Source organism: Mus musculus, chromosome 2, assembly GCF_000001635.26.
Source record: "Mus musculus strain C57BL/6J chromosome 2, GRCm38.p6 C57BL/6J".
Taxonomy (NCBI): Eukaryota; Metazoa; Chordata; class Mammalia; order Rodentia; family Muridae; genus Mus; species Mus musculus.
In genome coordinates this window covers 132,774,897-132,899,042 of record NC_000068.7, presented here as the reverse complement: position 1 = coordinate 132,899,042, position 124,146 = coordinate 132,774,897, and the positions used below count along the sequence as shown (strand labels likewise).

The 124,146-nt window shown below is 43.8% G+C and overlaps 5 protein-coding genes across 17 annotated transcripts; 2 read left to right on the top strand and 3 right to left on the bottom strand.

The window, feature by feature from the left end:
* The first annotated feature begins 5,032 nt into the window (after nucleotides 1–5,032).
* Nucleotides 5,033–32,357, top strand: Lrrn4 (leucine rich repeat neuronal 4). 3 transcript variants are annotated; one of them, XM_011239602.2, is made up of 5 exons: nucleotides 5,033–5,094; nucleotides 19,128–19,808; nucleotides 20,826–21,030; nucleotides 26,885–27,016; nucleotides 28,140–32,357. In XM_011239602.2, exons 2-5 carry the CDS (start codon nucleotides 19,148–19,150, stop codon nucleotides 29,341–29,343), a joined length of 2,202 nt encoding a protein of 733 aa, XP_011237904.1. In that variant the 5' UTR covers nucleotides 5,033–5,094; nucleotides 19,128–19,147; the 3' UTR covers nucleotides 29,344–32,357. The 3 variants fall into 3 exon arrangements, with proteins under 3 accessions (XP_011237904.1, NP_796277.2, XP_030107630.1); NM_177303.4 differs by lacking the exon at nucleotides 5,033–5,094 and adding an exon at nucleotides 18,181–18,249 and having other exon boundaries at nucleotides 28,140–30,527; XM_030251770.1 differs by lacking the exons at nucleotides 5,033–5,094; nucleotides 19,128–19,808; nucleotides 20,826–21,030 and adding an exon at nucleotides 25,345–25,532 and having other exon boundaries at nucleotides 28,140–30,353.
* Nucleotides 32,257–52,393, bottom strand: Crls1 (cardiolipin synthase 1). 4 transcript variants are annotated; one of them, NM_001024385.1, is made up of 7 exons: nucleotides 51,918–52,377; nucleotides 49,040–49,177; nucleotides 44,021–44,150; nucleotides 37,749–37,834; nucleotides 36,640–36,708; nucleotides 34,862–34,953; nucleotides 32,270–33,206 (listed from the first exon to the last, which is right to left on the bottom strand). In NM_001024385.1, exons 1-7 carry the CDS (start codon nucleotides 52,224–52,226, stop codon nucleotides 33,119–33,121), a joined length of 912 nt encoding a protein of 303 aa, NP_001019556.1. In that variant the 5' UTR covers nucleotides 52,227–52,377; the 3' UTR covers nucleotides 32,270–33,118. The 4 variants fall into 4 exon arrangements, 3 of the variants coding, with proteins under 3 accessions (NP_001019556.1, NP_079922.2, XP_006500075.1); NM_025646.3 differs by lacking the exon at nucleotides 51,918–52,377 and adding an exon at nucleotides 51,163–51,309; XM_006500012.3 differs by lacking the exon at nucleotides 51,918–52,377 and adding an exon at nucleotides 51,152–51,415 and having other exon boundaries at nucleotides 32,635–33,206.
* A 2,452-nt stretch (nucleotides 52,394–54,845) lies between these two features.
* Nucleotides 54,846–82,906, bottom strand: Mcm8 (minichromosome maintenance 8 homologous recombination repair factor). Of its 4 annotated transcripts, NM_001291054.1 has the most exons (19): nucleotides 82,578–82,902; nucleotides 81,798–81,969; nucleotides 81,255–81,338; nucleotides 79,358–79,440; nucleotides 78,915–79,064; nucleotides 77,595–77,698; nucleotides 75,670–75,868; nucleotides 74,233–74,318; nucleotides 71,425–71,576; nucleotides 70,918–71,113; nucleotides 67,365–67,395; nucleotides 66,140–66,280; nucleotides 64,164–64,305; nucleotides 60,761–60,956; nucleotides 60,118–60,337; nucleotides 59,380–59,589; nucleotides 58,223–58,299; nucleotides 56,251–56,440; nucleotides 54,846–55,568 (listed from the first exon to the last, which is right to left on the bottom strand). In NM_001291054.1, the coding sequence occupies exons 2-19, from the start codon at nucleotides 81,943–81,945 to the stop codon at nucleotides 55,476–55,478; spliced, it is 2,502 nt and encodes an 833-aa protein (NP_001277983.1). In that variant the 5' UTR covers nucleotides 81,946–81,969; nucleotides 82,578–82,902; the 3' UTR covers nucleotides 54,846–55,475. The 4 variants fall into 4 exon arrangements, 2 of the variants coding, with proteins under 2 accessions (NP_001277983.1, NP_079952.2); NM_025676.4 differs by lacking the exon at nucleotides 81,255–81,338; XR_003953691.1 differs by lacking the exons at nucleotides 54,846–55,568; nucleotides 56,251–56,440; nucleotides 58,223–58,299 and having other exon boundaries at nucleotides 59,500–59,589; nucleotides 60,118–60,287; nucleotides 82,578–82,906.
* An 82-nt stretch (nucleotides 82,907–82,988) lies between these two features.
* Trmt6 (tRNA methyltransferase 6) lies at nucleotides 82,989–94,836 on the top strand. 5 transcript variants are annotated; one of them, NM_175113.3, is made up of 11 exons: nucleotides 82,989–83,239; nucleotides 86,868–86,995; nucleotides 87,945–88,054; nucleotides 88,535–88,626; nucleotides 88,754–88,837; nucleotides 89,090–89,214; nucleotides 90,027–90,382; nucleotides 90,754–90,839; nucleotides 92,044–92,146; nucleotides 92,246–92,332; nucleotides 93,431–94,828. In NM_175113.3, exons 1-11 carry the CDS (start codon nucleotides 83,109–83,111, stop codon nucleotides 93,620–93,622), a joined length of 1,494 nt encoding a protein of 497 aa, NP_780322.2. In that variant the 5' UTR covers nucleotides 82,989–83,108; the 3' UTR covers nucleotides 93,623–94,828. The 5 variants fall into 5 exon arrangements, with proteins under 5 accessions (NP_780322.2, NP_001343373.1, NP_001343371.1 ...); NM_001356444.1 differs by having other exon boundaries at nucleotides 88,754–88,956; NM_001356442.1 differs by having other exon boundaries at nucleotides 82,989–83,243.
* Nucleotides 94,837–103,963: 9,127 nt separating this feature from the next.
* On the bottom strand, nucleotides 103,964–117,401 carry Chgb (chromogranin B). The gene is made up of 5 exons (NM_007694.5): nucleotides 117,261–117,401; nucleotides 113,013–113,059; nucleotides 112,497–112,590; nucleotides 104,948–106,713; nucleotides 103,964–104,291 (listed from the first exon to the last, which is right to left on the bottom strand). The coding sequence occupies exons 1-5, from the start codon at nucleotides 117,307–117,309 to the stop codon at nucleotides 104,214–104,216; spliced, it is 2,034 nt and encodes a 677-aa protein (NP_031720.1). The 5' UTR covers nucleotides 117,310–117,401; the 3' UTR covers nucleotides 103,964–104,213.
* Nucleotides 117,402–124,146: the final 6,745 nt, after the last annotated feature.

Genomic DNA, 124,146 nt, shown 5'->3' with positions numbered 1-124,146 from the left:
GTCAGGGTCAGGGTTAGAGGGCTAAAGGGTCAGAGTTATGGTTAAAATTAGGGTTAGAGGGTTAGAGATAGGGTTGGGGTTAGGGTTAGGGCCAAGATCAGGGTCAGGGTTAGAGGGCTAAAAGGGTTAGAGTTATTGTTAGAGAGTTAGAGTCAGGATTTGGGTCAGGGTTAAAAGTTTAAAGGGTTAGAATTAGGGTTAGGATTGGGGTCAAGATCAGGCTCAGGGTTAGAGGGTTAAAGGGTTAGAGTGAGGGTTAGGGCTAGGGGTTAGGGTTTGTGTTAGAGGTAAGGCTTAGGGTTAAGGCTAGAGGGTTAGTGTTAGGAAGTTAGGATTAGGGTTAGAATTAGGGTTAGGACTAGGGGTTAGGGTTTGTGTTAGAGGTAAATCTTAGGATTAGGGCTAGAGGGTTAGTATTAGGAAGTTAGGATTAGGGTTAGGGTTATGGCAGAGCAAACACAATAAGTAAACACAAGAAACCAAGCATTTGAGGCTAGTTTGTGATAGTAGAGTCAAGAGCACATCAGGAAAGTTTTCTCAGAGGGACTATTTTAGACTCAGCCTTGAAGGTCAACAACAGATTTGCCAAGTAGAGAGAGAGGCAAGGAATTCAGTTAAGCTTGGCAGACGTCATCAGTGGAGAAAGCCAGGCATTTCTTTTCTCCATAATGGCCCATGATCAGCTTGGCATGCAGAAACACAAGTGTGGGGACTGATAGGGAAGTCAGGCCACACTGGAAGGTTCAGGGGCAGTTCAAAGGCTATTGTAATCTATGGATGGCCAGAGACCCAGCCAGATGCAGTAGGTGGGGTAGGAGAACACTGGCAAGCCATCTCAGAGCCAAAAAGAGTTTGCTGACATGGCTAAGACTATTGTCTACATGCAAAAACCATTCTCCTGGGTTGGAGAGATGGCTCAGTGGTTAAGAGCTCCGACTGCTCTTCTGAAGTCATGAGTTCAAATCCCAGCAACCACGTGGTGGCTCACAACCATCCATAATGAGATCTGATGCTCTCTTGTGGTGTGTCTGAAGACAGATACAGTGTACTTACATATAATAAATAAATAAATCTTTAAAAAAACCATTCTCCTTTATTCCTCCATAACAGAACTTGATTTTTGATGGAGTCAATGTGTCTAGCCCCAGTGCTGGAGGCACACTGCTCTACACCAATCATGAGAATCCCATTTCCCAAGCTCCTGTTGTCTTTGTGGATAAGGGTGGACACATGACCTAGTTCTGACCAGTGGGGCCTGAGGTATGCTGTGGAGACTCATGTGACCATCTGTCATCTTGATGAGAAGGCAACGCTGTTAATTTAGACTTCACCTTTCTAGTCCACCCTGCCCTGAATGCAGACGCAGTACTTGGAGGCACTGCAATCCTCTGTGGCCAGAGGCAATAAGCCCAACACTGAGAGGAGCACTCGGAGATAGCACACCTCTCACACAAAATACTTGTGAGCCAACATGGAGCAGCTGAAGGGAAAGTGATAGCTTGCACCTGCTTGCACACTTGTGGTACTTTTCATTTCTATCCATTTTGACTGACAAGGGTCAGAGGGTATCTCTGGGTGTGTCACTGAACCCCAGTGCATTTACACCATTATTAAGTAGTTTTTCTGGAACCTACAAATGAGCACATTCCTCATTGTCCCAACACTGAATTTGCACCATGAGGGAACAGAGGCAAACTTAAACCTAAAATGTCTAGCTCAGCAAGCTGAGTAGTTGAGAATGAGCATGCCCAGTGTAGAGGCATGAAGTATACCATATACAGTAAGGAGGGCATAAAGGGGAGAGTCAGTGGGTCCCAGCATGTACCTGGGGAGGAGACAAGAGACCAGTCATGCTCAATGTGTTGTGTGTAACTTTGTTTTTTTTCAAACCCTATTTTTAATGATGGTTCTTAAATGCTTTAACCTCCCCTTTAGCCCCCCATCCACTCGAGGTAGTGAGAAAGAAAGGATATGGGGAAGTGGACCTGTTTAGAAAGCAGTTCAGTCCACAGTTTAACAGGCAGTGGCAGCTCAATCCACTCACAAACACCTCACAGATACACCAGCAATCCAGTTCAGGAGTGTCAGATTAGCAACAGCAGTGACTCGCCCTAGCAGAGACAGCCAGACCTTAGCCTCGGCTTGAGTCAGCAGGAGGGACCAACAGGAACACCAGGAGTTCTCAGCTGTGCCTCTCTCAGGGAAGCAAAGATCAGGGAAGACAGGAGAGTCACAAGCGTTGCACAGCTAGCTGTACCAGCAAGCCAAGCTCTCTCTCCCTCACTCCTATTTATACCCTCCAAATATCACGTGTCCTCCACGAGCCTTGCCTAAGCACATCTTGCTTTAGCACGGGTCTGGCCTCAGCAGGTGCATCCAATCAGCCTATGTCCTTGGAAGCAGCAACAAACTGCAGCACACCACCAAGTTTTTGGTGTGTTTCTCTCTATGGCATCCCAACAAATGCAGCTCAACTACACAAGGTAAGACGGACCAATACATGTGTGCTGTTGGCAAAGAATCCTCCATCACGTGTCCTTTCACAGGCTTGCTTTAGCAGAGCATCCTCTCTCCTGTGTCTGCTTCAGCGAAATGTTCCTTCACAAGTCTGCCTTAGCCTTTCACACCTGTGTCCACTTCAGCTAAACGTTCCTTCATCATCAACCAACTCTCCAAAGAACCCCTTAAGTTTCCACTTCAGATGTGACTCTATGAACCCTGTGAACTTTTACAAGGGTATTGCCCAAAACATTCTTCTAATTCCCCTTGGAAATTCTCAGCAAGGTCTTGTCTACATTAGAGTGTCCTCTCCTCATTACCAACATAACTGTATTATTCCTATGACGATCCAGTCTTGGGAAATATCCAAGACTAAGATGAGATTATGATAAAGTAATTTTAGTGAATGATTTTAAAAAACAAAACTCTGTCTGATGATGATAACGACTACAAAGATGATGCCAACCAATGGTGTGTGTGTGTGTGTGTGTGTGTGTGTACCATAAATTCCTGAAAGACATTTCAGAACAACAGCAGGATGTCTTGGGTGAAGGAGCATGCCACTAAGCCTGATAACCTAAGTTTGATCCCCAAAAGTTGTCCTCTGACTCCCACCTACCTGCCACGGCATGTGCCCTGCTCCCCACTTCACACAAATAAATGTATCAAAAAATGGCAAACATATTTGCCCATCTTCTACAAAAATGTATTGCCTATCAATTAGATTTCTGAGGACTAATTCTTGTCATATTTTTTTAAAATAATTTTTATTGTGGGTAGAGAGATGTCTCGGTGGTTAAGAGCATTTGATGCTGTTGTAGAAGACCTGGGTTTGGTTCCTGGCACCCGCATGTTGATTGACAACTGTCTATAATTCTAGTTCCAGGAGATCTGACGCCATCTTCTAACCTCTGCACACACTAGCAATACATACAGTACATATATATATACATCAGGTAAAAGTCTCATAATATACATAAAACCAATAAGTATTTAAAATTTTTTAAGATTTGTAATTAAAAAAAAAACCATGTGTATGTGTGTATGTCTTTGTGTGTGTGTGCCACAGGCCAATCTAATGGAGTCAACTCCTCAGATTAGGGTCCCTGGTTTGCGACTCTGGCTTGTGTCAAGTTAACAAAACTAAACAGCATACCCAACAGCTCCTGAAATATGGTCCATTCCCTTCAGATTCAGTAAAATATTTCAGAAAACTAATAATTAGCAATATTTTCAGTAATGACTGGATGCCATTCCTATTAAATCTGCTTTAAAACAAGCAAGCAAACAAACAAAACAACAAAACCCTAGTGTCCCAGCCCTGAGGCTGTCATGTCCAGCCTTCTTCTGAGCCCTTGCCATTTGACCCTAGCCAGTACGTTCATTTGGGCATTGTTGAACCATGTAGCATCAGACTGCCACTGGCTTCCCTCACTATAGCTTCCTTCCCTCCTGTCTTGGTAAGAAGAGAATTCATCTCCAATCCTCTGGGTATCCCCCTTGAAGTTTCTGAAGGGCTTCACTCCTACAGTTGCCCCTTTCTTAAGTATTTTTCCCAGATTCCTGTTAGCATTCCCATTCATCCTGTAAATGTATTCTGCAGGGGTGTCAATCTTGGCTATGAATTATTAGGTAACAACAAACTGTGTGCTATGTCTAACGGGTCGAACATTCTCCTTAGGAGCCCTTGCCAGCTGAACTGGCTCAATAAAATGGATCTTCTAGCCATCCTCAGAACAGCAGCAACCATTGAATGAAATCAAGTTCTTAAATCCAGCCCAAACCAAGCTGATTCTTACCTAAAACTTCATCCAGTGCTACGGAAGTAAGTGAGCAGCATAGCTAAGCTCTGACAAATTCCTAACCAGAAAATCATGGAATAGGCTACAGGGACTTAGCTAAAGCCACTAAGGCTTGGGTTCTTGTTAGATAACCAGAACTATCCATAGTATCTTTCACTTCAAATGGTTTCAAAACTGCCTCTTGTCCCCTTTTCTTTTGCACCTGACAGCAAAACTTGCCCCAGTGGGGCTAAGGAGTTGGCTCAGTGGTTCATTAAGAACACTGGCTGTTCTTCTAAAGGATTTGCATTTGAGTTCCAGCACACACATTTTGGCTCCACACATCCATCAGTAACTCCAGTCCCAGAAGAACCAACACCCTCTTCTGGCCTCTGAGGACACAAGACACACATGTGTTGCATAGACATACATGTAGGCAAAACACACATACACATAAACTTTGGAAGCTATTTAAATCTTGTGCCAGTGTTTTATCACCACGGCACTAGGAAGAAGCACTAAGAACACTAACACACGTTGTCTCCTGTCTTTAGCCCACACCTTACTTGCTTATGTCTGCACAGCACACCCCTCGTATTCAAATCGTAAGTATCTCTCCCTTGCCTGTTGGCTCAGAACCCAACTGGCCATGCTTTTCTAGGAAAAACCATTCTCAATCTCCTGAGCCAAGTTTCCCTGAGCTTTCTGCCAGCCCTCTGCCCACCCCCACCCAGCTGCCCTGGCTTCCTCTGCTGCACCTTTCAATGCTGGGTTGACCGTGCCGCTTCTTCCTTGGTGTAGACACATTCCTTGGGTGAGTACAGCCCATCAATTTTCCTCAGAAACCATCTGTGTGCTGCTGCCTCCCAAAGCTGCAACTCCCCAGCACTTGGGGAGAATTCCAGAGAAACCTAGCCAACCGTCTCCTCAGCATGTCGTTTGAAGACGGAACAGCCATCTCCAATTCAACATGGCCCAGAACAGAGCCTACACCTAATCTGTTGCATTTGTAGATTTCTGCCTTGGTCCACCACCCAACTCTCAGCCAAACACTGAGGAGTCACCTTCACATCTTTTTCTCTCTCATCACACAAATTAGTTTCCCATGGCAACCATAACAAATCACACAAGTTTGGTTGCTTAAAATAACAAGCACTGCTATTCACTCACAAAATGGAATGAAATCTAATATATAATATAATGTGAGTGGACCTTGAAAATATGTTTAATGAAATAATCCAGGAACAAAGGACAGATGCATTTGATTCCATTTACATGGAGTACTTTAAGTAGGCAAATGAAGGAAAATAAAATACAGCAGAAGTTACTAGGAGCTAAGTAGGTAGGCAGAGGGAGCTGCCATTTAGTGGGTACAGTTTGTTGGAATTGATGAAAGTGCTTTGGGTGTCTGTTGGTTTTATGTCAGCTGAACACAATCTAGAGTCATTTGGGAAGAGGGACTCTTAGTTGAGAAAATTCCTCCATCAGACTTACTAGGAGGCTGGGCAGTGGTGGCGCATGCCTTTAATCCCAGCACTTGGGAGGCAGAGGCAGGCGGATTTCTGAGTTCGAGGCCAGCCTGGTCTACAAAGTGAGTTTCAGGGCAGCCAGGGCTACACAGAGAAACCCTGTCTCAAAAAAAAACAAACAAACAAACAAACAAACAAAACAGACTTGTTAGGAGGCCAGTAGTGTGTAATCTTACATAGCAATTGGTGTGGATAGTTATGTTTCTTTATTTGGAATGTTTTAGAGATGGACAATCAGGTAATCAGGTTTAGATTTCTAATATATTTAGGAAAATCTTTACAAAATAAAAGTGCTCAGGTTACACAACCCTAACAATGATTTGTAATCCTAAGAAACTTGGGTATTATTTGTTATCATTTTTCTACAGCAACTTGCATGTGCAATGTTCATGTTAAACCATGTTTTGTTGAATAAGGTGCAGTAACCTGCATGGTTTAGGGATTGGCCTAACTGGGGTGACAGGAAATGAAGGAAGGACATCCATGCAGAAAAGCTGGGATGGGGTGGGCTGTGTTCTCTGATGGAGATGAGCCTCCTCTGGGAGGAGGAAGCTGCTGTGTTTGCTAGTTTCTGTACACAATTTCAACATTCCAGGAGGAGGAGAATGCTGCAGTTGATACTTTCTGCACCTTTAGTCTGTTTCATCTAAAGGTCAATTAATTGCTCATCAACATTTGCACTGGAATGGGAATCAGAAATAGAAAGGCACAAAATAATCAATAAACATGCATTCAGCAAATATCAGTTAAACAAGGGTGTTGTTAGCTTTCTGTTCCTGTAACAAAAACGCAAGGTAGTCAACCACCTTGAAAGGAGGAAAGAGTTGTTTTAGCACACAGGTTCAGGGGTTTCAGTCCATAGCAGAGTGCCCATCATTTGGGGTCTATGTACGGCAGTACAATCTGGTGGTAGAAGGTAGTGGGACAACCCTGCTCACTTCCTGGTGGGCAAGAAGCAAAGAAAGATGAAGGGCTGGGTTCTAATAGCTCCTTCAAGAGTATATTTCTGATAAGACAGCTTCCTACCAGTAATCCCTACCTCTTAAAGTTTCCAAAAGACCCCTCAGCAGTGCCAGGGACAAGAAACCACACCTTGGCAGGGCCTCTGAGGCCATTTCACGTCCAACACCCAGCACACGTATCCTGGATGAGTACTGCAAGTGTAGTGGCTATTCCTGGTTGTCAACTTGACAATATTTGGAATGAACTACAATCCGGAATTGGAAGGCTCACCAGTGACCCTTATCTGGAGGCTTGGAGATCCTTATCTGGATCTTGGTATGGAGATCTTGAGCCATAGTGGCTATGGATTCCAGAAGATTGAATCTCCGAGTTTAAGGAACACACCTTTAATCTGGGCTACGCCTTTCATCTGGGATTAAAGGTGTGGTGGAACACACCTTTAATCTGGGCTCCACCTTCTGCTGGAGACAATATAAGGACATTGGAAGAAGGGAGTCTAGCTCTTGCTCTTGCTCCTTCGCCTGCTTGCCGTGTGAGACTGAGTAACTGCTAGATCCTTGGACTTCCATTCACAGCTGCGACTGAACAATTGTAAGGAATTGGGCTGCCGACTGTAAGTCATCAATAAATTCCTTTACTATCTAGAGACTATCGATAAGTTCTGTGACTCTAGAGAACCCTGACTAATACAGAAGTTGGTACCAGGAGTGGTTCTAGAGTAACAGAAGTACAAGGATGAATCTTTTAAAATACTGGAATTGGCTTGTTGATCCACCAGCACTTTCAACTATTGAAACCTCTCCAGATTCTCTCCCTCCTGGGAGCTCAGAGAATTTTGAAGACCCATGGTTGAAACTATATTCCGAACTTAAAGAAGCTAATGCCCTTGATTTTCTTAATGAATTAGGTGATTCAGTGCACAAAGCTTTCTACAAGATGGGGAAAAAATCGGAAAATGGTTTTACTGGCTGGCTGCTATTAGTATCTGTGGAAAGAATGATGAATGAAAGGAAGGAGTTGTGTGATAAAATCGAAAGGCTCCAGACACAAGTAAACGATCTAAAAGTTGCTAAGTGTGTCCTTGACGAGAATCTTCTCTCTTGTAGCAATAGAGCTCAAGTTGCAGAAAATCAAACAGAAACTCTCATTGTAAGGCTGGCTGAACTACAGCGAAAATTCAAGTCTCAGCCTCAGAGTGTGTCGACAGTTAAAGTAAGGGCTCTAATTGGCAAAGAATGGGATCCTACAACATGGGACGGGGATGTGTGGGAAGACCATGTTGAAGCTGAGAATTTTGAATCTTCAGATTCTCAAGGGTTTGTCCCACCTGAGGAAGTAGTACCCTCAGCCCCACCCCTTGAAATAATGCCTTCGCCACATGAGGAAATTAATTTTGCAGAGTCTGATAAACCAGCAATGACTTTCACTACTGATGTTTCTCAAGGCCCACCAATAGTTTCTTCTAGACCTGTAACCAGACTCAAAGCAAAACAGGCTTCTAGAGGGGAGGTAGAAAGTGTAGTCCATGAGGAAATTCGCTACACTACTAAGGAGCTTAATGAGTTTGCTAATTTATTCAAGCAGAAACCTGGTGAATATGTGTGGGAATGGATTTTAAGGGTGTGGGATAAGGGTGGAAGGAACATAAAACTAGAGCAGGCTGAGTTTATTGACATGGGTCCTCTGAGTAGAGATTCTAGGTTTAATACGGAAGCTCGCATAGTTAAAAAAGGTGTCAAAACTTTGTTTGAATGGTTAGCTGAGGTCTTTATCAAAAGATGGCCTACTGGAAATGACTTGGAGATGCCTGATATTCCGTGGCTTAGTGTTGATGAAGGGATTTTAAGACTTAGGGAAATTGCAATGCTAGAGTGGATATATTGTGTAAAGCATAATTGTCCACAATGGGAAGGTCCAGAAGATATGCCTTTCACCAGCTCTATAAGACGCAAATTGGTGAGAGGGGCACCAGCACATCTGAAGGGTTTTGTTCTTTCCCTTTTCCTTGTGCCAGATCTTAGCATTGGAGATGCTTCTGCTCAATTAGATGAATTAAATTCACTGGGTTTAGTTGGATTCCGAGGTAACAAGGGCCAGGTGGCAGCATTGAATCGCCGGAGACAAGGTGATCCTAGTTATTATAATAGACAGCGTAGACAAAAGAATGTTTATAATAACATACCCAGTAATGGTCAGCACAGGAGAGGTGAAATTTATAATGGCATGACTCGGTTGGACCTTTGGTACTGGCTAACCAATCATGGTGTTTCCAGGAATGAAATACATAGGAAGCCTACTGCATATTTGTTTGATCTGTATAAGCAGAAAAATTCTCAAACAAATGAAAGAAAGGCTACATTAGATCGTGGTAAACAGCCCAATGAAAGAAAGGCTACATTAGATCGTGGTAAACAGCAATCTCGGCCAGTGAATCAATTTCCAGACTTGAGACAGTTTGCAGATCCAGAACCCCTTGAATGAAGGGGTGGCCAGGTTCCGCTGAGGAAGGATCTTGATAAGACACTCAAAGGTTTTGCTGTTACCCTTTCTCCAGTTCTTCCCCAGAGGGACCTACGGCCTTTTACAAGGGTAACTGTACACTGGGGAAAAGGAAATAATCAGACTTTTCGGGGTCTGCTGGATACTGGTTCTGAGTTGACACTGATCCCAGGGGATCCCAAGAAACATTGTGGCCCTCCAGTTAAAGTAGGGGCTTATGGAGGGCAGGTGATTAATGGAGTTTTGACTGATGTCCGACTCACAGTAGGTCCAGTGGGTCCCCGGACACATCCTGTGGTGATTTCCCCAGTTCCAGAATGTATAATTGGGATAGATATACTCAGAAATTGGCAGAATTCTCATATTGGTTCCCTGAACTGTAAAGTGAGGGCTATTATGGTTGGAAAGGCCAAATGGAAGCCTTTAGAGTTGCCTCTGCCAAAGAAAATAGTAAATCAAAAACAGTATCGTATTCCTGGAGGAATTGCAGAAATTACTGCTACTATCAAGGCCTTGGAAGATGCAGGGGTGGTGGTTCCCACCACATCTCCGTTTAACTCTCCTATCTGGCCAGTGCAGAAAACAGATGGATCATGGAGAATGACAGTTGATTATCGAAAACTAAATCAGGTAGTAACTCCAATTGCAGCTGCTGTACCAGATGTAGTTTTGTTACTTGAGCAAATTAACACATCTCCTGGCACCTGGTATGCGGCTATTGATCTGGCAAATGCCTTCTTCTCAGTACCTGTCCATAAGGACCACCAGAAGCAATTTGCTTTCAGTTGGCAAGGCCAACAGTATACCTTCACAGTTTTGCCTCAAGGATATATTAACTCTCCTGCCCTGTGTCATAATTTAGTTAGAAGGGATCTTGATCGTTTGGATCTTCCACAAAATATCACATTGGTGCACTATATTGATGACATTATGCTGATTGGGCCAAGTGAGCAGGAAGTAGCAACCACTTTGGAATCGTTGGTAACACATATGCGTATCAGAGGATGGGAAATAAATCCAACGAAAATTCAAGGACCATCTACCTCAGTGAAATTCTTAGGAGTCCAGTGGTGTGGGGCATGCAGAGATATTCCTTCTAAGGTGAAAGATAAGTTATTGCACCTGGCCCCTCCTACAACCAAGAAAGAAGCACAACGTTTAGTGGGCCTATTTGGATTCTGGAGACAACACATCCCTCACTTGGGTGTGTTACTTAGGCCTATTTACCAAGTGACTCGGAAAGCTGCTAGCTTTGTGTGGGGCCTGGAACAGGAGAAGGCCCTTCAACAGGTCCAGGCTGCTGTGCAGGCTGCTCTACCACTTGGACCATATGACCCAGCAGACCCGATGGTACCTGAGGTGTCTGTGGCTGATAGAGATGCTGTTTGGAGCCTCTGGCAGGCCCCTGTAGGTGAATCACAGAAAAGACCTTTGGGATTTTGGAGCAAAGCTCTACCATCATCTGCAGACAACTATTCTCCCTTTGAAAAACAGCTCTTGGCCTGCTATTGGGCCTTAGTGGAAACTGAACGTTTGACAATGGGACACCAAGTTACTATGCGACCTGAATTACCCATCATGAGCTGGGTACTATCAGACCCTGCAAGTCATAAAGTGGGACGCGCACAGCAGCAGTCTATTATCAAATGGAAGTGGTATATACGTGATCGGGCCAGAGCAGGTCCTGAAGGCACAAGCAAGTTACATGAAGAAGTTGCTCAAATGCCTATGGTTTCTACTCCTGTTACAATGCCATCTGCTGCCAAGCATGCACCTATAGCCTCATGGGGTGTTCCCTATGATCAACTGACCGAAGAGGAGAAGACTAGAGCCTGGTTTACTGATGGCTCTGCACGTTATGCAGGCACCACCCAGAAGTGGACAGCTGCAGCATTACAACCCCTTTCTGGGACAACCTTGAAAGACACAGGTGAAGGGAAATCTTCACAGTGGGCAGAACTTCAGGCAGTACACATGGTATTACAGTTTGTTTGTAAGAAGAAGTGGCCAGATGTATGATTATTCACTGACTCATGGGCTGTAGCCAATCCATTGGCTGGATGGTCAGGGACTTGGAAAGATCACAATTGGAAAATTGGTGAGAAAGACATCTGGGGAAGAAGTATGTGGATAGATCTCTCCAAATGGGCAAAGGATGTGAAGATATTTGTGTCCCATGTAAATGCTCACCAAAAGGTGACTTCAGCCGAGGAGGAGTTCAATAATCAAGTGGATAAGATGACCCGTTCTGTGGACAGTCAGCCTCTCTCCCCAGCCATCCCTGTCATTGCTCAATGGGCACATGAACAAAGTGGTCATGGTGGTCGAGATGGAGGTTATGCTTGGGCTCAGCAACACGGGCTTCCACTCACCAAAGCTGACCTGGCTACTGCTGCTGCTGATTGCCAGATCTGCCAACAGCAGAAACCAACACTGAGCCCCAGATATGGCACCATTCCTCGAGGTGACCAGCCAGCAACCTGGTGGCAGGTTGACTACATTGGACCACTTCCTTCATGGAAAGGACAGCGTTTTGTTCTTACTGGAGTAGATACTTATTCTGGTTATGGATTTGCCTTTCCTGCACGTAAAGCCTCTGCTAAAACCACCATTCAGGGACTGACAGAATGCCTCATCTATCGTCATGGTATTCCACACAGTATTGCTTCTGACCAAGGAACTCATTTCACAGCCAGAGAAGTACGACAGTGGGCCCACGATCATGGAATACACTGGTCTTACCACATTCCCCATCATCCTGAAGCAGCTGGGCTGATAGAAAGATGGAATGGCCTTTTGAAGACGCAGTTACAGCGCCAATTAGGTGGTAACAGCTTGGAAGGCTGGGGCAGAGTTCTTCAGAAGGCAGTATATGCTTTGAATCAGCGCTCGATATATGGTACAGTTTCACCCATAGCCAGGATTCATGGGTCCAGGAATCAAGGGGTGGAAAACGGAATAGTTCCACTTACTATCACTCCTAGTGACCCTCTAGGAAAATTTTTGCTTCCTGTCCCCATAACTCTAGGTTCTGCTGGCCTAGAAGTTTTGGCTCCAGAGAGGGGAGTGCTTCTACCAGGAGCTACAACAAACATTCCATTGAACTGGAAGCTCAGACTTCCCCCTGGTCATTTTGGGCTTCTAATGCCCTTAAACCAACAGGCTAAAAAAGGAATAACAGTGTTAGGAGGGGTGATAGATCCAGATTACCATGGGGAAATTGGATTACCTCTTCACAATGGTGGTAAGCAAGATTATGTCTGGAGTGTAGGAGATCCCTTAGGGCGTCTCTTAGTACTACCATGTCCTGTGATTAAAGTCAATGGGAAACTACAACAGCCTAGTCCAAGCAGGATGACAAAGGACACAGACCCATCAGGAATGAAGGTATGGGTCAATCCTCCAGGAAAAGAGCCAAGACCTGCTGAGGTGCTGGCTGAAGGTGAAGGAAATACAGAATGGGTAGTAGAGGAAGGTAGTTATAAATACCAATTAAGGCCACGTAACCAGTTGCAAAAACGAGGATTATAAAGTAATATGAATGCCCATTGTAAATTTACTAATGCGTTTGTGATTGTACGAGGGCGAGTTATATCATGTTAGGCATATTTACAACCTTGTTATTGTTTCATGTGAACATGAGATATTACTTGTGTCAAGTTGACAAGGGGTGGATTGTAGTGGCTATTCCTGGTTGTCAACTTGACAATATTTGGAATGAACTACAATCCGGAATTGGAAGGCTCACCAGTGACCCTTATCTGGAGGCTTGGAGATCCTTATCTGGATCTTGGTATGGAGATCTTGAGCCATAGTGGCTATGGATTCCAGAAGATTGAATCTCCGAGTTTAAGGAACACACCTTTAATCTGGGCTACGCCTTTCATCTGGGATTAAAGGTGTGGTGGAACACACCTTTAATCTGGGCTCCACCTTCTGCTGGAGACAATATAAGGACATTGGAAGAAGGGAGTCTAGCTCTTGCTCTTGCTCCTTCGCCTGCTTGCCGTGTGAGACTGAGTAACTGCTAGATCCTTGGACTTCCATTCACAGCTGCGACTGAACAATTGTAAGGAATTGGGCTGCCGACTGTAAGTCATCAATAAATTCCTTTACTATCTAGAGACTATCGATAAGTTCTGTGACTCTAGAGAACCCTGACTAATACAGCAAGATACAGGGATGAGTACAGAATGAGCTGAAAACAGCTCATGGCTCAGCTCCTCGTGATAGTGTGCTCACACTAAGATATAAGTGGCGTCGTCTGTCTTCTGCTGGAGGCCAGGGTCCAAGTCTGATTCAGCTTCAGGACTTCATTTTATATGCAAGCTCGCAACACATATGCCAGCATCTGCACGCACACTGTGTTGCTGATCCAGCTGATCTACTTGACAAATGCCACATGTAATAGGTAGGGTTTACAGCCATTGTCCTCAGAAAGGTAAAGGAGCTCTAAGATGACAATCCACATCCTGTGTCCCTCCTTAAGGCTCTTTGCTCTCTGGTGCATCCCTAGCTGTGGAGAACTCCAGAATCAGTTTATGAGCACAGCCTATGCCTGCTTCAGCTCACCTCCTACATCTACATGCAAAAGAAAGTGACACCTTTGTGCCTGGTTCCTCGGTTCAGTTTGAATCTTTTCAGTGATGGATTTTTTTTTTTTTAACGTGTTTTTTTTTAACGTGGTGGGCTCTTCCATTCTCAACATCCCACACATCCCTACGTTACACATTCCACAGATACCTATGTGGAAGTCCTACTGACGCTAAGAGGTAGAGCCTGTGTCTCCGTTGTCACCATCTTACTCCTTAAGACCCCTTCCTCACTGGCAGGTTGTGGGTCCTGAGGCCTTTGTGCCGCCGCATACCACTCCAGGAGAGCAGGCCCTTTGCGGAGACTTGACAACCTGGTACCACATCCTCCCACAATCACCCTCCCATTTCGCCAGCTTATCTCAAGTGTCAGAGAAGAATGAAGCTTTATTCATGCACATTCCGACTCCAGCAGCTGGAGGGGAAGCCTTCACCAGAGCCAGCTGGCATCTGAAAGGCCGAGCTGATGATGCATTGACTGGGCAGTCATCTGGTCAACCCCTGTCACCCTGCTCCAGGTTCACAGAGAGATGTGGACACAGCCAGACAGGACCCCCTTGGAAGATCTCTGGGGTATCCTGTATCTGGGGTATATATTCTGAAAGTCTCAGGACTGGGGCATAACAGCACAGGTCAAAAGTCCTAGAGTTCTCACTAATGCTTAGCATTCAATGCTTAACAGTTCATGCAGGCCAGCTCCACTCCTACACCAGGCCAGGAGAGACCCGGGACTGTGAGGAAATGGCCTGGAAGGATTTATGAGAGGGAGGTCAGCCTTTTCCTCACTAGCTAGAAACTCACAACTATGTGACTTCAGGCAAGCCACGATATTCTCTGGAACTCAGTTTTCTATCTCCAAAATGGACAGGGTGGGGGCAGGACCAAACAAATGATCAAGACCTTACTAAAAGTAAGGATTTTTGACCCTGCTTTTTACACACACCCAGAGAAGAAGTGTAATTATTGACTGTCTGTTTCCCTGGGAGCCAAGTGTTTCTAACATTCTAACCATGCGATCTTTCAGGAGAAATCCCCTGCCCCACAGCCCTGCTGGGAACCTGTGATTGCAAAATCCTTGATGATTTGCATTTCTTTAAAGATATTTATTTTATTTATATGTATATGTGTGCCTAGTGTGTGTATGTGCTCCCTGTGCATACAGGAACCCAAAAAAGGTCAGAAGGAGCCATTGAATCCCATGGACCCAGAGTTATAGTTTTGGGGTATCCTGTGGGTGCTAGAAACCAAACCTAGATATGCTGTGATGGTAAGTGCTCTAAACCACTGAGCAAGCTCTCTAGACCCATGGTGATTCAATTTTCTATTTCTACATAAGTCCCCTCCCCATCTCCACTTTCTCCTTAACCATCTCAACACTAGGGCCAACCATGACCCCATCATGCCTTTCTCCATTCATTCGTCATTTTCCCCAGGTGCCAGGCACACCCAGCACTTACCCATAGCAGGTGGGCCTCCTTGGAGTGACTCCCTCCATGTCAGAAGAAGCCAGCTATGTCTGGGAGCTGCAGCACTAAGAACCCTGGGACCAGCAGAATACAGAAGCAAAGTGTGAATGCTATATTCCTCAACAGTAGATAGATACATTCCCCCAGAGAGTCTACCGCATAACTAAGTCATTTTTTGTTTTGTTTTGTTTTGTTTTGTTTTGTTTTTTTGAGACAGGGTTTCTCTGTATAGCCCTGGCTGTCCTGGAACTCACTTTGTAGACCAGGCTGGCCTCGAACTCAGAAATCCGCCTGCCTCTGCCTCCCGAGGGCTGGGATCAAAGGCGTGCGCCACCATGCCCGGCTTAACTAAGTCTTTCTTTTCATAGCAGCACCAGCTCATTACTATCAGACTCTCTGAGCTTTCTCAGATCACCCCCCAAATAAACTCCCTGCACTTGAGCCCTTAGTTAAAGGTTTCCTGAGGAAAACATCAAGTAGAGAGGAGGCTGAGTAAGAGACTAGTTGCTCAAAGGAGAGACACTCCAGCAGGGTAAGAGTTCCTGCTCCACATCAGGGGAAGGATGTGATAGATATTTGAAAAACACATACTTCGTGGTCCCAGGACTTTGTCATAGGACTTTAGCATCCTCCTGTGGATTACTGTCTATAGGAGGGCAGGTGAAAGATAAGACTAGAGTCTGTGATTGGGCAATGAAAAAGGAAGGCAGGGCTAAGAGTTTGGGGGGTGGGGAGACAGGGGACAGACAGGAAGGACAGAGAAGGATAGAGGAAGAGGATAAACAGGTTCCAGGTGGCTTGAAAGAGCCACAGATAGTTAATAGAATAATATAGGACAATTTGTCCAATCTAGATGGACAGCTTATATCATTATCAACCGAGTTTTGAGTTCTTTGAGTGGGCGTTCTATGAGTTAAGAATTTAGTTATAAATCTGACTGATAAATTACAAACCTCTGGAATTTTTATTTTACTGGGTTACAGGGATTTGTGACAGCTAGCCACAGGAGGTGAGTGGCTGGGAAGATAGAGCAGTTCAGAGGCAGGGAAACAAGGAAGCCGGAAGCTTGTAGCTCCCATTGGGGGAGGGGAGACCGCGGTACTGGAGCATAGCTGGCATTAGCATGGATTGTTTGTTTGTTGGTTTTTAAATATTTTTTAAAAATTTATTTATTATATATGTAAGTACACTGTAGCTGTTTTCAGGCACACCAGAAGAGGGCATCCAATCTCATTATAGATGGTTGTGAGCCAACGTGTGGTTGCTGGGATTTGAACTCAGGACCTTTGGAAGAGCAGTCGGTGCTCTTAACTGCTGAGCCACCTCTCCACCCCCCCACCCCCACCCCCCGCCCCGGATTGATTTTTAATCATTACATGCAACATCCTCCTATGGTAAAACACGTATGTCACCTTTTCCTATGCTCCTGCAGTGCTACAAGAGAAAGGACTGCAACAGAGTTCTTCGGTGTCCCTGAAAAGCTCCCAAGTGCCATACAGTGGCACTTCCTCATCCTACTATGCCCAAGAAGTCAGCTCATAGACAAAAGGAGACTTTCTAAATATTTTAGTGTCTTAAGTGATATGGATTTATCTGAGTAGCTAAGAACGGTTATCTTACGAGGAAATACACTGGGTCCACTGAGAGCAACAGAACACCTTTTGGTTCAGAATACCCAGATGGCTCACCCATCATCTGCTCCAGAGCCCAGTCAACTCGGGACTTTGGTTTCCTTATCATGGGATTGTGGGCAGTACCTTGAGAAGATTCGATGAGAGAATGCTTATGAACCTGGGATCTAGCAGTGACCCTGACTAAGACAACGTCTTTTCCTCCTTGTGGTCTATCTAAACAGGGTACTTATATTTTAATGGGTTCTGGTCCTTCTTATCTGGTGTCTCCAACTGAAATCAGCTACCCATGCTGACTTCAGTGGAGGCAATGGCTTGACCAGGATGAACAGAGCATATTTAATATTGAGAGAAGTCTGAGGCTTTGATTCTTGGGTATGCAACTCTGTCCAAAGCATTGAGGATTTCATGGCTGGGCCACAGGAGCCAGTCTCCATCCCCTTCCCTTTTCCATCTTTTCCTGGTCTTCTACACCTCCCTCTCACCCATCCCTCCCTCCCTGATCAACCAGTGGTGTCGGGTTTCTACCACCAGGGCCAGGACCCAGACCTCCTGGCCGCTTCCCTACAGAGAGCACTGAGCAGACTCCCCTTAACCTGGCTCAGGCCGAGGAATGCTTCTAACCAGGTCTCAGCCAGCCTAGACCGAAACACTTATCTTTGAGACACTGCATAAAGAGGACATCAAATGAAACCACCAGGGACTAGTAATCTCATCAGACCAGTTTGAAAGGTTCCTGGGACTTCTCAGAGATGCCCAAAGATAAGCGCTGACAGGGGGAAAAACTGGAGGCTCTGGTCCCAGGGTCTATATACAAAGAACTGAGGACAATAGCCCAGCATGCTCCCAGTCGTCCTGGTGGGCCTGGGATGGCTGGAATCACCTAGAAGGGAGACTAAGATTCCTGTGAGGTGAGCGTGCTGCTTTACTGAGTACTGCTCTTCCTGCTGGCTTCTTTTCTCAAGCTTGGGAGAAGTTTAGCAAAGAAAGAGGACGGGGAGGAGTGGGGGTGGGGCTGGAGCTGGGAATGCCAGGTCTATGGAAAGAGAGGCCTGAGGCGAGAGGGAGGAAGGGGGATAGAAAACAACAGAATTCTTGGTGGGGAAGGAGGGGCTTCGGGGCAGGAGTGTCTCAAGCTCCTCCTGGATGGAGCTGGAGGAGGGGCAGCCGGGAACCTGGCTTCTTCCCTCTGACATTCAGAGCTGACCCGGGAGGTCACTGGTTCCTACAGTATTCCAAAGACTGAGGACCTAAAAGGGCGCGCCACATCCCACTGGGACAGCTGCCTGGTAAGTATGGCATACTACAGGATACATTAGCACCTGGCTCCAATTCCCAGCAACGTTCTCATCACTTTAACTCCCTACTAAGAGGGGAGCCTTGCCCTAGGAGCCTTAATGGTGGCTCACTGTTCATATCAGTGTTCAGCAGGGAGCCAGGGTGGGAATCTGCAGTAATGTGGGCTATCAGACAGTGACTTCCTGCCCTGCACAGCTAACAGGGCTGGGCAATCAATCCCTCCTGCAAAGGGCTGACACCCAGTGCTGGCTTCTGTTAGAACCTATCTGGGACCAGGATCCCAAATCTTGCGGGTGTCTAGGGCTCCTATCTTCTTCTGAAGGCAACCCTGAGCTTCTCTTAAGAAAGAGACACCAGAAGTGGCAGGACCCTTGTATTATGAAAAGTTAGCCAGATGATGGTTTCTAGGTACAACTAAATCTTCCTTGAGTCCATACTTTTAATCTCAGCAGAGGTTTAGTCTGGATGTGTTCACGGTTAGAACGAAGCTGCTTAACCTGGGGTGGGGGAAGTGGGGGGGGGGGTGTTACAGAGGAAGAGAAAACAACCTTCTCTCGAAAACTCAGAGAAGGAGCACACGGAAGCATGAGGGCGGGGGTCTTGGAAGAGTCAGGCCAGGCATGGAAAAGACAGGGAAGACTCCTGCTGGAAAAGCAAGGACAAGCAGGTGTGTGATGGATCTTGCACCAGAGATGAGGAAAACGCTCGTCTCCACCTGCTCACTGACAGAAACGAGGTGGGGGTGGGGACGAGGGTGAGGGTGGGGATGAGGGTGGGGGTTACTTCCTCCCCGGACACACACACACACTACAGGAACTTTGTGTGCCTTTCGTTCGGGGCTTCCTCTGAAACCATGGGCCCTCTGTAGTCTTTCCCTAGAGACTTGACATGCGGTGGACGCTGATGCTGCAGCTGCTGCAGCTCCTGCTACAACTGCTGATGGCGCAGAGCCAGAGCCTGGAAAGGATCTCCCAGGACCGGATCCCCCTCTTCCGACTCACTCAGCAGGGAGACTGGGACAGCCTCGACCGCCACCCTACCGACTCTCTCTGTGTAGGACTCCCCGCCGCGGGAGTCACCACTCTGAACTTGGCGAACCGCAGCCTGGAGAGCCTGCCTAGCTGCCTGCCGCGCACGCTGCGCAGCCTCGATGGCAGCCACAACCTGCTGCGCGCCCTTAGCGAGCCTGTGCTCGGCCGCCTGCCCGAGCTGCGCGTACTCACGCTGCACCACAACCGCATCTCCGTGCTACACTGGGGCCGTGACACGCTGGCCGAGCTGCGTGAGCTCGACCTCAGTCACAACCTGCTGACCGAGCTGCCGCCCTGCGCGGGGCCCTCGGGGAGCAGCCTGCGCTCGCTGGCGCTGGCCGGGAACCCACTGCGAGCGCTGCTGCCACGGACCTTTGCATGCTTCCCAGCGCTGCGGCTTCTCAACCTCTCCTGCAGCGAGCTGGGCCACATCGCCCAGGAGGCATTCGCGGGGGTGGACGGTGGGCCCCTGGCGGCACTGGAGCTCTTGGATCTGAGCGGCACGAGCCTAGAAAGAGGTGAGAACCGTGTGAGGGCTACACATGTGCCTTTGGGGAGGTTGGAGATTAGGGTTGCGCTCTTCTAGAGGTGGCCCCAGAAACCATCCGCGTGTGCCCAAAGTGCTCCACAATCACAGAACTGCTGATAATCTCCAGATTATATATGAGGAAACCAAGGCAGAGAATGGTGGCGTGACTTTACCAAAGTCTCAAAGGTCTAGCGTGCCTAATGTCCCCAGATCCAAGCCCAAACATTTCACAGGCAGATCTCAACATCTTAGCCACTGCCACTGCGTTCTGGCTAGATGAACGCTATGGAATGACGAGGCGAAGTTATCATTGTGGCCCTTGACAGACGAACTTAGCCTCAAGCATGCTGAGGAATTCATTGATTCCACTGTCCCACCACCCTCATTGTTTCTTTGGATGTTGGATCCTTTCAACGGAATGTAGGAGGGAGATGTCTTTGATTCAAGAGCACGATTTTATTGGTCTTTAAAGATACCTCATGTGTCTATAACCAGTGTTCATCACAGCCGTGAGAGGAAGAGTGGCAGGGGGCTAGAGAGAACGAGGAATTCAGAAAAGGGGATGTTTTCCATATATTGGGAAATTACAAAAATTGAGTTCCTGGCCCCGCCTCCAACCCTGTGCCCTCTTGTCCTTTCTTATGTTCCTCGAAAGCTCTCAGCTCTTGGGAGGCATTAGAACTAAGTCTGGCTACTTTGCAAGTGGAGTTTAACCAGAGGCTGTGACAACAGCAGGCTTGGAGATAATGTCCTGGGTACAGACTCACACCTGCTGTGAGTTGTCCATTGCTTCTTTGTAATCTTAACCAACCTGGGCTGTGAGAAGGATTAGGTAGAGCTGAGAAAGAGCCTTTCCAGCTGCCCTACCAGTGACCCCACCCCCAACCCCATCACTCACTTCTTTATTGCTGGTTCTGGTCCCCTGGGTCACTTATTTCCTTATTGCTGGTTCTGGTCCCCTGGGGTTTTGTTCCTTACTGTAATGGATAATTTCCTTTGACTTTAGTTGAGTCTGGGTGGATCAGAAACCTGCCAAAGCTCAAGTCCCTCTTCCTGAGAAAGATGCCCAGGCTGAAGACACTGGAGGGAGACATTTTCAAGATGACTCCCAACCTGCGGCAGCTGGATTGTGGAGACTCTCCAGCACTTACTTCTGTTCACACAGAGATCTTTCAAGACACACCCAATCTACAAGTCCTTCAGTTTCAGAAGTAAGTGAACCTAAGCCCAGCTTTTATTATTGGACTGATTTTGCCCATTAAACTATATTGAATTTTTATGACATACCAATCCTTACTGTTTCTGCCACTGCTCTTCCAAATCCTCTTGGGTTTCCGTTCTCCCTCATCTTTCTCATAGTATCTTAGGAAGGTCTCAGACAGTCTCCACAGCCATAATTAGCAAGGAGGAGCCAAGGACACCAGGGCTCTCCACTGGAACCCCGTCTTTTCCCCCAGATGATGCCTCTTCAGTCCATCCCAGGGTATGAGTAGGGTTGGGATGGAAGACGAGGGGTAGGAAGGCTTAGCATGCAGTAGGACCTGGAGTTGCTCCTTTTATTCTAGTAGCAGGCACTGGCTTAGCTTCTCAGAGTAGTAGGACACTGAGGAAGACCCCAGGCCACCTCCTGTCAGTGGGGCCTATATCTGGGACTTGCCCTTTGATGTAGACACATCCTTTTTCCTCCTTGTGTTTTGGTAGGGATGGGAATTAGAGGAGCTTCCAACCCACTGTCCAGTCTTGTCTCCCCTCTTTGAGTTTACAGGTGGGTGGTGGGCTAGTAAACCCCATCTCTCAGTCTTCCCTTGTCTTGCACAGGGTGTAGAACAATTCTCTTTGGGATCTGGGTACCTCAGCCAGCCCCTTACTCAATGCTCTCAGCCCTTATGGTTTCTGTTGAATCTAAGCCTAAACAGCTCTGTTTGAAATATCCAGTTATTTAACAGTCTGTTCTGAGTCACTGACCTTTGTAAAGACCCTGAACCTTAGTTCTGCTGCGAGGTTTTGTGTTCCCTGACCCACTTGGACCTAGCATTTTTCCTGGGTCAAAGGCCTGCCTCTCAGAGTCCAGTGAGATGGTAGCTCAGAGGCACTAAAGGGCTTCCCATATTGTGGATAAGGGTGGTGTTCTGGCTAGCAATCCCAGAGAAGCCTAGGAGTGAGTCTTCCTAGCTCTCCTTTGCTCAGTGTGGGTGCCAAAGATGGAACTATGTTTCCTTAAGAGGGAACAGTTGTCCTTCATCCAGGAACCAGCTACTGAGCACATGCGGGAGAAGAAAGACACTTTGTGGCTCTGATTCCTTTGAGCTTGTTAAGAGTACAAAGATGCAAAGGAAAAGGAATTAAGCATTGGAAAATGATACAAAGTGAAACAGAAACGTTACAGTGGTGCTCTCCCTGGGGCATTTTGCATGGGAAAAGCAAATGGGAGCCCTTGAGTCAGCTTCTGGAGTATAGTGGTTGTGTGTAGAATTGATAAAGGTGGGACTGGAGCAGAGGCTTAGAAAGGGGCAAGCACGAGGACATGAGTTCTAATCTCCAGCACTGCAGACATGGTGGTGCATATATGCAATGCCAGCATAGGGGGTACAGAGACAGGTAGAGCCCTGGAATTGGCTGACCGGCCAGCCTCGGCTAAAGGCAAGTTTCAAGTGCGGTGCAGAAACCTTGCTTCAAAAAAATAAGGTGGAAAGTGATTGAGGAGAACATCCTGATGGCAGCCTCTGACTTCCACACGTACGTTCCCACATGCGCATCAACGTGCCTATCCCCCACCCCCTACCCCTGCCACACACACACACACACACACACACACACACACACACACACATACACGACACTACTAATTGGCGGAGGCGATGAGGATGATGGTGATAGTAGTGATGATGGTGGTGGTGATGACTGTATGATAATAATGGTAGTGGTGAAGCTGCTAGTGGTGGTGAAGATGGCAGTTACGACAGTAATGACAATATGGTTCTGACTTCCAAGATGTTATAAAGCAGGTGGTGGTAACGGTCCATCAGGCTGAGTAAGAGAGACTACTATAGAAAGGATGCCATAGCTCTTTGCAGCGCATGTTGCCCATGATGAATTACAACTGAATGTGAAGGGTAGGGAATTAAAATCTAAGAGAGTCAAGGAGCTCAGAGCGAGTGAGGAGCCCAGGTCAAATATTGCTAGACTCCAGGGAAGGAACAGGAGAGAGCCAGGAGTGGATCTACCATTGCTGGGCGTGAGAAATGCCGAGTGGAATTCTCCACCATTTCTGCAGGCATGGCTGCCTCATTGTGATTGCTCATTACCACCCGTTAAAAGCCAGACAAAGCCAATAGGAAGCATCTGGCTTTAGATCCCAGCCCACCCCAAAGCATACATAAGACCCTGTCCACGGGGAATACAGGCTTGAGAACTGTTTCACCAAACATCTTGTGGGAGTGTCTGTCATGTAAGCTCTAACACTCTAGGGAAGAGAGTTCTCTCCTGAAGCTTTCACTGCTAGGAGCTGCTCCACTCTCACTTCCCGACCTCCTAGCCAACTACATGTAGCACCCTGCCCAGCCAGAGCAATGGTGGCTGCAGAAGAGACCTGGCGGCTGACCCAGATCTGAACTCCACCTCCCTGCTCGCTCCACTCACCACTGCTGTGTAGCATCTCTCTGCTCTAGAGCCACAGGGGCTGCCTCTATCCAACTCCCCTCTTCCTTTCTGAGGGCACAACTCCTTGGCTACTCCAGCAGGGCTAGAGTCCCGCAAATCTCCGCAGATAGCATCCGGTACACAGACCAGCATGTAACCTCCCAGGTGGTAAGAGGGCCATGGAGAGAAGTCCACACCCAGTTGAGGCTCTCTATTGATGATTGTCTTAGTTAGGGTTTCTATTGCTGCAAGGAAACACCATGACCAAAACAAGTTGGGGAGGAAAGGGTTTATTCAGCTTACACTTCCACATTGCTGTTCATCACCAAAGGCAGTCAGGACAGGAACTCAAGCAGGGAAAGAACCTAGAAGCAAGAGCTGATGCAGAGGCCTTGGAAGGATGCTGCTGACTAGCTTGCTCAGCCTGCTTCCTTACAGAACCCAGAACCCAGGAATGGCATGGTCCACCATGGGTTAGGCCCTCCCCCATTGATCACTGAGAAAATGGTTTCCAGCTGGATCTCATGAAATCAGTTCCTCAACCGAGGCTCCTTCTCTCAAATGACTCTGGCTTGTGTCAAGTTGACCCACAAAACCAGCCAGTACAGTCTTGTAGCCCTACATTATCTGTCCCCCGTGAGGCTGCCCAGACCACAGGAACCAAACCATCCCAAAAATCATGTGAATGAAAAGAAGGCGTGCATAAGCTTCCAAATTTAGGTGACATCCTCTATGTAACAAAGGCAACTCAGAAACTATCCCCTGGGTGAGCCTCTTGCAGATGACTTTTAACTGTCAGTTCTTTACTTGTTCCTTTTTAAATACATTTAGGGGCTGGTGAGATGGCTCGGAGGGTAAGAGCACTGACTGCTCTCTCAAAGGTCATGAGTTCAAATCCCATCAACCACATGGTGGCTCACAACCACCTGTAATGAGATCTGATGCCCTCTTCTGGTGTCTGAAGAAAGCTACAGTGTACTTATGTATAATAATAAATAAATCTTTAAAAAAAAATACATTTAAAGCCAGGTACAGTGGTGCATGGTACCCAGCAGAGGCAGATAGATCTTTGTGAGTTCAAGGTCAGCCTGGTCCATTACATAGCAACTTCAGATCAGCCAGGACTACGTATCTACCCTGTCTCAAGATAGATAGATAGATAGATAGATAGATAGATAGATAGATAGATAGATAGATAGATAGATTAACGTTGAGCTGTGTATTTTAGAGCTCCAAATGGAAACTCATATCAGTTAGTCAATAGAAATGGCCATAGTTTCAATCATTCTCGAAACGCTCAAGGATGATGCTGCCATCTGTTGATGTCCTCCTTTGCTCTTCACGTTAATGTCAATGCTGGCTGTGAGGCTAACAGTAACCAGGCTGGGCCCCTGACACCAGGCAGGGCTGCAGGGCTGCAGGGCTGCAGGGCACTTCCGCTGCAGAGCCAGTGGGTAGAGTGGCTTCCTGCTGACTCAGCTTTCCTCACAGTTTCCTGTGAGTGAGCTGACATTCAGGACTCTTTCAGCTGTGTCTTTCCTACAGTGCAAGGAAAAGCCTTGGCTGGTGTAGTCCAAGAGGCAATCAGAGTAACTGGTGTAACTCACAAGAGGCAGTCAGGGAAGATGAGGGAGCGAGAGTTAACGGGTACACGAATCAAGGCATTGTATAAGTACTGGCATCGTGCCATCAACTATGGCCCAACTCCACTGCTTTCTCATTTCTGTCTACATCACATTTGCTAATATCCTGCTAGCCTAAGTATGTCACCCTGTTTCCAGGGACCTAGAAATACATACTAGCTTTTGATGTTCAGAGACATAATCACACTGCAGAGGTATGTGTTTCCAGAGGAAAGAGGACCTGTGGCCATTTTTACGGATTATCCACCATACTCAGCGATGGCAGACCCACTTCTGGCTCTCTCCCCTTTCTTCCATAGAGTCCAACAGAATCTTTGTATGGTCTCGTTCTACTCTCTGGCTGTTGTGAATTGCCCTGGTACTGTTTGTATTTTGATGTTAATTCTGCTTCCCCAAGAGAGGCTGCCCCCAGGCGTGGATCATGTATCCAGGTGATTTCATGTGAACCTTCTCCCCATTTTTAATGGTCAAATAAAGGCTAAAGCCTGTGATTGGGCAGTAGAAGGGAAAGGTGGGGCTGGAAGTTTTAGAGAGGGGAGAGAGGAAGAAGAAGGGGGAGACAAGGAGACAGAGGAAGACAGACGAGGTGGAAAGAAGATGGGAAAAAAAAAAAACAAAAAACAAGTGGCCTGGAGAAGCAGCAAGTAGCAAGGGCTCATATAGCTGGGGAATAGAGTAGTGTAACGGTAGATCTACCCAATCTAGGCATGCAGCTTATAAATATTATAACAGAGTTGTGTGCTATTTGCATGGGCTTATTGGGGTTGGAGACCTATTACAACATCTGGCTCTCATGGCTTCCCAGTAGTGTTTCACTAAGAGTTTTGGATTAAGGCTGTGTATAGCTCACTGGTAATATGCTTACCTAGTATGTGTGAGGCTCTGGGTTCAAGCCCCAGCACTGCTTTATAACAATAGCATCTACTGTCTACTTTTTGTGCAGATGTTTGTATTTACACACACATTCATCATCACAGACCCTTGAAAAAGCACTTGTCGTGGAGATATTTTCTTTGTTCGGATATAAAATAATAATGACAGCGTTTAGGCAATATAGAAGGTCTAAGCTCAATTTAGGTTCTATTCAAAGTTCTATCACTAACAGAATTGTTTTCTCTATAATACTACTATGTCTCTAGAAACATATTTTTTTCTTTTTCTTTTTTTCTTTCTTTTTTCTTTTTTGGTTTTTTGAGACAGGGTTTCTCTGTGTAGCCCTGGCTGTCCTGGAACTCACTCTGTAGACCAGGCTGGCCTCGAATTTAGAAATCCGCCTGCCTCTGCCTCCCAAGTGCTGGGATTAAAGGCGTGTGCCACCGCCATCCGGCTATTTTTTCTTTTTTAAAAATCTAATTATTTGGGGGCTAGAGAGATTACTCAGTGATTAACAGCACTGGCTGCTCTTCCAGAGGTCCTGAGTTCAATTCTCAGCAACCACATGGTGGCTCACAACCATCTATAATTGGATCTAATGCCCTCTTCTGTCATGCAGATATATGCAAATGCAGTACTCACATACATAAAACACATAAATAAGTATTTTTTAAAGATTTAATTATTTGTTTTTATGTCTGTGCACCACAGACATCAGAGGATATGAGATCCTCTGGAGCTGGAGTTACAGATCGTTGTTAGCCACCACATGGGTGCTGAGAACTGAGCCCAGTCCTCTAGAAAAGCAGCCAGAGCTTTTAACCACGGGGCCACCTCAGGGGAACATTGTGAACCTAAAAGCATGACTTAACTGACTTGTGTGTGTGTGTGTGTGTGTGTGTCATTTCAGCTGCAACTTGAGTTCCTTTGGTCCTTGGAATTCCTCCCAGGTCTTGTCCGTCAGTCTCTTTGGCAACCCTCTCATTTGCAGCTGTGAGCTGGCTTGGCTTCTCGTGGATGTCAACAAAACTGTCTTACACAGGTAACACATTTACCAAGTAGATGGCTGTGAGGCAAGAATCAGCCTTCCAGAGCTGGACCTGCCCCAGCTTGTGTCTTGTCCATCTGACCATACGAGCACTCACCCCAATGTAGTCATGCTGGGGGGGATGGAGACTCTGCTTGGAATGCAGCTAGCCAGAAAGGGCAAAGAACATGGGACAATGGACTTAGAAGCGTTTACAAGGAACAGGCTGCCAGATGCTTACCATTTCCACTCTGTTCCCTGGCCAGCAGTTTATGGGCAGGCCACACCTAACTGCAAAGGAGGCTGGGAAATGTAGTCTGTGGGCCAAGCAAGAACAATTGTGCCATCTTTCCATTTTACAGACAAAGGAATAGAGCCCAAACAAGTGAAGCACTTGATATCTTAACTCATGTAGCTGTTAGATGTTGCAGGCAGTATTCATCTCCATCTCCACCTGTGCTCTTAATGACTAGGCCCTTTGACCACCCAAGAGGCAGCCCAGCTCTTGACCATTCAGCCTGAGGCTAGTATGCTTACAGAGCTTTCTCCTGGCAGGAAACCAATTCTCAAGGTATCTCTTGGCTTAGTAGAGCTTTTCTCTAAGATACACCAGGGGATCCATACCCAAGCAGGTGTGAGAAGATGGGTGCTAACAATCTAGGGATATTACTTATCGTGAGCACTCCTAGACCATCCCCACCAGCTAATTGCTCCATTTTGGAATCAACCATCCTCAAAAGTCCAGCTGTGGTGTGGGGCTCCTCACTTCCATTCCCTACTTTGTTTCCCATGGTTATCGCCAAATCCCTTAAGAGCCAGGGGCTAACCATGATGTTAAAAAAAGATGTTGAGAGCACAGGCTAAAGCCAGAAAGTCTGGCTTTGTTCCACTTCCTACTGTAGATACGGCTGTGCTCTGCCATTTGCTAGCTATGACATCTTGGGTAGTTAGCTCCTTCTTCCTATTTCTTGTTTTGCCCAGAAGGGATGAAGGGACTTCCTTCAAAAGTTTCCTGGGCCAATAAAACGATGTTACCAGACAATATCAGATAGAGATATGTTGACAGAGGAGACACCCCACATTAAGGATTCCAAAGCTTGAAATCCAGGTATCTCCTAATGAGTGGTTTCCCTTACAGGGCAGCTGATACCATGTGTGAGCCTGCTTTAGGATCCACGGGCCCCTTCTCAGGCCCTCTCTCCCTCTCCCACCTGTCTAATGTGTGCAGGTCAGACCAAAGCACCACCCTCCTGCCTTCAAACCCAGGCCGCTTCGATCATTCAGTTTTTGCACCACGGATACAGGGGCCTTCCATTGAACAGAGCACGGCCTTGTCTGCTCAGCCTGGAGGAAGCCAACAAAATATCACCAAGGTCCCTTCCCTCACCATGACTTCCCCCACACAAGGATCATGGATGTATAAAGATGCTTCAGAGGAAACTGCCCAGTCCACTAACTCTGAGCTAGTTTATAGTCCTTCCAGGGCTCTGCCTGGTGCTGCCAGTTCTGGGGCAGAGCAGACTGCCACACATATCCTTGAGCCTAATATTTCATCTGCCTCTACCCCATTAGTCAGCAAGTACCTTGAACCCTTGCCTACTTCACCAAACCCCAGGAGCTTACCTCAGACCAAGCAGAGGACACAAGCCACGCCCAGGGCTCTCCACACAGACCCTCCACAGGATGAGATTCCAGTTTTGCTGTTAGATGATGACAGCGAGGAGGAGGAGACTCGGGACCAGGTGGCGGCACCTCCCCAGGACGTCTCTTGTGAATACCACCCCTGCAAGCATCTGCAGACCCCGTGCGCAGAGCTGCAGAGGCGCTTCAGATGCCGTTGCCCTGGTCTCAGTGGGGAGGATACCACTCCAGACCCTCCCACGCTGCAGGGGGTGTCAGAGGTGACTGACACATCAGTGCTCGTCCACTGGTGTGCCCCCAACTCAGTGGTGCTCTGGTATCAGATCCACTATGTGGCAGAAGGACGATCTGGGAATCAATCCGTAGTGGACATCTATGCTACTGCCAGGCAGCACCCCCTGTACAAGCTGACACCTGGCACCACCTACCATGTGTGTGTACTGGCAGCCAACAGGGCTGGCCTGAGCCAGTCACAGACCTCAGGCTGGAGGAGGTCATGTGCCACTTTCACAACCAAGCCCAGCTCTGTGGTCATCTTCTGGGGACTGTGTACCGCCAGTGGCCTGTTACTGGTTAGCACCCTGGTGCTGTCTGTGTGTCTCTGGAGGCAGCGCTGGAAGCCACACAGGCAGTTCTACGACACACACCTGGTGGCCTTCAAAAACCCAGCCAGAGCTGAGGAAGTAACTCAGTGGGAGTGACTTCCTAGCCTGTACAAGGCCTTGGGTTTATCCCCAACATCCAAATCAGACACATTTGAGGCCTTGATTTTCCTTCCAGCAACCAGATTAAACAAACCAGCCTTGGCCACCTGCAGAGGCTCCAGAACTTCAATTATCCCCGTGTCTCCTATTTGAAATACATCTGCATGCAGAAACATGCTGATGCCTAAGGACAACATGAGCTTCAAATTCCCTGAAGCCACCATGTCTCAGGCTCACACAGAACTACACTGTGTCCTCCTCTGTTGAAGGAATGAGTGTATCACCCTTCCTCCTATAGTTGTTCTCACTACGCCTGTCTTACTAGCTCCTGTCATTCTGTGACATCCTTTACATTGGTCAGTACTCCGTATATCCCTCAGTACCAAGTGAGATACTACACTGAAGGAGATGGGATAACAAAGCAGTTGTAAGAAGGAACAACTCCTTTAGAAATGCCATCTCTAAGTTTCTTGCATGGACGTTCCCTTGTGGCCCGATTTTAGCACAATGAGTTCTGTTGGCCTTGAGCTGATAGCCAAGGTAAGAGCTATTGTTGGTTTGCTAAGGCCTTCTGGATTCTTACTTGTATTTCAGGGTGTGTCAAAACATGTATTTCCAGAGTTACAGTTAAAACTGGCCTTCTGGTAACATTTGTGAGACACAGGCAATTTGCTTCCAAGTCTTTCTGTATTTCACCCATGTTGGTCTCAACTTAGATCCTTCTGCCTCTGTCTTTCCAAATGGTGGGATTATAAACATTTGGAGCGGAGGCAAAATTGAACTCACAACAGTGCTTATTTCTATTGTAAGGAAAAGTTGTTTGAATTCATCTCTCATCTTCAAAACAGGCTGTAGCACAAACACCATGCTGCAGACAGCAAGTTTATCAAAGCTGAACCTGAATATGAATCACACTATACATTTCTAAGTGGGTTATCCAAGCATGTTTTCAACATTCTAAACTGTATCCTTATTCTCATCAAATATATGCCCAGGAGAATTTGAAAGATCTCTCTAAATCCCACTTTAAAACTTACAAAGGCAGTGGAGTGGGAGTGGGTGGGGGAGCACCCTCATAGAGGCAACGGGGAGCGGGGGAGAGGGCAGATGTGGGATGGGAATTTGTGGAAGAGGAACCAGGAAGAGGGATATCATTTGAGAAGTAAACGAATGGAATGATTAATAAAAAAAAAAAATTTAAAAGAAAGTTACAAAGGCCAAAATGTGAATTAGTATTAAGTCCTAACACATAATTAAATGGCCTCAGTGTTTCTAGCCTACTCTCAAGAATGAGTCTATTCTATGGAGACACTTAATAAATTTGCCAATTTGTATACATAAATGTATATTCTAATATTCTCATTTAAATAAAATTCTAGTATGTTAAATGGACAGGATGTATTTTGTAACAATTCAATACAGAAGATCCTGAGGGCATTTGGACTGTAAGAGTAGATACAGAAAAAGTGTGTTGACCAGAGCTAGGTCGAAAGCCCTTCATTCTAAGGATACTATGGGTTAACAATAACTGCAATAAGCTAATATAATTAAACGGAGTAAACATCTAATTTCCTCCATAAGCACTCTGCCACCTTTTTGACATTTCTCAATCACCATCCTGGATGCTCCAGCAGTCCTTCCATCTCTAGCCTCAGCAGCTCTCAGTTAGAAAACTGTGATGGGAGAGTTGAGGCAGAGGCAATGGCCAGCCTTGCCCATCTTTTCTCTTGCCCCTGTGATTCAGTTGTAGAGTTTAGTATGTTCTAAGACTGGGTGGCTACATTACTTCTCTACTGCTGTGACAAAACACCATGACCAAAGCAACTTACATAAGGAAAGGGTTATTTACTTGTGGTTTCAGAGGGTAGGAAGCTGGCAGCAGGTAGGAACGGCAGTTGGAGCTAAAAGATGAGACAGTTCAAATCCTGACTCACAAGCAAAAGCAGAGAGCAAACTGGGAATGGCACGTGGCCTTGAAACCTCAACGTCTGTCCCCAGTGACACACTTCTCCTAAACCAAACATTCAAACACCCGAGACTGGAGGCATTCTCATCCAAACCACCACAGTGGCTAAGACGTCAGGACCAGCAACAGAGCTGCACAATGCAATAAAGCTTGAGTTTCTGTCTCTTAACTTCTATTTGAACACAGTTCAACAAAATGACTAGAGGCTTACTGTATAGTAGCATGTTGGGGAATGTTTCTGTGCAGTGTATTCAAATGCTGATTTCTGTACCCGGACATCATCTGGGTGCAGTCCAGAGTTTGGTATTGTCATCATTACAAAGCATGTTCTGACTCGGTATTTTGTAAGATATTGAGATATTGTTTTCCTTTACCTCTGATTGGTTCAAGAGCTGATCAGCCTAGGGCTGGGGAGGAGAGTTAAGGCTAGACTTCCAATCTGAGTGAGGGGGTCCTGGGTGGAGAGTGTTGAGTGGCCAGGAGGGAGTTGCCATGAGGACACGGATAGGGAGGAACAGCCAGGGTGAGACTAGGAAGGTAGGTAATGGGGCATGTGGCTGGGTGGTAGGCAGCATAGCAGGGTTAGAATAGATCAGAACCCTGTCCAGCTGTAGTGCAAGAAGTTTATCAATAAATATTCCAGGTCTCCTTGTCGTTATTTCAAAGCAAGGGCAGGTGCAGACAAACTTTTACATCCACACGATTCTTAGGTTAAGCTAAGGAGAGAGGGCAACCAAGAGCCTCTAGTATGTGGAGGAGCCTCCCAGCTCCTGACTCTACCTGGAGCTCACTTCTCTAAACACACGGGTAGAGCAGGTCTTTATGGTCAGATGGTCTGGAATCAGTAAGTTTTACAACACAGGGGGAAGTGCTGCATCTAAGTGCACGTCACAGATCGGGGAACTTATATAGTCTCATCAACACACACCACAGGACAACCCAAGTGCAAGGCATGGATTTTTTTCCAGCTCTTTTATTTCTTTTTTATCATGTTAACAATAGAAGATTCCCCAAAGTTAAAAAAAAAAAAAAAAACTTTGAAAAATAGAAAGTTTCATCCTATTTACATGACATATGAGCACTGGTTCCAGTATCAAACATCCCATTACAAACAGGGAGAAGGCATGATGTCATGCTTTGCCTGTAAGATGCAAAGCGTAATACATGTGTTCTCCCTCTGACTCCTGCGTTATCTGTTATCCTGATACATAAACTATTTGGTACCTGAGAGGCTGGAAGACTACTCGTGAACTTCAATGCCTTCTGTTTTATTTGTTCTTTTTTGTTTTCAAAATGTACTGCATTTTAAAGCTCTGTACACCTTTACAGTACCCACAGCTAAGTTTATTCTCAGTTTTCAAATGATCAAGTATTAATCACATGAACTGTTAATGTATTTATAGATTTAAAATTCAAGCATAAAAATGTATAGACATGCTGTGTATGGTGTGTATCCAATCTTAGGAAATTCCCTCCTGCTTTCCTTTGTTTCCATGTTACCAACTATGTTTTTAAAAAACATAAAAAAAAAAAAAAACAAGAATAATTCATCTCACAAATTAATCAAAAACCTAAGATTAAAAATTCTACATTATAGTTTTATTTGTATTTAAAAATACACTGGAAATTCTGTATAGGCCCATGATCGAGCTTATTTTCGCCGTACATTTCTTCAGTTTTGAAGACATGGTTTGTCTGACAAGACCTTTCGCAAGCTGAACACCAAGATCAGGAAAGTCCTGTAGCTTTCGCTGGCGCTGCTGCCGATGACGAAGTTGCTTCCTTGCTGCTGGATCTGGGTGCTTCTCATTTGCCCTTTATCACCTGAACAGTTTTCCGACCATAGTGATAATAACTGTATGCTGATGCAGCTGTAGTGAATGCTGTGCAACACCTTGAAGAGAGAAATAGGATTCAGTTTCAAATTCAAAAACAGCGACCACGGAAATCATGAAGTACACACGTGAAAACGAGCTAAGAAAACAGGGCTGTGTGGTAAAACTGTCTAACTACAAAATCAAAATTCACGGCTTCCTTTAAGACCTCATTTACACTGGTGATGCCAAATAAAAGCCATCTATAATTACCGAGGCCTAAAGACTAGTAGTACTAGTGACTATCCTTTCCCACACACAACCCTAGGTGTTCGATGTTCTCCCACAAAAGCACTCTCATACAGACATGAATGGCAACAACTATAAACAGACTGGAGTGATATGGCTCAAACTAGACAGTTCCTACTTAAGGCTGCTTGGGGCCACCTAAAGTCATGCAATGCCCTGAAGCAGAAACAGGAGATCATGTTGTATCTGGGTGCAGTTTGAGAGAAAAAGATCCTCCATCAATAACCCAAAATACAAAAGGGAAAAAAAAACCAACCCCTATATTTTATGTAAGAAAATGAAGTTTAGACTGTATCATTTTAAAAAGTGTTTAGTATAATTTACTTTGATTAACCAATCAACTTTGTTTAGAGCTCTAAAGCAAGTTTTAAATATAATTAAATGTTTACTAAATATCACTAACCATCAACATGGCAGCCTATTTACAACCTATTTATTTGAAAGTTTGAGTTTGACACATTTCAAGATATTCACAGCTGAGGAATTAGAATTCAAAGTGCTCACCCTGGGGTGCCCTCCCACTGCACCCTCCACTAGGCTGGGTCTTTAATACCACTGTCCAGTGTCTCCTGGGCACCCAGCTCACCTATCCATATGGCTCAAATGACACTTCCTTCCTGCAGTTATTTGTCCCTCTTCTTACTTTCTTTTCCTCCAAAACTCCTAACACATCAGCAATCCTTCTCATCCCTCTAAGTTGTGACTGCTAACTTCTGTCTTCCATGCCTTACAGTAAGGCTAAGATAGTGTTAGTTGTGTTACAGTAAGACTAACACATTGGTTAGTTGTGTTAATCACTATCTACTGTAAAAAGCAGCTGCTCTGATGAGTGTTAGGAATGTACAGTGCAAACAGAAGAGCTATATCACACTCCCGACTGCAAGGCTCAGGGATTAACATGCAAGCAGCAGAGGAAAATTATAAGAGCCAGAGGTGCTGGGCATTTGCCACAAAATAGTATTTATTGGACATGACAAAGATACTGCACACATGAAATTATAGTAGCCAACTGCATGCACAATCCAGCTAAAAACTCTGCATGGATACTGCAGGAACTCAAAGTTCAACTCCTTTCTGAGGAGCTATTGGCAACTGGTGGCTGCTGAGAGAGAGAAAACTTTCTTTAGGACTATGGCTCCTGAGGCTGCCCATGCTCCAGTGCACACACCTGTGCACACACGGTAGCACTGAGTGGACTCAGTGCACAAAGTCAGGAAAAGGAGTGGGGGAGAGAATAGAAGGGAGAGAAAAATGGTGGCCATCGCTTGTCTACCTCATGTTCATTAGTATTATGCACTTCAAAAGCTAAGTCATTCTAGACTTACCACAACAAGCCACTGTACTGATATTCTCAGAATAATTCTAAGTTTATCATAGTAAATTTAGTAACTTTAGTAGTTTGAATGTAAATCTGAAGTAAACTTACCATAGTATCTGAAGATAAATGCTGTCAGCATAATTGAAAACTGGAGCTGCCAAAGAAGCTGCCACCAAAATTAACTGGACTGCTGTATTTACCTTAAAAATAAAGGCATTATAAGTCAACATTGTCAAATGGACCCTGTTTTAAGCTTTTGAGGCAAAGGTATTCTCATCATGATACACTAAGCATTCTGGATACTGACTGGCATTCCCGCGTGAGAATAAGCACCAGCTCAGAATCACTGACTGCCCTACCTGCCCATATCGGTACCTGCCAACTAGCACCAAGTATCACTCCTTGAATCCCACAGCAATTCAATGATGCTACACAATTCTTTGCCCTTGTCCCTAGCTGTCCTCACACAGCTCTGTAAACATGAAACAATGAAGTGGCTTCTCCTTAGGTGAAAGGACACAGTAAGTACTAGAGTAAAACCTAGAACCCAGACTTCCAAGGCCACTTATCTTGCTGCCTGAGTGCCCTGTGAGGTCAGACAACTGAAATTCATCTATTGTTGTGAAATAAATCTTCTAGGGAAATAAGCACTGTTTACCCTCACCAGCACAAACAGAACCAGAAAGAGTCAGAAGACAGCATTCTATGAAACAGACAGAGCATCGGGCAGTTGGGAAAGGTATACAGAGACACCCCCTAGTTCTGTTATTTACTCTGCATGACAGCAATCACACTTTGACTTTAAAATAAATAATGTGTTTCTCAGAACCAGTGTTTACTGGTGCATTTGTCCCAGAACATCAAGTGACTTTCTATAAAGGGCTATACTCAAACTGCTGCACCTGACACAAAGTCACATGAAGACAAAAGCGCCATCTTATAGTGGTAATATTCTATGCCAGGGAGCCTAATACAAAAACAATGTCTCAAAGATATGTTACATCTCTGTTATAAGAAATGGAACCAACGGATGGCTTCAGTTAACTTATCAAGGCATTAATATCTTTGCTGTGCAAAGGTTGATATACATTTATGATCCTGAAAAAGATTTAGCAAAACACAATAGACAACTTAGACTATCTATTACTGTCTATTCCCTTTTCATCTAATACTCTTTAAAAATAAAAGGGTTGGGGCTAGATATGGCTCAGCAGGGTAAAGACACAGGAAATCCCTGGAGCTAAGGCAAGCTCAAGATTCAACTAGGAGACTTTGCTTCAATCAATAACTGTGGAAAGTGAGAGGAAGACTACCAACCCAACATCAGCCTACACACACACACACACACACACACACACACACACACACTATACTATACTACACTCAGGCACCTACAATAAAATGAATAAATGAATGATAGGAAAAGCACAAGAAACTCTTCATAATTTTGCATCTCAAAGAGTACTTACATCTCACTTTTCACCTGCCCTATGATTTCATTCAAGGTATAATTCTTAAGACCATCAATAAGGATAAACTGCACATACTAACAATCTGAAAAAATTTAGAAGACAGACATAACTCATTTTCTAGCCCCTCTAATTAATGCATTTAAATTTATCTCATTCTCAAGTTGGTGAGATGACTCAGTAATCAAAAGTGCTATAGCCAAACCTGAGTTCAACTCCCAGGCCCAAGAGATGGGAAAAGAGAACTGACCCCCCACAAGATGTCTCTGCCCCCAACCCATGTGCACGTACATACTTATAAACAAACTTTTAACAGTGTTCTCCTTCTAAGCTACTCCTGACTGACTTATATTCGTGTCGTTATAAGAAAAGCTCACAAAGGACTTCTTTAAAGGGCTGTTGCTATGAGTATCTTACCTTGCTGATGAATGTTGGTTTTAACCTAGCCGTGGCATAGCAAGGATTGAAGTACTTAGCTAGTGTTCGCTGGCAAAAGAAAAAAAAAGTTGCGATTTATCATTCAGGTTTCTTTTTTTTTTTTGGTTTTTCGAGACAGGGTTTCTCTGTATAGCCCTGGCTGTCCTGTAACTCACTCTGTAGACCAGGCTGGCCTTGAACTCAGAAATCTGCCTGCCTCTGCCTCCCGAGTGCTGGGATTAAAGTCGTGCGCCACCACCGCCCGGCTCATTCAGGTTTCTAACAAAAGTCACTAGTGCTTACCTTATGCCTAGCCCCAATGTATAAATATCTCACTTATTGAGTAAAATGAGCACTATTTACATACTTTGTTGTTATGAGACTGTTAAAAATAAGATTCTTCAAAATGTAAATTTGTCAAGTGCTACACAGTATATTGTATAGACTCACTCCCACACAGTTTGCTTCATCACATAGTCACAAAAGAAATTTATGTTACTCTCTTCTACAGGTTAAAAAGCAAAATAAATAAAATACATCTCCATTTTCCCTGAGAACCAGAAAGGTAATGCTATACTCATGTGCTCAAATATTTACAGTCAACGAACAGTATGTAAGCAAGCTATTCCATCCTTCTATGATAGATTTTAAAATCCACTTTTAGACTGTCCATGGTGAATAAGTGAAGCATTAGACAGCTTGGAGACAGAAAACACCTCTAACAGTCTGTTGGGGCCTGGCTGGCTGCCCTGAGCTTCATACACCATCAACTGAAGAACTAGACTTAAAATAGAAATCAGGCTTGTGTTTGCTTGTGTTTTCATTAGGATCTCACTGTAGCCTTGTAGCCCCTAGAGTAGTCTCAGCCTCATAGAGATCCACCTGCTTCTGCCTCTGGGATGCTGAGATTAAAAGCATGTGTCAGCACACCCAGCCGACAAATCCAGCTTTTAAAATGCACTAGTCATATGTTCAAATTGCAGGGTATTTTTTTCTAATTCCTGGTAAATAAATTAAGAAATAACTGCCATAAATAGCTCTCCTAAAGTGAAACTGCATTCAATAATTAAGTTAGAAATGATGCTAAAGGAATATGCTCTGAATCTTACCGGTGTTGGCAGAGTTCGGTATCTGACATAAAACACAGCAGCGATCAACATTACATCTCTTGAAATTATCATGTAAGTGAGTGGGACTGAAAAATCAAATATAAAATAATTTTAATGAGTTTAAAAATTGCTAAGAGACATTATGGCTGCATTAGCAAGTCATTCAGCCTCACACTAGTCGATGCTTCACCTAAGTAAGAGTTTGTAGTAAGTATTGATTGATTGAGTCCCCTAAGGTGAAGCCCTGGTCTCTCCATTCCTTCTTGTAATGAGAACGAACTGCAGGCTCTGTGACTTATCTTAGAATTCCAATCCACTCACCACGTGTTCTCTAGTGCATCTGTCTAAAAACTTCAAGTGTGTATGTAATAGTGTGTGCTACACCCAGCCCCACACCCGACTCTTCTCAGCTTTGAGTGTCTGAGAAAAAGACCTCATGCTCACTGGAATTCAATGAAAAGCAAAAATAAGGCATTAAAGGCACATGTCAGAGAAGTTGAAATATCCTGGAAGTCTCAGGATTTCTTGTCTCTGAATTTTAGCCTATTCTCTAGAGTTTTACATAGTTTCCTGAAATAAAAAAAATTTCCACTCTTGCTGAGCTAGCTCCTACCCAGACATCTGTTCTTCTCCCTGCCCAATCTGTCAATCAATTTTACCACAGGCTGAGTCTTCCTTATCCAATGTGCTTAGACAAGAGACATTTCAGATTCCAGTTTCCTGAGTTCTGGAATATTTTCAGCTGGGCATTACTAATTCCCAAACAATCCAAAACCCCAAACTGTTTGTCATTGGGGATGCACAACTCATATTCCTCAGATTTCCCAGCATGGCCCCAGAGCCATGGCCAACAGGAGGATGTTTTAGATGGGAGGTGAGAGAACTTACTTTAGAGCCTTCTGTACCATACAAAGTTACAACCACAATCCTATATCTTTTTCAAAATAAATTTATTGGGAAAAATCCTGAATTCAAATCATAGTTCACAGATATCCCTTTCATGGTATTTTCAAACAGCTCAGAGGTGATCCAAGGGTGTGTTTAGGGCCCTCTCCAGTTCTGACATTCTATTGGCTCTGCACCTGCAACTGCACATCAAATTGAATTTGCCTTGGCTTCACCCTCTATTACAGTGCTGGTTCAAAGAGAAAAATGTGTCGAGCAGAGAATGTACCAGGCTATACTATAAACCATGTAAACCATGATTTATAGATGCATTTTTAAAAATCATTAAACAAATGTTTCTACAGTAAGCACTGGCTGATAAATTAACCACAATCAATTTAAAATGCAGCCAACCTCTGCAATCAAAATCCAGGACTGTAAGGAAGCTGTGTAAGGATGGAGGTGGATGGAGGACTATGGAGGTCTATGGAGGACTATGGAGGTCTATGGAGGACTTTGGAGGCTTATGGAGGTCTATGGAGAACTATGGACGGTTATGGAGTCTATGGAGGACTATGGAAGTCTATGAAGGTCTATGGAGGGTTATGGAGATCTATGGAGAAATATGGAGGTCTATGGAGGACTATGGAGGTCTATGGAGAACTATGAAGGGTTATGGAGGTCTCTGAAACGCAAACTTGGGCAGTGAACTGCTCTTGCAGTCAATCCAGCACTGGAACCTAGCAGTGCCTTTTGGAACAATTTTACTACCTGCAACCATCTGGCGAACCATGTCCAAATAAAATACTCCATTTTTCATAAATATTCAATTTTAACTTATGTGCTGTTACTAGCATGATTTTTAAAATATTAAGGTATATATTTACTAATAATAAGTTAGAATTGGGGGCAGGTGGGGTGGGGGTTGAACAAAACAAGACACAAAGAAGGAAACTTCAGCCTAATTTCCCAGTAACTGATAAGCAGACCAACAGGGTTTCAAGACATGAAAGAGTTCAACAAGACTGAAAATTACACTTACTAAAAGCTTATACACAGAGCTTCGCAACATAGTACTGTAGAATATCCATTCACTGAAGCACATGTTGGTAAAATCTGACTGCGCATAGGCTGGAAGACTAAAGTCACAGAGCATAGTCTCTTGACAACACAGTTAAGCTTGACATCATTAACAAAAGACATCTACAGAGCTTTGTGCTATGGTTCTGACATTCAGCCACATTCCCAACCTAAGAAATAATTATTAACCAGATAGACAAGGAAATGTTATGAAAGCAGGAAGATATTCTGCACGGACAATGACAAGAGCACTAACACACACACACAATAGGGGAGAGAGACACAGAAGCAGGAAACACAGCTCAAACCAGCTTCAGAAAAGCTAGACAGCCACCAGCAAGGGGCCCATCGATAAGGCTGTGCTGTCAATACCCACAGCCATGAGTACTGTCAAAACCTAAGAGCTGGCTCATCAGAATGCAAAGATATGGTAAATGCAAATAAACACTCGATTTTGAAGTTTTAAGCTTCAATTTGGTCATTTTTTATTGAGTATATACTAGAATCACATTCTAAACGTTTTGAATTACACTTAAAGCTTTATTTACTGTGTAAGCCTGTGTGGTGGGGGCCATGGCACAGCAGGGCAGAGAACTGCTCTGTGCCTCTGCTCTCTTTCCACTATGCGGCTCCAGGACTGAACCCAGGTGCCCAGTCTCGGAGGTGCCGTTACCCACTAAGTCATCTTACCAGCCCAGCACAATGACATTAACACAGTGGGCTAAATAAAATATTATTAAAATTTTAATCTATCTACTATTTTTTAATATGGTTACTAAAGAATGTTTCATTACATGTGATTCCTTCCTTTTTTAAATATTTATTATATGTAAATACACTGTAGCTGTCTTCAGACACACCAGAAGAGGGCATCTGATCTCATTACAGATGGCTGTGAGCCACCATGTGGTTCCTGGGATTTGAACTCAGGACCTTTGGAAGAGCAGTCAGTGCTCTTAACCACTGAGCCATCTCTCCAGCCCATGATTCCTTTCTTAATCTATTAGAACTGGTATACAAAAAAAGGATCAAGGGAAACCCAGATAACAGAAGGGAGGAGAACGGCAGTTAAAGAAGTAAACAATCCATGACTCTTTCCAAACCCATATTTGGTTCATTAGAAGTCATAGAACTGGCAAACATGTGGCAAAACTAACCAAGAGAAAGACAGAAGGAAACAGGATTCAAGATGAAATTAGGGCATTACTACAGAGCATATGCCTTATGGTACCAACAAAAAGTTGCTACAAATAAGAAACCTTTTCCCCTCTTTGGTTTTTTGAGACAGGGTTTCTCTGTGTAGCCCTGGCCGTCCTTGAACTCAAGAGATCAGCCCGCCTCTGCCTCCCAAGTGCTGGGATTAAAGGCATGCGCCACCACTGCCCGGCAAAACTTCTTAATAATATAAATAAAATGGGTAAGTACCTAGGAAAAAAGAATCACAACTTGCAAAATGTACACAGGATAAATTATTAAACTGAATTACTATAAAACAATTAAAGAAAAATAATCACATTTCAAAATTCTCTCCAATGGCTTCAACAAATTCTATCAAACATCAAAATAAAAAAAAAAAACCCATAATGTCACATAAACACAATCCAAGAACAGAAGAAAACGTAATTAACCTGTTTGATGAGGCTACTAGAGACAGGGACCTAGAGAGAATGGCTGTCACCAAGAAAAATCACAACACATTCTGGTGGTGGAAATGCAATCGCTATAGAAATCTGTAGGAGCTTCCTCAAGACAGAACCACAAAACCCAGCTACCCCACTCTTGAGGACACAGCCCAGGGACTCTAGTCAGCATACAGTGACATGCATGTTTACTGCTGTGCTATTCACAAAAGCCAGGAAACGGAACCAGCCTAGATGTTCATAAATGGATGGATAAACAAAATTTGTAAGCAATTAAACAAAAAAGAGGTTTATGACATTTGCAGCAACATATTAGGCTATAAAAAAGCCAGATTCAAAAACATGGGTTTTCTCTTGTGTCAAACTTAAATTTAAGATTTTTACATGTATGCAATGCATGTTTAGGCATGTATTTGAGTATTTACATACATGGGTCATAAAGCTAGAAAGGAGCTCCTTGAAAGAACAAGACCTTAAGCAAGGTGGGTCACAGAGCAGGTAATAGCATGTGTAACAGGAAGCAGAGGGGAGCTAACCTGAAAATGAAAAGGATTCAGGGGAGGCAACGGGACAGGAATGACTGAGAACAACGTGTAATTTAGATGCCATGATAAAACCCACTATATTATAACTTAAAACATTAGTTTAAAAACCAACAAACATTTTTTATGAAAAAAAATTTCAAGCTACAGCTTGAGGATTTAGCTCAGTGTCGGATCATACCTATCAAGTATAAAGCTGCTGGCAGGGCAAAAATCACAAAGAGCACCTCCCCACACAAAAAATATGCCAGGCTAACTCATGAATCAAATGAAAAATCTCAACAAAATACAATCAAGCCAAATCCACCAATATCTCCAGAATGCACCCTGGCCAAGCTAGATTTCCACCAGGAACCACAGGTTGCTTTAACCTTAAAAAACAATGCACCCACCTCATTAACAGCAGCTTAAGGGGGAGTGGCGGCCCGGGGGAGACCCTAGACCAATAACATGCCAAGAAAGAGTTCTCAGTGTCCCATCATAATAGACACTTGGCAAAAATTTCCAAGAAAAACTATTAAGCTTGAAGAGAGGATCTCTAGAGGAGTCACCCCACCAAGTGGCTGTGAAAAGCCTTGTCTCAGCCGGGGTGAGTCAGCTTGCTCCTGCTCAGCAGGAGAAACTCAGGGCAGTGAGGAAGTCAGAGATGATAAAAGAAAGTCATTAACAGGGCCAGTGTATACTGGGCCTGGAGACAAGGCAGACTTTAACATAGTCAGAAGGAGAACGTTGCACTAGACACTGGCTAACAGGAAAAAGCTGATTGTCGACATATCAACTAATACACAGTAGACCTTCCACTGGTAAGAACATTAAGAACTATCAAATACTTGAGAATAAATCTATCAAAAATGTATTACTGTCTTGAAGAAAATTATAAAACTCTGAAAGACATCAGAGGAAACCTAAATATAGTAGATACGTGGCATATGTGACGCAGAAGACTCTTGTAAAGAATGAATGCCAAAAGTTCCAAAGACAGCTATAAATTCCATGTAACCAAATCAAAACCCCAACAGATTTTTATTTACCATGGGGAAATAGTTTTGGAAAAAGCCAATTCTAGTATCATAACACTAGAAACAGCTAAGAGTATCTAGCTAATATGTCTGGAGCACTTAGAAAACCAAAGACATCAAGCTGGACGAACATTACTACACACTGTCTACCGAACATCAGTGATGGACACTCAAGGACCATATGTAGAACCAGAATGAGACATCATTACAGTCTGCCTACAGATGCAAAGGACACTAATGGACACTAAAAGACCAGAATGAGACTCCATTGCACTTCTTCCAGACACCAACAATGGACCAGCTTCTAACTCTTGGTGGGGGTGAGGAAGAAAAACTGCTTGAGAAATACATACAGACTAAGCACAAAGTGAAGAACCAAAGAAGCATGTACAATGAATGCTCAGAGTAAGAGACCATAAAGTACTCAGATAATTCATTATATATGTATATGATTTGAAATCGCACAGTAATAATGTACATTTGTACAGATATCTTCATAGAATCAGAGTTCCCATCATGAATAAACTGTACTTAATAAAAATAACCATGGGGGCTGGAGAGATGGCTCAGCAGTTAAGAGCACTGGCTGTTCTTCTAGAGGACCTGAGTTCCATTTCAGGACCCACATGGCAGCTTACACCAGTCTCTATCTCTAATTCCTCTAGACGAGGGGACCTGATACCCTCTTCTATAGCACCAGGCACCAAGTGGGCACAGACATACATGCAGACAAAACACTCACACATACCATATACATTAAATAAAAAACTGAAAAGAAAAATCAGTGACTTTCAAAGACTTTAAATCACTTCCAAATATCTGGCCACTAAAACACAATGTATCACCAAAAATTTCTATAGTATTATGAATGAATCATGTATTATTATCTCAATTAATTTTAAACAAAGTTATTTAGTGTAACAAGGATACAAATTCTGTAGTAAGCAGTGTGACTGTGATAAGCAAAACAGTTTATTTAAAATCGAGGAAACAATTTAAAGTTAAAAGTATATTTTGGAAGAAAAGCCATTTCTTTCAAGAAAAGGCCTAAGCTCACTACCATTGTTTTTCCTTGTTATTTAACGTACACATGACAGTGTTCTTACCTGGAATAAGATCTGCATAGGTCAAGCTAATATATAAGATGCTGATAAGAACTTTATCAGCAAGTGGATCAAGAGCACTTCCCAAAGCTGATTTTTGGTTGGCCCAGTTTCGAGCAATAAATCCATCCAACTGAAAATAAAAGTGTTTTTTAAATAAACATCATAATTCAAGCAGAATAGATCATTTGAAGCTTAAGAGATACCAGAAAAACAACTATACTTTCAGAAAATGTCAGTAAAATCTCATTTCTTATTCCCAAACATTCTTACTCCTTTAGTTTTTAAAATAGCAATTAGTCTGGAATGAATTCCACATTTATACTATTGTTCTTTCTCCTTCACGGCGTCCTACTGACTTCTCACTATTTCTATAACGTTCCCATGGGGGATGAACCCAAACATAGACACAGAAATGAAGAAACCCCACAAAACTCATAGAAAGCAGACTGTCTGAGAGGGACCAGGACCTACTCTTTTGAGCCCAAGTGGACACCTTTCAGGACTACTTTTTAACTGTGACACTCAAGCTTTCACATCCGTTTTACTGTAGTAGCTGACTCTTGTGGGTTCTTTATTTCAGTGTGCGTGTGTCTAAGCTATGTGTGTGGAGTGTCCACAAAGGCCAAAGGAGACTGTCAGATCCTCTGGACTGGAGGTACAGACAGCTGGCAGCTGTCTGATGCGGAATTCAATCTCAGGTCCACTGAACTGGTTCAAGTCCTGGCAGAACCATCTCTCTTATCTAACTCATTGTAAGATTATTTCTCAATTTTAAAATTTATTGTGTTCAAAGGATTAGGCTAGAGTTCAGTGAAGAGTACTGACTAGCCAGCTTCCGTGAGGCTCTGGGTTTGATGACCTGCACCGCAATACACACACACACACACACACACACAATTTTAGTACCACTATGAATTCAATGTTCTGACTATGCTTTTATTACCTATATTTGAGTGAAAAACTTATCCTCCGTACCTACCCTGGGTAAAATGCTAATACTTAAATATCTTTTGTTGATTTGTTTGTTTTGTTTTGTTTTGTTTTGTTTTGTTGGAATTTGCTCTGCAGACAGTTTGGCCTTGAACTCAGAGATCCACCTGCCTCTGCCTCCCAAGGCTGAGATTAAAGGTGAGCTCCACCACTGCCTGGAGCTTTTTTCTCTTTTCTTTTCCTTCCTTCCTTCCTTCCTTCCTTTGAAACAGGATCTCACTACTACGTAGACCAGGCTGGCCTTTGACCTCACAGAAATTCTCCTATTTCTGCCTCCCAAGAGCTAGGATTAAAAGCATCACCATCATGCCTGGCAAATTACTTTTTTATTATTATTATTTTAATTAAAAACAGTATTTTAAAGCACAGATCACACTTAGTTGACAAGCTTTTTACCACAAAAACTGAATCTCCAGCCTAATTTGAAAAAGGCCCAGACTTGAGTCATTGGGGCCACAAAAAGAACCAGAACCAGGTGCTGCCTAGTTACATGGCACAGACAGAAATGCCCTGTTCACCCAGGCTCTGATGTATGGAACTCACTCTATTTAACTTTATACTTCAACAAATGTTTGCAATTTCTACGAAAACTAACTTGTTTGCAATTAGGCATGATACCTTTTAAAGACAGTAAGTCCTCCTTGTTGCAAGTATTCAGTAAGTTCAAGGAGACAGGCCTACAGGAGTAGTTAAGTAATTGGCCTAGGCCTGGGGCTGATCCCTAGCCTAGGACAGCAAAAGAAAACCCATCCACAGCAACACAAACAGAGCAGCAGAGAGAACTAACTGGTTCAAGTCCTGGCTTTGCATTCCCTTCTTGCATTGACCTTGAGCAAGGCTGGTTGCCTGGCCTTCCTCCTGTTTAAAACAGATGTCACCCACCTACACAAGCCTTGGCTGCCTTCAGCAAGAAATATGATTAATACTTGTTCAGTCTCTTAGAGTCCTCAAAAAAGGTAGTTACTAACTACTCCAATCACAATCAGAACAACCTATCAGCTTTCTTCCTCTTCCCTTCCCCTTCCCCTCAGCCTCACCCTCTAGGCTCTTTTGTTTTTTGTCTGTCCGTTTTGCTTTTCTGAGACAAGTTCTCTTACTCTGTAGCCCAGAACCCACTATGTAGACTTCACTGGTCCAAAACTCGCAACTATCAGCCTGCCTTTGGTGTTAGGATTATAGGCCTGCGCACCTGCTCAGCTATTTTCTTAAGTGAACTAGACATACAATGTCTGTAGCAGGGAGCTAAGGGCTCGGAGACCCCGCTTTCTGTAGTTTGTTCTGCACAGCTCACTTTCACTATCATCTCCCGTATTCACTGCTCCTCTAACTGGCATCGTCCTTTGCAAATGTGTACAACTCCTTCACTGCACCTCACCCCTCCCTCAATACCACGGCCGTGTACTTCAGGCCTGCATGCAAATGGATAATCACTGCTCAAGAAAAATACAGAAATGGCCCAACCTCACAAACTCATGACTGCAAACCTATGGGCACTCAATTCCTGGCCACCCTTCATCTACTGACAGCATCTATCTTTTCTTATCATGCTTAGATATTAGGTCACCCATGACCTACGTCATTCCTACTAAATGCTCTCATTCTAGCCCACAGCCATGTCTATTCTCTCCAAGAAGAAAACAGGAAGACAGCCAGTCCTCCTCCTGTTGCACCTAATACAGGGATGGCCCAGCTCAGGCGTAGACATCTTGACTTCCCTACTTGAAGCCCATCCCTGTTTGTTGTTCTCTCCTCCTCCTCCTATCTCTCTGCACAGCCTTTCCCTCTTCCACCGTGTCTTTTATCACTCAGCGAGTGCAAAATATTTCCCAATACACCTATTTCTAAAACAACCATTCCTTGGCCCTCTTTCTCTGTTCCCCTACAGAGCAAAATTTCCTTAAAAGCAGGGCCAGCCATTACCACCCCTCCCTTGCTTATAAGCTTAGGCCAACCTTGCTTATTCCTCTAGAAAGTTCTCCTGCAGATCACCCATGTGCCATCAGATGACCTCAGCACATTAGCAGCTTTCTGATCACCATCTCTGGGACACCTCCCTGCCCAAGCTTCCCCTCTTGCTCTCTCCTAACCCCTCTCTCCCAGGCTTCTGTTTCTTTTCTACTGCCCACCTCTCTCTCCCTCGCCCTCACTTCCCTCTCCCTCACTTAGACACTGCCAGCTCCTCTTCTCATGTGCCCTGCCCTATATTACCGTCTCAGCACAAGCAACAGACATTAGAACCCATGTTTTCCCCTAAACTGTCCTGTCTCATGTTCTCCATGCCCCAAAGTGTTACTTGCGTGTACCGTGGTAAACCTGTTTCCCTGCCATCACCTGCCCAGTAGATCAACATAGCAGTACTTAGCTGACTCCCCACACATTCAGATCCTGCCGTTGCCCTGTTTAAAGCTGGTGAGTGCAGAAGAATCAAAGGCTCCACAGAAAACGTCCGCAGTATGGCGCCAGCTAATTCTGGTTTCTATGCCCACCCGTCATGTCACACTTGCTAATGGGGCTCTTCCTTCACTCAATGAGGCCATTTCATGTGGCAGGTGATTCCCGCCCCACAAAAACCCTCACAAGTTAACAAATATAAAAAGTGAACCCAATATCTGAAAACAAAAAACTTTACAACCTAAAACATTCTTATCAGTCTAAAATTCCAGGGCAGACTTTCAGCCCTCCCCAGTAATGGGTGGAGACCGTCATGGTGCAGTGGGAGAGCAGTGAAGAATAGGGAGAGACGGTGAGAACACGACAGATGGTGACAAAGGAAAACAAACATCTGTCAGGAAAGGACAAGAGTTCCTGTGAAAGGCTGTACCTGGGGCACACTTAGAAACGTCATTAAGACAATGCAAATGCTTGCCTCTGTCCACCTTCAAAACCTTCAGGTAATTCTAGCCTGACCACTACTGCTACTGCTACTAGGCAAGTGCTGTCTCTGTGAACCACAACAGGAAAAGCAAACGTTTTACTTTAGAAAACGAATTTTCAGCGGGGCGTGGTGGCGCACGCCTTTAATCCCAGCACTTGGGAAGCAGAGGCAGGTGGATTTCTGAGTTCGAGGCCAGCCTGGTCTACAGAGTGAGTTCCAGGACAGCCAGGGCTATACAGAGAAACCCTGTCTCAAAAGCCCCCCCCCCAAAAAAAAAGAAAAAGAAAACGAATTTTCTAGTATCATTAAATAAATACAGAGCAAACTGTTAAAAAGAAAAAAAAAAAAAAAAAAAAACCCAAATAGGATTGAAGACAAAGAAACTGTGCCTCCCACGCACTCCCTGAAAGAGAAGATACTGTTTCCATCTCCACATGCTCACACTGTTCTGAGCTCTAGTGTTTCCTCTGTCCTCCACCTCTCCCAATGGTGTTTGTTTGTAGGCTTGGAATTTTATAAATCATTTCAAATCGTTTGTGAAAAGGTAAATGATAATACAGCCGTATATGATGGTAGTGGTCAGTCAGAAAACGGAACAAAGCCTTCTATTGTAAAATTACTCTCCCAGCTTTATATCACACTCTGACTGGCTGAGTGACCTCAGAGCCCCTCCTTGCGCACATGCTTAGGAAGGAGAAGAAAGCATGTCCAGTCTCACCTCACACCAAGGCCTTCTCTGCACAGTGCTCACAGCTGAGCAGCCCGGGACACACCCTGGCTCCCTGGGACAGGAACAAACGTGCACACCAGGCTACTTCTTCCGCAGCCCACACAGCGTTCCAGCTCTGCTCGCTCTTTACTTACTTCACAGCAAGCACTCAGGCTGCGGCATTTCTAAGGTTTCTCCTTTGGAAAAGTTAAACACCAAGGCTAAAGATTATCTTCTCCTGGAGTTCTCTAAGACCTTAACACGCTCCCTTAAACCTTATCAAGCAGTCCCATGTGGATGCTAAAGGCAAGTCCTTACACAAAGTACCAGATCACACTCATGCTGAGAACATCCTTCCAGAAAATGCTAAGGCGAGGCTACAACGGGAGTTACAGACAGCGTGGGATTTGAAAGGGAGAAAAAAGCAAATATATTCAAAACTTACCAAATCCGTTAGCCCGGCTAAAGCAAAAACACCTAGTGCAACATTAAAGTCTTCTTCAAGAATCAGGTAGCCCAACACGGGGGCCAGGCCAATTCTTGTCATTGACAACAAATTTGGGATTGTCCATGGATTTTCATACTGAAAGACAAAGACAGCACGATTTGAATAAAATGCTATAAATTCATACTTTTAAATATATACCTTATTAACTGACGGGTAAGAAGATAAACTTTAATTCTTGTAAGCACGTATATATAAATATATTCATAGAGAAATTTTAAATGTAAAAGATGAGCATGCCTTATTTACCATATAATCTAGCTTCTAATGACTTCATTAAAGCAAAAGATTTGAAAGATCTTCTAAGTAGCCAAACAGACTAGAATTTTGTCAGAAAACCAAAACAAAACAAAAAGCAAATTATCAAATCCAGGTACTCTCGTCAAAAGCTGCTAAATCCAAGACAGAGATAGATGGAAACGGAGAGTTCTATAAATCTGTCAAAAGCAGCAATGGAGATGTTCAGACTCCTTCTTCTCCCTCAAGTAAAAGCCTGAGGCAGTCTGGGATTTCTGGTTCCTTGAAACTTCCTATGGAGCAAAGCTGTTAGACACGGGCACTACCAGAAGGGCTCCCGGCAACGGCACTGAAAGACATTGCCAAAGAGAAAACTCATGAGCGCATGCCAACTTCTAAGCTAGCAAAGCTGCAACACCCTGTGCCACATGGTACACAAACAACAAGAAAATATCTTTCCCTGGAGCCTGAACTGTTTTCTCCATTAGTCAAGATTCCACCCCCTTGAATGCTATCTTCGAAGAAGCATTTTAGCATCCCTTTTAATCAGTAAGTCAGTAACCAACTTGCTAAACCTTAACCTTTTTAGGAAAAAAAAAAAAAGCAGGCTGGTGAGCTCACTGGGTATGGGTTCTTAGGGCCACGCTGACAACCTCAGTTCCCAGAACACACGTGGAGAGTGAAAAGACAATCCAGGGAAGCCGAGATCATGATGTGTATCAGTAGCAAGTATGTTTGCATGAACCAAAAGGGAAAAGTGGCAGCGCTCACTTCTCAAGATCATCTTTAAACAGCTCATGACCCACCTACCTCATAAGAAAAGGCATTGATACTAAGAACCCGACAGAAAGCGTGTCGGTGTAGAGGAATAATATGGTGGTTGTTGGAGGCAGGTGGAGAATACTGTCACTGAAAATTATAGAACTTCAAATTCTATAGGGACAATGGCCAAATCAGAAGCAATACAACCCTCTAAGCTGGAATCTTCTATTCAAGTAGGACTACGCTATATAGTTGTATGAAAACAAGCTCATTTCACCCAGGTTCAAAGATTAGAAATGTTCCTGAAATTTAGAAAAAGTATCAAGCTGCTGAGACAGCTCGAGATTTGCCCTGACCTTTGTATGTGTAATGAAAAGAGTAAGGCTATTGACCACACTGTGGAACAAAGTCAAATACTGACCCAATATTACAGCAACTCACAAAAGCTGGGAAGAGAGAAAGGTAGCTAGCTCAGGGCTGTGCTAGAAAGCAAAAGCCATCAGACTATGGCGGCACACGCCTTTAACTTGGGCACTCAAGAGGCAGAGGCAGAGGCAGGTGGATCTCAGAGGACAGCCTGGTCTACAGATTAAGTTCCAGGACAGCCAGAACTACACACAGAAACCCTATCTCAAAACTAAAACAAGCAAGCAAAAGCTGAGAATGAAGAGCTCCAAAGTTAGTCTAACACACTGAAAGAGCATGACTAAATAGAAAGCTGCACCCAGCCTCCTCACTTCCCTTGGTAAAGACACAACACAACTACAGCTGGCTACCAGGCCAGTAAGTGAGCCTGTGCCCCACAAAAAAATGTTCACCGGCTGGCATGGTGGTGGTGCAGGCCTTTGACCTCAGCACTCGGGAGGCTGCGGCAGGTGAATCTCATGAGTTCGAGGCCAGCGGATCAAGTTCCAGGACAGCCAGGGCTGTTACACAGAGAAGAGCTGTCTCGAAAAACAAAACCCTACAAAAAGCTCATTAATATCTAGTTATTACATTTGGACATTTGTGAAAGTCGACAAAGCTTAATCTCAAATTACCCAACCAGATAACCTGTGGCATACTCGGCCAACTGTGCTGGGAAGGGCTTCAGCCAGGTTGAGGGCAACTTCAAAGCATCCGGCGGCGTTCAATCTCCAAGAGTTTTAAAGCTAGGCCTGAAGCTGTGACCCCTGCCGGGGTGTGGCCACCTCAGCCCATGCTGTGTAACTGAGGAGAGCAGGGCAGTACAGTGGCCGCTGAAGACCTAACAATTGAAGATGTAATAATTGCATGGACTTGCTAACATGACATCAAAAGCTGGGCCACACTCATGCTCTGGTGTCACCTGCTTGGGAAGTTATCTTACCAGGCAAGGTGAACAAATCCTTCTGTTACGTCAAGAATAGTCTGAAGCTTTCTATAATACAAAGTTGAAAGATCTTTTCATTACAACCTAAGCCAGATAATTATCCTCCGTGATACTGCTAAAGACCAAAGGATGATGTAATCTGCACAAACGGACAGAAGGGCCGTTCTTATGGTTCCGCCGAACTTAACCCTGAAGATTCACTTCAAAAAATTAAAAACAGATTAACTAGACGAGCGATGGTTGTTTTTACCTATGCAACGTGTAGACACACCTCCCAGCAACGGGTGTGCACACAAGGGGATTACAGTGGGTTTCAACTTGGCCAGAGACTGTACCCGGCGGGGGACCCCTGAAGTTCACCAAGATCGAACGCCCTGGCTGCCCGTAACTTCCCAGAACACCGGGTGAGTGTCGCGACAGAGCGCCGAGCCCGTCACCTGCGTCCCGCCGACCCTCCCTCGCACGTACCGAGCTGGCGGCGCTCGCCGGGACCCATCGGGCGCTGGGGGCCTGCGCGGCGGCACCTCCTCCTCCGGCGGCGGGCTCCGGGGCTGCCTTCCCCGCGCCCGAGCAGTGGGTCCGCGGGCCGGCGCCGGGCAGCCGCAAGGCGAACGCGGCCGGCCGCAGCCGCCAGCGCTCAGCCAGGCAGCCGAGGCAGCAGGCCGCGGGCGGCAGCAGGGCCCTGCGGGAGCCGCCCCTGCCGAGCCGCGCCCCCGGAGGCCGGAGGGCCACGCGAAGAGGGCCCCACGCGCCGCGCGCCACGCGCCAAGCCAACATGGCCGTGTGGCCTCCACGGAGTCCAAGAGTCGAGAACTCAGACGCCCCTGGCACCGGCTGCCAGCTTCTCTAGAGAAGTCGAGCGGTGCCGAGGCCGTATGGACAGCTCCATACTAATTTCTACACTCTGGCACTTTCCGCTTATACAGGTGGCCTGAACCGCCAAGGGAGTCAGCTTTCACGACGTTTTCACGACACCCAGCCGCTCTGCTCACCGGCGCCCCCGCGCGGCAGCGGCGAGCACGAACAGCTAAGGCCCGCAGGTTAGGAAGACCTGACTAGTGAGTAGAGCCGCTAGTGCCTGCAGGCTAAGAAGAATGACAGGTAGGGAAGACCAAGAGCGAGTGCCACGTGGCCACAGGAAGCCACTTATATCAGGCCTGCCTGATGCCAAGTGGCCCGCTGGTGTGCATGGCTCTGTATTATCACTGGAGATGTAAAGCATTAGTGTTGGCATCAAAGTAGTTAAGTACCTACTCTGCTTCCTTAGCACTAAATGCATATGAATAGAGCAAAGGGAAATGTCAATAATAGCAATCACTAATTGTTTACTTGGGAAGTGCTTACTGTATGCGTTATAGTGTCATTATTTATCCTCTCAACAACTCTAACATGCCTTCTGTATTTGCCTTTACTTTTACAGGTACAGAAGCCCGTGGACAGGAGAAACCTGCTTATTCTAAGTCTGAATTAGAAACAAATCAGTTCACTGTTATAACCTTACCTAACCTACCATTTTGTTATAGATTTGAGCTTGAACCCAGGGCCTTGAATCCAGGTCGGGCAAGAACCAAACCAGTGAAAGGTCACCACGTGGTGATGTCTTGCAGTCTTTCCACTGTTCTTCAGCCCAGTCTGTGATGGCACACACTCACCTGGAAGTTGTTCGTAAAGCCCACATCACATTTGACGATTGTAGTCTTTTTTTTTTTTTTTTCCAAGACAGGGTTTCTTTGTGTAGCTCTGGCTGTCCTGGAACTCACTCTGTAGACCAGGCTGGCCTCGAACTCAGAAATCCGCCTGCCTCTGCCTCCCGAATGCTGGGATTAAAGGCGTGCACCACCACGCCCGGCTAAGGATTGTAGTCTTAAGGAGCTTTTTATCAAGATCATCTTTATTTTGTTTTGGTTTTTGCGAGAGGCCTAGACTTTTCTTTTTAATTAAAAAAGGAAGAAAGAAAAATGAAGAAAAGGAAAGAAGAGGAAAAGAGAAGAAAAATCTAAGCAGTGGTATGAAACAAAGAGAAAAAGAAGTAAAAAGATAAATCCAGGTGGCCGTGGTGCATGCCTTTAATCCCAGCACTTGGGAGGCAGAGGCTGATAGATATCTGTAAATTCCAGGTCAGCAAGGGCTACACAGAGAAAATCTGTCTCGAAAACAAAAACAAAGTCAGTTTCTGTTCATAATTAGAGTTACATCCCCTTGTATATAGTCTTAGCCTTAGTCATCCCCTTGTATACAGTGGTCTGATCGGCCCATTTTGGGATGGATGGGTCAACTGATGGAGCTGCTTGCAGCTAATCTAACCAGCTGACTTTGATCATATTTATATCAGCTACCACTTGGTTCCTTCAAGTCAGGGTTTAATATTTCTATGGTATTCTATGGCATATTATCCCTCATTTCATTTTCATTTTGCATTTACTATCAGTTAAATATTCGTTGTAAAATACTAGGATTTGCTTTATTTTGGTTACTCAGCGCACACTGCTTTTTGTATGTGTGTAGGTGTGGGGGCAGAGGCTGATGCTGAATGGCTTCATCAGTTCAGGCTGGCCAGGGAGCTTCAGGAAACTGCCTCTCCTCCCTCCACCCAGCGTTAGGGTTACAAATGAAGCATCCTTGGCTTTTTACATGAGGATCTTACTCAGACTTAACCAACTGAGCCATCTCCCCAACTCAGTTTTTGGGTATTTTGGTTTTTTTAGTTATTCATCTCCTGGTTTCCTGGAAGTTAAGTAACTAATTTCTTTTTTTTTTTTTTTTTTTTTTTTTTGGTTTTGGTTTTTGGTTTTTGGTTTTCCAAGACAAGGTTTCTCTGTGTAGCCCTGGCTGTCCTGGAACTCACTCTGTAGACCAGGCTGGCCTCGAACTCAGAAATCCACCTGCCTCTGCCTCCCAAGTGCGCCACCACTGCCCATAAGTAACTAATTTCTAATCAGTGTCTGTTAAATGCTAACGTGCTTATTGGCTATATATACAAAGAATGCTTTGGCTAGAGGTCCAGTTCCATTTGAAGACTCACAAAAACATGATGAATTCTGATTTCATTGGTCCTGCCTCCTTGAAGCAGACCACAGGAAACCCCTCAGCATGGGGGTTTCAGGTCCATGTCTCTGTATGTGCTTTCTCTTCTGAGGCCTGATGAACAGTGCTTCTTGCTGCTGCTCTGATGCAGCAGGCAAGCCATCCCTTTACCTTCTGCAGACACTCTTCCAAGTACAGGGATGGCATCCATGAGGCACAGAGGCAGAACACCTTAAGCACCATGGCAAGAGGCTAGTTTTATTTTACAAACTACTGGAAGCTTTTTTTTTTTCAGTTTTTTTTTTTTTTTAAATCATCAGCAGTCATGCAATTCTATAAATAATACTCCTCAGAAAAGACTTCTTCTTCTTCTTTTTTTTTTTAAGATTTATTTATGTGAGTGCACTGTTACTCTCTTCAGAGACACGAGAAGAGGGCATTGGATCCCATTACAGATGGTTGTGAGTCACCATGTGGTTGCTGGGACTTGAACTCAGGACCTATGGAAGAGCAGTCAGTGCTCTTAACCACTGAGTCATCTCTCTAGCCCCAGAAAAGACTTCTAATTAAGTCAATAAATTTCCACTACTTTCAAATGAGAAGCCAAGTCAGACCCACTGCCCATAATCATAAAGTTAAAAATGAATGAAGAGTTTTTGTGACCTGAACAATTTAGGAGAGCCAAAGTTTAATGTTTTAAGTAAAAGTTCACCTGAACACATACTAATCTGTTTTTGCATTAGCTGAATGCCTGCTAGACATCTGATATACAAAACTAAAAAGCACTACTAAAAATATGATGAGTTAAAAGCATATGCTTATGCTATTTAGATAAAATAATGGAAACAATTTACTCTTCTTACTCTTCTGGATAAATTATGGATAGGCCTTTATTCTGTTATAGGAGTTGTGTCATTTTTCAGAACTTTTATTTTCAGTTTTGTAATTACGATGATTCTGAACTATTTTGAACCACAGGAAGCCCTGATGTGGTAAAGTCTTTCACATAGTTTGAAGTTGGTAAATCTTTGGGCCTTTCTTCAAGAGATAACCTTGGTCATTCAGTGATCCAATGAAGTTTTCAAAATCGGCAACCTAAAAGCAAACATTAAGAGTCAGCACATTCAGTAATCAGCCAAATATGACTTTCACATCCATCTCTACACAGACATATACCCAGCGAGCTTCCTAGGCAAACAAACAAAAACAGTCTATGCTTCATATAGTACTCCACTAAATAAAGAATACTTTGTCTTAATTAAAAGCCCAGCTTAGACTAGCTTTTGAAATTGCATGATCTTACATCTGAACTACTTGCCACATTTAAAGTGCAATTACACTGGTTTTCTCTAGAACTCCAAAGTAGGAGCAGCAGGGACTCATCCAAAGAGAAACCAGAGCCATCACAATGAGTAGCCACAGGGCGCTCCAGACAGAGCCCAAGTGTTCCTAAAAAAAAGTCCCTCATTGGAAATGCCAAAACCTTTGAGAAGAGGTAACAAAGAATCTTAAAGCTAAAGAGTGATTTTGTTCCCAGGCATGGATATGCTTGCCTTTAGTCTTAGCACTTAGGAGTCAGAGGCAGAGAGGCCAGCAGGCAGGCAGAGACAGACAGAGGCAAGCAGAGACAGAGACAGATCTCTGAGTTCATGGCCAGCCTGGTCTAAAGTTTCAGGACAGCCAGGATTGTACACGGAGAAAACAGCTAGAAAAAAAATAAAACAAAACAAGTTGTTTTGTTCTATTAATAAGAACCTCAGTATTTAGGTCATCATACCTGAATGTTTAGTTCTTTAGCAATCTGACGAAGTTGATGATATTGAAATATGTTGTTATAAGTTCTTTCAGCAATGCTGTTGAGAGCAGAAATAAATCTTTTTGCTGTTGACCTGTTGCTCATCCCAGAGCCATGCTGGGATCGCTCAAAGTCCAGGTTTCCGAATTCATCTGAGTAAGTTCCTAGCATGCTTAAAGATAGAGAAGAAAGGATTATCTCATATGGCGGGGCTACAGAAATTTTTGGGCTGTGTTTCCAATTCATAATAGAAGTCTGGGAGTGCTGTGAGACTTAGCCACTTTGAAATTCATTAGGATATATATAGATTGACAAAAAAGTATTTTGAACACAATTAGTGATTTTTTTTTTTAGAAGAACAAAACCACATCCAAAAACTTTTGCCAGGAGTAGTAATAAATGCCTGTAGTCCCAGTACTCAGGAGCTAAAGCATAAGAACTCCCTTGAGTTTAAAGACAGCCTGAAACACATTGACAAGTACAGGGCCAGTTAGGGATATGGAGGGAGGGATCCTATTTCAAAACACCGAAACAAATTTGTAAATATGAAATGTAAAAATGTAGAGTTGAAAAGCAGTATTATAAATACCAAAAAACATCATTTCTGATTTATAGAACTAAAATTTGTGAACACAATATTTTAAGTTTTCCTAGGTAAAGGCGTGCTATTATTTTTTACCACAGCATCTGCAAAGAAAAAAATGTTTAAAAGTCTAGGGGGAGCTGGAGAAATGGCTCCATGGTTTAGCTCACAGTCTGCTCTTGCAGAGGACTGGGGTTTAAGAGCACCCACATGACAGCACGCAAGCACCTCTAACTCCATGGGATTCCATTGTCCTCTGTGCAGGCAAAACACCCAGACCCATAAAGAGATCTAAAAATTAACACTCTTGAGAAGCACTCAGCTCGTGCAGACTTGCAGTGGTGACAGTCAGACACTAACCCCACTTCTCTGTTCTCTATTTTTACAGAATAACCAAGAAAGAGAAGTAGGCATTGACAGTGAGTTTTGGCTGGAGTCTGCAACACCCTTTACAGATGGGATTACCTGCCCTGTAATCCAGCTCTATTGCTGATTCCCATCTGTACAATGGGACATAAAATCCCACAGGCAGTTTAACAAAGTGTTTACTCAGGAATTATCAAATATGTATTGGTCACCCACTAGGACGTGCAGGGTGGCAAACAGAACAGATCTTAGCCCTGTCCATAAGGAGTCCTTAGGGATGACCTTGATAGTCACGATCTGTTCCTTTAATAGATGAGAAACTCTACAGACAGAAATGTGCATAAAGTAAGGCCGGAACACATGACAGCGGATGGGGTCTACCCATTTCCTGATCCAGTACACATTCCGAACACCTTCAGGCTTAAGCCACCTGAATTAAGCAATAAATTAATGTTCCTTTATTGCTGGAAATGCTTTGAGTTACTGACAGATGGTGATTGTATTTACCACAGGCATCCTCCCAGCAATCCTATGCCTGGGGAATTATAATTATTCCGATTTACAGATGAAGACAACTTTGGCATGAAGACAACTTTGGCACATAAGGATGGATGACTTCCAAATGTTACACTAGTAATGACTGACACCTGCGATTTTAATCCATGCTACCTTGTTTCCATTTGGAAAAAAAAAAGATTTGAAAAATATCTGCCATACTTCCCCAAAGTGAAAAAGCACTTTTTTTTCCCCCAGAAAGGGAGGAAGGAGAGAGGATTGGGAAGAGAGGTGAGAAAGAAAAGGAGAAAGAGAAAGAACAGATTCCTACAAAAATTAAGTAAGGGGCAGCAAAATGCCTGAGCAGGTAAAGGTGTCGGCCAGGACTGACATCAGTTCAATCCCTGGGACCCATGCAGAGGACCGGCTTCCAGAAGTTGTCCTCTGATGACTGCACGTGTGATGGATGCACCGCCTCTCCTCACATAAAAGCACCAGTGTCAGTCTTACCTATGCTTCATAATTTCAATTATATCTTCAGCATCTTCTCTAGTTGCTTCCTCTCTCAATTCTAACCTTGCCCGTGCCTGTGAAAGAAAACAACTGTCTTAAAAGACAAATATTTTCACCATTTGTGCAGATGCTTGTATCAAAGCTTAATCATTCATTGTATAAGGAAGGCTAGGTATTGACTAGCATTAAAATACATTGTATGCATGCAGGCAGTTCTCAAAGAATAAAAAAAAAATTAAAAAATTAGAAAAGTGTACAAATAGCTTAAAATACAGCCAGAATGTACTTTTACCTACTAATATTTTTCTGAGTGCTCATTTCAGGAGATTTGGTTATGAAAATGTTGCCTTTTACTATCAGGAAATCAGTTTAGCTGAACTAAAATAACAGAGGAGTCAACCATATTTTAGGATCAAAAGAACCTTACCATCCGACGCAGCTAACTTTCACTGCAGTAGTCCTCGGAGCATCGTGCATTGACACACAGTGCTGCTCTCAGAAAGGCTGCCTACACCTACTGACCTGTCACATCATCAGTGAAGACACGCGGCAGACTCCACATCCCTATATGCTCAAACTGGAAGCCTGGGATTATAGGTAACCTCACCACGTCTCAGACACTTTAGAAATCTACAGTGTCATTTAAAAATATAAAAGTTGCTTGGTATAACTGGTCCTTTGCCTAGAAAGATATCTGTAGCTTTGATGTTACAAAAGTGACTAAATCTTCAAAAAAAATCTTTAATTCACCCACTTTTGATGTAGAAGGATGATAGTGAAGAAAACAGAGAAAAGGAGAGATCATAATGTAACAGACACGCCATACACACACACGCCACACACACACACACACACGCATGTACACACGCCACACACAAACACGCCACACACACACACACACACACACACACACACACACACACACACACACACACACCCTCAACCTCTCTCAGTGCTGGAGACTGAACCTAGGGCCTTGCACACAGTGAACGGGCACTCGAGGCCCCTGAACTACATCCTATCATTCTCTCTTTTCACTTTCCAGGCCTTATACACAGTCAGCATCCTGACTGACTTAGGCCTGAGCTATAGGTTTGTGTCCTCAGTCTTCGCTTCCTCTAGCCACAAAAGTCCTGAGTGCAAACAAGGCGAACCTCTGTCAGACGGATCAAAGACTCCAGCTGCCGAGTGGTGATGGGTGAGCTGCCCACGCGCTGGCTCTGCTTGCGGAGCTCCAGGTAGAAATCCTGAAGGGCCTGAGCAGCGTCCGTAGATAACCTTGGGTGGACATACTGCCGTGCATAGCCAATGTACTTCCTCAACAGCTGATGTGGAATCGGATCTGTCTGTTCTCCAGGAGCCACCTAGAGAAGGATGAAAAAAATGGCTGAAAATTTCTAGCTTGTTTAGGTAAATAAAAAAGTTCTAAAGCTCCCCCAAATAAACCACGCAGTGTGGCTACCGTTCCAGTCACCTTAGTTAGCTCAGCGGGTCTCAGCCTCCCCAGTGCCGTGACCCTTTAACACAGTTCCTCATGCTGTGGTGACCCCTTCCCCATAAACTTATTTTGTTGTTACTTCATAACTGTAATTTTGCTACTGTTGTGAACTGTAATGTAAATCTCGGAAATGCAGGATATCTGATATGTGACTCCCAAAGGGGTCACGACCCACAGGTTGAGAAGTGCTGCCTCAGATGATTCCAAAGTATGCGGTAAATGTCAAGGTACAAGGAGGAAGATGAATTCTATTGGGTGGGGATAGATGCTGATAGATGTTTAAATCCAGAGCAAGCCCTGTATGTGATAAACACATATACCACTGAGACATACTTACAGCCCCCATCACACACATTAAGTAGAATGAAACTAAATATTTAAGAAACATGTATACCTTTAGTCTTTCTGATAATGGTTTCTCAGAAACCACTTCAAGTACAGAAGTATTTGAGTCTTGACTGAGCACACGAGTGACTGTGGCACTGCTAACCGCTTTCTGCTTCCCAGCTCTTATCGCGATCACATGTTCAGAAAGTAAGTGGTCATGCTGTTCATTTGGCGTATCTAACAAGATAAAGACCAAATCGAATCTGGACAGTAGGGCACTCCCCATCCTAGGAAGCAGGAAAGAAGCAGTATCTGGAATGAGCCTTACTGAGGTTTGAAACAATTTCCGATTTTATGGTGATAAACAATGAATACACATTCAAAAGCACGTCTATGGCTTTTGTTAACTACAGTCAGGACTTCCTAAGCTAAGTGGCTGGAATGAACAGAAGAGAATGTACACACTAGTACAAGGCGGTTCCAACACACTGAGCATGTGTAGCTTCTCCCCACTCCCGTAACACTGACACCTGCACCTGAAAGCTTGGCCAGTTCCATGTAGGCTATCAGGGCAAGCTCACTGTCTTCAGGATTTAATAAGTACGTTTCTGTACATTCCTGGAGACCTCTGACTTCTGTGAGTTACTTATTGATACAGTCAATTATTCTTTCCTTACTGACTCACAGCATACACATTGGAAGACACTTACTTTAAATTCTCAGAAACCGTTCTGGCTTTATTGTAGTGTCCTCCGACTGGATTTGCAGCAGCAATAATGGAAGTTCTTGCAGGGAGGCTGCAAACTACCCCAGCCTTCGCAAGGCTAATACTCTGCTGTTCCATGGCTTCTAACAGGGCTTGATGTTGGTTCCCCATTTTATCAAATTCATCTATTCCACAGATGCCTACAAGCACAGTAGAAAAATAGACAAAAACACCTTTCTCTGGTCAGCTTCCAAATCTGTAAGGCAGAAGTTGCTGTACAATGACTATTTCCATTTGATTCTAGAATTTACAATTGTCAAATGTCAATGAGGACCGCTATGTTTTACAGCAAATGATGCATCTGTCTCATTACAAAACCATGTGCCTGCCACTACTTATTCTCCACCCTCCGTGGGTAGCACACAATGTGCAGCCCCATACATGAAGATATGCAAGTCTTAAAATGGATCAAGACTTAACCAGTTAGGTAAGATACAAACATCTAAGAAATGTACCTCCCAAACCACTGGGTAGTAGAAAAGGCAGATGGACCTCTGAGTTTGAGGCCAGCCTGGACTACAGAGAGAGTTCCAGGATAGCCAGCACTACACAAAGAAACCCTGTCCTGGAGGGAAAAAAGAGGAAAGGAAGAGGAAAAGGGGGAGGAGAAGGGGAGGGGAAGGGAGAAGAGAGGAAGAGGAGAGAAGAGAAGAAAGAGAAGAGAAGGCTGTGCAGAATTATGTGGTAGCTCTCTGAAACAGAATATAGCTAAAATAGGGGACTAAAAGGCTCACAGAAAAGGTGCTCCTTGAGCTGAGTCTTAGGCAGGCCGTGGGCAGCATGACTTGGGCACAAGAGCATACATAGAAGACTCAAGCATAACAGGAGGTACTGATGGCCCAGGCGGGGACACTTAACCCACAGCACCACCGGTGATGTGTACCGAGGGCTGAGTACCAGGGATGTCACTCCTGAAGCACAAGTCCCTGGGGCTCCTCACCACACCTTGTGTGCTTTCTTCCACTTCCTCACACAGTTAGGGGTCTCCGGCTAAACTCACCTGTACTCTACGGCCACCAAATCCTTGCCAGCTAAGCTCATAGGAGAAATAACTGCTCATTCGCTTGTCTACATTTCAAGATCTATAGATCTATTTTTTCAGGGCTGGGGCTTGAACCTAAAGCACCTTAGAGTTGGGGCTCTCTCACACTCTTCAAGTCAATCCCAGTGCTTCTTCTAGGTTCCTACTTCCTGGAACCAGTTACCCACTGCGTTGTGTTTACTGTGTTACCTCTGCAATCGTGCTCTCTTCTCTGTAGTCATTGGAGTTACAGTAAGCCTTTCCTCTATACCTATCCTCTCATCTGGCAGGGTCAGTTTTGTGTATTGATCAATTTTGTTTGTACTTTTCAAAATAGATTTCTCTGTGTAGCCCTGGCTGTCCTGGAACATTAAAGGCTTACAGCACCACGACCAGGTGATCACCAATGTTTTATCTAGTAGCCCTAACTCATTTTATTTCGTGAAATTCATGTTCTCATTAAACATTTCATGGATAATTTTCATTTTTTGCTTGGATTTCAGTTTTGCTCAGACAGGAAACTTCTGCTACACTTTTTTTTTTAAGATTTATTTTTATTTTGTGTGTATGAGTGTTTTACCTGAATGTATATCTATGGAGATGTGTTTGGGTACTGAGGCCAGGATGAGAGTCTCAGACCTCCTGGGCCTGTAGTTAGAGGACAGTTTAACTTGCCATGTTGGTGCTGGGAATTGAACCTGAGTCATCTAAGAGCCCAGCCATCTCTCCAGCACCTAACCCACGGTTATAAAGCACAAACTTCAGACAACTATAACAATCCTCAACTCTTTTGCCTGTCTGAATACAAATATTAAGTCACAAAATTTAACGCTTAAACTTTTTCTGGTCATTTCATCAGATTCTAAAGGAAAATACTATTTTTTAAATTAATTATTTATTTTACTTTGTATGCATTGGTGTTTTGCCTGCATGTATGTCTGGCAGTGTTGGATCTCCTGGAACTAGAGTTGCAGACAGTTGTGGCCTGCCATGTGGATGCTGGGAATTGAACCCAGGTCCTTTGGAAGAGCAGCCAGTACTCTTAACTACTGAGCCATCTCTCTAGCTCCTGGAAATACTATTTTTAAAAGCTTTATATTTTGCTTTTCCCTCACAGTCTTTATAAAACTTCTAGCAAGACCCTGTCTGTTTCTAGAACTCAGTCTGTTGATCTTTCCTTTGTATTCTTCTGTTATACTTGCAAAATCCCTTTTTATCTAACAGCGCTGTCTAGCCATATAATGTTTGTTTAAATATATGCAAGTTTATTAAAATATATACACATGACACTAACTTAGCATTTCACATCTTAAATCCCATTAGCTGTCTGTATAGCTAACCTCTAACTATCTCCACTTCTAATGAATGAAGTCTGGCAGTTTTACAGTTAAGCATCCTTATCTGCATGCACTATTGCCTTTTCCTGACATCTTAGCAGGCACACCGGAGCTTCTGATGAACACCAGATGAATGTTTGCTTCAGTAGATATTTGCTGGTTATTATTTGTACACCAGTGCTATGTTCTAGGCATGCAGAAAAGCACCAAATTCTTGCCCTTGTGAAGCTTACATTCTATGTGGCCCACAGGAGGGAGGCAGCCTATTGAAAATGTGGTGATACTTGCTATGAAAAGAAAGGTGGCCAAGGGAAGGAGAACGGACTCTGCAACTGAAGAAGGCTAAGATGAAGTTAAATACAGAGGAACTATTAAAGTCACAGCTCTAAACTCATGGGGCAATCTTTCTAGAACGAAAGACAGCATCCACCTTCTTTGTTGTTTCAAGGTAACTAGAACTATTTTGAGCTAAGTCACAGTAATGCTGTCAACAAGCACTCACTGTACATATACCACTAGGCAGGAGGAACGAGAGTTCACTGGATAATCCAAACCAACTCCATACAGAACTCACAAAACTCCAAAAATGGTCACAAATGTAATAGGGTTATAAAGTTGGAGCTGTAGAAACTATTCATATTTTATCGAATTATTTAATTTTGACATATTTTTATAAGATTCTGAAAATAACACCAGTTTTAGCTGTATAATAAAAATAAAATGATAGTACTGTATTTTCAATTATTGTTTGATACTCATTATCAATTCACTGGTTGAGACAGTACTGTAGGAATAACTCTCAAACTAAAAGTCAATTCATTGAAATGAAGAGCTTGATCAAGAGGAGGTGGCCCATGCCTCTAATTCCAGCACTTCGGTGGTAGAGGCTGCAGATGTCTCTTGAAGCAATCTAACCTGCACAGCACGGCAACTGTTTCAAGAAGAAAAGGTATCAAGCCCCAGCATCATTAGTCCCTTTACTCTCTCACCTTGGTCACCAAGTACAAGGGCACCAGCTTCCAAAGCAAAATCTCCAGAGGAACTGTCCTTTGAAAGAGTCACAGTGAGACCAGAGCTGGTGGTGGTATTTCCACAAACATACACACCACGTGGCGCCACGTTGCATGCTGCCTATTTAAAACAAAGGTTTAAAAATCATTCAGAGGGTGGAAAAAGACGGCTCAGCAGATAAAGTCTTTGCCACGCAGCATGAGAACCTGAGTTTGGACCCCCAGTCCCCTTTTCAAAGCTGGGCATAGCAGTTGAACGTTCATAAATTCATAATCCCAGCACTTCTGGAGTGGAAACAGGCAGATCCCAAGGACTTGCTGGCTAGACAGTTTACCCGAAACAACAAGCTCCGAAGTTTAGGAAGAGGCCCCATCTCACAAAATAAGATAGAGTCACAGAGGAAGAAACCTGACACCACGACTGTCTCCATACAGTAACACACACATACACACACACACACACACATATACCAGTAAAAACAAAAACAAAAACAAAAACAAAACCACTGACCATTATAGTCAACAGCTCAATCCCTAAACTTACATCCCACTTTCTTTGCTAAGTCCTTTTAGGGTTTGATGTATATTTATGTGTGTGTATCACAAATGTACTGATGCCCATAAAAGCCAGAAGAGGGCAGCGGATCTCCTGGAGGTGGGATTAAAGTGATTCTGAACCACCTGACATGGGTACTAGGAACCAAACTTGGGTCTTCTAGGAGAGCCAATGGTCTTAATTGCTGAGCCACTTTTACTCCCTGAGACAGGGTCTCACTATGTGGCGCTGAGGATGACCTTGAAGTTCTGGTTTTGCAGGAGTTACCACCACAGTAGTCATTCTGTGTGTGCCAGGCAAGCCTCTATCCACTGAGCCATACACTCAGCCCTCTGCTAGTCTGTTTTGAGAATCCTGACAATGCTGATACTGGGGTGGTTTCCTATATAGGCTGTTCCAAGGGCTCAGAACAGGTTAAAGCAGGCTCTTCTAGACAAAGAGACCCAAACAAGGATGCAATGTTTTAAAAGAATTAAAATGATTGGTTTACTATTCAGCCAAGGGGAATAAAGATGACACATACAAAGGAAGGACGGGATGTGGATGCAACGGGAGGATCACAACGATCCTGTCTACACATCAGGACCACCTTGGGGGAACTACATATATACAAGTACTAGCTTCAGGCTGCCTATACCATGTTCAAAGAGTTTTAAACATAACTGCAAGACACAACCAGAGTGTTCAACTGCTGGATGAAGATTTATCAGTCGCAGGATTGACTGCAACTCACCAAAGGGCCAGATAGTCCTTGGTAAGGGGGGGGGGGGTGAAGGGCATCTTTAAGAAGGACACTGCATCAAGCCTACTAGGTATCACTCTGAGAAAACTACAGCAGTCTAACAAACAGCACCTTCTAGGGCCATTATGAACCTAAGAAGGAAACAGCAGCAGGCTCTGGCTGGGACAGACAGAACCTTCTTTGGTGGCTAAAAACTGATTGACCAAAGAAGCTGCTTTGCTTTGGATTCAGAGAAACAGTGGCGATGTATTCAGACGGCTCCTCCCCTTGCCTTTACCAGAATCCTCTGGAGAGTAAGAAGCTCATGTACTTAACATGGAGAGAATGCATGACCCAGCTTTATTCCCTTCACTGTCTGGTCACTGATGTAGTCACAGCACAATAGACTAGCATTACCAGGTATAATAATGATGGTGTCAGGAAAATAGCATTTTATCATAGTTAAGACCTTCAGAGACCAAGATGCCTATATAGTCTGTGTGGCAGGAGGCTAGCTTGAAGTGAAAGTAAGGCCAGATACACTGTGTATTACTCACACAAATCTCTATACCCTTAGTCAAACTAGTTCTTCTACAACCCAAACATGTCACACTTTGAGAAATGTCACCTGCCAATAATATAAGCAAAAGGCAAAATACCAAATAACTGATTTTCTACCTGTAGCATCTGACTCTTCCCCAAGCCTGGATCTCCAACAATCAGGACATGTGGGTCTCCTCGAATGGGAATTCTGTTTTTGTCATCTGCGTACTTCTGGCTACCGCCAAAGAGTGCTAACGTCAGACCTGCTTTGACGAGCTCGAGTGGAAGGAGAGAACAGAGAAAGAAACGTAAAGATGACTAGCGAGAGGCACTCCTGATGTCTACAGCACAAGGCACTCCTGCATGTGTATGGCACAGGGCACTCTTGCATGTCTACAGCACTGGTTTGTCTAGGGATTGTCCCCTTTGCAGTGCTGATGGAGCCCAAGGCTTAGTGCCTAATTAGTCAGGTGCTCAGCCCTAAGCTGCACCACCAGCCAGGATACTTTCTAACGTGACTGAATTTTACTGCTTTACAATGAAGCTGAGAAGCAAAGCTAAGCAAGTCTGCAATCCCAGCACTCGAGATACAGACACAGGAAAGTTATGGGTTCAAGGCTTTCTGGGGCAACAAAGCAAAAGCTGGCCTAAAAAACAAAAAACAACAACAAAAAAAAACCAAACGTTTGTCTAGAAACAACCTGCTATAACACAAATGATTAAAAGCAAAGACTGAGGGCTGAGAGATGGCTTCCGAAGGTCCTGAGTTCAAATCCCAGCAACCACATGGTGGCTCACAACCATCCCTCTGATGCCCTCTTCTGGAGTGTCTGAACTACAGTGTACTTACATATAATAAATAAGTAAAACAAAACAAAACAAAACAAAGACTGGAAGTATTTAAGTCAACAGGATCTTAGCAATTGCTAGGAACAACTATGTAAAACCATAATCCACTCCAGAGTGAGAAGCACCAAGCACCTATTGGTGTTTACTTAGTGTCCAGTCGCTTTGAAAGGTGTCCATTCCAGTAACTGCCGACAGTTTCATGGATATTATTTGCCTTCCACATAAACTTACAGATCAGTGGTTCTCAACCTTCCTAATGCTACCTAATGCCATCCTTTAGTCCAGTTCCTCATGTTATGGTGACTCCACCAAAAAATGACTTCAGTGTACAGTACTTCATCATTGTAATTTTGCTACTGTTATGAATTGCAACCCGCAGGTTGAAAACTGCTGTTATAGAGAATGATGATTCATATTAAAATATTAATGACTGGTAAGAGAATCTCACTACTTTAAAGTATTAAAATTGACAACAATGTACTTTTTAATTAAACTGAAGTAATATACTTACTTCATGACCAAAAATGACAGGACAGAGTGAGCTGAAAAACAGAATACAGCCTTTAAATTCTCACTTGAATTGTATAGGTCCATTACAAGAGCTACTTTACAATTTGCTTAATCTCCTTTATTTAATATCAAAGGGGAAGCAAAATTTAATCTCCTCAGCCCCATAAATTTTATTCTTATAGTAAACCTTTGCAAGTCTTATTTAGTCTATAAAAAGAAGAATGCTTTAAAATCTATGCTCCAAGGGAATGCCTGAAACCATCTTAAAGTAACTCAATGCACAGCTGACCGGACAGAGCACTTAAACTACACTATCATGAGGTCTGCTGCCCTCCCAGGTATTTGTTTTGTCTGAACAGACATTTGAGACCTGTATAGCAAAGTCACTGAAGGGAGAACACTAACGTATGAGCTCAGCACAAACAGTAGTACTCAAAGGTGGTTTAAAATTTCATTCCTTTTCAGTTCAATTCAGAAGAGTCAGATTAAGAATGTGAATATCAAGAAATAAATCTATGGGCTGGAGAGATTGTTCAGCGGTTAAGAGCACTGACTGCTCTTCCAGAAGTCCTGAGTTCAATTCCCAGAAAGCACATGGTGGCTCACATCCATCTGTAATGGGATCTGATGCCCTCTTCTGGTGTGTCTGAAAGCAGTGACAGTGTACTCACATACATGAAATAAATAATATTTTTTTAAAAAGAAGAGAAAAGGTAAGAAGAACACATGCTCCACTATGTTCATAGCAGCCTTATTTATAATAGCCAGAAGCTGGAAAGAACCCAGATGCCCCTCAACAGAGGAATGGATACAGAAAATGTGGTACATTTACACAATGGAGTACTACTCAGCTATTAAAAAGAATGAATTTATGAAATTCCTAGACAAATGGATGGACCTGGAGGGCATCATCCTGAGTGAGGTAACACATTCACAAAGGAATTCAGACAATATGTACTCACTGATAAGTGGATATTAGCCCAAAATCTAGGATACCCAAGATATAAGATACAATTTGCTAAACACATGAAACTCAAGAAGAATGAAGACTGAAGTGTGGACACTATGCCCCTCCTTAGAATTGGGAACAAAACACCCATGGAAGGAGTTACAGAGACAAAGTTTGGAGCTGAGATGAAAGGATGGACCATGTAGAGACTGCCATATCCGGGGATCCATCCCATAATCAGCTTCCAAACGCTGACACCATTGCATACACTAGCAAGATTTTATCGAAAGGACCCAGATGTAGCTGTCTCTTGTGAGACTATGCCGGGGCCTAGCAAACACAGAAGTGGATGCTCACAGTCAGCTATTGGATGGATGACAGGGCCCCCAATGGAGGAACTAGAGAAAGAACCCAAGGAGCTAAAGGGATCTGCAACCCTATAGGTGGAACAACATTATGAACTAACCAGTACCCTGGAGCTCTTGACTCTAGCTGCATATGTATCAAAAGATGGCCTAGTCGGCCATCACTGGAAAGTCGGCCATCACTGGCCCATTGGACACGCAAACTTTATATGCCCCAGTACAGGGGAACGCCAGGGCCAAAAAAAATGGGAATGGGTGGGTAGGGAAGTGGTGGGGAGGGTATGGGGGACTTTTGGGATAGCATTGGAAATGTAATTGAGGAAAATATATAATAAAAAATATTAAAAAAAAAAAGAAGAGAAAAGAAAGAAATCTCCAAGGACTGGAGAGATGGTTCAGCCAGCAGAGTACGAGCTGTGAAAGCAGCGCCCACATGAAAAGGCAGGTAGAGGGATGAACTGTAGTCCTAGCACTGGAAGGTGGAGACAGAAGCATCCTTGGTGCTCACTGCCCAGTCAACCTCTGAGCTCCAGGTTCACTGAGACAGGCTCAAAACATAAGATACTTACCAACAGAAACACAAGAAACATACTTGATTGTCAACATAATGCATGCACACGCAAACATGGTATTTACATATATACATTTTGTAAGCAAAAGACAAACAAGGGGAAGGAACCAGGAGTAAACTATGAACCTTCCTCCTTTTTTAATAAGTGTAAACAGAAACTGGTGCCCCTTGGAAATCATCTTTACCATGTTCTAGTCTAATGGCCACCCACACCCTACCAATCACCTGAAAGTCTATCACAGACTTTCCCATGAGCGCAGAAGCATCCTCAGTAGACACAAGGGCAGAACAGAAGTGCTGGGCTTTTCCTCCAATCTAGGTCCCCATAGGCAGCTAATGGCAACTACCTGCTCATCAGGGCATCCCAACCTGGTTTCCCTTCTCTGTATTACTCCTGCCTTCCTGCTATTTCTAAGCTCTTCTCCCAAATAAATGGCATTTAACCAAATCATTGCTTCCAAAGGAATCTAAACTTGCCATATATTGGTAATTCTAACACTGTCTTCTCTGTTCTCTCACCTAGTGTTGATCAATGAACTTTTTCTTAAAGGCCCAGGAAGTAAATCATCTCAGCCTTGTAGACTATACAGACTCAACTTGTAGTGTAGTGGCAGCTGCTAACAACATGCAAATCAATCAGGTTGAGGGATGTTTCACCAAAAATTTTCAAAACAATAACCTGCCTCATTTGTCAATCTTCTGATAAATAAAGTGAAGGGTCCTAGAAAACTCTACTTTGGATGATGAAATCACAAACAAGAAGACAGAAGGGAAAAAGGCAAACTGGTGGCCAGGGACAAAGGGCTGCTAAGAGGCAACTTCACTTATGACCAGTAAGGACAGCAGAGAGGTGTCTGAGCTTCAACATGTCTGCTCCTTGGGCATCTGCTCAGACAACAATTCCTATGTAGCTTACATTTGCTGACCCGATCACAGCACTAGCTGTCACAGAGTAAGTCGGGATGCCTATTTGGAGGGGAAGTCTTGAGAGATTAAGGACAAGAACTCAAGTAACTCAAAACTTTCCTCAGTTGGCGAACTGACATACTTCAAGCAGAGAGACGCCTCAATTCTGGAGCCCAACGTCTTGGAAAAGGGAGTATGACAAGACCAACTTCTTCACAGACCACATTCCAAGTCTTCCTCCTTCACTGCTCCTAGGCATGGTAAATTCAGCCTCATGATTTTCCTCACTGTTTCAAAATTATCCCCAAACTGTCAGAACATTGCCAAAAAATACTATATTATGACAAGCTTGTGAGAGATGGTCTTCATTTACACTAGGTACCGCTTTTCCCTGAAAAGACATCAGTATAAACACCCATTGCCAAGTGGGTGGTTTTGTTGCTGCTACACAGTCACAACAGTGCAAAGCCAGCTACGAACTCCTATACGTGCCTGAAGGTGGTAATGTTCCATAAAGCTTTACTAATGGACACCAAATGGCATAAAATATATGGATTCCACATAATTTTGTGTTATGAAGTACTCTTCATTTTTCTAAACCATCCATAAATATAAAAACCTTCACAGGTCCTAAAACAAAACATAGCAAGCTAGATTTGGCTTATGGAATCATTTGCCAACCATTCTGTCTAGAGTTTTTGACTAGTAACAAGGGCACGCTGACATGCATCCCTAACAAAGCCTCAGGTAACTTAGGACTTACTTGACAACGAGCTTGAGCAGGTTCTCTTCAGCCTGGATCTCTCGGATGGCATAGAGGTCTTTAAGGGAGAACTCCATCAGTGTCCCATGCTTGCAACCATCTTCTGCAGTCTGTGCTTTCGGCCCCTTGCTGTTGCTAACAGAATTTGCCTCAATGTACAAAAGGAACATGCACTTATCATTCTTATTTCGAGAACCTGTAAATTCAAATATTAAATATATTATTTTCATTTTCCACACAATTGACTAGAGTGTTAAACAAGATTCATAACTCAGTGACTTTATTTATTCCCTCAGTTGAGGCTTTTAGAGACAAGGCCTCAAGACTAACCTCAAATTGTGACTATCCTTGTACCTCAGCTTCCTAAAGAGTGCAATTTCAAGCCTGAGCCACCAGATACTTCATCACACATAATGAACAAGGAATTCCCTGAATTATTGGAGATGCAGAAATATCTTATACGAAGACAAAAGCTAGCACATCACTGTTGAGAAAGTTACAGCATACCTTCTTCAGAATTGGAGACTTTGACAATTCCAGTAACAGTCACTGTATCTCCTGGGACACAACTATCTACAAGATCGTGAACAAGTTCACATTCTATCGTCCGAGGGATCCGACCAGCTTCTCTCTGTGCATCAGACATCAGCTCCTGGATTCTAAGGCAGTCCAAAGCTTTCAGTTAGAATATATCTTACGTACAGTTATTTCATCAACTCAGGATGTGTAGGATACTGTTCTAGATAAAGGCAGGCTGCTTTTTAAGGAGTTCAATGGTACATTAAAAAAAAAAAAATCACGTTAGCAGTTTCCAATTCAGGATGGCAGAATGAATCTGTGCATTCATTCACCTAGCACCCCTCAAACGCTAACAAATAGGACTCACTCCTTCTGAAAACACCAAAACCGAACGTAGTGGCGGGTAAAGCAAATGAAGTTCAGAATGCACAGACAAAACTCACAAGCAATTTCCTTAATTACTGAGATACAAACATATCTTACCCAGAGGAAAAAGCTACCACATCATTTTTAAGAGACAGCTGTTGAGAAAGGGCATAGAGAAATGGCAACCTAGGTCCTCAGCAGAATCCCAAGAGGCTAAGGAAGAGTTGGTGCAAGGTTACACATGGTTACAAAATTACTATCTCAATACAGTAACAACAAAGCACACATTTCTAAAAATGACATAACAAAAAGCCACTTTACTTTAGAAAGTGTGCAAACATGAAAGGGTAAGGCAAACAGAAGGCAGTGGGAATCCAGGGGATGTATCTGACAGGAAGGCGAAAGAGGAAATAGTGGACAGTATACAGGACAGCTAAAGACAGCTCCAGGACAGAAAGTGTGGCGAGCCATGGGGATAACTGCACAAAGAAAGAGATTAGAAGGTAGGGGCAAAAGTGTCCAGCACCCTAAAAGGAATGAGCATCAGAATAGCATCAAACCTCTCACTAAGAGCAGGGAAAATTACACACACCCAACTCGAGGGCTTTAAGTCTTTTATTTATTTATTTTAAAAAAATGGTTATGGGCTGGCGAGATGGCTCAGCGGGTAAGAGCACTGCCACGCACTCCGGTCGAGTCAGCTTGACAGGCTGAGAGGTCTAGAAGTCACTCACGAGGCAGAGAGTTTCACGGAAACTCACCTCCTGGAGTCTGGCATTCTCTTCAACCCATATACTCATATTTTATTCCAGCATTAGTCTGGTGTATGGATCCACGTACTCTCTTTTAGTATTATCTTATAAGTGCCTTTTAAGATTGAATTCTGACATAGCTAAGCCTTCACCGGTGTTCCAACGTCCTAGAAAGTCCTTGAGCTGACCATGGGCTTGGAATTCAGGAAGAATGTTGCCTGTTCAGTGACATTCAGAATTGCCTCTGGTATTACACTATCACTTAGAATAAAAGCCAAGTCGCTCCCATATACAGGAATTTACAATGGTTTAGGAAGTAGATCGGGCTGTGGTTTTAGAGTATTGCATTATTCATGAGATGGTTAGCTAGAATGGAACTCCCTAATTAGAACCATGACTTGGGTGTGAAAGCCCTTGCCCTAGGAGTGTAAAGACCTCACACCTGGCTTCTAAGACTATAGCTGACCTTAGATAGAGCTGACTTTGTGTCAGTTGTTTTATTGCCCAGCTCCTGCCAGTCTTTGTGTTTACATTCCTCTGTTTTTTGTAAGAGTCATTAAGCATCCGGTAACCTCATTTGTACCTTGCCGATGTGTCACCTAACTTCCCTATGTTCTTTTGTATAAAAAGTTTGATGCTCAATTTGACAAATTACATTCAGATTCTACACAACCTCTCCTGTGTACATCTGTCTGTCATTCCATCCGACGCTTTGCCCACCTGCGACTAGAGACCCGTTCCACGCAGACAATGGGGCTCAGAGGGTCTGCGGCAGAGCACCAACTGCTCTTCCGAAGGTTCTGAGTTCAAATCCCAGCATCCACATGGTGGCTCACAACCACCCGAGAGAGATCTGATGCCCTCTTCTGGTGCGTCTGAGGACAGCTACAGTATACTTATTTATAATAATGAATGAGTGGGGCCAACCAGAGTAAGCAGAGGTCCTAAGTTCAGTTCCCAGCAACCACATGAAAGCTCACAACTACAGTGTACTCATCATATACATAAAATGAATAAATCTTTTAAAAGGTGGGGGGGTGGTTATGGACATATGACATATAATCAAGAAAACCTAAAATTACTAGATGAAAAAAAAATGATGATGATGGAGAGATGCCTAAATAGTTAAGAGAACTCACTGCTCTACCAGAGGACCCAAGTTTGTTTCCCAGCACTCGTGAACTGCCTGTAACTACAGCTCCAGGGGGCCTGAAGCTCTTCTTCTGCCCTTAAATGCCCCTCTTCTGATCTTCATGGATGCTTACACTCACAGCATAACTCACGTAGACATACTACACATAAATAAATCTTCTTTAAAAATACAGAAATAATGCCTGACTCTTAAAACAAATAAAGCAAAACAAGCCAATAATAATCGGTGTAACATGCTCAACAGAAAATGAGAGCATGTCATCAAGTAGCCCACTTCTAAGTGATCCTTTCTCTAAAACGTCAGTGTTATCCCAGTCCATCATGGAAGGTGCAGTGCATCACATCGTTTAGATAGGAAATGAACCACTTCTCCGTAGCAATGGGAGGTATCACTGCATCCTCTCTAGAACCCAGTAACCAATCAATTTCAAACCATTTTAAAGCACAGACTCATCAGTAATCATTGCCATCATCGATTACCTAGCAGAATGAGAGCTTCTCTTTTACTTAACATCTGAGTACTTACTTGATCAACTGCCAGTCCAGTGTAACTGTGAGAGGAGAGCTGCGCAGTGGAGCAAATGACCTCCCTCGGCACGCAGGCACAGGACACTGCAACAGAAGTCATCTACACTCAGCTTCTGGCAAGCCATGATCAAGTTAAGAAAACTCAGTTATAATCTCACCCACTTCTTGCTACCATCTTCAGGCATCATTCCTGGTCCTTTTCTAGCTTGTCCTTCTCATCCTCTGTATTCACTCTGCTATGAGTAGCCAAAGCTCCTGACTTACCTCCGTACTTATCATGTCCTTACAGCTTCCTCTGTCCAGGCAGTCTCCCAGTCCTTGGGCTCCTTGACTGCACCACCTCCTTCAGGCCATACGCTTTGACCTAATCCTCAACTTTTGAAAAGCCTTTCACTAAGGATCTTCACTAACCCTCTACTCTCCTCTAGCCCCCTGTGGTGGTATGAATAGGAACAGCCTCCATAGATTCATGTGTTTGAATGCTTGGCTATAGAGAGTGGCACTATTAGGAGTTGTGGCCTTGTTGGAGGAAGTGTGTCACTGTGAAGGTGGGCTTTGAGGTCTCCTATGCTCAAGCTATGCCCACTGTGGCTATGGCCTCCTGCTGCTGCCTGCAGACCAAGGCATGGATCTCTCAGCAGCTTCTCTAACACCATGTCTGCCTGCATACCACCATATTGCCCACCATGATAATGGACTAAACATCTGAAACTATAAGCTAGTCGCAATTTATAAGAGTTGCCGTGGTTGTGGTGTCTCTTCACAGCAATAAACGTTAACCCCCCTTGCATTGTTTGTGTGGTACAGTCACCTGACAAGTACTTCTCATTGTATAAGCAAGTTGTGTCCAACTTTTCCTATGTCACTTTGTGTGTGTGTGTGTGTGTGTCTCAAGATGCATTTATAAGCTTAAGGCATTGCATCATATATACAATAGTGTAACTCCCTATCAGGAGCTTTATCTCCTGGAATCCAGGCAATCTGTGACTGACTCTAATCAACCATGACAGAAATGGAATTGCATGATTTATGAAGTTGGCTTAAGGACAGTGCTCTGCCTACCAACTGATCTCTTTGCACAGCAGATGTCAATAGCCATGAGTAGACTATAAGCTCTGAACTGCCATAATGTGTGTGAAAAGCCAAAACCAACCCTTAAGAAAGATGGGACGCCTCACTCTAGCAGATCCATTTTGTAATGGCAACTCCACAGAGACACAGAGGAAGAAACACCCAGGTGAGGGTTCCTCCAGCCTTCTAAACCAGGCAACCACAAAACATAATGAAGTCTTGTGTTTTTGAGCTCTATGTGTACAGCCATTTGCTCTGCAACAGTTCTGTTCAAAAGCACTGGCAAATCTTTCTGTAAACTGATGTGCCTCCTCGGTAAAGAAGACAAGAATTAAAGAAGACAGTCGATTAAAGAACATATCACCTTTGTAGGAAGGGTGTATTTTCCATCTGGCAGAGGAAAGCTCTGAATCTCTCCACATGCAGCGCACTGAAAAGCCATGTTGGTGCAAAGAGGCTTTATGTTGCTGACCCGGACCACAGTCCCTCGTATAGAGATGTATTTCCCATAGCAAGTTGCTCGGATATTCTTGAGGTGTGTCAAGGGCTCATAGTTGTACACTCTAAAAATAAAACAAGAATGTGTCTCTCCATAAACTTACAATATATAGAGTTATATTTTCACAAGTTCCTCTTAGGCACAGCCACAGAATTTATCCCTCTTTATACCAGAAACTTCACAAGTTAAATTTTATGAAAACTGCTAAACCCCATATATAGCTGTCTATATATATAGAAAAAGTAGGAGAACTTTCTCTTTAAAGAAAAGGAAATGTGGCGGTGCGTGCCTTTGATCCCAACACTTGGGGTAAGAGGCAGGCAGATCTCTGAGGCTGAGGCCAGCCTGGTCTACAGAGCAAGTTCCAGGACAGCCACGACTACACAGAAAAACTCCGTCTCAAAAACCGAAAATAAAAAACATATTCCAGCGCTGGAGAGATGGCTCAGCAGTTAAGAGCAATGACTGCTCTTCCAGAGGTCCTGAGTTCAACTCCCAGCAACCACATAATGGCTCACATCCATCTGTAATGGGATCTGATGCCTCTTCCAGTGTGTCTGAGGACAGCTACAGTGTGCTCATATACATAAAATAAGTAATTCTTTTTAAAAAAATACAATTAAAAAAAAAAGGAAAAAGCTACCTATGGGTTTCTAATTTTTGAACTCAGAGATCCACCTGTCTGTGCTTTGTGGGTGCTGTTATCAAATATCTTCTATAAATTTTGGAAGAGGAAAATGAAACCCTGAAGTTTGAAGTAGTAGTTGTTGTTGTTGCTGTTGGCATTTAGTGTTTTGTGTGTGCACCACGGCATGCATGGGGAGGTCAGAGGACAACTTGGGGAGTTGGCTCTCTCATTCCACTATATGGGCTCTGTAGATTGAGCCCAGGCCATCAGGCTCAATGGCAGTGCCTCTCATCCACTGAGCTATCTCAGTAACCCAAGGTTCTTGTTCTTAAACCCTTCCCACTACTCTAACTAATGCGAGAATACACTGAATATAGTTCAAGGAAAGAGATACAAATGATCAAGAGATATTTGGAAAAATTTTGCTGTCATTAGACATCAGGGAAAAGCAAATTAAAACTGTTTTGAGATCTCATCTCAATCAGAATGACTATCTGTCAGGAGTCCTTATACACTGCTGATGGGAATGTGAACTGGTAATCAATACAGAGATCCCAATTATCAAATGACGCAGCTATAGCACTACCAAGTATTCCTGAAGGATTCTGAGCAAGCACTCCAGAAACTTGTACACTCGTATTTACTGCATACTGTTCACAACAGCCAAGAGAAGAAACTAGCCTAGATGTCTGTAATGGTTAAGGTATATAATGGAATTTTACTAAACTGTAAACAAGAATAAAATTATGGTACTTGCAAGAAAATAGGTAGAGTTAGAGATCATTTCATTAAGCAAAATATGTGAGACATAAATACACATACTGCTTGCTTGCTCACACATATGAAATATAGATTTATAGACACACAGACAGAGGACATGAACATAGAAAGTCATGAGAGTTGGGGAGCAAGTCTCAAGGGAGAGAAAAACAAGAGAGGGTAATGGAATCTCTGTGCTATGAAGACAGATGTGGGGACTGTTGGAAGGGAGGAAGGGGGTCCCCCAAACACTGAGAGGGAAATAAGAAGAGTTGGGGGAGGGGTGCCAGGAAAATAAAAACAAAGTAACATTTATATACATATAAAAATGCCACAATGAAACCCACTTGTTGGTACTATAATCAAAAGGTTATTGAGAAAAAAATAGCATCATGTTTCTCACCTTGCATAAATATGTGGTACATTTACCATTGTCTCTCCACCGTTAGACAATCCCTCTTGAGCTTGTAATTCGGCGGCATGCCTTTCAAGGTCCTTAGTTAATACCTTAGTCAAAGATTGAAAAATAAATAGTCTCTTTAAGCAAAATCCTCATAGAACCCAAAGTTTATGAACATCTCAGAAAAGTAAATAAATACTACCCTGATAGTTATTTAAAGGACTAATATTTGGTTCTATTTATTTTATAGTAGATTATTTATTTGACTTGAGATTTTCTTATGCCTGCACCAGAACACTTCATCATCACTACTTACTTACGACTTTTGTCCCACATAAACTTAGCATTAAAAACACAGTCGGAGCTGGGGAGATGCTCAGCAGTTAAGAACACTTGCTGCTCTTGGAAAGGACCAAGGTTCAGTTCCCAGCATGGTGGCTCACAAACTATCCATAAGTCCAGTTCTAGAGGAACCAATGCCCTTTTCTAACTTCTTTGAGCACTAGTCACACATGACATATACATACATATGAACAAAACACTCATACACATAAAATAACATCCCTCTGAGACATTTCACACTGGGTTCCACTAAACAAATTCCATAGGGCCTAAGCCAGAGCAGGAAAGATAGAAAGGAATTGTGCATGTTAGAATAAAGAGATGGTGTGGCTGCCTGACTAGAGAAACAATGGGTGATTGGATGAGGCTGAAGACAAGAAGCAAGATTGCCAGTGCAGGGTTCTAGCAGTACACATGAGTGTGTGGTGATCTGTTTGCTGCACCTGGATATCCTGACTCGCTGCTGTGTCCAGATTGTACCCCCTTAAGACCTATCATAAGCCTACATCTCCCTCTGGCCTTCCCCATTGTGCCCAGCCCCTGAAGGCAGCCACGATGCCCGTCCTGGGACCAGCTGCCCTTTACCTTGAAGCACTTATGTGGGCGCTTCTGTTCCTAAGAACAACCGATACAAGCACAGACCCTACTGTTACTTCCAGTTTACATACGGGACTCAGTGGGGAAATAAGTGATTTCTCCCAATGCCTAACTACACCTGAGTTAAATCCTTTTGCTCCAAGTTCCTAAAACCATGCCTATTTTATATTTACAATCAGATACTTTCTCAAAAAGGAAATACAACATCTGTATCTTTAATGAAATTAAACTAATTCGGGCGACTTGTACATAGGTGAACTTACCACCTCTTAGGGGAAGACTGCAATCCTTAAACTCTAACCAACATCTGTTACCAAATGCTAAGTGCCTTTCAGAAAGTACAAACACTATGATATCTCCTTTTAAAACTTTGCCCAAATTTACCTGATGTATTGCCAGCCCCATACACGCCAGTGTTTTCTCAGGGGCATCTCTTAGTGCGTTTTCTATATCGGGTATCAAGTTAGTTATTTCATCAGCTTTTGTCAGTTCTTTAAAATCCACCAAAATGCTTCCTTTTCTTTCTATTTCATCCTATAAAAGATTAAAATTTAAACATAACAATTGCTTTTTTGAGTCAATTATCATAAGTATCCATTTAGTATACACTTCAGAAAGCATGTAATAGTCAGACAGTAATAGTTCTAAGTTTTATTACATAGTCGTAATATTGTAAATGTATTTACATATACATACTTAACAAACTTTTGAAGTTGGTATTTCTAACACCTCCCCAGCTGCACTGCTCACGCTCACTAGCTCCTCAAACATTGTCCAGTTAGTTGTCACATAATGGTGAACTGCCAAAGTTGGTAGAAAGCTCTTACCTTATCGTATAAGTCGATATGCCTTGTGAAAAATTTCTCAAATGCTTGAATCTTCTCAATAAAGGGAGAGTTATTACTGTAAACTGATCCAACAAGTTCAGCATTAGCACCAAGAGGCACAGATGGAAGCATTTTATACTGCTGAGACAGATCCCTAGAAACCCCAAACATTTTTCTTCCTTGCCTATTCCATGTTATGACTGCATTTGCGTAAATGCTGGTATGAATATTTGAGATTTAAAAAAAAAACTAATGTCTAAATAACCTAAAATATATATAAAACCCCAAATATCTGAGAAGCTTTCTGAGTCTTAGACTCCTCAAACGGTTTATCATTCAAATATCTTATTCAAGTCTAAGAAATGCAAAGCCATATACATGAACAGAGTTAAGACAATCACTATCTTTGTAAAGTAAATTCTACTAGTCCAAACTGCCACTTGCTAATTATTTCCGAAGGATCTGGAGACAGACCAAAGCTTAACTGTAATCTCAAAATTATAATGCTACTTTTTAATATTTTTACAAAGTTGTATAGTATCTTTACATTTCTCTGTCACAGAAAGTCTAATGAAATGCAGCTGGGTCAATTTTAAGCAAAGTATTCTTTGAATTCCATCTTTAATAATCTAAAAATCACTTTACAGTGGTATGAGCTAGCTACCAGGGTGATGATGAAAATGGTGTGGCTGATGTATCCTAAAGGAACAAAGGCTCTCCTATGAAACACACCTATCAAATTAATAGGGAGGGGAAACGAATTCATTCACACAATGAACACTAAAAGTCTGTCACAAGACAGGATCCTTGACTACAAGCACTACAGTACACTGGAGAGGGAAAACCCCCAGCTACAAATAAAGGCAAGAACAAAACCATGCTTCATAAGAGATATGAGAGACGTCAATACCGTAAGAAAACAGAAAACCAACATCTGCACACTTTACAAACATCGAGTGCCATCTAATCCTTGGCAAGAAGCCTATTACTATGTCCTGATGTCTGACTGTCATCTTTGCCCAAATTCCTATTCAATCATTAGTTCAGCCAATTGAGGACACTGGGAGGTCTGGAAGGTTGCAAGAAACTATTCTTGTTTTTCTTTTTTTCTTCTTCTTCTTGTAAGATTTACTTTTATGTGTGTGTGTGTGTGTGTGTGTGTGTGTGTGCGCTCGCGCACGCACACAAGTGCACATGCTTGGGAGAGAGGGAGGTGGAGAGGGAGGAGGGAGGGAGGGAGGGAGAGAGAGAGGGAGAGGGAGAGGGAGAGAGCGGGAGCACATGCCATGCATGTAGGCATCTACAGAGGTCAAAAAGGGTTTCAGAGTGAGTTTCCTTTTGGGAACCAAGGTCAGGCTCTCTAGAAGAACAGTAAGCATGTTTAACTGCTGAGCCATCTCTCCAGCCCCTTGTTCCATGGCATCCCTGCGACTGCACAGGATAGTATAGTTCTAGCCTCCAGGAACATCTGATCTATCCTCAATTACTAGGGACAATCAGCTTCATTCGTCTAAGTTCTCATCACACAGTAGGACGTCTTTCAAAGTGATACAGCACAGCTTTGGAAGGGTGCGATGCAATGAATATGTCACCGTTGTCCTGCCTCTCCCTTTGAGCTCCCACTTCTGATAACCTTGGCATTTCTTGGTTGGTTCTCCCTCAGTCACAGGAATCAGACTGCTGTGTTGAGTCTACCATATACATATCCAATTCCTTGTATGAAATCTTTTGAAACATTCACCAGTTCCTGTTTTCCTGATACATCATATAGCAATAATGCTCAAACAAATGCTTGGAAGAGAGAAAGGCGGCATAGAGCAGGAAGACCAGTGCACAACGGTAACATGAATTGTAGTATCCAAAGATGAATATATAACTTATGGTTCTTAAACTCCACCTTCAGAGAAGTAAAGCTTCCAGCCCTTATACGGGATAAACTGATCCAATGTTGACTGTTGAAGTAACGGTTGTGAGGCTTGTGCTGAAAACGTAGAATACGATGTTAGTAAAAACCAAAGCACTGGCTAGTTTTCCCTCCAACTAGTTTCTCCTTTTACAGGAGTCTATTAATAGACTCCAAATTAGATATTTCAATAAGAATTATAAATATTAACCTTCAGACCTGAAGTCTGAGTTAAACTATCCTGCTATCTACTAGGCATTATTATTAATAGGCATTATCATTATTTCCATTCCTTGTATTTTTTTTTTCTTTTTACATTATGTTGCCTGTGCACACTAGTAGGCCCACACATGCCATAGTGCATATGTGGAGGTCAGAGGGCAGCTTATGGAGTCAGTTTTCTCCTTCCACCATGTAGGTTCCAGGGACCTGAGGGTCCTCACTTGGCAGCAGTCCCCCTTACCTACTCTGGCATCTACCGGCCCTTGAATTGTCTCTTTCCCGAGAGAAAACATATCGATCCCTGCGTGCACGTACCAGAAGCGTGCTTTCCTGAAGCTTCATTCAGGTCAACTCTGTTTTCTCTTTCTCTCCACCTTCCTGAGAAGTTCCCACCACCTCTTCCTCTTTTCCAGCTTTGGAATCTTCCTCGTCCAAAACCTCTGCCTCTATAAGCACCACTCATGTCTTCCACAAGTCAAGAGCACTCCTAAAAAATGTATTAACATAGTAAGGGGGGGATTAATGTACTGTGTTTAAGACCAGCACTTAGGCTTGCAAAGTTCCATGCTGCAGTATAAACCTTATGTGTTGTATAGTTAATTCTTTTAATCTCCATCATGATTAAGGTACACCATAGACATTTATTCAATACCAGTTTTCAACAAACCACCAAGAGAGAAATCAAGGAGTTAACTTGAACCGGTTTTCTGTGTGGAACTAATATTGGGCAGTATTGGCTGAAAATAATCCTCACCAGTACGATACTAGGGAAATAACATAGCCCAATCTTCGCTGTATTACTTTCTGTGGCAGGCTGTCCTAAAACTGTTCCAAAAGAAAGTAACTCCACTTAAAAATTCCTATCCCACAGATACAAACTATTGATAGATTCATACGCTGTGCTGTAATTCATTAGGAGAACCTGTTCTAACCCTAAGAGGTTTTAATAAATAAAAGATTCGCAAGTATGCAAACTAATAATAATCAAGGTTGCTTGTGATAGCCCTGTGATAAAAGCTCAAGTCTTCAGGATCCTCAGGATGAGACATTCCATCGCAACACTACGTTCCACATCGATCCAACAGGATAACATACTGAGAACGGTGGCGATTCCAACATCTACATAGGGAAGCAGCCTGAGAAAAGTCGTACGCAATCCCTGACTCCCCGTCTTCCTCGCGTCCTGCTTTCAGGAGCCCCGGAGCCTGCGACAGAGCCGTAAGCCGTATACACTCTCACGCAGGGCTCCGCGGACACTCCGTCTCCGGAGCCGCCCGGTGCCCGCGTCACTGCGCGCCAGAACGCCAGACGCAGGGCGGGGAAGGCCGAGCACAAGCCCAGAAGGCAAACTCGGACCTCGCTTGAAGTTCTTTTTTGGCGCGTCTATGACGCGCTTCTGCTTAAGGAAGCCACGCGACTAGGGGGCGGGATGAAGTGTAGCCAATCAAAGAGTTCAGAGAGACGGAAGTCGCCAGGCTTCCGGAAGCCGTCCCGAGGTCCGGACCGGAAAGCGGAAGCGGCGTGCAGCACGTGGGGGCGGTGCCGGCGGAGACGCAGGTCCCTCCTGGTCGTGCCGGGCTCCTAGCGGCTGGAGCAAAAACGGAGGTTGAAATTTACCTGGCTTCCATGGAGGCATCAGCTGCGGAGCAGCCGAGCTCACCGCCCCCGCCTCTCGGGGACCACTGCATCCATGACGGTGACTTCGTGGTGCTGAAGCGAGAAGATGTGTTCAAAGCAGTGCAAGTCCAGCGGAGAAAGTGAGTCTGGTTGCTGGCCTTGGGCAGCGCGCACCACCACCCGGATAATCACTCCCTCCTGTGCCCCATTCTTGGCTCTTTGAATCCCGCTCCCCAGCCCTTATTGCTACCACTCAGGTCTTCCTATCACTGAGGCCTTCCCACCGGGATCCTGCCGCATCCTTGGCTTACGGGTACAGTACTCGCCTCTACCTTTCATTCCCCAACTTTCTATTCTACCTTCTGCGCCAAATTCTCTTCCCAAGAATTCCATTCTTGATACTCCCACTCAGGAGGGTGCTTTCCCGAGGATTCTTGGGGGGCGGGGGAAGAGCCTCACTAGTCTTACAGAATTTATCCAACCTTTCACATTCGTATCTCTTATGTCTGACTCTCTTCCCAGCTCCCCACTTTCTTCATAAATCCAACTTCCTCAGTAAGAGAAAAGGGAGATAAGAAAGATCTCTTACACATAGTATGGCTTGCAGGTAGGCAGTCTTATTCTCTGGATCCCAGTGGGAAAAATCTGTCTACTGTAAGAAAAGAGAACTTACTACAAGGTACATGGCCAGCTTAAGCCCAGTATACATACTGGTGCTTGCTGATGGCCCGCTGAAGCAAACACTTTCCTGCCTCCCAAGTGGTGGGATTACAGGTTTGCTTCACCACACTCAGCTTGCTTCATGTTCTGATACAACCATTTGAATGTCCTTTTTATAATGTGTTTTGTTAGATGATCCTTTTTGTTACCAAGGAGACATACTGTATCTTTAGTTCTAAAAGGTACTCTTTTTGTTAATTAGTTTGTTTGATGGGCTACACAGAGAAATCCAGTCTCAAAAAAAAAAAAAAAAACCAACAAAAAAACGACCTAGTATTGTTTTAAGGTGTGTGTGTGTGTGTGTGTGTGTGTGTGTGTGTTTTTGTGGGCTTGAGTATGTGAATTCCTGTGCGCTCAGTGGCCAAATGCTTTGTATTTCCTGGAGTTGGCGTTACAGCCAATTGGGAACCACACAACTTGGGTGCTGGGAACCAAAGTCAGATCCTGTGGAAGAGCAGTAAGTGCTCTCGAGTGCTGGGTCATTTCTCCAGCTCCCTAAAGAGTCAGCTGTAAGCTCTTTTTACTATCCCTGTTCTTAGGAAGCCACGATCCTAATTTTTTGTTTTATTTAGAAAATGACCCACTGAACCCAGCTGCATCCCAAGCCGGACTCCCTATCACCAAAGAGATCATGGCTCTCTGCCACTCTTAATCGTTCCCAGGAAACAGGCAGCTTCATTATTTATCAGATCGCCTCCCACACTTTCCGGCCTGTCAGTTTGGATGCTTGCCCCCCAGGCCCCCACCACACACACCTTTGCACATAAGATAGGCTGGCAGAGGCGTAAAGTGTTTCATTAACACCAACATGATTCAAGGATGAGGATAAGAGGTACAAAATAGATGTTAGTTACTGGAAATCCAGCAAAGAGTAAGAATTAGGAGTCAGGAGCACCTCCAGAGGACATGTAGTTCAAGTGGCATTTGATGAATGAGGGGAGATGACTCAAAGGGTAGAGCTCTTAACCACATAAGCATGAGGTGCTATGGTACATATCTGTAATCCCAGCGTTCTTACAGCAGGATGGAGGCACACACAGGAGACTCTATAGAAGTTTGAGACTGCTTGCCTGACATATATAACAGTGAACAAGAGAGATCTTGCCGGGCTGGAGAGATGGCTCGGTGGTTAAGAGCATTGATTGCTCTTCCGAAGGTCCTGAGTTCAAGTCCCAGCAACCACATGGTGGCTCACAACCATCCGTAATGAGATCTGACACCCTCTACTGGTGTGTCTGAAGACAGCTACAGTGTACTTAGATATAATAACAAATCTTTGGACAAGAGCGAGCAGGGCTGGAGTGAGCGGGATTGCAGCAAGCAAAGGTCCTAAATTCAATTCCCAGCAACCACATGATGGTTCACAGCTATCTGTACAGCTACAGCTTACTCATACACATTAAATAAATAAACAAATAATAAATAAATAAGAGAGAGACAGAGACAGACATAGACACACCTTGTCTCATAGAAAGATGGAAGGCAGGAACCAGTATCTGAGTTGATCTTTTGACTTCCATATGCATGCTGTGGTACCCAAACACTAACATGTGCACATGCCCACACAAAAGATGAAAGTAGTTAACCGTTTTTTAAGGATATGATATACAAAGATATGGTGGGATAGAGAACTGAAAAAGGAAAGATGAAAAGAGTGATGCAGGGCACAAGCAGAGTTTACCAGGTCAGGACAGGTCTCAGAATTCAGAATTCTGTGCGTGTGAGCTGGGCTCTGAAGCTTCCTTAGGTACAAAGCTTTTCTTTACGTCAGCCATGCCATGTATGTAGAAAGTATCTGCAGACCTGTATGAATCCTGCAACTTTAACTCCTCACACAAACATGTATACAATTGTCATTGTGTGTTATGTTTTTCTGTCGAGTCGATACACATCAGTTCACCTCAGAAATGGAACCCACAACAGACCAAAGAAATGACTGCAGCAATGTCCAGTTTGGTGAACCAATGTGTGCACACACGAGCACGTGCACTCGCGCGCACACACACATCACCCAGCAGCAACTGTTTACTCCTTTTTATCTTGTTAGATAGGAGACCCTCAAGAATCTTCTAGGCTTTTTTTTCTCCAGACATGTGACTGTTTGCTTGCCCCCTGAGACTGGTGAGTGTCATCTTTCCTCCTAGAAGAAGTATTTAAAATTGGAGGGAGTGTTGTAATTCAGAGGAGCATCCTACAACACTGTAGCTAAGGCCAATCTGGCCTGGAACTTGGCATCTTTCCACCTCTGCCTCCTGCATGTTGGGAGAAATGCATACCACCACACCAGGTAACTGACTCTTGACCAGTGTGTTTCTCTGGGCCTCAGATGTCTGTCCCTGGCGTCTGAGGGTTGCTGTGAGAATGAAGGGGTACGCACTGCTGGCATCCAGTTGTTACACAGCAGGTGCTAGCTTGCTTTCTGGGAAAGGAAAGGGGTTCTGTCGTGTGCTTGTCTTTGAAGTTGCTCTAAGAGACTGAGATCTCCGATAGGAAGGCTAATGCCTGACCCTTGGCAGTACTTCATTAGTTCTACATCCATTTCCAATGTGTAGATTGCCAATAATGTTTATTCTGACACAGGCTTTTTGGAATTTTGCTTTTCTAATAGAGTAGCCAATTAGACAGAGACCAGGGAGTTTTAAAACTTGTTGTCATCTCAAGTGATTATTTTGTTGGGGATTTTCTAGTGCAAGTTGCATGGGGCATCACAATACACACGTATGGCCTGGGGATCTTGTCAGTCATTCCTGTTTTGGGATCTGCAGAATCTGTGAATGTAAGCATCCTGGGTGACAATGCAAAGTGCAGTGAGACTGTGTCCCACAAAAGCCATGTCGTTTTCTTCTAAAAGTCAGGGTTTTCCTGCCTTCTTTATAAATGTTTCTGTCCCCAACCTGCTTCTCTCTAGTTCATTTGTCCGTTTGTCCTCACAGAAGTAATGCTGTTAACCGTTTATCATGTGAACTCTTGGAATAAACTAGGATTAGCACACTTTTCATAGCAGGAGTGCAAAAGAAATCGGTTGACTGGTTGCCTTTTCTTCCTCAGAAAAGTAACTTTTGAAAAGCAGTGGTTCTACCTGGATAACGCCATCGGCCATAGTTACGGCTCAGCGTTTGACGTGAGCAGTGGAGGCAGCCTTCAGCTCAGGAAGAAGCTGGAGGAGCCCGCGTCAGGTACACGGCAGGGATGAGATGGTGCTGGCAGGCTTCCATTTAACCTGCACACTTCCAGGAAACGTAGCTAAAGTAAGGGCTGGCCCTGTGAAGCTAAGCCGGACGTGAGGAGCTGATGGGCTGGGCGTGGGTAGGGACTCGGGACAAGAAGATTGCAGTGCAGGCACGGAGGTGGTGTGCTCACCTAGTACACTCGAGGCCCGGGTCCATATGCGGCGCTCCATAAGCTGGACAAGCCACTGAAGTGCTCACGAGATGATGGTGGGGAATCAGAATTCAAGTTAATTAGGTAGCAACTTTGAGGGCAGCCGGTGCTATGTAAGACCTTATCTCAAAAAGGATCTTTCAGGATGCTAGAGAATTAGCCCAACGGTAAAAGTACTTGTTGTCCTCTGAGAAGATCCAGGTTCAGTTCTGAACACCCACATGGTGGCTCACAACCATCTGTTACTTCAGTTCCAGGGATCTGATGCCCTTTCTGAGCTCAGGCACCAGGCATGCATCTGGTACTCATACATGCACACAGGCAAAACACTCAAACGCGTGAAATTAAATATTCAAAACATGGTTTTTCTTTTTGAGAAAGGGTCTTTACATTAGCCCTGAGCTTCCAGTGTATACCATGCAGGCCTTGAACTCACAGAGATCCTACTGATGGGGTTAAAGGTCTGTGAAGTCAGGGCAAGCAGGATGGCCCAGTGAGTATAGGTACTTGTTCCTAAGTCTGACAATCCGAGTTCAGTGATCCCTGAGACATGATGGATGACAGCTGTGTCCTCTGACCTTACATACACCGTGCCGTGTGTGTGTGTGTGTGTGTGTGTGTGTGTGTGTGTGTGTGTGTGAGCCTTTACACTTACACAAATACATGTAAAAATAAGTAATTAAAATGTAATCTTTAATAATAATTTTATATCAAAAATTATCATAGAGCAATTTCTTTCCTTAGAGACCAAAGAAGCAGGCACTGATAATCGAAATATAGTTGATGATGGAAAGTCCCAGAAACTTACTCAAGATGATATAAAAGCTCTGAAAGACAAGGGCATTAAAGGAGAGGTAAAAACGGATTCTTTCTCTTCGTTTGTATGTAACAAATTTGTCTATAATATCGATTTTGAGGTAAAAATGGAATGTCAGTTAAAAATGTGTGTGCAGTTGAATACATTTGTATGTTGTGTCTTAGTGCAAGAATAATAGACTGAGTGGCTGTACTCAAAGTACTAGTGGAAGAGAAGTTATCAGCTCGGGTTGTTTGATTTTGGCTGATCTTCCTCTATAGTCTCCCTTTCTTGGCAATCTCTCTAACTTTAGCTTGACTTAAAGGAAGTTTGTGGCCTGGATTTCATGCCCAGCACCAGGGGGACAAAAGTCTAAATGGAGTTGTGATGTCTTTGTTCCGAAACCTGAGTAGAGTGTAGAAATGCAGAGCTGATGCACGCGGACTCCGTGAACGAGGGCCTGGAGATGAGGCCTTTGGCTGAGTGCGGGGCTAAGAAGGTGAAGCTTCAGGCAATGTGCTTGCTCCTTTTCTTCCAGGAAATAGTTCAGCAGCTAATTGAAAATAGTACAACATTCCGTGACAAGACAGAATTTGCCCAAGATAAATATATTAAAAAGAAGAAGAAAAAGTAAGTCACATTACTTGAAATGGTTGAAAATAGTACATATTTTCTATTCACTAAGTAATCATTACTAAAAATGAGATGTTTTAAATCTTTTTAATTCATATTGCTATTCTGCTCTTAATTCCCATAGATATGAAGCCATCGTTACTATCTTGAAGCCATCTACCCGTATTCTTTCAATTATGTATTATGCAAGAGAACCTGGAAAAATTAAGTACGCTTTGTTTCCTTTCAAAGTATAATTGGGGGAAATATGTCTTTAAGCGAGTCATGATTTTAAGTAAAATGAAAAGCTTGCTCACCTGCATAAAGTGCCCTCCTTCCTCATAAATTGTAAGTCCTTTTACTGTCGCCTCAAGTGAACAATAATCTTATCAACATAATTCTTAGAGAACAACTAGAAAAGCTGTTATTAAATGTCAGGATTTACTTAGCTGAAAGTGAGCGAATCTTCCTTTTTTTTTAGCCACATGAGATATGATACACTAGCCCAGATGTTGACGTTGGGAAATATCCGTGCCGGCAATAAAATGATTGTCATGGAAACGTGCTCGGGCTTGGTGCTAGGTGCCATGATGGAACGAATGGGAGGTAAGATGATGTTTTCAGATTCAGTAAACTACCTCGATGTGAGGAGAGAAGTCCAAGAATTGGAAGTTAGAGAACCAGATCGAGTTGCTTTAAGAATAGGGGAGTGATCGCAGTAGGCCTCTATGGCTCCTGTCCCAGAATCTTTCTGTGTGGCCCGTTTCTCCCCACTGAGGCTGTGTTGGTGCCCTGCGATGTTGGCCTTTCCTGCTTTGCTGTCTGTGGGGATGATTCTGGAACTGCAGTTAGCTAATGAGTTTAGTAAAACAGCTGGTATTTACTGTGCTGTCAGGAACTGAGGAGCTGAGAGGCAGGGAGACTTCTCAGGAGACATTCTCTTTTTATTTTGAGACAGGGTTTCTCTGTGTAGCCCTGGCTGTCCTGGAACTCACTCTGTAGACCAGGCTGGCCTCGAACTCAGAAATCCGCCTGCCACTGCCTCCCAAGTGCTGGGATTAAAGGTGTGCGCCACCACGCCCGTCCCGAGAAATTCTCTCTTGGAATTCACAAGCTGACCTGTCTGATTTCTCTGATTCTGTAGAAAATAAGAGCTTGCATCCACCCTATCTGGGGATGAACAAGGAAAAAGCAAATAGGCCCAAGCCATCTGACCTCTAAACAAGATCACGGGGTCTCTGGAAAGATATTCTCTCTGTAGGGACCGGGATATCAGCGAGCTTGGGGACCACCCTCTCACCGTGGGCTTTGGTATTCTCCACCCTGTAGACATGGGAGAAGAACCGTGTGAGGACTTGGGCTTCAGAGTCTAGATTCCCCCACTGTACAGAGGTTTGTTTGTTTGTTTGTCTCTTCAGGCTTTGGCTCCATTATTCAGCTGTATCCTGGAGATGGACCCGTTCGGGCGGCAACAGCATGTTTTGGATTTCCCAAATCTTTCCTCAGTGGTCTTTACGAGTTCCCTCTCAACAAAGTAAACAGTCTCCTCAATGGGACATTTTCTGCTGAGATGCTGTCCTCAGAGCCTAAAGACAGCACTCCAGTTGAAGAAAGTAACGGTGAGCTTGAGGAGAAAGAGATTGCTGAACAAGCGGATGAAGACAACATTGTGGATGCCGCAGAAAACAACTCAGGAGAACAGAGACCAATGGAGATTGTTCCTGGGGACCCAGAGAATAAGGAGCCCAAAGAAAAAAGAAGCAAAAGAGATTATGTAAGCATGTCCAGAGTCATTATTCTTGTGATAGCTTCAGAGCCTCGGTGAGCTTTAAGTTGTAAGATTTGGGTTGACTTTGAAAGGTTAGGTCCCCAGGTGCTAACTATCAGAAACACTTGGGGAAATGGGTGTCTTTGTACATGGCTGTGTGACTTAGTCTTTGGGCTGGAGCTCTGCGTGACTCTAGTGGCTGCTTCAACAGTGGGGGTTGCCATTTGAGAACAAGTTCCTTGTGTGTCCTTACCTTCCATATAGACCAGCCCCTCCTGTTGTCTACTGAACACCACTGCTCCTCTCTTCTAGATCAGGGCATTTTTGTAAATCTGGCTCAGTGCCATCAGTACATTGGTTTCTTGCTGTTCTTAAAGATTCAGGAAAAGCAAAGGAGACAAGAAGAGCAGAGGAAAAGACATCTGGAGGCTGCTGCTCTGCTGGGAGAAAGAAATGCAGATGGGTATGTTGATCCAGGATGCAGGGCACTTCACGGTGCTGCCACGGTCTGCTCTGACTGTAACACACTTTCCACTGTCTGCCCTGATTCTTGTGGGAAGTGAGATGGAGATTTTCTCTTGGTTGTTTTGGGGTTTTGGTGGGGGGAAGGGGTTGTTTAAAAAAGGTTGGATTTGGGCAGGAAAGATGGTTCAGCATTTATGAGCATTCACTGCTCTTTCAAAGGACCAGCGTTATGCTCTCAACATCCTGCCCAGTGACTCATAGCTACCTGTAACTCCAGTTTCCAGGAGATCCAACACCATGGTCTCCTTGGAAACCTGCACATACCTACATGCAGGCATATACTGTCATAAATTTTAAAGAATAGTTAGTTCATCAAAGCTTTTATTTTAAGGCTAGTAAAAAATAAGTACCTGCTTGGTTGATTGGTTGGTTGGTTGCTTTTAAAGAAAGTCCAAGTCTGGCAGGGAGAGGAGTCAAAGAAATCTCAGCCTTCAGTAATGACTATCAGATAGGACTGTAGGGGTTGGGGGGGCCATTAAAATGGCTATAACACTGGCTAATACAGAGCTAATGAAAGATTCTATCAGAGGCTAGAGAGGAAACCAAGTGGTTAAAAAAAAAAAGAATGCTTGGTGCTTCTACAGAGGACTGGTGCTTACCCAGATCACGGCTCACAATTGTCTGTAACTCTAGTTTCAGGGGACCTGACACTCTTGGCCTCTGCAGGCAGGCACACACACACACACACACACACACACACACACACACACACACACACACACAAATAATACATCTTTAAAGAAAAAGCACACTTGTCAGTTGGGGATATAATGTTAGATTTAATTCCTTATGACCTAAAAGAAAAAATATAAGAATATCCAATATATATTTGTCAGGTAGCACAAACACTTATAACCCTGTTTCTTAGAAATAAATAGCTCGTGATTTCATTCTGCTTTGAATTTCTAGAATGCTGTGTAGTGCCCTGTACTTATATGGCTCACATTGGCCTAGTACTCCTTGTGTAGTTCCAGCCAACCTGGAACTCAAGGCAGTCCTCCTGTCTGGGCCTGAGTATTAGGATTTTAGCTATGTACGATCATGCCTAAATCACATGATTTAAAATGTGGTCATTTTAAATACATTTAAAACCCATGCTCCTCTTGGAGGGCATACAATAATATTCTCTGTTTTCCTTGCAGTTTGATTGTGGCCAGTCGTTTCCACCCCACGCCCCTGCTGCTGTCTTTGCTGGACTTTGTAGCCCCGTCAAGGCCGTTTGTGGTCTACTGTCAGTATAAAGAGGTAAAGCTGAGACAAAATGGACAGAATTCCTACATCTAAATTTCGATCTTTGTATTGTAGCTTGAAATATATCTAACAGGACTCTGGCTTTGCCCTTAGCCTTTGTTGGAATGCTACACAAAACTTCGGGAGAGGGGAGGAGTCATTAACCTGAGGTTGTCTGAAACCTGGCTCAGAAATTACCAGGTAAGCGTTCTCACTGCCAGGCCCAAGAGTTGGTCTCTGGGATTGCTGGCTTCTTGCAGCAATGCTGTACGTTGTTTAAATAGAGTCACGGTTTTACAGTGGCAGTGGTGGAAATGTCTGCCTGTCACTTAGAAAAATATCCTGGCTACCTGGCTTTCTGGCCTGCTTTTCATATCAGATACACATTCTGTAACTCTAGTCCAGAGGTATTTAAAATGCAAATACCTAGTTATGCTACCCTCAAGACCTTGCCATCTGTAGAGGTGGTAACTGAATATGAAGTGACCCTGTCCTGTGCTGCCACGTACATAGACTAAAGAGCGAGAGGAAACAGGATGAGCTAGGTGAGTGCTTGCAAAAGAGGAGACCAGCCTACAGCGATACTTGGAGAAATTCTCAGGCAGGCTGGTGAGAAGCCAGGAGTAAAGACTGCTCCACTGTCAGACCTCCTAGTCTACTCTTGTGCCTGGGCTCAGTTTGATTGCCCTCTGTATGATCCCTGCAGCAGATCCTGAAGTCACAGCAGCTGGAGGGGCTTTGCTGCCTGAGTGCTTCACAACCAGTTCCTTCAGGAAGGGAGACAGAGGGGGACACTTTTGGGTTACCTTGTGGCCCACCCTGCTGCTTGGAGTCTCTTCCTACCACAGAAGTCCAATGTAACACTGCCTTTTTATGTGGCAAAGGTGACAAGTGAGAAGAGCCCTTGCTGAGATTAACAGATAGCAGGGAAGTAGCCAGCCAGTGTTGCTTCTCCATACACCCCAAACCCTGTTGTTGGCCCTGAAGCTTCCTAAAATCAGAAGGAAGACCAGTGCATAGGCCAGAGTACTACAGAAACCATTCACACTCCCCTCCCACACAAACTAGCATACAGTCTAAGAGAAACGGAGCCTTGTGTGTTTGTTTAAAATAAATAAATCCCCTTGATTTTACACTTCCTTCTGAACGTACTGTCCTATGAAGAAGCAGTCTTCTTAAAACTTAGTCATTGTAAATCATCAAGTGATTTGTCATCTAAATTCTGATTTTTATTATATTGTTGACATAGTTTGTAAGAATGCAGAAATGCATAAGTGTCGTTTTTTCTGTCTTGGTTAGGTTCTGCCAGATCGGAGTCATCCCAAATTATTGATGAGTGGCGGTGGAGGGTACCTTCTGTCAGGGTTCACTGTTGTCTCAGACAGCCTTCGGGCAGACCCCAGCCTCAAGTCCTGCACAGGCGCTTTAGACCCACACAAGGCTGAGGAGCCAGCAGCTAAAAAACAGAAATGCATGGAATCTGCCTCTTAACTCTTAGGAGATTAATGTTTGTTCCAAGGCATTCTGCAGCTGGTAATTACACTTTAAGTGTCATCACTAAAATTTTCTCCTTGTCCTAAGAGTGTGTGTACACCTGTTCCTGGGAAGAAGTAAGCCTTTCGTTTGCCTCTGTTGCAGAAGGATTAGTCAGGGCTGCAACTCTGATGGACAGTAATGGATTGGTACAGCAGTCCTGTATCACAGCAGGCTCGGTACTTAAAGGATCTGCAGATTCCTTGGGAATGTCAACACCTTGAAAATGTTGATGTGTAAGTCTTTGTTTATATTTTAAGCAAAGATGATAATACAAACTAGCCACAACATGGTGAGCAGTGAAAGGAAATTTCCTCTCATCCACTCTTCCTCCTAAGCAATATGGATGTGTGTGCCTGTGAGATTTACAGTACCAAAACGTCTACCCTTGCCCTGCAATGAAAGAAGCTTTTTTTTAGATACTAGATTTTGTTATTTTAATAGTCAATGGCCTGAGGAAGATCCAGGTATTTCTTTTCCTGCCTCTCCTTTTTTGGTACATAGAAAGGGTGGTGGGTGCTCCTTTGCGGTGAAAGGGTCTCCTCAGTTCTGGGTGAAGTGATTGGAACTTCTGTGTACTATTAAACAATTGGGTTTTTCTCTCTCTAGACACAGACACACAGAAACCTGTATCAGTGTTGGTATATATGCATACACATAGATGTATCTATATGTCAGCATGGACAGAATGTACTACCTGTGGTGGGACAGAGAAGGAATACACGTTTATTTGAACTGTGGTAAAGACTTGTGCAGGACAGAGCAGCTCTTGGTGTGTTGCTGTTACTCTTGTCAAGTATGTTTCAAGTGCCTTCTGGGGATTTCTCACACTGGTCTGTACATGTCTGCTGGTGTGAGGTGGGTGTCTTTATCTGCTCTGAAAGAAGTATAATCAAATTCCTTAACCATCTCCATTGTAAGGAATAAAAATGTCTAGAGTAATTGAAGGCTCTTGTTCCCTTGAGAGTCTTGTCCTGTTCACTAGGACTTGTGCGGTGTTCTTGTCATCATAGAAGCCTGGCCAGCGTGGAGCATCTTGGAAGATAAAAATGCTTTCCTAATAACTTGTGCTGTTCTGATAAAGGCTGCTGTGATTACCAACTTTGGTTTTTATTCCTTTTTCTCTAAACAATTGCTTTTAAAGAATAAAATTTTCCTACTCTGAGCCATAAGTCATTAATGATACAATGCTGCATTTATTACATTGAGCTGACGGTGACAAGTCTGTGTGTGACGACACATGAAGTCACATTTAAGGAGAAGGTAAGATTGGACAGATGAGACTCTCCAGTAGGACTGGTCACTGTTAAAAATGATCTCAACTGGTGTCCAGGACTTGTTCCATTCTCTGAATCATTTAATCTGCCCTCCAAGGTTGGGGGGCCTCTAAGGTCTGAGCTACTGGCAGATCACTAGCAAATAGCTTGAAAAATCAAAAATAGAGGAGGGGAGATTTGAAGGAGTGAGCTCAGGTTGAATCGAAGTATGAACCCATGAAAATAGGAGAGTGTTTGCATGCTGTTTGGAAATATTGATTGTGAACACTGAAGCAGTGCAAATGCTAGAGACACCATCCTAAACCCCCAGCATTTGGGCCTTCATCTTATGATGCTTGGTGTGTGGTGCCAGGAAGGAGAGTGGACCTAACACCTGGAAGTAGCTCTAGGATAATACTCATTTTTACTTAAAATAAAAGATTACATGAGCCAGCAGTATGGCTTAGTGGATGAAGGTGCTCGCTGCCTAAGCCTGCGATTGGAGTTCTTCAGAACCCACATAGAGTGAAAGGACAGAACCAGCTCCACAAAGCCACACCCACACATCATACACGAGTTAGTTTTTCTTAAGTTACAAATTTTATTTGGGCTTAACTATGAGCACAGGTCAGATTATAAGGAACAAACTGTTAGCTATCCTGTTAACATTTATTAGGTACCTACAGCCTTTTGACCCTTTATCTTTGATTCGTTGGAATAAATATTTTAACCAGATCTAAGGTTTTTCAAATAACAATAACATGATACCTCAGAGTTCACAGTTCAGTGTTCTCATCCCATGTACTTCAAGCTCTTTGTACATGTTTTATTGTATGTGTGTATCTGGTGTGTCAGTGATGGCACAGACATGTCATGGTGTACATGTAAAGGTTAAAGGATAACTCCCAAGAGTCAGTTCCCCTTTGCAGCCCCACATTGGGCGCCACCTGTAGCTGTCCAGCAACCATGCATGAACTGGGTACCTGAAAGGGAAGCTGGAAAGGGCTGGTGGGGAGAAGAATTAAGCCAAGACAAAAGTTTCTGACCAAGGCTCAAACTTTAATATTTACACTGTATTTATACAGAGCCCATAGACCCGTCCTTTGTTTTAGCTAGATTATGTTACAAAACAAGTTCAACAGATAGTCTACTTCTGTAAGAAATTACAGGTGTGACAAGGCGAAAGACTACCTAGGTCTGTGAAAGACAAACTGACAAACACTTAAGGTCCATTTAGCCTGCTCAAGGCTAGAAAAAAGGACACAGTGTGGAACAGTCAGTCTTGTGCAGCAAGAATTTTCATCCCCTGAGCCATCTTGCCAGCCCTGAAGCAACTTTTTTTAAAATAAAAATCACAGTCAGCACAAGGGTGATGGCTCAGTGGATAAAATGAACGCCACCAATGCATGATGCTTGAAGTTCCAGGACTAATGTAAAGCCAAACACAGTGATCCCAGTGTTACATTGGTAAAATGGGAGGCAGAGACAGGAATCCTTCAGAAGCTCAAGGCCCAACTATCCTAGAATACACAGTGGCAAATCATGAAGAGACCCTGTCTCAGAAGTGAAGGAGCAGTGACTGAGGTAGTCCTCTGACTGGCATGTGCCTGTCGTCGGCCATAGCACATGCATACCCACACTCATAGTACACACAAAAACGACTTTCAGAAATCACAATTACATTCTGCCTTAGAATTTCTATTGCTGTGATTAAGACACCACAATCCAAGCAAGCTGGAGAGGAAAGGTTTTCTTCAGCTTAGCTTCCACAGCACTGCTAATCATTAAAATAAGGCAAGGCAGGAGCTCATGAACACAAGAACTAGGGGCAGGAGCTAAGGGAGAGGCCATAGATGAAGTGCTACTTACTGCTTTGGGTCTCATGGCTTGCTCAGCTCACTTATAGAACCCAGGACTACCACCCACTATGGGCTGGATTCTTCCCCCATCAATCTCTAATTAAGAAAATGCCCTACAGGCTTGTATACATCCATCAGTGTACGCATCCATCAGTGTATACATCCATCAGTGTATGCATCCATCAGTGTATGCATCCATCAATCAGTGTATGCATCCATCAGTGTATGCATCCATCAGTGTATGCATCCATCAGTGTACTCATCCTAAATCATCCGGTTTATCATGGACTACTGTGGTAGAGCCGCCGTTTTTTTGCCAGCAGTCACATTGTCTAGGGCTCCAATACATCTCTTGATCCTTCAACTCTGGGAAGGTTATCTGTATTGGTGGTGGTGTGGTTTGTTTCTTTGGTGTATTGATTATTAATACTGCTGAGATTAAGGGTTTATTTTGGCTTGTAGTTTAAGGGAGAGGCAAATATGGCAGGGAAGAAATGGACCAGCATGAGGATGCTGGTCGGGGCACTACTGAATAAGGCAGCAACAAGTGCTGCTGACGGCTTGCTTTTTACCAAGTACAGGATCCAGCCCTGGGGATGTTGCCACCTATGTTTAGGGTGGGTCCCTCACAGACAGACTTCCCCAGAAGGTTATCCCTTTGGATATAGATCCCGTTGACAATATCCATCAATATCCATAACAAGTCTACCCCTGTCTACTCACCCGGAGTTTAGCACTTTTTATTTGGGAAGAGTTTTCTGTTGTGGATGTTGTTTGTTTGTTTGTTTGTTTGTTTGTTCATTTGCTTTCTTGGGAGTTTGTTGTTTGTTTTGTGATATAGATTTCACTATGTTGCTCTAGTTGGCCTGGAACTCACTATGTAGACCAGGCTGGCCTTGAACTCATAGAGATCCGCCTGCCTCTGCCTTCCAAGTCCTGGAATGAAAGGAGAGTACTGCTATGCCCAGCAAACAGAGCACTTTCTAAAATGCTTCAGTGTGTGTGTGTGTGTGTGTGTGTGTGTGTGTGTGTGTGTGTGTGTGTACTGAAACACACATAATCAGAGGACAGTTCTAGGGGAGTTGGTTCTGTCCTGCTACCTAGTGGGATTTTGGGATCAAACTCAGAATATCATGCCTGTATGTGATCATATCTGTTTGCTGAACCATCTCATCTCACTGGGCCTCTAACTTGTCACTTTTAAGCTACAACTTTGCCCCCATGGGTTCCTGGCCATCTCATAATACAAAGATCCGCTCAGTCCAACATCAGCAGTCTTTCACATCTCTAGAACTTTAATTTTACATTACTTAGTGTGTGTGTTTATACATGTTTCTGTGCAGGCATGGGCGTTACTGTCCATGTGAAGGTCGAGGACGTTTGAAGGAGTTGGTTCTCTTCCTTCCACCATGTAAATTGTGAGAATTGAGCTCAGGTCATCAGACTTGAGAGCAGGAGCCATTACGTAACTGCTGAGCCCTCTTTCTGGCTCTCCACCTCTGTGTCAAAGTCCAAGTCTCAACTGAGACTCAAGGGAATCTCTAAACTATGAGCTCCTAGAAAACTAATACATATGCCTTTAATCCCAGCACTCCCAGTCAAAGCCAGGTAAATCTGAGTTCAAGGCCACCCTGGTCTATATTGTGAGTTTCAGGTCCAGATCAGCCTGTCTCCCCATCCCCCTAAAAGAAAAAAAAAAGAATAAAATCTCTAAAACAAGATCCATAGTTTTAATACATGGCACAGAGTAAAACTTCCTTATTACAAAAGAGATCACACTGAGCAAACAGCAAATCCAGCAAACCCTGCTGGCCTGTATGTCCAGCATTTGGGACTCAGGTTAAACTTATTTAGGTTACAGAAGACTTAGGTAGCCCCCACCCCACCCCCACTGCCTGTAGCACACACAGTCTCTTGAGCCAACTCTACTCCATACCTTCAGCTTTGCTCCCCAAATGTCCCATGGTTCTGGCATCTCCATCATACTAGAGACTCCACTAAGTCTTGGATTTGAGCTTCACATTTTCACACAGTGCCATCTTCTCTCTCTGCTGGGTCTCTGATGCCTATACATTGCCTGGCCTCGACAGCTCTCTAAAACTAGAGTAAGCACACCGTGATCTCTTCAATCTTGCATCTTACATCCTGCTACCATCACCGTGGGTAGTGTTGCCACGTCCTGCTGTCAACATGGGGTGGAGCCTGGCTGCGTGGTAACAGACGCAGCAGCTAACCCCGCAAAGATGATCTAGGAAGTTGCTGTTCTGGAGCAGGAAGTTGCTGTTCTGGAGCAGGAAGTTGCTGTTCTGGAGCAGGAAGTTGCTGTTCTGGAGCAGGAAGTTGCTGTTCTGGAGCAGAGAGCCCCTTTAGCATCCTAGGTTCAGGCTCTCTCCTTTCATATAAATTTATACTTTCAAAATATGAAGCTTCAGTGCGTGGGGTCTTGCCCTCTTGGCAACATCCAATTTCCCCAGCATTAAAGGCGGTCCTCTTTACCAGTTACTCCTACTTATTAAACACTTGCCTTGGGTGCAACAGTAAGCTTGTTCCAGCTGTTTTCCGTGACAGATTGGACATATTTTGTATCTTTCTGCCCAACCTGTCGTTCCTTTTCACTGTAGAGCCAGAAACTAGTAGTAACTGATAACAATGTCATGACAAGAATATCCTGTCTTGGGACATCTTCCATCAAAGAAGTTAGTACATTTTGTTTTAATGCAGAAATTACCAGTATGTGGCCAGATCCTGTGTCAGAATATTGGGCCTCTAGCCCAATTCCTGACTCCTTGTTCCCCTCTGAAATCCCATAAGCTAAGCCTCCACTTTCCATGTTTCTTGCCATGTTCTTGAATCCCATACTCCCACTAGAATGCTTCATTTAGCTCTGTTAAGAAATAAACACTGATTAAGAAGAGGCCAGCATCTTCTGGGAGAATTTCCTTAGGTCAGCCCATGGAAGCTATGATCCAGCAAGAGTCAAGTCTGCAGCTTATGCTGACAGCCAAACTTGGCAATGTGTAGAAGCCAGTCAGGTGGCCCTGGTTTTGAAGGCTTGCAGGGGTCGTGGAGACTAAAGCTTGGCACTGTGTGGTATGGCACGAGTCCCCAAACAAGCCCAGGAGAAGCCACTTGTGGAAGTGTAGTCCAAGTGCAGTCAGAGTCCTAGGATTCAAGTGGTCATGAGAAAAGTTGAGGCTAGGCACCATGTGATCTAGTCAGAGTCCTTGAAGAGCCCAGAAGAGGGTATTGGTAAAGGTGCAGCCATTTGCAAAGACCCCAGCATTTTGGAGATGCCAGTACCATGGGACAACCATTAAGGACAGCAGCCTGGGCCTAAGAAACAAGGTGTGTGTGCTAACAATGGCAGAACTGGAGAGATGGAGCCCAGAAGGTTGTGAGTGAATCCCAGAAGTCCAACACTGAGCTTTTTTACACTCTTGGAGTTTGATTTTGATTTGATTTGATTGTGACTGTGCCCTGACTGTCCTCTCTTAAAATAGGAAAATATTTAACTTTTTTGTTTTACAGGAGTCCACAGTTAGAGACTTTAGAATTCTAAAGAGACACAATAGAAACCCTAACTAAGTTTTAGAGAGCTTTGGATATTTTAAGAGACTGAACTTTTAAGGTGTTTGGATTTTGACGCTCTGGATCTTTTAAATGGTGGACTAGAAGCTATAAGCTGAAATAAACCCTCTCCTCCCCAATTTGCTTTTGGTCAAGGTGTTTTATCACAATAGAAACCCTAACTAAGGCAGGGGGTAAAGTGCCTTTTCACAGTCCTTTTCTATCCCCTGTGAGTGACACAAAGTAAGACATGCTTCTATATAATATGTAGACCACAACTAGTTTTTCATATGGTGGTTTGAATTAGATATCGCATATTCTCAGACATTTGTATACCTGGTCCTAGTGATACTATTTGAGAAGGGTCAGGAGGTATAACCTTGCTGGAGGAAGTGTGTCACTGGGGGTGGGCTTTGAGGTTTAAAAGCCACTAGTAATGCCCAGCTTGCTTTCAATATTTGTGGTTTGAAATGTGAGCCCTCAGCTGTCAGCTTTCAACTCCACTCTCCCATGCTCCCCCACTGTGATGGTGATGGGCTTTTGTTCCAAACCACAAGCCCAAATAACCCTTACCTTCTGTCCTAGTTAGCATTATCATTGCTGCAATAAAACACCTAGGGAGGTTTATTTTTGCTTGCACTTCCACATTGCTGTTCATCACTGAAGGAAGTCAGGACAGGAACTCAAAACAGAGCAGAATCCTGGAGGCAGGAGCTGATACAAAGACCATGGAGAGGTGCTGCTTACTGGCTTGCTCCCCTGGCTTGCTCAGCCTGATTTCTTATAGATCTCAAGACCACCAACCCAGAGATGGTACCACCCCCAATGGGATGGGCTCTCCACCACTGATCATTAGTTGAGAAAATGCCTTACAGCCATTTCTTGTTTCTTTTAAAGATTTATTTATGTATATGAGAACACTGTAGCTATCTTCAGACACACCAGAAAAGGGCATCGGATTGCATTACAAATGACTGTGAGTCACCATGTGAATGCTGGGAATTGAACTCAGGACCTCTGAAAGAACAGTCAGTGTTCTTAACTGCTGAGCCATCTCTCCAACCCTCATTTCTTTCTTGTTATGTTAGATTTTTTTTCAGGACTCCCTTAGCAAAGTACTGTAAGCCAAGTATAATTAAACAGAAATTACCAGATTTGAGTGTGTGTGGAGGCTTTTCCTCAGCTGAGACTCCTTCCTCTCTGGTGACTATAGCTTGTGTCAAGTTGAGACACAAAACTAGTCAGTACACCTTCAATAAGGCACCTTGGTCATGGTGTTTTTTTCACAGCAATAAAATAGTAACTCATGCAACCTGCAAGATAAAAATGGCTCTTATGCTAGTAAATGGTTAGAAGAAGAACGTAGAACACACACACACACACACACACAGCTCAGCCTGTGTGCTTAGCACTGTGTAAGGCATGTCTGATCTATAACAGATTAATTTTCATAATATGAGTCTTGATTTCTTAGGACATGAACTACCAGAAGCAAATCCGAACATTAGAATGTGAGGATATATAGTTACATGGAACTACTTCCAAGCTTACCAGTAAGCACTCTACTAACGTGGGAAAGGCAGCCAACAAAGGATGCATTATCAAGCAGGTTGCTCCTGGGACATTCCAGGAGGCAGTATAGAATGTGCCACAGAATGACCTACTCAGAGGAGGTAAGAGCTGCTGACCTGTCTTACTATTCTTTGAATTGTTTGCATAGAAAAAGATACGCGGATGTCTCAACACCCACCCCACCCCACCCCCCCACCCCACCCCCCACACCGCAAAGTGTGTGTTACTTGGACAGAGGGTTACTATGGATGCAATTGGTTATGATGAAGTCACACTGGAGTCAGACAGACCTTCAGTACTTCAGTACGTGATGACTGCTGTTCCTTCACATCAATAGTGCCATGTGGGGAGATGGAAAGTTGCAAGGAGAAGGTGGGAAGAGAAGGAAGAGCGGGTGGACTTTGATGTGATCCTGTCATTACCAATACCGTTACCTATTCCACAGCCAAGAAATGTCAGGGACCATCAGAGCTCAAGAGGCAAGGAGGAGCCTTCTCTGCAGACACTCTGCAGAGGCACGACCCTGCCAACACTGTGATTTAGGATTGCAGGACAGTGGGGGTGGGGGGGAAGGGAGGCGGCCTTCAGCATTCATGAGGTCTGTACATGTTCCCTTGGCCCTTTCATGCCGCTGGTCCTTATCCCATATGCAGGATGAAAGACCCCAGAAAAGAGACAGTAAGAGGCTCTCTTGAAATGGGAGCCTGTGTTTAGAACTATTTACCTAGCACCAGGTGACTTGGTTCCTATACAATAAAATCTCAGTTCATTCAGTGTTAATTTGGAACAAATATGGCTAAGTTAGTACACCATTCCTTGATTTAGCAAAGGAGGAGACCTTCTGGTCTTCCTGTGTTAATAAAGATCACCCACGACCCTCAGACATTTTTAGCACCTTCCAGAAAGCAGGTTTTTACCTGAACAGACAACAATAAAAATAACCCAGTTGAAGCTGCCACTGGTAAGAAATGAGATGATCAATCATTGAGGAAAGAGGAGATTGTCTGATTGTCTTGGAACAAGAAGCTACAAAGATGATAACAGCAGTGGCCAACATTACCTATGCCATTGATTCCCAGGGTGGGGGAGGGGCACAGTACTGAGTGGCTCACATAAACTCTTGTTAGAAATAACCTTGTGAGAAAGATACCTTTATTTTATTGAGCCTGAGAACTAGAACTTGGGAAAGCAACTGACTATAAGCCACACAGCTCAGACTCAACAGCCAGAGCTCTGCTCGCATACAAGGTAGAAATCAAGTATGTACAGAGGGAGGTATCAGGGATGTTGCACCACATGTTCATATTCCCAAACCAGAGAACTTTTTTTCCATTAAGGCTTTTCTTTCAGCCCCTCCCTTGACATTCTACCCCCAGAGCTCTCCAGTTTATAAGAACCTAATTATTTGTATTTCTCTTGAGATGGGTCTGGCTGGCCTTGAGCTCTGGGGCTATTCTGTTGCCTTGGCCTCACAAGTAGCTGCCTATAGATACAGGCTATTGCAGACAGCTAGTGGGGAGATGCAGCTGCATTTCTGGTTTGTACTGTCCCCCTTAAGGACAGCCTTTTTTTTTTCCAGCCTTTCTCTGTCCTGATCATGGAACCCAGAGCTTTATACATGCTATAGCCTTCTATAGTGAGCTGTTTCCTTTTCTCCTACTTTGCAGAATTTTAAAATATTTTGCGTTGATGAAATAGCTCAGTGGGTAAGACACTGGCTACCAAGCCATTTGACCTGATTTTTTTTTTTTTTATCTCAGTAAACCAACTCATGAGGGTTGTCCTCTGAAACCCTTAACACACAATGAATAAAAATTTTAAATAATACATTTTCTTTTAAAATGGGTTCTTCAAGCCTATATGGTCTCTATTAGCCATGTTTTATTCTCAATCTCTTTCTTTAGATCCTGCAGTATTTACTTCAGAAACCTTGCTTTTTCCTGCTAAAGACCAACAAATTCTATCTTTGAGAATATACCTAGAAGAATGGATTTCAAAACCACACTCTTCCTAACTAACCCAAAGAGCTAAGAACCAAAAAGGACTTTGTTTCAGGTAAATCTTTTTATTGTTTGTGTTTCAACAACAGTAACACGGTCATTGTCACAGACACGTGAAACATCTATTTTGCAGGAAGAATACGCTACAAGTCACGCTAGTCACATGGCATTAGCATTCTGGCAAAGATAAATGATATTTCCAACTGCATCAAACATTTAATAAACAGTAAATTCTGCTTTCTGCCTGTGGGTGAATCAATGGTGTCCTTCAGTGAAAGGCTCGTCTCTCCAACTGTCAGCCCCGCTGGCTGAACTTTTCCGCTATCTTCTGGAGTTCCAGATCCATCGCAGCCAAGTTCTCCAGTTCCTTTTTCTGGGAAACAGAAAAGTGGAGCATTGATGACAAGTCACACTACCATACCACTCCAGTTCAGGAAGCTCTAAGGAGAAAGGGGGAGCTTGGGTACAGTAGAGGCTTCCTGAGTCAGCCAACATCAGGGGTCTTCAAAGTGGGCTTTCATGATGAGTAGGTTGGGTAACCCAAGCAATTGCCTAGGAATTCCTGGGTCCCATATAAAATTGCTGACTGAGAAACCCTAGGGATCAGCAATCCATGTGACTCTGATGTACTTTCAAGCTTGAGAGGCACCACCTGACATGATCGAATTAGGTCAAGGCTCCGAATGGGAGGTTGGCATGGGCATGGGAATCACGTGGCAGGCATTAGGGTGCCCCAGCACTAAGGTATACTACACACCTAGACAGCACCGGTACTCATCGGACAGAAACTCAGGGGATTGATCCCAGAAACAGTAGATTTTCACGTTTTCTAAACACTATAAAAGAGAGAGGACAGCAGTGCAGGGATATGCGCCATGGCTGGAAATCAATCCTGCTCTATGACAGGGGCACTCACATTCTCACAGTGAATGTCCCACTCATCTCTCCCCGTTATCAGACATGTTGATGCTAATAACAACCAACCTTGATCAACATAGTCTAATTCTAAGCAAAAGCCTCAAACCGTACCTCTTCCGCCGTCAGAACTCTCTGGTCAGCCCTGGCCTTTTCATCGTTTGCCTCCTGGTGAGGCCCCATCTGCTCCTCCGAGTCGTAGAAATCGGGAAATTCGTCTGCCTTCTTCCTGTAGTGAAGCAGCTGGTCCAACTCGGCCACTCCATCATATTGCCGTTTCAAGTCGAGCTGAGGGGCCCTGGCAAAGCTTCTCTTCTCATATCCCCAATTCACATCCTCTGAGAAGGGCCTTCTCTCCCACCAGTCATAGTTGTACTCTGGGAAGGAATTCTTCTCAGTCAAGGTCACCCCATTTCTGTCTTCACCTTCATCCTCAAGAAAACTGTCATCTGGGTTGCCTCTTTTCTCAAAGTCACTATTCTTCCACTGGAGAGGGTCAAAGTACGGGTTGAACAGCGCCCCTAACCTCTTCCTCTTTTCAGTGATGGGATAGGGCTCATATTGTCTGTCTGGAAACCTTACTTCCTCCCTGCTTTCTTCCGGTCCTAGCTGCTCTTCCTGCTGCCACCATCTCCCTTGGTCCCCTTCCTCGCCATAGTTGAGGTAGTTTTTCTCCTGCTCTTGCCATTTGCTTTGTGGGTACCTTTTTGCCGTATCTATTGGGCTTTCGCGAACAGGGTAGTGCCCTTCATCCAAGAGCCTTTTTTCTTCTCTGGTGTCAAGAGCAGAATGGGCTCCTGGCTCCCGCCCCCTGCCTCTGTGTTGGCGTCCATTTGCCCCCTCGTAGCTCCTCTCTTCCTCGGTTTCTTCACCATGTCTGTTTGCTGTGCTTTCCAGTTCAGAGTCGGGGTGGTTTCTCTTATACTCCCTTTCCTGACTCTCCTCACTCCGAGGCCTTGGGGCTCTGTCCTCTTCGCTTCCTCTACCCCGGTACTGTAGTCCCCGATAGCTTCTCGATTCTTCCCCATATTCAGGTTCTTCTTCTGAAGCCCTGTAGTGAGCTAGATGGTGACTCCTTTTTTCCCCTAAACGGACTGTGGCCACATCTGCCTCCTTGGACTCCTTGGGAGAGGGTCTCCTTTCCTCAGATAGAGGATGCCCTTCGTAAGAGGACTTGTTGGACCCGCTTCTCCCGTGGTGGTGTCTGGGCCTGCGTTTGGTTACTTCAGAGGCTGAGTCTTCCTCGCCTTCCTCGCCTTCCTCGCCTTCCTCACCTTCCTCGCCTTCCTGGGATTCTTCCTGGCTCTGGTCCTGGTCGGTAAGCTCCTGGGGTTTCTCCTGCCTCCTTGTCTCCTCTCCACTCTCCTGGCTGCTTTGCTCCCTACTGTGTGTCTTCTCCTCCAGCTCCATGGAGTGTGCATCTGCTCTGGCCACTGACTCATCTTTTTTCTTAGCGGAAGCCTCGCTTCTTTTGTTGGAGAAGGTGTTCGGCTTCTCTCCAGAATCTTCAATGTGTTTCTTCTCTTCACCAGCATCTTCCCTGTGCTCCCCCATTGGGTAAATCTTGCCTTCTTCTTTCTCCCTCTCTTTTCCCACCCTCTCTTCCGAATGGTATATCTTTGCTTCTTTGGACGCTTGTTGGTTGGAGGGACGGAGACTCTCTTGATCATCCACTCCCTCTCGGCTGTGTCCTCCTCCTTCTGTCCACTTCTCATTGCCTACCTTCGTCTGGCCTTGAGAGTCTTCTACTGGAGCGCCTGCATCCTCCCTACTGGAGGCCCAGCGGGTTCCTGAGGCATCGGCTGGGTCTCTTAGCAACCGTACTTCAAACTTCGAGTTCTGGTTTTCACCTTTCTCTTCACCTTTGACCTCTTTTCCACCTATAATGAAAATATAGGAGTAAGCACAACTGCAAAAGTGCTTGAGGTTCAAGTACCAGCCTCAGTGGTCACTACAGATCCGAGGACCCTGGAAAAGAGGAACATAATAGAGGATGTATGGAATTCTTTGAAAAGCTGATGCTATGGAAGGAAGCTCTTTGACTGTGTTTAAATCTAATGAGCTCTCTACATGTTTAAAGGTTTTAATAATACCTATTATCTCTATTTGTAACTGCCAATGGTCAAACTGAAACCCATATGTAGCTTTAGGAAAGACTGGAATTTAAAATCAGGAGAACTCTTACAGTTCATCTGGTTCAGCCTCCTTGTTTTGCACGTATAAAAGACACGGAGACTCAGAATGATATAATTCAGGATCCATTCTTTCCACACTTGAGTAGGGTGGAAAGGTTAGCATTGCATAAATGAATGGCTCTAACTACAATTTAACTAAAAAAAAAAAAAAAATTACCAGACTTTGTTAGCTAATCAATTGTGTGGACCCTATCCAACAGGAAATGGCTGCTCAACTTAGCTCAGTCATGGATTGTGCATTTCATCCTATAATGAACTGTGAACTTCACAGTGGTCCCACATCATCGGCTCAGGTAGTGATGCCAGAGCCCCATTGGTTTCTTACTGTATACTTAATGATGTTTGTACAGCAACAAGATAGCCCAATGATGCTCTTCTCAGAATCACTAAATAGTGCCTGGTTGCACCCAGTGATAAGAATGGAAAGTCTCTCTGTCTCTCTGTCTCTCTGTCTCTCTCTCTCCACTCAGGTCTACCCAGGCCACACCTTCTTTGATGTTGAGAATAAGTTTCAGTACGCTGGGCTGCCTCTGTGTTTTCTGAGTCAGTAGCAGATGACATAACTGGCATTTGCTGCTCTCTTCCGTCTTTTCCCAATGTCAATAAGCCCTTTACTACATCCTCCATAAGATCCCTATGAAGAGGGATCTGGAGCTCACACTGTCTTTGTTGTTAGTTGAGGAGGCTTAGGTTTCAACCTCTCTCACCAAATTCAGATAGGAGACTGGAAGCCAGGGCCACCGGGCACTAAGGATCAACATCAGAACCACCCACTGTGGAAGCCTCTAGCTCTTTGTCGCTGTGGAGCATTTGAGATGTGACTTGAGCAAACTGAGACATGATAGACACACCAGATACCAAAGACTTCATACGAAGAAAGAGTATTGTTAAAGTAACGTTTTCAATAGATTGGATAATATTAAATATACTGAGTGGATAAAATACATTAGATAAAATGAGATAGACTATTGACATTAATTTCATTTGTATTTTTTTATAACTTTAAATATCTCCACTAGAAAATTTGAAATTATATTTGTAGATCATGCTACTTTTCTTCTGAACAGCATTGATGGTTCTATTTGTTTGTTTTTAGACAGGAGTTTATTATATGTTAACAGGAGGGAGCTTAAGAGAACGCAAGCAAGAAAGCATAAAGGGACAGATCCCATGAGTCATTTTGAGCTGATATTTACAAAGGACAACATTTATCTATTTTATACAATATTCAAGAAACCATAGCTGGCTTATACCTCTCTATTAAAACACAGCTTGGCATGGTAATAAGGCTCCCATGTTTACAAGGCTGCAGGACTGTCTTTGGACTTGTATATACAGGCATCTGAGCACCCACACGTCTGTTACAGTCCCTGTGGCATTATAAGAGCCAAGGAGGATGCCAGGAGGGTTATGAGTTCTATGCCAGCTGGGGCTACAAAGTGAGTTTAAGACTAGCCTGAGCAGCAAACAAAGACCTTATCTGAAAAACAAAAAACCAAAAAGCCCATGATATTACATGCAGTGCTGGGGCAGGGCTAATTAGTGGAGTCCAAGAAAACAAGGAGACTTTGGGTGGTACCCTTGACTCTTTGTGCCCCCTTTCCAAACTCCTATGGTGAAATACTAATCAATGCTATGATAATTTGTGGAGGAAAGCCTTGGAAGGTTCTTAGGCCCTGAGTGGAGCCCTCATAATAAGAGCAAGGTCTTAATAAAGGGACACATAAGAGCCACAGTCTCCCTTCACACAGGAGGGTACAGTGAGAAGAAGGCCCTGCAGCCAAGACATGACCTCCCCTAACCCAGGAGGCCATCCACGGTAAGAAGATGGCCAGACAGCCAAGATGTGGGACCTGACCTTGATCATGTACACAAGCTATGACAGCGGTGAGGAGTTAGTGTCTGTTGTTTAACCCTGTGTGACTACGGTATTGTCTGTAGTGCTCGCAGCTGATTCAGCCAGGCAGATGCTGATGTCACTCACAGAGTTTGCTGAAGGACAGCAGAAGCCACATGCTCCTCTTCCTACCCGATTTAAGGTGTGAGGTGTCTTAAGTGTGAAGCACAGAAGTATTTTTATTTTCCTTCTGTGTTAAATGTGTGCTGCCTATAGCAGCTTGTGTCTGGAGCTGAACACCTCCTCCTAAATTTAGCTCTAAGCCCAGCAGGTGAGACGGGGGAGGGCTGACTAGCCTTGGAAGTCTTAGTCAAGCTACAACACCAAAGTGTGACACTCATTCTTGCCTCCAGGTTAAACGGGGAGCATATCTTATCCATCCTGTTGCAAAGTTGACCAGATCAACTTAGCCTTAGTCAGCCCTGGCCAGAAAAAATCTTGTACCCAGGGCTGGAGAGATGACTCAGTGGTTAAGAACATTGACTGCTCTTTCAGAGGTCCCGAGTTCAATTCCCAGCAACCACATGGTGGCTCACAAACCATCTGTAATGGGATCTGGTGCCCTCTTCTGGTGTGTCTGAGGATAGCTACAGTGTACTTGTCATTTATATATAAAATAAATAAATAAAATCTTATTATTTATTTACTTATTTTTTTAAAAAGGTTAATCCAAAAAAGAAATTTTTTAAAAAAATCTTTTACCTGGTAAGAAACTGGACTAGCATCTTTAAGTACCCTCCCCGCAAAAGAAATACTCAAACCAAAGCCTATCCAAACCAAACAAACAAGAAACAAACTCTATTATTCATCCCTTCTCCCCAAATACTTATTTGCTCACTGTGGGCAGGAGAGTGGGAGATGAGGCTTAGGGTGGAACATGGACCAGGCAGGCCATTCCTTCCACTCAGCTCAGCATACAAGCCTGCCTATCAGGTAAGAAGAAAGACAACTAGGGCTAGGAGACAGAAAGCTACAACAGTAGAGGAATGGTGTGGCCCAGAACCGAGTTCCCATTGACCTACACTGCAGAGACAACATCTAATTATCAGATGTCACTGTAAACAATCAGAATTTTAAGCAGGGTGTGGTGGTGCATACCTTTAATCCCTGCACTTGGGAGACAGAGGCAGGTGAGTCTCTGAGGTCAAAGCTAAACTCCTGTTTACATAATGAATTCCAAGCTGGCCAGAACTACATAAGTAAGACATAGTGAGATTATGTCTCAAAAATAAATATGTAAATAATTAAATGGAAAGAAAGATGATTGATAGATAGGTAATAGATAGATAGATAGATAGATAGATAGATAGATAGATAGATAGATAGATAATTAGCTTGATATTTAAGTCAGTGGTAAAATCCTTAAAAACTGGGCTTGTTCCTTGCCACCACCAAAACAAAATCAAGTAAAAATTCAAAGTCTTAACTTCCTTTGAAAGTTTGCAAGAAGGACTGTGATATAGCTGTCTCTTGTGAGACTAGGCCGGGGCCTAGCCACACAGAAGTGGATGCTCACAGTCAACTATTGGATGGATCACAGGGCCCCCAATGGAGGAGCTAGAAAAAGTATCCAAGAAGCTAAAGGGATCTGCAACCCTATAAGTGGAACAACATTATGAACTAACCAGTACCCCGGAGCTCGTGTCTCCAGCTGCATATGTATCAAAAGATGGCCTAGTCAGCCATCACTGGAAAGAGAGGCCCATTGGACACGCAAACTGTATATGCCCCAGTACAGGGGAACGCCAGGGCCAAAAAGTGGGAATGGGTGGGTAGGGGAGTGGGGGGGGGGGAGGGTGTGGGGGACTTTTGGGATAGCATTGGAAATGTAATTGAGGAAAATACGTAATAAAAAAAAATGGAAAAACAAAAACAAAAAAACAACAAAAAAAAAGTTTGCAAGATCTGAATTACAAAGTCTGGTGACAGAGTGTGTCGTTCTTCCCCAGAGGATGAGTCAAGGAGCAGGCGCTCCTGAGAAAGCCTTCCCCACCCCCTCTAAGGCTGCTGCTGCTGCTGCTGCCGCTGCCACTGAGACCAGGCCCATATTCCCGCACTGCTGACCCTGAGAGAGGCACACTGTGCTGCTTCTCGGCCACTCTTAGTCTTGCTTGCTCCTTCATAGTTTCGAGTCTAGCCTGAGTGGGGCTTGAAACTGCAACCCTGAAGGACAGGTCCATCTTCCAGGCCATTTCTGACTCTGTCTAGGCAGTGTTCTTGTTAGAGATTTGAGCCTGTTATTTTGATCTCTGAATCAAGAATCAACAGACAGATCCCAGGGAACAACTGGCAAATTGGAATTACCTGAGGGCTAAGCACCTGCTTTGGGAGACAAGCAGAGTAAGGAATCCGGTAACTTTCCTCTGAGCAACCATGGTTACCTTATATGACAGGCCCTTCCTTTTGACCCCATCTAGTAAATGAAGACAGGGAAAAGGTGATGCAAAGTGGGTTGGCCCGGAGAAGTAGCATTTGTTTCCTGGGATGAATTAGAACCCCCTAGCTATTCAAGCAGAAGATAAATTTGAGAAAAACTGAAGCATCTTGCCTGGAGGGGCACAGGGAAGCATCCATTCACTGTTGACTTGAGCTTGGACCACCCCCATACCTGCCACAATTCTGAGGCAGATTGAGTTAATCCAGGCTACTCTGTCGATTGTCCCTGCTTTATGCATGAGCTCCATGTGTCACAACCACAAGAGAGTTTGCCTTGTAATGAGAGACCTTTATTTTTTAAAGATTTATTTATTTATTTATTTATTTATTTTATATGAGTACACCATCTCTGTCTTCAGACACATCACAAGAGGGCATCAGATCCTATTACACTTGTGAGCCACCATGTGGTTGCTGGGAATTGAACTCAGGACCTCTAGAAGAACATTCAGTGTTCTTAACCACTGAGCCATCTCTCCAGCCCCGGTAGATCTTAAAGGTGAAAAGAAAGCACTCACCGTGCCCAGCTTGCCTAAGCACTGCAAAGCAGTGGAAGGTATTGACAGGAGCAGACTTTGTTTGAATCGGCTTACCTTCCTAAAGGACAAGGACTGCATAGTTCCATTAGAAACTGGTGACAGCAGATACTGCTTACGTCACTGTTTAAACTGTGTTTCCCACAGCTCTTCAGTACAGGGAAAATACTGTGCTAGCCTCAGAGCAGTTTTTCAACCTTGCTCTCCTCTCATCTCCCAACACTTCCTCAGTCACCTCCTTATCTACCCCCCACGCAAGCACTTCCCACACCTCTCTCCTCCCAAATGAAGACTCTTTTTAATTTTTTTTAAAATATGAAATCAAGGAATTTAAGGGCTGATGGACAGCTCAAAGACCACACAGTCAATCTCAATTCCCTTTTCTGGAAAAAAAAAAAAAAAAGCCTAGGGAAAAAGGGGATCTTCCCCACTGTCAGACAGCTACGAAGGGAGCAGAAGTCATATCACTGTCTCCCTGGGTACCATACTAGTAAATCAACACTGCCTGTCAAGTTATACCACAAGGATGCGTCTGCAGGTAAGGTGGAGGCTGGAGGAAAAGGAGGCACAAAGATCTTTCTGAATTATGAGACACTTACTCTTCTTCAGGACTTGCCGGCACTCAGGGGTGATCGTTGGAACACTGGACTTGGATAGGGCATTTGAGAGGACTTCGATAATGCAGCGAGTCACCTATGAGAAGACACAAAAGTGGGCGGGAAAGCTGGTGTCGCTGAAACACAGCTTGACCAGGAGCGCCTGTGACTTCGGCGGCTTGAGAATGTGACTAGAACTGATGTAGGATGCTCAGGGCAGGGACCCAGACTTACAGGACCCTGAGGAAGCCTCCCAGGCACTACACTACAGAATGAAAGAAGGCATTGGGTGGTGATAGCCCAAAGGGAAATAGAAACCCACTTCTAAGCAGCTTAGAGGGAAATTGCCTCTGTCCTCAGGAAGACTAAATCCCGCCCCCAGGAGGGCCATCATTTGTCCCAGTCTCTGAAGGACAAAACTTTGGCCTTTCAAGACATGAGGGAGGGAGCTGTCAAAGGCAGTGAGACAGTCTAAGGTGTACATGCAAGTCAAGACTCAAGACCAACATCTCAACTTACCATTTCTTCATTGTGATCCCTGTTATCCACTGGAGCTGAGCTGACAGCTTTGAAGGAGAAAATGGAAAATGTCTTGAGTTGTTTGTTTGTTTGTTTGTTTGTTTGTTTTGTGTTTTTTTTGTGTGGGGGGGGTGGAAGCTGAATGAACCAGATTTTTTAAATTGCCCAGCTTTTCTTGAGAGGGATGCAGAGTGAATACTTAGCAGAACCCATGGTTGGGATGACGTCAATGATCATCATTTCCTAGTTGCTTGTACACATGCGTGCAAATGTACATACATGTGTGCATACCTAAAATACACTGCTGTTTCTCTCAGAAATGTCTTGAGCATATTTGGAAACAAATGCCGCCTTACAGCCAATAGAAATCAGATCCAGACCACAAATGAGGGGCCTTCTTAGGTTTCAGCATTTTACCAAGTATTGTGCTGGTTACACAGCCGTCCTATATTTGTGAAAAGTGTCTTAAGCTGTGCACTCACTCTGCAGTTTCCTACATTCTGTGCAATTGTAATTTTTTTTAATGGAAGCAGAATCAGGTGCCCTCTGCAGTTCTTTCCCTCTGTCTATACCAAGTGGTTATAGATCTGTGGCTCTCTCTACTACTCCAGTTCCCAAGAAAATCTCCTCCCTTATAAAAAAACCACGGGTACTAAAAGTCAGGTGTGGTGGTGCACATCTTTAATCACAGCACTCAGAAGGCAGAAGCAGGGGTGTGAGTGAATTCGAGACCAGCTTTGTCTCCCTGACTTCCAGGACTGCATAGAGAGACCCTATCTCAAAAACAAACAAACAACAACTGCAACAACTAACAAAGAAAAGCAAAAAACCTCCAAAACACAAAAATAACAACAACAAAACTCTCAACAATAACAACTACCAAACCCATGGATATTAGATCATTACTCACACAAGACCTTTGCTTACATGATCTGCTTTCACTGTGATGGTTTTATGAGTTGTTTACAATTGTATAAACACCTAGAAGTATCAAGTTCTCCAGCACATTGTTACGGTCAGGATATCCAAGATGGCATTTAACAACTGGTATATGACAGTATGTTTCAAAGGAAAAATTAATGCTCAAGATTTTATGAGACTCTGTCCCTGCCTTAATCAGCATTTGGAGTGTCTTTGTTGGTCAGAAAATAACCTGGTGACCAGCATTTGCCGGTGCCACATCTTCCTTCTCCCAATGATTGCTGCTTTTGTTATTTTACCTTTCGCTTTCCCTTTGTTTAATCCTTTCTGCTAGAGAAGCTCAAAGCCTTTACAAACACTCTTATCTCTACAAACAATCATTATGCTAGGAAAAAAAAAAACTTAAAGAGGAGCGATTCCCTTGGTCCCCAGAATAGAAGACCTAGCTGGGGCAAGAGCAAAATTCTCGAGCATCAGACACTAAAGCTACTCAAAAGCTATTTATTTATAACGAGCACCCTAACCTTCCTTCCAAACCAAGCCTGTTCAAACACCTACTCACCCTACCTAACCCACTGCCTGTCAACCCAGAGGAAAAAAATACATGCGACTTGGAGCGAATGTCTCTCATTTGCTTACTTTACTAAACATCTACCCCAATTGTTTTCAGGGTCCCACTGTTACCCAGGTTTATTAGGGTCACTTAAAAATGTTTAAAAAGTGCTTGATAAGCTATGAAGAAAGACTCCGGTTCTTCCTCAGAGACAGGTCAAACAAAACCTGACTGGCCAACGGGGTTCTTATGCCTGGCTCTGGAGGTTCTGTGGTTTTTCCTTTTCTTTAGTGCTGCAGACTGAGCCCAGATCCTCACACATGGCAGGTGATCACTCCCTGACCGAGCCCCGGCCTAGGGCCAGTCTTTCATGGTCCAATGTCTGCTATTTTGAGAACACGCTCACTTTGGCGAGTCTCTTTTTCCACCTCAAATCTGTGAAATCCTCTGGAAAGAATAACTATGGAAGAATTACTCCCATAATGACTGAGAAGTCACCCTTTCCAAGTTCAACTTTCCAGACCTTCTGTAGCAGTGCAGATCCACATATATAGTTCTGCCTGTTGTTCTTTCCCAATATAAACTGGGTACTTTAACTACCCAGACTGCCAAACTATTAACCCTTGTCAGAGTTGATGGACAAGGGATGTCTCATTGTCCTAGACAATTAGCAGTTTACAAATTACTAGTATAGAGCATCCTCGTTTTCCCAAGGGAGACTCCTCAGACTCTTCTTAATCGAAAGGAACTAGGGTTTGCTTATGGAGCTGCGTTGTGAGCCTTGGTGAGAGTGCTAAGTAATATGTATTTCTTCCAATAGAATCTGTGAGAGCAAAGAAATGACTAAAGATGTATTAGGTACCCAAAACTGGTTTAGCTTATTTCTGTAGCAAATAAGAAATACATTTAATGCTTATGGAAAAGTAAAATAATCAAATGACAAAAAAAAATCAAATAGCAAATCTGAGAATAGCTCTTGAAGCATCAGCATCCATAAGACTATGAAGGTTTGATTCATGTGAAAATCACAGCTGCAAAGTAGGCTCAGCATGTTCTTTTGCTGGTAAACCATGGGCACCCCAAATTCCACCAAACTTGCGAGTCAAACAGGATCTGCATAGCAAAAATACCTTTATCTTTTATGTGATATGGATATGGATTTGGTTTATTCATATTAATTTTTAAGGTGCACAGTACTTACACAGACAGTTGTGGATCTCCTTCAAGAAGCTCGAAATGGTAGAAAATTAACCAGATGACTTCCTGGGGTCTCAACCATGATTTTACTAAGTAACAAACTACTGGAATCCCCTCATTGCCAGATTTGGGGAGGTGGAAATGAGGAGGTGAGTGCTAAGATACATGGTGTGTTTCTGGGGTGATGACCATGCCCTAAAATTGGTAGTGGAGATGGTTATAGTCAAAGTGAAGCAGTAGGCTGCACGATGAGTGAGTAGTTGCCTAAAACAGAAGAGATTTGCATAGCTTCGGTATTTTACTACTAAATATTCCTTCATAAGAGGTATGAAATGTTTAACCACCACCAAAAAGTTTAATTAACCAGTTAAACGATTTACAAAAGGCTTACTGTTTTGTAATCTAGAACAGAATGTACATTGTGTACAATGTATCATTGTGTCCTGTTCAGCAATATCTTTCCGAAATACTTTGGACTTGAAAATTTCTAAGTTGTTCAGTTTGTTTCCTTTTATCAAATTAAGAATATGATATTTATAAAAAATAGTTATTTATAAAAATGATTTTTAAAAATAAGAACATTATGAATGCAATAACATAAATTACCATTGGCTTTCATTTTGTCAAACATTGGATGAGAGATTCCTGTCAATCAAAGGCATATATATATATATATTATATATATATATATACATCTATATATTTCATATAGACATATGGATATCTCAATTCTAGTTAGAAATCTCAGTCTCAGAACAAAACACTTTTCCGAGGACATTCACAGAGACAAAGAGCTGCTAGTGTAATTTGGTGTTATACTTATTTTTCAGTCTCCCAACACAAACACATCTTTCAGGCTATTGGAGACCATTGAGTAAATTTAGAGTAGTTTGAGACTTAGCAACGCACTCATCCACACACAACCGTCAAATATTAACTACTTCTGCTTTCATTCTTCAAAATTGACTAAAACATTTATTTTGCTACTCCAAAGATAATTTCATGGGTGTAACACAGTCTTGTTATTTTTATTTCTGGAGCACAAAAGGAAAGAAATATCTAGTACAGCTTCCATTCATAAATTAACATGTGAATTACCTCTCTTTAGAAACATAAATACAAAGTGTAAATATGTTAACCCTGTAAACAGACACACGAAGACCTGCACACACATATATGACACGCTGAGGGAAATGCCTTAAATGCACTCAGATTTAGTTCTAACTCAGTGCCTTTATAATAATAGAGGAAACTCTGCAGGGGCCAACTGCGTGCATTCCCACCCCTCTGCGGTCACGGGGCTGTGAAAAGTCACACGGAGAGTCAGGCTACAAAGGCTCTCTCTAGCTCTGTATAGAGCCTGACATCTCTGCAGAGAACACAGAATGCGGCTTTGCTTCCAAGGGCTGCACAGCCCCGGCGGGGAAAGGAGGAAAAAGCTGGACAGCTCTTGCTTCTCCTACTCAAAGCCAGGCCAGGCAAGGCAAGGGATACAGGGAAGAGGAGAGGCGAGATAGAGGGTGAAACCCAGTGCCGCCAGCTCTAGGAGCTGTCCGGGGTGCTGAAATCCCACTCACCGGCCAGAGCCGCTGCGCCCAGGAGGCCGAGGAGCATAGCCGGCTGCATGGTGCCTCTCGCCAGCTGAGTGTAGGAGGAGCTCGGCGGGTGCGGGCTCCGCAGAGCAGCTGTGGCGCGGTGGGCGCAGGCCTGGCTCTTATGAAGGGCAGGCGGGGTGCAGTACCCGGGGGCGAGCGGCGGGCGGGGGCGCCCCTCGCTCAGCCCTGACGTCACGGAGCAGCCCCGAGGCGGCGCCAGCGGGCGGAAGCACAGCCAGTGTGTGCGGCCTTGCGCAGGGTCCCAGCAGGCACGGGCAGGGATGCGGGGACGCCAGGTGCTGTAGATCTCAGGCAAGAAGGGACAAGGGTCCGGCTCATATTGTCGCGCCTGCGCTCCAGCTCCTCCGCGCACACCTCCGATGCTGCAGTTTGGGGTTGTGGGATACTTGTGATTCTGAAGTGTGTAAATGACGGGGGTCAGCTTTCTGTATCCTCTGCCAAGCTGAAGAAAATCCTTGCTTGGAATAAATACACAGGCGGTTCTTAGACCTTAACAAGAGAGTAATGGCTGTAAACCTCAGTGTGCAACCATGAATGTGTAACCTGCTCTTGGTTGAGATGTTTGGTCAGTGTCTGTGTATCCCATCTATGGCACTTCTGTCTTCTGTTTATGGAATCTCCTACCCGACGTACTTATTCAGATGAACTTAAAAAATCAAACAGGCCAAAGGATACACTTCAAAATTCTCTCTCTCTTTTAACCTCAATTTTTTCCAAGTTCAGTTTTTTCTGTAACTACTTTCTGTGGCTTAGGCCTATTTTAGTTTGGAGCACACATAATTGGTGCTTTTCCTTTCGCTCTCCCCACCCCTCTCCCTCCCCCTCCCTTCCATTCCCATCTCCCTCTCCCTCCTCTCCCCTTCCCTCCTCGCCCCCTTCCTCTCCCCCTCTTTCTCTTGATTGGTCACTTACCCAGCTCTTCTGATAGACATTTATTTAAGCTGTCACCCTTTGGCCCTTAGTTACTCTTTTACAACAGGAGCATAGCTTGGGGTGAGGTAAGGAGTACATCCTTGAAAACCTGTTCTTCTTTGCTTGCTTTTAAATAGAGATAGAAACGCATTTTAAATTATGTGCGCAATGGAGATGATAGCATCTTCCAGGTTATTTTCAACATGGATTCTGTTAGCCTGATAAGGAATTGGGGGAAAAGCGCCAGGCAATCGTCCTGCCCAGAAGAGACACAATCTGCTCTGATAACAGATTTCGAGGACCAGTGAAACCTGACGTGAGATCTTTTTGGTCAGGTGATAAAAGTTTTCAGTTCCTTTTCCTGAAAAGAGTGAGGCTCAAATTCTCTTTGCACATGCTGAGAACATAGAAAGATGCCTCTCCCTGGAAGGTTATTTACCCAAACTGCAGCCTCAGAGCATATGTTTTTAATTTTTCATTTATGTTTTTCTACATTGCTGGAGAGAACACAGAGCCACGGGCATACCAGGAAAGCACTCTACCAGTCTCCTATATCATCAACCCCAGTCTTAAAAATGATAGTTCTGCGACAACTGGTAAAATTTGAAAAGGCATGTAGATTACATCCCTCTCTGGGAACTGCACACATGTGTAGGCAAAACACCCATCCACATAAAAGGAAATACATCTTTTCAAGTTTTAAAAAGAAGAAAGCAAAATATGAAAATGAACAAAGCCTATTGTCAGAGAAGGACTGGAAACTCTTGCCCACCTGGGCTACATATAACAAGCAGAGAATGTGTGAGAAGACACAGGATATTACACCAGAGAGGCCAGTGCTTTGTAAGCGACCTGCAAAGACTCACAGGCCTTATGGCCCAGTTCTTTTTGACTGGCTGCTCTCCTTAGTTCACTACCCTATTCCCATTTTCAGTAGTGACTCCTTTATAAACGTATTTAATTATGTATTCATTGAGATAGGGTCTCACTGTGTAGACCAGGCTGGCCTGGACTCACAGAAATCCACCTGCCTCTGCCTTCTGAGTTCTAGTTCTGCTTTTAGCCATGCATCACACTTCAATGAGTCACCCTGTGTTTGTTCCCCCAACCCCCACCACTATAATCTGTGCTTGTAACTGTGCTGGCATGTCTTTGCTGATTTCAGGGAGAGGTCCTTGGATAGTCAAAAAATGTCATTGTTTTTAGAAATGCATATTGAGGTTTCTAGTCTCAAAATTTGTGAGAAAGTATAAGGAAAAGAGAAAAAAGGAATCACTTTCATATCTTAAAAATTAATATACATACACATACACACACACACACACACATGCATACAATTGGTTTTTCCAGACAGGATTTCACTATGTACTCCTTGGTGTCCTGGAACTCTAACTCTCTCTCTTTCTCTCTCTTTCTCTCTCTTTCTCTTTCTCTCTCTCTCTCTCTCTCTCTCTCTCTCTCTCTCTCTCTCTCTCTCTCTCTCTGTAAAACAAGATGGCTACAAACTCACAGAGATACTTCTGGGTGCTGGAATCTAAGGTGTGTGCCATCACTACCACCTGGCTTGATTTTCTTTTTTAATTTAAAGATGGGGCTTTATTGTGTGTAGCCCTGACTAGCCTGAGACTATGTAAACCAGGGCAATCTAAAACCCACAGAGATCCTCCTGCCTCTGCCTCCTGAGTACTGGTGTTAAAGATGTGCACCACTATGCCTGGCTAAGTAAAGAAAAAATATATATAAACATTTGGGCAATTATGATGAACTGTATACTAAAATAGCATACCATTTTTGCATTTTTCTAAAGTCTGAAATTCTTTTAAAAAATCAAAAATGAATGTTTGAGGCCTAAAAGAAAACAGTGAACATTGGAAATAGGAGATTGTTTGGTGTGATGGCTCAGCATAAGTTGAGGCCAGCCTGGACTGCAATAGTGAATTCCAGGCTAGCCTAGGCCAAAATGAAAACAGCAAGAGAGGGGGGAAGGTACAGTCTACGAGAGAGGTTCTCCCTCTATTGTTGACATAACACAGGGTTAATGCCACTCTTTAAATATACCAGGTATTGGTAGTTATTTAAAGCTGCTCTCTCCTTGAAGTATTTATACACTGGTTTTCCAATACTTCCCCTCTCTTCTTTTTCCCTAGAAAACCATGGGATTAAACAATGTTAAAATCATCTTTTGGCTTCTCAGGTTGGCCTTGGGCTAAGTTGGCTGCTCATTAAGACAACCTTGGTGACCTTGGTGAAGGAAAGCTCTTTTCTTTCATGGCCAAGAGCCAGTCTCTACATTAAGTTTTAGATCTCTCTGTGCTTGGGTGAAGGATGCTGAGAGCGGACTGCCAGGATCTACATTGTTGTCATAGAAGAAAAAAAGGGCGAACACTGTGATGGTTTTTTTGTATATGCTTGGCCCAGGGAGTGGCACTATTAGGAGGTGTGGCCTTGTTGGAGTAGGTGTGTCACTATGGGTGTGAGCTTTAAGACCCTCATCCTCGATGCCTGGGAGCCGGTATTCTGCTAGCAGTCTTCAGATGAAGATGTAGAACTCTCAACCTCTCCTGCACCATGCCTGCCTGGATGTTGCCATGTTCCTGCCTTGATGATAATGTGCTGAACCTCTGAACCTGTAAGCCAGCCCAAATTAAATGTTGCCCTGATAATAATTGCCTTGGCCATGGTGTCTGTTCTCAGCAGTAGAACATTAACTAAGACAAACACTAAAGGGAACCATGGGAACTCTGAAGGGGGGGATATAAACACAGCTTTTAATGATATCGTGGCCCACCTATCCTGGGAATCCTGTTTTGAGATGGACCTTTCCTAACTCCCCTATAATTTCATCTTGAAAAATAACCCAGAGTTTGTATGTATGTGGATGTTTCTCTAGAGACTCCTGGGCCCTGATGCTTACTCTGTTTCAGGTCTCTTTACTCACTGACCCAGGACTCACCCTCTCCATACTGCCTCATTTTAGTGAGTCTTGTTATCTGACGGTAAAGGCCATCTCGTGGTTCTCTTTAAGCTGCTGGCCATTCTCAGTCCTTTATACTCCCACACAATGTTTTCAATCCATTGTCAAATTTCACTTAAAAAACCCTGCAGGGATTTTAACAGGAACAACATCATGCCTTTACATCAATATAGGAGCAGCTGGTATCTTGACAGTATGGAAAAGGCTTAGTTGTTTGGTTTATTCTGAATATAGTCTTATCTCAGATAGCACAACAATATACCAGGGAAAGAAGTCATGAGGAACAGTATTTCCCAGGAATTCTCTCAAAGAACTAAGGAGGAACAAACACAGCTCCAGGGACCAAGATTTAAGAAAAATCACGATTTTGCCCACGGCTTCTGAAATGACTAGCCTGGAAAATGAAACCAACAAAGGGAATTTGATACTGAAAATAATACACAGGACTAGAAAAACAGAGAGAACAGGGAATGAAGTTGAGAAAACCCAGAGGTTGGCAAATGCAGGTAGCTGCTACCTCCCTGGGGATGGAAGGATATAGCCACCCTGCAGTCCAGAAACAGAGGCTGCTTAAAAAGGCACGAGCTGGGGCCTGGGTGGAATAGGCTTCTGGGTAACAGCTGGCAACAAGGGACGCTGTCACTGCCAGAGATGTAATGACTTCCTTTCAAGGAGGGGGAAGGGAAGAAATACTTAGCTTTTTCTTCTTTTCAAGGCTAGTGCCCCTTAGCAACCAAAGCTACCTGGAAACCAGGAAAAGCATTTACAAGGGCCAGTCTCCCCAGCAAGACAGGTCAGATCAGAGAGAAAATTAGAAAGCAAACAGACAAATAGCAATTTTGATGTATATCAAGCCATCTTGGAGTCTGGGCACTACCTTTGGGTTTCCCAATTCACTAATCCAATTCATTTGTTTATATGACTTGTTGACTGCATGTCAAGCACCGTGGCTTTGATAAACTCTGTGCTCAATCCCAGTGTTAGTGGAACAAGGATGGGGATTGCAAGTGAGGGCCTGGCCTGCTGGGGGATGGTGCATCCATGGAAACTGTCGCCTTGCTGCTGTAATTCCCGGTGTTGGTGGCCACAGATGACTGCTGTTTATCTCTTGTGACTTTGATTTCACCAACCTCCCCTCCCCACCGCCACCCCCACCATCCCCTGCCCAGAATCCCAACCATGTCCAAAAGAACTTTCCCTGGCTAAGTTTGATTCTAGAATACTTACTGTCAGGTCAGATTCCTGATGCATTTCTCAAATAAGAAATAATAAGCCAATCCCAGTCTTCAAAAATCCACCAAACTGTGGATCATGTAACATACAACTTTCATGTGTGTGTGTATATATATATATATATATATATGAACATTTCCCCTAGAAATGTCAGGAGGTTAAAGCCATACATCATGGAGCACAGTAGGGAGTGTTCCACAGTTGAGCTTTACATGATGAGATATGTCAGACAATTCAGTAATTCTTTAATGCAGTTGAGAGAAAGCAAGACACAGACAGCAGGCATTGGGGGTCAGTGAGGTGGCACAGTGGGTAAAGCCCTTTGTCACCAACCCGACAGCCTGCATCTAATCTCCAGGACCCACTTGGTGGAAAGAGAGAACAGATTCCCATTATGTTGTCCTCTGGTGTGTATCATGTCCCTACCCCAGCTGCCAAATAAATAAAGGGACAGTGAAGAGGAAGAGGAGGAAGAAGGAGAAGACAGGAATGGAGAGATAACTATGCTTTGAGTTTGATAAGTTTGTTGAGACCTTCATGCTTTTCATAAATTACCTCTTGATGTTGCTAGCCATGTATTTTGTAAACAGTCGTGAGTGGGTAGAATGAGGGATGTTTTTGTTCTTGGTGTATCTCCCTCATTAATACACACTCATTAGGTAGAGTGACTTGGTTTATTTTTTATATATGCTACAATAAGCTTTTTAAATTAATGTTATAGGACCAAATGCTTAGTTAGCTTTCTAATACTTCCTTTATGGATGAAAAAAATGAGATTAAAATTAAAGTCACAAAATATCCTATCCAGAACTATACAATGGTAAGAGGCAGGACTAAAACTTCTCTCTTAGTTAGGGTTTTACTGCTATGAACAGACACTAAGACCAAGGCTACTCTTATAAGGCCAACATTTAATTGGGGCTGGCTTACAGGTTCAGAGGTTCAGCCCATTATCATCAAGGCAGGAGCATGGCAACATCCAGGTAGGCATGGTGCAGGAGGGGCTGACAGTTCTACATCTTCATCTGAAGGCTGCTAGCAGAATACTGACTTCCAGGTAGCTAGGATGAGAGTCTTATAGCCCATACTCACAGTGACACACCTACTCCAACTGGGTCACACCTTTTAATCATACCACTCCCTGAACCAACTATGTACAAACCATCACATTTTCTTTCTTTTTGTAAAATTAATCTTAAGAATTTTCTTTCTAAACATTTAACATATTAACTGGGTCAACTGGCATGGTCTCAAACCTTACAGGTATAGCTCATTAAAGTTTAACACATGTACCTACCCATGTAGTTATCATCTACATCCAGAACATTCCCAGAACTCAGAAAGCTCCCCAATCCCTTTCAATCAACACCTCCAACAAACAAAACCCCTCTTCCAGTATCTAGCATGATGGATTACTTTGGTATGTTTTAAATTTTTGTACGAATGGCAGTATACATCTTGTGCTCTATTGTGTCTGAACACTGACAATGAGTGTTGAATTGGTGTATCCATTGTATCAGTCCATGTTTCCGTGTATAGCATTATTCATGATCTTTAATTTCTATGTAGTATTCCATAATATGGTATGGAACAATTTATACAGCCTGCAGTTTGTGGGTATTAGGGTTGTTCCCAGCTTAGATATATTACAAGTAAATGTTTTTTGGACACTTGAGTGTGAATTGGTCACATCAGCTCCAGTAGACACTACTAGCTTTCTGAAATGAG

Excerpts from the sequence above, each read along its gene's own strand:
- Lrrn4 (XM_011239602.2), top strand. The coding sequence starts at position 19,148 with ATGCGGTGGACGCTGATGCTGCAGCTGCTGCAGCTCCTGCTACAACTG. Across the intron at positions 19,809-20,825 it reads CGGCACGAGCCTAGAAAGAG|TTGAGTCTGGGTGGATCAGA; the intron begins GTGAGAACCGTG and ends CTTTGACTTTAG. Across the intron at positions 21,031-26,884 it reads CAAGTCCTTCAGTTTCAGAA|CTGCAACTTGAGTTCCTTTG; the intron begins GTAAGTGAACCT and ends GTGTCATTTCAG.
- Crls1 (NM_001024385.1), bottom strand. The coding sequence starts at position 52,226 with ATGTTGGCTTGGCGCGTGGCGCGCGGCGCGTGGGGCCCTCTTCGCGTG. Across the intron at positions 49,178-51,917 it reads CGGCGAGCGCCGCCAGCTCG|TATGAAAATCCATGGACAAT; the intron begins GTACGTGCGAGG and ends TTTGTCTTTCAG. Across the intron at positions 37,835-44,020 it reads CTATGCAGATCTTATTCCAG|TCCCACTCACTTACATGATA; the intron begins GTAAGAACACTG and ends TTGATTTTTCAG.
- Mcm8 (NM_001291054.1), bottom strand. The coding sequence starts at position 81,945 with ATGAGTGGTGCTTATAGAGGCAGAGGTTTTGGACGAGGAAGATTCCAA. Across the intron at positions 74,319-75,669 it reads AATACACCCTTCCTACAAAG|TGTCCTGTGCCTGCGTGCCG; the intron begins GTGATATGTTCT and ends CTTCTGTTGCAG. Across the intron at positions 66,281-67,364 it reads CTGTCATTTTTGGTCATGAA|CTCGTCAAAGCAGGTCTGAC; the intron begins GTAAGTATATTA and ends CTTCCACTCGAG.
- Trmt6 (NM_175113.3), top strand. The coding sequence starts at position 83,109 with ATGGAGGCATCAGCTGCGGAGCAGCCGAGCTCACCGCCCCCGCCTCTC. Across the intron at positions 86,996-87,944 it reads GCTGGAGGAGCCCGCGTCAG|AGACCAAAGAAGCAGGCACT; the intron begins GTACACGGCAGG and ends TTCTTTCCTTAG. Across the intron at positions 90,383-90,753 it reads AAAGAAGCAAAAGAGATTAT|ATTCAGGAAAAGCAAAGGAG; the intron begins GTAAGCATGTCC and ends CTGTTCTTAAAG.
- Chgb (NM_007694.5), bottom strand. The coding sequence starts at position 117,309 with ATGCAGCCGGCTATGCTCCTCGGCCTCCTGGGCGCAGCGGCTCTGGCC. Across the intron at positions 106,714-112,496 it reads CCGGCAAGTCCTGAAGAAGA|GTGGAAAAGAGGTCAAAGGT; the intron begins GTAAGTGTCTCA and ends TTTTCATTATAG. Across the intron at positions 104,292-104,947 it reads GAGTTCTGACGGCGGAAGAG|AAAAAGGAACTGGAGAACTT; the intron begins GTACGGTTTGAG and ends TCTGTTTCCCAG.